Source organism: Populus trichocarpa, chromosome 7 (genome assembly GCF_000002775.5).
Source record: "Populus trichocarpa isolate Nisqually-1 chromosome 7, P.trichocarpa_v4.1, whole genome shotgun sequence".
Classification (NCBI taxonomy): domain Eukaryota; kingdom Viridiplantae; phylum Streptophyta; class Magnoliopsida; order Malpighiales; family Salicaceae; genus Populus; species Populus trichocarpa.
In genome coordinates, this window is record NC_037291.2 from 12,917,366 (window position 1) to 13,041,265 (window position 123,900).

Consider the following 123,900-nt stretch of genomic DNA (forward strand, 5'->3'; position numbering starts at 1 on the left):
AAGGTGTCGTACCCCCTTGCGAGAGCACGACATCACGTCAACCTTTCCCGAGCGAGTTGAGAGGTCTTTGTTTGGATAAGGAGTCACCGTCTAGTGTTATGGTTACTAGAAAACCTAACTAGTCTTTAGAGATTCTAGGCAAGAGACTGGTTGCGTAAATGAAAGATATTAGCACCCCTAGTACGTGTTACTTGAGGTAAGTTGCATCATTTTTTGTTTGTGAGTTTTATGATTTGATGGTGTTTCTAAATTATATCAGCCTACCATGACGGGTTTGCTATGATGAACAAATTCTAGTTTGATAGATCAAGAAATTGGTCTAAAAGATCTTGACTTAAAAAGATATAAGAAGAAAGCAAGCTCATTCACAACTCATGTGCCACAAAGGAGCTGAAGTTAGAAATCCAGAGAGATTTGATCCTAAATATCACAACATTATAGCAATTTGTCCACAAAATTATTTAAGGTTATGAATCGAACTTTCAAGGTGTTTGGTGTGTTTAGAATCCACTAAAATCAAGTTCGAAAGTTTGCTGGAACAATGGCAACACATGTATCTACACGCCGCCGCCGCCGCTATCGTTGCTGCTTGAAGGAAGTGGGTTGGTGGATCTGGTGCTCCTCTATGTCCTATTCGCTCATAAACTAGTGGTGACACTCAATGCTACTCGAGGCAGGAGATTTAGACACCTCAAGTTTTGACTTTCTCTCTCCTCCTCTTTCTTACTTTTATCTCCCTTTCTTTACTGGTTTTTACCATAGTGGAGGATGTGTTTCCTTGTCTATTTTCTATGTGAGGAGGAGCTAAAGCAACGTTGGTTAAGATGTGGAGGAGTTGTTGTATGTGAAGTTGATGTAGAGAAAAGTTGACTAATGGTAGAGAGAGAGGCTATGAGTGCTGATGGAGGAGCTACTTAAGCTTGCTGAGGATATGGTGGCTCATAGTGTGGAGCTACTGGGCATGACGTTGCTGGAGAGAGATGGTTGCCATGAGAGTAGATCTACGGTGGAGAAGTAATGTTGAGGCATCAGTTAAAGGGGCTGATTTTGGTAAAAAAATTAAGAGAGGAGGTATTAACAACAATAAAGAAGAAAAGGTATCAGTTGTCAATGATGATGACTGATTAGTGGCTAGCGAGTTGAACTGAGAGGGAGAGGGAAACAATTGGTGGTGTTTGAAAGTCTCATCAACAATGGTTGAGGGGTAACACTGTTATGTATGGTATTTATTGTGGTTGTTAAGGGGCGATTGGTGTTGTAAAAATGGAGACTGAGGTATTTTATATGTCTTTGTGGTGAGAGAAAATGGTTCTTTTTTCTAGTATTTGTTTTTACAGATTCCCCTCTTTTGTGTGAGATTCCTTCACCATTTTCTATTTGATGTGCAACTGTTTGGATTGTTTCTGCTTTATCGTTACTAGTGGAATACTGAACTGAAAGAACCAAGTAACTAATGGAAGAAAAACATAACATTGTTTTAAAAATATGTATAAAGATTTTGTTGATTTCCTTTCTTTGTGTAATTAAGCTAGTCCGATCAAGTTTTAAATTATTAATGGATAATTTCAAAAACCCTTCTATAGTTTAATCTAAATTGTACTTTCTCTCTATACTTTAAAAAATTACATTTTTTATCTTATAGTTTATATGTTCAATAACAGTATACATCCTCAATAATTTATTTTATTTGAATATTTTGTTTGATTCAGGATGGAAAGTGTAATTTATAAAAGTACGGAGGTAGAGTAAAATTCAGATCAAACTATAAAATAGTTTTTGTAATTATCCCACACATTAATTATTCTCTTTTGTGTTTTTTTCCTTGCCAATTGATATAAACAGAATAGAAATTTTATGCCTCTATGGTCAGTGTATCACTTTGAGCTACATACATTATACATATTAATCATATATAGTATATGTACACCAACTTTGTAAGTCTGCTTCCTGGGAAAAGACACAGTCAGCCGCAGGCATTCTTGTGTCCCATTGTTATTAGCTCCTGGAGCTGAGTGGAGGCTTCAGAAGTGGGCAGAGAAATGTATTATATATATATATAATCACTGTCTATGTAGAATGACCAAGTTTAATTTTATAATATGAGCCTTTTTTTTTTAATTAAAGGAAAAAAAAAGGATAAAAAACCCATGAAAGAATTATAACATAAAAGATATATAGGTGATGATTAAAATAACAAAAGGATGATTAAACACTACAACCAGTGATCTTTCAACCCAGGTTAGTAAAAAGTAATCCCTTTTGCCTTTATTTCATTTCATATAAACCCAAAGCAACCAGCCATCCTCGTAGGCATAGCCTTTTCACAAAGTGAATCCCACCTAGTTTATTCAAATTCAGGACCGAAGAGAATTTTCTTCGAGATTTCATCTTCTCATGGTTATAAAGTTCACAATCCAAGAGATTTTATTAGGTCTAATGCTGAACTCTTAATCAAATATAGTATATCACTACTGTTATTAATTAGATGTGTAGAGTCGAGTTTGAAAATGCTTTTCAAAATATATTTATAGATTAAAATATATATTTTTAGATAGTTTTAATATATATATATATATATATATATATATATATATCATAAAAAAAAAGTTTAAAAACATCAATTGAATACAATTTTTTAATTTCAATATACTTTAGAAAAGAAAATTAGAAAGTCAAGTTTGGTGGGTGAGTGCTCAAGGCTTTGCCACTACAAGAAGCTCTCTTTATCTAACTTGCCATTAGAAGGTCCAAATTTTTAAAACTTGAGTGAAGTCTCAGACCATGTTTGGACAAAAGTGCATGAGTAGTGGACCCAGTTGGTTTCATTTTATGCTCAACAAATTGGAGACTCGTAGGCTGATAGTGGAGCACTTAAATACCTAATGTGGATTGATTTATGCAGGAAGATACCACCAAAACCAACCATTGATGCAGCTGAGTTAATGACCTGACCTCTTGACCTAAAAATCATGTCAGCAATTTCCCCAGTTTGTCCACGCGTACTGGTGCAGGCAGGACATGCATGGTTCGAAGAAAGCTTGCTCTACCACAGCTACAACCATTCTTCTACAGCATACGCATAATAATTGCAGTCTCTATTGACTATTGCTTTTAGATCCCACTGTCATGCAATATCTCAGGTCAAGGTCCGTGTGTGAAGTGAAGGTGATGAGAACAAAGACTCGAAACAGCGACTAGGCAGCACAAACAACTTGTGAGAGACAGAAAGAAACCATGCGAAGCTAGCCTTGAGTCACATTGTGTTTTAAGCTACGAGTGATGGACATTAGAGGAACTAAGCATGAATCATGAGCTGGATTTATATTAAACCATAGACTTTTATTTCAAGTGTTGAGAGGTGGAGTGGGTGGCTTTTGTATTTTTGTACAAATTTCACTGACAATTCCAGAAGATGTTCCATCAAATTGTACTCAGACTTCAACTTTTGGGCCTATAGATCTCAGCAACTAATTTCTCTCTATATAATTTTTATGAAAAATATGTTTAGATAATATGTATGCAAATGTAACTTGGTTGTTATGTGTCGGGTATGTAAATGGAGCTGGATGAAAAAATAGATTTGTGAATACAGATTATTGTTTTGGGAGATATTGGATTGTAAAGAATAATATAAATTATATCTTAGGGTTTCATATAATAATTTAAATTTTTAAATTGAGATGATTTTTTAACATATTATTTCATATCATTGATAATCAAACAGTCATGAGTTTGGATCTCATCACCTTTATTCCAATAAATAAAATTAAACACAAGATAATGTGGACTTGTGCAAGTTACAAATATAAAATTTAAATTTTTATTTGAGAAAATATATTAGAAAATAATATAAATCATATCTTGAAATCTCATTTAATATTTTAAAATTTTAAATTGAAATAATTTCTTGATATTAAACGTAAAATCAAGCATGGGAAGGACAAACCGATGCTTGTTTTAACTCAATTTGTACACCAAACACTAATACAAAATGAAGTAGTCATGTATATATAATTTCATATACCAACAAACATTGTCTCTCGATCATAGCCATCTCTAAGTACCCACAATTAATTCAAAAGTAGAACCAAGAACTTCCAATCCCTGTTAGTGCTGTAGATTATCAAACAGCTGTCCAGGTTTTTATGCTTTCTTCTCTCATATACATAATCAAAAATCGGTTAAAGTAGTGTGTGCATGCAACAGGCCAATTTAATACACATTCTTTTTGGTGAATGGCTTATCTCATAGAAAGGTACACTTCTTTTATTGCTGTATCACAAGGCATTAATTAAATTAAAGATGAAACTAACCAGCATTGACATCACCTGAGTGGAAGTTTAGTTTAAAAGAACAGGATTGTTTATAATAGGTATATTAACTCTATATCGTGGCGGCTGAGCTCATTCTTTTGGCAGAGTTCTACTGCACAAAATCATCCAAGATTTGAATCCAAGTAATTATCGAGGTTTATAATCAAGGGGATATATAAATCTCTTATAAAATCACATATTTACGCTTAATTTATATAGTATGCTTTTAATTAGGTATACTAATAATTAACAACTATTGGCTCCTAGCAAAATTGAAGTTTCAGCTCAAGATTTGGTGATCCTCCATTGCTTTCAAGCTTTATATATCAAGATTAACATGTATCACATGTGAATGGTTGCATCACTAAATGGTATATATGATTTTCTCTTACAATTACGTTGTAGAATGGTATTCAACATTTCATAGTGTGCTCACCCAACCCTAGGTGCTAGGTATCGATTCATGCCATTGCCATCTTCATTAGAAAAAAGAATTTTTTTTTCAAAAAAAAAAAACTTTGTTGGGTAGAAATCTCTAGACATGATTCAGTGATCCTACTTTAATTTACATGCTGCGTTCAAAGTTTGATGTAACCTTGGCACATCATTATATCTGTTTATTTTTGTATTTTAAAAAAAGTTTAGAAAAAAATTAATTTTTTTATTTAAAGTAATATTTTTTAGTTTTTTCAGATCATTTTGATTTATTGATGTTAAAAATAATTTTTTTAAAATAAAAAAATATTATTTTGATGCATTTCCGAGCAAAAAACATTTTAAAAAATAACCACTATCACACTTCTAAACACTTTCTATATACCACTAATGTTACGAGGAGTATGGTAGAAAGGCTCAAGGAATGCTCAAAGGGTATCACAAACTCATCTTTAATTTATTAAGAAGATTAATCAATGAACTATATATGTCACGAACTTAATTTTTATGTGGAAATCTTAAGCATGTGTCTCCACTTTGCTTCTTGTCACTTGAAAGAGCTTTCATGGACAGTGAAAGGCGTGATTAAACAGAAGAGAAGAATAAATAGTGGAGGGCATGCCAATGAGATTAAGATACGGATGATATTCAATTGCGTTAAAGAATATAAACACGACAAGAACCCAACATGATTGCATAGAAAATTAACAAAACGCCTCGGGTGGGTTTGTCACAAACACAAACACAATAAAAAATCGGAGTTGGGGAGCAGAGAAGGATATGCAACTTCACAATAATTGAGCCATTATTACCACCTAAAAGTTGCTATGATTTTTAATTCCATCACTAAAGGCTTATTAATTAGTTTCTGTCTCTTTCTAAGCACACCATAATATGAACACCGGAGGATGGTTTTGGTTAGGGTTAGTAACACATTCAAATGCATGGACATTAAGGAAGGAAAGCATTGAGTCATGAAGCATGGATAAACCTCCTCTATATGAAAATTGATAGTATATGTGATTAGTTTTGTTGCATAATTTAGCCCAATGATATATAATTATCAAGTAAATCACGAAGATGAAGAAAATGTTTGATTCGTGAGAAAGTTTGGCTTACCTTTGTCAACCAAAAAGAAGGTTTATTTCATATTCTTCTGATCTATGATGGTGAATTCTAAGATTTGATAGAAGCAAAAGCAAATTATAAGACAAGTTTCTTGCTTAAATTCCTTTTTTCTTTTTCCTTTTCTTTTTCTTTTTCTTTTTCCTTCAAGAAGAAGAACACCCACTATATGGTATAAACAAAAGTGATCCTTCCTAAAAATGGCATTATTTTTTCTCTCTCATTATATTAAGGATATAAGATGACAGGTTTCAGTGGAGATGAATACCTTTCATTTTCGAAGCCCAAAGGGATTAATTATGAACCAAGAAAAAGGTGGGGAAAAGAAGAAGAAAACCCTTCACCTTTTGCTCTATCATGGTTTCTAGAACACGATATAAAGTACTGCATAATAATAATGTAATAGCTTAGTGTGCATATTTCAAGTGTCCTCGCAGAAAAATACCTGCATTATTACTACTAAAGGTAGCTCAAATACTTGTGATAACTCGTTAATAGCAAAGAATATATATGTTTTTGCAATATATTTTTTTTTTTGAGAAGTATAATATTGCATTAGAATACGCCAAGATCTGGCGGAGGAGACATATAAAACATAGAAAAACTGCTTACAGCTCACGATTAGCAGGTCTAAGAAATGAAATGATGACCAACCCAAGAAACCAAAAATACAAATAGCAGCTAAGAGAAGCAAATTTGATTCCAAAATAACAAAATAGCAACTAAAAGATGCAGATTTGGTGCCACACACCAAGATGAATTGCCAAGTAAACTTCCAACTTGAACCAGATTTGAGTTAAACAAAATATTGCCATCTTTCCTCAACTTAACCGAACAACAAAACCAGATTTGAGTTTTTGCAATAGATCGAAAAAGAATTTCCAGATCAATCACAAGAAATACCAAGTTATTGATATAAGAGTCATGGTGAACACAGAGAAATCGAGCAAATAAATTATAGTTCAATTGCCATTAATATCTTCCTTTCTATTAAAAGATTTTGAAGTCGAACTTCTTCTTTGTAATTGAAAAACAGAGAGAGAGAGAGAAGAACCGAGATAGCTGACATATATGCTTCTACAATCCTTTAAACCTAACATGCATGGTTAGCTAGCTGATAAATTAAAACCCCAATAATGACTTATTTTTCTTAATAGTGAGCTAGACCAAAATATTGACAAAACGAAGCTATTATTGTCTTGTTGAATAATTGATTAGAGGGAACATGATAAGTTTAGAGATAAACCATATCATGATCTATAAAGTTCATAATCTTCAAAAAAGAGTATTACTTTTTCTTCCTTGATGAAGGTTTTCTAGAAGATAAAATTTTTAGGTGCACAATAATTGGAACTCCATTGAAGATATCCAAATTTAAAATCTGGTTTGGACCCATCAGAATATGTATATGTGACTTTCGATCTGTCATGTGAATGCTTCATTGTTAGTGCAGCCGAGAAGGTGAGCTACTATTTATAAGTTTCTGCGTGAAAAAGAGTTTTTTTCTTCTTCTTCTTCTTCTTCTTCTCATAGTAGCATAGTACAAAAGGGGAGAAATAACACAGTTCAAAACTTATTTAGAAAAATAGGCAAATCACATGCAATTTCAGCGACTTGAGATTAATATATAACTTAAGTCCAAAAAATTTGAGTTGGGTTGTTCACCTAGCATTTCAACTCGTTGCCTATCAAAGAATATTCAATTTAATTTAATAGCTTAAATGGTGAGGTTTTAAGATATAATTTATATTATTTTTTAACATTGTATCATTATATAAAATGTCAAATTCATGTTTTGAAAGTTCTTGGCACATCCTATTTAACATATTTTTCAAAATAATATTTTCGAACCTAGTGTTGAAATTACTGACAAAGTGTTACTAATAATAACAAAAAAATATAGGTCAATCTGACAATGACTTTACAAAACCAATAGGTTTCGACAGGTGTGTGGCCCTTTTAATTTTGATATTTTAAATAAATAAAATCTTTATCGATACCCCCATATAAATACTACTGGTTCATAAATACATTGTCATTGCATATAAGTTTTGGTTGAACACTGCACCTTATACTCTAATGAATTATTGATATACCACTAATTAATTGTAGTAATATATTTATACTTGACTTTGAGTTTTTACTTGACCTCAAATTCATCACTAGATAAGACTAAATCTCTATGACTCAAAGCATAATCATTGCATATTATTTGAGTATATCCACTCACATCCTTAAATTCAAGAACAAGAGATCCAATAAATTGACTTAATAACTTAACTAACTCATCTTCCTTAACTATATCAACATGATGATCATCTTCATCATTATTTGGTTTGAATTCTTCATATCAATATAAAGCATGTGTCATACACAATCGAGCTTCCATATCAATAATTTATAATGCTGATATTAGGTTTCTTGCAACACTACCTAAACTAGAGGGATCAAGTGATTGTGATGCTTGTGTGCTCATTTGAATGTAACTTAGCAGTCGAGTGAACTCCATACTAAAGGAGTTTTCTTATTTAAATCTGTTATTCAAATAAAACTCTAAAATCTATAACCCAAATAAAGCCCTAAAATCTACAACCCAATTTTAGTGGTCAACCTCAACATTACCTCAATTCATATATCGTCACTAACAATGGGTACCCTGATAACGAGTTGAATGTGTCTTAGTTTGAATCCTCCAAATAATATCAACTTTAATTTCAAACACATTTCACTCAATTCAATCACATATAAATCTATATAGTTAGTTTGTTAAGAGACATATAATCTAGTCATTAGAAACTTATTATTTCAATATCACTGTGAGTATTGATAATAGTACCATTATAACAGCACAATATTCTAATACTACAAGATTCTATATCAAACAACATAACAAAACTCAAATCTAATTTATTAATATAACAAATTAATTCAAGGTACATAATTTCAACAAAAGTTTATTCAACAAAACTCTAAACCATATCATAATCAATAACAATCTAAATTCATTAATTTTTTGCATAAATAACGTAATTCACCAACTCAATTGATATATTTCATACTTAATTAACATAATTTATAACTAATTCAATGTAAATCCTTTCTTTGTGCATTTTTTTGTTTGCATTATTTTTTATTTAAATTTTGATTAGGGCCCTCCATGGTATTTTTTGGATTGTTGATCGTTGGATTAAACAAGAAATCAAAATACAGGAAATTGGGCAGCAGACAAATTCTTCAATTTTTTTTCATCAACTTACATGGACCTTATTTAAAAAAACAAAAACCTGGAACATATGCTACAAGCAGATAAAAGAATCTCTAACAAAAAAGCAAATACCCGGGCCAAAGGATGCCCGGAAAACTACAGATGGAGGCTTCTGAAATACAACAAAAAAGATGTGCTGCAATGTTTTCTTCATCAAGGGAACTACTCGACCAATTCCCCAGTCTATGATGTGTGCAAGAGGTCAGATGTGATTCACTCGATTGCATGTCTCAATCATGTCTACAAACAGTTACTACAAGGCGGGAGAGTCAGCTCTGAGATCTCTCGCGCATTTTGGCTCTAGCAAAAAATACTCCTGCCAGAAGACCTGCAAAAGTAATTATCTTTGTTAGCTCATGTTGTTCAAGAATGCCTGCACATATACACCTTCGGTAGGTGTGTCGTGTGTGCATGCTCGAATGCTTGTGCATTTCTGCTAAACGAAGAAATGTTACCAAATAAAATGCTTGCTGAGTTTTGCAAACTGGTGGGCACGTGGAACAAGAAGATGCCAGCAACAGACAGGGGAATCTTGTTCAGCGATCCCACAAGACTGCAAATTGAAAATCATGGATGAGAAGTGCCTAGAATACATCTTTCAATAATTGACTATCTTTTATTTTAATCCTGACCTGTATGTGGTAGCCCCTGTTTGATGAAGAAACCACATAGAAGTGAAGCTGATTGCCAGACCCAAAAATCCACTAAGAGTCACAACAAACCAAAAGGTAGGCAACCTCAAAAGTGGTCTGCGAAGAGGATTTAGGACATTTAAGCAGACATACTTTCTATAATCCATTGAAAGAATATACAGATTCAATTGAACAAAAATTTTAATGTTTAACTAAGTTTGAGAGGAAAAAATTGCTGTAAAGTCGATACGTGGTATCTTCAAGTTGACAAAAAGTTGAATGCAAGTTCTCGAAAAGCAATCTTATATAGCAATTATGACAAGACGACCAGAAAAGGGAAACAATAAACAAACCAATAAACTTATCAAATAAGCATTGGAAGCAGGGAAGAAAGTGATCTCAGGGTGATTCAAAGTTGAAATAGCTAAGTAAGCCCTATGAACATCCTGATCATGTAGAGACTAAACATTCATATTCATTGTCAGTGTATACAGTAGACAGGGTACCATTCACAAACATAAAACCAGCAGTAAAGGGGAAATGGAAATGGAGAAGAGAATCTCACGTTCTGGACAGATAGTCAACTTCATTGAAAACAAAAATAAGAATAAGCCCCAGAGGCAAAGAAAGAGTATTGTTTAGCATAACCATTGAAAACTCATTCAAGTTTCCAGATTTCGTGACATGCTTAGCTGTATCCATGACCCTGCGTAGAGTCAACTGCAGCAACAAAATAAAAGAAATAGAAAATCTATCAGCTGCAGTTTAGAATTAAAATGAAACACAGCATGTTAACTGAGACAACTGTTAAAACATAAACATATTAAATGCATAAACCAACTTTTTTCTAAGAATCAAATTTCTCAAATGAAAAATACAAGAACTAGGCGTATCTAGTCATCTTTTCAAGCTTGCAACTAACAAGTCAATTTCTATCAGCCAAAGTCTTGATGGTTATAGGTAGGAAGTTTTAACTACCAGACTGCAACCTTACGTATTTAGTCATAAAATATGCATGGTGGGTAATATAGCAAGTAATGAGGTCAATACGTTAACCTTTTACTTTATGTATATTACTATCAAGAGAAGAGAGAATTGAATTTGGTTACTCTCTTATTGATTATTTCTTTATCAAATACACTGTTTCATTCGCATCTCTAGAAATACTAGCATTTCCAAAACAAGTCACTCTTATTCAAGCTCAAAGAAAATATAGAGCATCCATACCCATCATTTATATTCATTACATTGCAACTTTCCAACGAAACCTACCTGCCTTTTGCAATTAGGAGTAATATAACATGGGAGTAAACTGAGCACTACAAATGGAATGCATATCCAAGGTCAAAAAGACTTGGAGATTAAACTTTCTGCCACTTCCATCAACAAGAAGGTTTGAACTCACATGCAAAAAGGGAGAAAAAAAGACAACCCTTGGATGTGGGGGGGGGGGGGGGGGGGTGGGGCGAGCAAGGAAATAAGAGGCAAAAATCTTGTCCATCCCAAATCGTCCTCAGCTTTCCATTAAAAGCTGGTAGACACTTGAAATATTTGGCCTCTAAGATTCATAAATCCAGAACAGCAATTTATGTGAACCCTTGCCAAAACTAATTATTTAAACCCATTTTCTCTAGAATAAAAGGTGAATCTTGAAACAATTTAATGCACTGAATTCCTTTCCTACTCCTAACTACCCTAAATCCTTAAGACAAGATTTTAAAACCTTAAATTTACTCTTAGACATGATTAACTGGCCTCCAAAGATACCTTTTTTGAAGCTTGGTTGTTCATAATAGCACTTGGGATTTGTTTCTCAAGCACAAGCACCTCAAGTGGTCAACCATGACAATTTGATTATTTAGAATGATCATACCAATTGTTGTGAATGTCTAAGTTTCAAGATTGCACAAATTGGCAAAGCTACATATGATTTCTTGCAAGAGAATGGGCAGTTGAGTGTGCAAAATGAAATTTGAGTATTTAAAACCAGATAATATATAATAAAACAATTTTAACAAATTAACACACAAAAATAATGAAAACAAATGTACAAAAAGCAAAACCTATAATTCATGTAGTCTACCGAATAAGATGCTGTTAGGAAACAGTTTATGATCTGCCATGCATAGCCAACAGCATGGAAAGAAAGATCAGTAATCCCACCAGAAATGGCCGAAATAATCTGCACAAGGCAAAAAGAAAACCTTTTTTTAAACTTGTCAGCACAGTAACATGAGACCAATGGTTCTTTTAAAGTCAGCATTCCACTACCAATCCAAATGTGATAGCTTGTTCCCATTTTGGTGGTATACAATAATAGGAGTAGTTTAATACAGGAAGATGCTATTGATGAAACCACCAAGTCAATACCAAAGCTACATTACCTAGCTAACTGTATTATTCTAGGTGCGATGTAATACTTCTTAAACTAAATTCCAACACCATTACTGTAACAAATGAACATACCATTAAAAACAGAGCAGCCCATACTCTACTGTCATGGTCCTTCTGGAATAAATACATTTCACCAACCGCAGTTATGACATTAGTAACATTCTTCAGGATTGTGACCATGGCAACATTGATGTATTTCAAACTGCAGAAAGCACGAAACAGCAAGAATTGATGTAATCAGTAATGTAAACATAGCTGCTAATTATAATTTAAAAATTCAAACACCTAAACACAAGTAATCCAAAAATTTAGATCTCATGATTGGCAGCACTCTCACAAGAGTAGAAAGCAGTGGGGTGGGGGAGCATGTAGTGTCTTAATAACTATGGAAACCTAAAATTTCTTGGTTTCTAGAAGGTTACATCACATGCACGCAACTGTGAGTTTAAATCCAGGTTATTGTATATGTACCACTGAATCTAGATGCCAGATTCATAAAATATTGTGACAAGTGTCCAAATTGTTCCCTCCAGACACTAGAAAAGTACACTCTTGAATTTCCCCTCGAGATAAATTATTTTCTACTGTTTTCTGGTGTCTGCATTAAAAAAATAGATTTTTATAGTTTAGATTATAGGGGGCCTGAAACCAAAACACTCAAAGTACAAGTGCCATTCAAGAAATCAGATACTTTACTGACAATGAAATGCAAGTATAAAGAGAAAGAAGTATCCTGTTTTGACTCTTTTCAGTTGTCAGATGCAAATTTACTGATGATTAGGCATCCTCTCACCTATATATCACATTCTGTAACAAGCATGCAACCAAAGGAAACGCCACAATTAACTACTTTCAAATACAGAACCAGCATGCAATTATAGAATCCCAGATCAGTCACACACATCTCCTAATTACTATGATAACTCATCTTAGCTAATGTCCTTTGTCATATTTACTTTAGAATTGTACTTTTAGTTAGCCAATTAAACCAACCTCTCTGATTGCTTCTTATTGTTACCTAATAAATTAAATTTACCAACCAAACATGTATTTATAAGCATACACGGTGCTGTCCATTAAACAAACTTGTATAACATCTTGTTGTCATGTCTTGTTCATTCACATATATTCAACATCTTTGTACATAGTTGATCTATTTAACAACTACACATTAAAAGTGTCAATACAAGATATGTTACATATGCATTTACATGTGTAATGACCCACACACAAAAACTAACCTATGAAAGATACAATAGCACTACTTAAGTACACTTCAATCAAGGATTCCAAAGATACTTCAATTGGTGGCCTATCACCCAAGCCCTCTTTCAATTTCACTTCGATTCTCTAAAAATAGTTTATCAACTACTAATGAGATAACCCAGTGAATGATTAAAGAAATAAGCATGGAAACTCCTCAAGTTTTCAACATATAGGCCCAACATCATATTAACATAATATTTGCACAAGTTAACATGTATGACAATTGAATGTCCATATCTTATATCCATATGCTACCTCAATGGTAGCATATGTAGCATATAGGTGGCCACAATTTCATGTAAAGCAAGCTTTCCTCTTTTCACATATCATGTGCAATTATATCAACACAATATTTGGGCTCAAACATATCTTTCACTTTAAAAGAACACATCATAGTTCAATCTTTCACAATCACTCTTATTTAGCAACTATCATATGAAGTTTTCAATCAAACTTAGGTTATTTATGTATATTCTGAAAATTCAGCGAGCATTTAAAGAAACTCTCCATACATAAAAACATCTAATTCAATAGGATTTATGCATACTTATTAATTTAATCACTCACCTTAAGCTTTAACCCTTTTTCCTTTACTTTATCTCTTTTTTTCTTTTCTTGTCTTTTCTTTCTTTTCTAACTTCACAATCTATCTTTGGTTTTCTTTCTAACAATTCTATTCATTTAAGCTCTAATACTTCACATTTGTTCTTAGAATAAAAGGTTTGGTAGTGTTAGTTTGTAGGATGGAGTTTTGCTCTCTCTTAGGTTCAAGAAATGGAAGAAAAAGATGTAGTTACTACTGAGAATTTTGAAGGAGAGCACATCTATACCTTCCTTTTGACACCTCACAAGCATGACATGCCAAAACTTGTCCTACTTCACCAATATGACTATGTAAAATTGTCATACTTCACCAACTTGGTCGTTGTCCTACTTCACCAACTTGGTCGTTGTAAATCTATCCTACTTCTAGTTAAGTTGGTAAATGGATTTTGAACCTTCTTTTCTTTAGTTCTTTAACTTTTGTCCCCTAATTTTCTCTAATCTTACATTATACTAAAGTAATCATCAATTATAGTAAATGCAAATTTTGGGGTGTTACAAGATCTCTTTGATTATATATGTAGTGCATTCTAGGATCAAGAAGTAATCATGGGAAAAGATCAGCTTCTAAACTAACAGGACTTTGGCCAAAGATTCAAAGCAATCTCCAACATCAATGGGAATTGCTATTTGTTATAAGAGAGAGAGAAAAAGAAGACGACAATCTGCAGTTTTGGTATTCCATGAGCACACCCTAGTAAAAATCTCAGCCTAAAATTTTGAAAGATACCCGTGGAGTTTAAGCATATGATATCGATGGAGATAAGCATATAGTTCTTTCTTTATTCCAATATACCTTTCAGGGAATTTACAATCTGCAGAGAGATGAAAGCCATAACCCTGAACCTACACTACGCTAACCCTTTTACCACCATCAGAGGTTAAGCAAAAGTTACAGTTAATGAAAGGTGTGAACATATGCAAGAGCCTCTTTACTGTTTATGTTCTTCTTAGTAACATGTTTTACTTCAGCACTTCGTTTCCCAGAAATTTCCATATCAAAAATGTTACATTCATCCACTGAAAAATGGATGGTAACCTAGTCATGCTGTATGTTATATCATGCAAAACTTAGAAAGAACTACCTGTAAGCTTTATACACTGCAGGTATATGAAATATAAGACAGCAAACCAAAAGGTCAATATATGAAAATGAAGATTTCTCTCTACTTTATGCAAAAGAATCAGCTTGTATCACGAGCTTGATACTGAGTCTAGTTCTAAGTGAATCTTACTTCAAGTCTTGCTAGATATATTTGCATTTCAAATGAGATAGGACGCAGAAAACAAATATATCATAAGATGGTGAGTTAGCAAAGACCACCTAGAATCTAAATGTTCAAAATTTCTTTTTTATTAAAATGATATGCACAGAAAGACCATAAAGCAGAAAAGATGCCATACCTAAACATGCTTGTAACAAGCATCCCGACAAATATAAAATTCACAGGTAACCAGACCTTAATCAATCTCCAAGTGAGTGGTTCTGTTGATATTACACCCAGCAAACTCAACGTTGACACAATAATCACCGAGATGAAATTCTGCATCCACAGAACAAAGTTTCATGAGCTTTTAGAACTTATAAATATCAGCCTCATTTCAAACTAATCGCAGCAGGTAAAAATCCAACAAATATTCAAACACAAAAAAATGACAGGTTGAATAATACACAGCTACGAAAAATTACCTGGTAAAGCATCAAAGATATCCCAGCATTAAAATCATAGCTGGAAAGCACATATTTGTTGACCAGTATCATGCTGCAGGAGGAAATGCAATATGCAAAGCCAGATAATAAGGCTTCATTCTGTATTCTAACTACACCTTTACTACGTATTGGTCTATCTTTATCCTTTTCCAACTTGCCATCTTCCAAATCAATTTCATCATTCTCAAGAGACTTCATTGAGAAAGAATAAGATAACCTGCATGAAGATAAGTCTTGTTGGCTACACTCAACTAAACAAGAGAAAAGGGGAAAGGAGAAAAGACAAGAGCAAATTTATGGCATTTGAGCATTTCACAATAGTGTCAATGAATTATGTTTTCATGCAAACATCATATTCTTTCTCCCCTTGAAAATATTAAGAGGATCTCAGTGCAAGATATACAGTCTTGTTTATGAGCCTCAGTCATTTAATACAGCAAGAATCATTACACTTTATCAATATTGGCCACTTCAACCATTTATTGAGAATATTTAAGAATAAATGTCCAGTAGGCCTGCTCCATTTCCATTGCAGTTCTTAGAGCAAAATAGAACCTCCACTACAACCTCTGCACCTTTCACTGCATGATTTGCTTATCTAATTACGTTGGCATCATCTTGATTTATAGAACTCCAGTGACACATCCAATACCCAGAGTTTCTATGACAGTATAGAGAAAGTTTTCAGTTCCTTAACACACAACGCTGTTCCACTTTCCCTTTCCAAAGAAAAATGGAGAGAGAGAGAGAATAAATGGAAAAACAAATCCCACCCCATTCAAAGTTAGCAATAAAAGAATGCAAATAAACCATGTGTCAAGCATTCAAAGCACCTTTTTCATAATTAATTGGAAAATTTCCAAGCTTCAGTGTGCACTCTCAACAAAGGTAACACTCTAGTATTGAACCATGGATTCAGTCTGCATTTAAACAAACAACAATACAAGACCATCTGCTCTTGATTATCTAGCACATTTAATTAAATCCTGCCCATTCAATGATGCCTGGATAACAAAACACACACACACACAGGAATTATACAGGCAGAAAACTAGCATGAACTCTCATTATCCAAAGTACATTATCTCAACTGATCACTAAACATGCAGTGTCAAGGAATAAATTTGAACAGAAAAAACTAAAATAATCACAGAAGCATACCTGTTAACTACTTCTCTTTTTAAAGGACTTGAGGACCGGTCTACCACTCCGTTCAACTCGTGAAGTTTCAGGACTCTTTCCTCACTTTGGTTAACCTTATCTGTATCATCTATCAGACTCCTTTCATAAAGAGAATCAGGAGAATCCAAAGAAATTAACCTTCAACATAGACACAGCATTAATTCCATTTCCCTGAAGTTGGAAACCATAGGTTCATCCAAGGAAAAAAAAAGTTGGAAACCACAAATTAAAAAATGATTGGTACATGATAGGCATTGTAAGAAAGGAACAGAACATAGCAACTCAAAATCATTAAGGAACGATGTTGGTATTGTCTATTGAGATTCCAGAGTTCTAGCGTGGAAAGTTCAGTTCTTTATACAATCAGGCTCAACAACTCAAGGGAGGTTAGAAGGAATACAAAAATTAAACAAAGAATGAATAGCCCTCCACAGGTTGTCAACATATTTCTAGCCTCCCATTGAACCTTTTGCTAAATCTAATTTCTTCTCTTCAGAAAAGGGGAGAGCAAAAAGAAATGAATTGTCTCAGTTGTGCAAAATGCACTAGTCCATAGAAAGTTAACAGTTAAGATCAAGTAAGCTACATCACAACAAAAGCCTTGAAACAATTGAGTTTCTGCTGTATTCACATATCACCGTCAACATTAACAACATAACTCTAGAAAGCACTGCCTGATCAGCTAATGCACAACAGGATCCAGTATACATGAAAAATAGCCAAGTTTAGCACATGTGATTTCAATTGTCAGATTCAAGTTAGAATACTCAACCTCTAATTTTGCCATACTTCAAGCTACCTACTTGAATTTAATCCTCTAGTTACGTACAAGGAGGGCAAGAAAAAGAACGAAAACTTTCAAGATTGTTAAGAGCCAGTATAGGTGTGCCAATCAATATATTCTAACATCATGCATTTCCCATCAGTTTCTGGGCAAACAAACTGAACTTAAAACAAAACTATAGCCTCAAATGCAAAAAAAAATGTATGAGAAAATGATCAGAGTAACTCTTCATTATCCACCATTACTCTTTTTATCCAAATTAAAAGAACTATCAAAACAAAATGCAATAATAAACCCAAAAAGAAGGAAAGTAAAGGGATCACCTTGTACCCATTAAAGCTAGAACTTTAGCAGCTCCATAAAACCCACAAAGAAACAAACTTTTGAATCAGAAAACACCAGTTAAAGCCTAAAAGCATCTAGAGGACCCTTTTGAGATTAGAACTAGAAAAGGCAAGGAAACGGGTTCTTGAAACTGAAAAGAGAATTTGGAAAGCTGAAGATACACACACGAGTTTTCCAAAGATGGATGATAAGAGCAGACTCAAAAACAAAGGTGCTTCTTATATGCTAGATTTCAGGACCGAGACTTTTTCATGTTTTTCCTTTTTTTCTCATTTTTTTATTCCCTCTATGTTGTCTGTTAAGTACCATGTTGCGTTTCAGTTTTTTGATTTGAAAAGGTTGGTGTGCTAGCTGCTAACATGGGCTGTCCTTTCTGGCGCATTATAGCAATTGTTAGGGCATTATCCAAAAACAAAATGAGAGATGGTGGTGGTCCTGAACTCCTGGTAGAGTCTCAAACTGCCGTCTAGATGTTGCCATGCCCGGATAACTTATACCTTGGTTAAATGTCGCGAAAACTTTGACTTTTGATAATTTAAAAAACAAAAATATGCAGTCGCAATATATAATATTTGTTATGCAATTATTGCCATGTCTAATTTCAGACATTGATATGGTTCCTATGTGAATTTACTCTTTAGTCTACTTGGATCGATGACATTTTTGCTAATTTTATTCACTTCAACCTTCACCTCCTTCATCGCTTATTTAAGAATGATGAAAAATATTTTTTAATTATTTTTTAATAATATAATTAAACCACAATATTAAAAAACCACCTTAAAAATTTTTTGTATAAATAAAAGACAAATTTCCACAAAGATAGGTAAAATTAGCATCTCTGCTCTCGTAATAGTGGCTGAAAAAAAACATCAACAAATCCTAGTATTTTATGTTGATTTTCAACGAACATTTCATACAAGGACCCCAGTTAGATATATTTCCATCTTCATTGTGGAGTGGATTAGCAATGGCCAAACTTTTCCAAAAGGACCATTTTAATAGTGGTGCATGAATGGGTGGATGGGTCATATGTTTGTAAATTGGAATGTACTTTTCTCGAGAATCCAAGATTGGGGGATTCTTCATTCATGGTGGGCATCACCACTATGTTGTTAGGATCAACTCTACTCTGTTTTGCTGACTCATCCAAGTTCCACCATGCTCAATGGGGAAGCATTTTAGCATGAATAGGTTAAAGAAACAAGAAAGTCTCAACACGAGTTTGGCTCTTAGCTTATTCATATAATCTAGACTGTAGGGAATAATCTTCATCTCTAGTGGAGGCATAGCTATTTTTTGAAAGAATCCACCTCCCCTCGTACACTATCCAGGCACCATTGGTGTCGCACTGTAACTCACATTTTGCAGGCAGGACTGCACTACAGTTCAGAGCATTTTGACACTATAAGCCGAAGGGCAACTAGTTCCCATTGCAGTCCTGCAAGACATACGGCAATGCAGTGCAGTAATATTGAATCGTGTCTAGACTCACAAGAGAACGAATATAGACATGTGGGCTTGATGATTGGAACTTGTTTTAGGATTGCTTATTACCATGCTTGGTGCTTCATGAGAAACGGGATTAGAGAACTGGGGAAATTGGTATAATCTAGATATGTAGGGTTTGAGATCATAAACAAGATAACTATGAGGAACCAAAGGAATTCAAAGAAATATCCTTAAGAATTAATTTGGTTGATGGAAGATGATTTTCTTGCTTTGACTGCTTGACAACCTTCCCATTTTCCATGCATAAAGCACCATCTGCAAATTCAAGTTCTTCCAATCGATGGGTCTCCTCAGATGCATTTAAGGAGTTCTTAACGCCTTTGACCAAGCCAACCTGATATGCTACTGAACATTGATAGAATATTTCCCTTGATCTTCTGCAGAATGTTTGCACAACATATCTTGCCTTATTGGTGATAGATTTTGCTTCCTTTAACATTCCCCCTCAGGTTGGCATATAAATGTCAAGGATTCCTAACTTCCCTATATGATGATGGAAGTCAGCTTGCCCCAAAGGTTTTGTAAATATATCTGCAACTTGTTTCTCTGTTTGTACATATGTTGTTTCAGTTTCCCCATTTTGAATGTGTTCATGAACTGTGTAATAGTCTAACTCAATATGCTTAGTTCGCTCGTGATAGACTGAGTTTGTTGCAATGTGCAAGGCTGCTTGGTTGTCATAAAACAACTGTGTTGGCCTGTGATGATCAACACCCAAATCTTTCAGCAAGTATCTCAGCCAAGTGAGCTCACAAGTAACGGCTGCCATTGACATACACTAAGCTTCTGTTGAAGATCTTGATATCGTTGATTGCTTCTTGCTTTTCCAGGACACAAGTGTTTGGCCAAGAAATATGTAGTATCCAGTGACTGATCGTCTCTTTATTGGGCATCCAGCCCAATCTGCATCACAATACCCGACTAAGTTCAATTGTCTATGTGAAGGAAAGAATCGTCCTTGACGTGGAGCTCCTTTTAGGTATCGTAGAAGACGGTGTGCAACATCAAGGTGCGGTCTTCTAAGTGTGGAGACAGAGTACATGATGTCTGGTCTGGTGATGATGAGGTAAATTAGTTTGCCCACTAACCTGCGACATTGAGCTGGATCCTTGAGAAGTTCACCATCCGAGGGAGTTAGTTTCACATTTTGCTCCATTGGAAATTTGACAGGCTTAGCTCCAAGTAGACCAATTTCTTCCGGTATATCTAAAGCATACTTTTGCTGATTAATAGCAATACCAGCCTCGGATCGAGCAACCTCTACACCAAGAAAACACTTAAATGGTCCAAGATCTTTGATCTTAAAACAAGTGCTCAGAAACCTCTTAAGATCCTTGATAGCTTCTTCATTATTTCCTATGATAACCATGTAATCAACAGAGTAATATGGCAGTAAAAGAATTATCTTGAACCTTAGTGAAGAGTGAGGAATCTGCCCTGGATTGCTTGAAGCCAATCAACATAGAGTAATATGGCAGTAAAAGAGTGGAGGAACGACTGAAATTGTTTGCTAGGTGGGGGTTCTGCCTCGTCTGAAGAAAATATATCCTTTTATATTGCTTGACCAGGCCAATCATCCTCCTCGTAACCATGTTACTTATCACCCTTGTAATAAAACCACTACCATTATCAAATTCCATCATAGATGAATTTAGAACAAACCTACAAAATAATTCATACCAATTAGAGAGTTACTTTCTAAACTCATTCAATGCCCGCTACGAAATGATTCATAAAAAAATCGCATTTCAGTCCTTATAATTTTTATAAAAATTATTTTGGTCCTAAAAATTAATATTTTTCAATTTAACCCTTTATTTATAAGTATTTGATCCTCAAAGCTCTTAGAAAAAAATGACTTCATATATTATATAGTTTGTGCAATTAGATCCATACATGTTATTTTTTAAAGAATAATATTAGCCGTGTATAAAATGGATATCCATAATAAAAAACTATATATATATATATATATATATATATATATATATATATATATATATATATATATATAATGAATTTTTATTGGGCGGGTAAAACGAGGACCCGCTTGCTATCTGCACATTCCCATCCTTATTCCTACGTGATCTTTAATATTTGGCCGTTAAAAATAAAAAAAAGGGGACAGCATCTCTTATCCAATCTCTCTTAACATTTGCCTTCTTTTAAAACTGAAACAAAACTCTGTTTTTGTCTCTGTCCCTTTCTTTCTGCTATGGCTACTTTCTCTGCAACTCTACTAAAAAGCTCCTTTCCTTGCTTCTCTCTATTGCCACAGACTTTAAGAAGAAACCATCTTCATATTCCATCCATTAGAGCTGTAAAATCCACTGAGCCAGAAAAAGAAAAGGCTACCAAAACTGAAGAACCCTCCACTAATGCACAACCTTCAACTTCAACCGCTGCTCCCAAGTCCAAGAAACCTATTTATTCAAGTGGGTTCTTAAGCTTCACTCTGAAAAAGATCAGACAGTTTTAAGAATAGAGAAAAGGTTCTTATCCACTTTTTTTTTTTTTTTTTGTGGCAGTGAAGAAAGGACAGATTGTGAGAGTGGATAAAGAGAAGTACCTCAATAGCGTAAATGTAAGTTTTGGTTTCATATTTTTCTTCTTTTCTTGTCTTGGATCGTTTTGTTTCCTTAAGGTTTTTAAATTACTATGTTCTTGGAGATTAGATACAGAAATCACTACTACTCTGAAAAGATTTTCTTCTCCTTTTGTGGCTTTCTTTGGGCTGAACAGAGTTATCTTTTCAAGGTTTTCAGAAATGTGATGCGGACAAAGTTTTGTCTCCATTTACCATGACTTCTCCGTTTTATTCTTATACCATTTTGGACATCTTAATTGTGGGTAATTATCAACGAAATATTGGTTTAGCTGTTGATTAGGTGATTCACATTCTATGGATAACCAAGATCATAATTCTCTCAAAAATCATTAAGTACTTCAAAGAAGCACAAGTTATAGGCAGCTGTTAACGTCTATAACCATGCTTTTGGGACTAAAAGAAATGCGAGTTTAGTAATTTTAGGGAAACTAGGAATGGTTTTACACTCAGATGTAGGCGTGAAACCTGCATAAAGATTCATATGGGCTTGTATTCATCTTGAACACCAAATGAAAAGTTATTGGTACTTGTACTTCTATTTGCATCCTTTTCTTTCCCTCTTGTCTATAACCCTTTCACTTCTTTCACTTGGCATTAGTGTTCTGAAAAATGCTTAAAAAATATCTTTTTTTTTCTCTGTTGCAGTATCTATCTGTTGGGCATCCACCTTACTACAAGGGCTTGGACTACATTTATGAAGACCGTGGTGAGGTGATTTTTCTGTCCTTCCTATCAACGAAAAGATATCATGCAAGATTGAAATTCGGATCCTAACAGTGGATGATCGTGCTCCAACTCTACATTTCTGACTCACTGTACGTTTCTCTTTTAGGTCTTGGATTTACGGATATTTGAGACTGGAGAGTATGCTCTTGTAAGTACTTTTCTTTATTTAATGCCTATTCTTCTTCAAGTCATTAGATGATCTTGATTCACATATAAAAATGTCATTAGTCTTTCTCCGATGAAGATACAAGAAAGGTCACAATGTAGGCCAAGTTCCGGCCATAATTGGCATGCATTGTTTCTTTTAGTTTTTGCTTTCTAAAATGAAAAATATGAAAAATCATTTGAATGTGCCCTTTATAAGCAACAGTTCCATTATTCTTATTTGAGGTTCAGTTGTTTAGATTTATTGTTCCAGTTGTTTCAATCCTATATATCTATGTTTTTTTTTCCTGTTCGATATAAGAAATAAAACATATACCTGCAGATGTATGGCTGAAACAATATTCTGCAGTTTTTACAAACTGGAAAAGTTCTGAACCAAGATGCTAGAATGATGCATGTGAATTTGGATTGAGCCTCCAATAGAAATTTTAACAACAAAACTCAATTCTTCTTACAGGTTTCATGGGTTGGAGTCCCCACTGCTCCGGCTTGGCTTCCAACAGACATGCTTATCAAGGTATTCTTAAACTTGGCTAGTCTGAAATTAGTTGGTGGTGGTTCTTGACCTTGTTAATTGGTCTTGGATTGGCATATACCTCAATCCAAGCTCAAAAATCTAACTGCATCATTGTGATTAATTTGGTTGAGCTGACTTTTATTTAGAAGCCTTTCTGAGCAACCTCGTCAGCATAGTCTGATATTAGTTTCACGTCAGAATCTGGCATCCACATCACCAACCGTCCCATGAAAAAGCTTAAGCCCTGCTTAGATCATTTTCATTGTTTAGCTTCGTGACCCCATTCCCCTTTCTAAGGAGTTCCACTCTTAAGTTTTGTGCTGCTGCTAAAAGTATACAGTGCTCATCCTGCAAATGTTGAGACATAATCTCAGTTCAATCCTTTTGACTACGAACCCTTTTAACAGCAGAAGCTGTTTACCACGAGCGCCTTCCCCAGTTTGATTCCCTATCCGTCCTCTAGAAGATTGTGACATGAATTCTGAAGCTGCATATCCCGGAGTTATTTAGATTATCATAATTAACTAATCAACTCTCTTTTTTGCTTGCAGTCCGAGAAGCTGAATTACGAGAGATTGTGAGATCTAGGCTACTGAAGCAGAATCCCATCTTCTTTTATGATGCATGGAAATGGATTCCTGCGGATCACTATACCTTGCTCATCACCATCAAAAACTTCTATTGTATGCTTCCAAATCAAGGCCATTAGTTTAACTAGCTTACATCATTCATTTGATAATAAATATTGCAATGATTTATTTATTCTAAGCAAGCTGTGGACACATTATCTTAGTTCTTTGACATTATCTTAGTTCAAAGTAATATAGAAACGAAGACTGCATATCCTTCGATAAGCTCTTTTTTTCTTAACAACAAATACAAAAGAATGTAATGAAAAACAAAAAAGCTGGGGAGAGTGCCTGTGGATAAGAGACGAGTATTAGGTCTCATGCACATCTGATGCGGATTGCAAACATGTTTATAGATAAGATAGATAAGACCAAGTGAAAAGAAATTCATGAAAAAACTCGAATATATTAGATGATCAGATTATTAGATCGGGCTTAAATTTAGTCAGAAGATTCAACCGCGTTTTTATAAAACTCACTTTGTTGGTCATCAGACCATTGGATCTCTCAAAATTAGGTATAAGAAAATATTATTTTTTCTATTTTAGTTATCTTTCTTAGTTAATTTTGGATTTTAATTATTCTTTTCTACTTTACTTTGTATTCTTAATTAGTTCGGTCGATTTTTAAAATTTCTAAATAAATAGTTGAAGTAATTATTTTATTATTATGTAGATTTTTTATAAAATATCAGAGATTTTTTTATTCCTCCATGGTGTTAGAGCTGTAAATTCAAGAATTAAGAACCCTAACTTTTATCATCAATGTATGCCGCAGCTCATGTCAACAATCTAATTAAAGCCTCTCTCTTTCCTCCGTGGAATTTTTAGAATTTCTACACCTATATATTTGACAAAAGAGAGAACAAATACCACTAAAATTAAAGTTTTATTTAAAACTAAATTGTTACTCTTAAGCACGTAAAATTTTCCATCTAAAATCTAAAACATGATGAATAATTCAATCCCACCGCATCCTATAAAAGCATCTAAAAGTAAAATTGAAAAAGAAAAGCTACTTACTACTCAAGATCAGAATTCACAAGACCCTCAATCATAATACTAAGAACAGCTATAGTACCCATCAGAATTCACAAGGTATATGATGGACCGCAAGTGTCTAGTCTGCAACCACCGAACAATGCAATATCTTCTGGGTGCAGTTTATCGCTGACCCTGAACCACCGGAAAAAACTCTTTCCAATTCATCAACATACGACTTGGTGGCCAGGGATCGGTGTACCTTCAGTTGTCCATTGACTTCCCCTCAGCTTTTGCAACATCCTTTTCTTCATTATTAACAGCACTCTGATCAGGTCGGAATATAACTTTCACTATCCTAACAGACATGAAGGCACCACAATATGTATCCATGCCATTAGCTTTTGATGCAATTTTGTCCAGTATCTTTGATTGTTCGATTTCAGGGATGTCCATCTCTGTCAATATGTCTTTGAAATCTTGAATGTGATCAAACAGTGAATCGCTAACTGGAATCCGAGCAAGTTTTCTGATTATTATCGGCTCTCTTGCTCTTCTGAATACCCTCTGACCTTCAGTAATGTGTGTGAAGTACTGGAGCTCACCGAGCAAGAAGAGTAGAGGGAACTTCGTGAGTTCCTGCTGAAAGGGTTTCAACTCAACATGAAACTCGTAATGTTCTCTAGGACCTGACATGATTGAGTTCAGAAGAAAAAAAAACCAGATGGCAGGGTTTGTGAAAAAGAAAAACTAGCTAGAAACAGAGGATGAGATTGTTACTGTAGAAGACTTACTATGCATACGTATATATACTAAACAGTCGGTTTATGCTGTCCTGTGTAAAAAAGGACTACAGATTTCCTAAATCAAAAGGGATTAATAAGGATGTCGGCAATCAGAAATTGTTCGGTGCTTTTGTGAACAGGAAAGTAAGCTAAGACACAGCAATGAGAAACGAAAAGGTGAGCTGAATTGTATAAACTAGAACTGATTACCAACCAATTGAAGAGAGAGAAAAAAATAAAAACTCTGCGCTTCATGTTGAACTCATGATATTTTATCCGAAGTGATGAGAAATATTCATTCAGATCATCATAAATGCACCCCTCTTAGGGTGAGGATTTTCCATGTATTCTTTTGACTAGCTTCCTCTGATAATTGAAGGACAACTTGCTGATTAAAGAGAAGAAATTAAGACTAGAAGTTTGATTGAGTATAGTTTCAGCAGATGCAATGATCTCTCCTTGGTGGTTAGATGCGCCTGTCAAGATTATCCAATGGTTAGATGATATCTAATTCTTGTTTTTCCCTCTTTCGTGTTGTTGATTTGTCTAAAGGAGCTGCGCAATTTGTATTTTAGGGTAAGCTTTTTGTTTTAGCATAGATAGGTGTTTTCAGCTATACAGCGAGTCAAGTCATATTTCTCCTAATGTAATAATAATAATAATAATAATAATAATGCTTTTAAAGAAGCAATTTACTTAAATTAAATTATTAAATTGACTAAATTTAATAAATTCTGTTAATTTAACAATGTAATTTAAAAAAAAAGTATAAATAAAGCAAATAAAAAAATATTTGACAATAATTAAATATATACTCGGAAAGATAAAAAAAAAAAAGTCCATTGAAGATTTACCGTTGTTTCTATGTAGACACCACCCTATCATCAAAAATAGTTTATCGAAACTGTTTTAACGCTACTGTAAAAAGCAGCATAATAATACTTAAAAAAAAAATAGGTTATCAAAGCAAAATCAAATAAAATGTCAAAACAATATTATAATTTTGGTCTAATTTCAAGGCTTTCTAGGCCTCAGTTAGTTTCAGCAAGAGTAGAACATCCTAACTAAATTTGAGTTCAATCCAACAACAACAACTTAGATACGAAGTTAATTTTACTTTTATCAAACTCTGCAGTCTACATTAGACACGTTCAAATTGCTTTACAGACTTTGCATTGTCTATCAACGCATCCTCAACGTGCTCCACGTCATATGTTTTTTTATATTCCAATCTGGCCTCCATGGTTCACCTTCCTGTATTTTTTGCAAGCTTGGTGCTTTTTATCAATGTATTCTGAGTTATGAAAAGGGAAAAAAAACCGAGAAAAGAAAAGAAAGAGATGGGAATGGAAGTTTGATGATGACCTGCATCTTTGGAATACGGCATAAAGACCTTTTGAACTACTAGGGAAAGTGGTGTTAAAGCTTTCTCAGGTTTGCCTCGATCGCCATCTCCGTCGTAGGAAAGGCTGACATTTCTAGCCAACAGGATATGGAGTTCGTACGTATGCACATGAACCTATGAGAAGAAGTCCGGCTGCCAGCACACCTTCATCTGTGTTTCTGTCATAACACTTTGCACCATGTCTTATTATTCTTAGAAAGCTTGTTCATAACTGCATCAACAGCTACATTAGAGAAAACTGCTCAAATAAAAGAAAGTCTGAATTGAAAGGTTTAAATGTCAATAATTTGGAAAATCAGGGTTTTTCAATCACTAATATTAGGAACCGAAAAGTTTGAATATCGATAACACACGAATAAACATAATTTTGAACTGGCTAATAGAGCACTTTTACAGCAAAACAGTTGGTCTAGAGAATCGAATTTCGCCACTGAATCCATTAGTGACAAAGATCTCCGTCGCCACTGAAACCGCGCCACCAATGCTTTTGTGGCAAAATGTACCTTTTGCCACTGAGTTATTAATTTTCAGTGGAGAGCTTCATTCCCCAGTAAAAACTCCACCATAAAAGGAGGTTCATTTGCAACTTCTATATAAATAATTCCATTTCAGATAACTTCTAACTTCATCACGAAAGGTGTTTAAAAAAAATTGCCATGCACAGAAGGCTTGAGTTTTTGTTTTTGGAACTTCTATGCATTTAGGTGGCCGCCGCCGCCGTCATCTCACATGTGACAAGAACAGAATGATCAAAAACATTTCATTAGAATATGAAATATATAAGAGCATAGCACAAATAATTGAATTTGTTAAGTTCACAAATTTCGGCCGTTGAAACCTTGACCACAACTTGAAAATCTAATATAGCTACAAAGCTACGAGACAGAAAATATTTCTCTTGAAGGTCCAAGAAGCCTCTTCTTCCTTTCCAAAAAAATCCCTTGGCTTCAAGTAACATCCTTTTGCAGCCTGCATTTGATTTACAGCACTCAATCATTTAAATTATTCAGCATCATTTAAGAAAGCTTAAACAAATGCATCACAGTGTACTAAAAAAAGGAGAGTAAAAATTAAAGATTGAAATTCAAAGAAGTGAGAGACAAAAACAGAGCACATGGAATATCAGTAAATAGTTCAATCAAAACCCAACTAATAATCCTGGATTTGTTGAACTGAAAGCTCTCATGCTCGTTGCCTAAGTCATCTAGTCTCCCGTTGGTTTCGTTACATGAATGGATTATAAAGGATATTGAGATATTTTACACCTCTCCCTCATTACTTGCAAGTTGAGTAATACACAGAGCTGAATGAGGCTATATAATTACACTGGAAAATCAAGTATCTATTTTATCATTGTTGTTCCCTTGTGATTCATTCTATGTTGGAGATTTCCACAAATCTTCAACACCGAATCCTTTACTCTGCGCTTTGGTCATGATGAGCATGGTGGTGGTGATGGACTAATTTGCCTCATATTCCATGATTTTTGTGGCCTGTGCCGAATTTCCCACAATAGAGTCGTCCCGCTTTCATACATTTTAGTGGGGAAGTTGTTTTTTCCATTATTTTTTTACACCACACTCAATCCTCTGTCTTTTGGTTGCTCAATGTATTTTTAACAACAGAATAACAAAAATATAATTAGAAAACCTTTGGTTCGTAACTTTTTTATTTATTTTCAACACTAAAAGATATCACAGAGGGGATACACAGTGATGCAAGGGTCAGTCAGTATCCCAGGCAATGCATCATATTGGCAACAATTCAGAAGCCCATTGATACTGTGAATACATTTTTTACCTTTAAGGCATAATAAATAATTGAACTAATAGGTTTGGTACCACCAGCAACAACTTTACAGATATTGAGTATTATGGTTTCATCTCCACTGTTCTTGCATATACGATGCATTGCTGGTCTGAAGGCAAAGGACCTAAAAAAATAATGTTGAAAGAAGAGCGAATTGTATTGGTGTTTTCTGAACAATAATGAACATTAAGACTCAAATCTCCTCTTGGTTCCTTTCTTGGAGTTCATAAGTTCAGACAGGGAGGGAAGAGGTCGAGGCACAGGCACATTCATTGACCGGTATAACTTTCTCAAGGTCTCACTAAAATTCTGTGAGGATCCAATGGGGGAACGAACAGAAAACTTTAAAACTTCTTTCTTGACTGACTCACCGCATTGTTTTGTGGTGTCCAATTTATTCTCACATTTCAATTCAGTATCCAGCTTACTCTCCAATATATTCTCACATTTCACTTCGACTTCATTTTCAAATGAGACATCTTGATCCATTTTATGAGCAACTACTTGTGAAGAATCTTTGATAGATTCAATTTTCTCCTCAGCAGGGAAACCAGAATCTGGGATGCCAAGTCTCGCTCTACCAAACAAAGTCACTTCCGGCCTTTTGCTTGGAGGAGACAAACTCAAAAGTCGTCTAGAAGTTACTTTAACTGGTGATGATTGAGATTGTGCAGAAATTTGAATGGGCTGTTCAACCACAGAAGGATAATCCAGGACTCTGGCTGTTACTTCTGTTTCTGATGATGCTTCAACATTAATGTCCAAAAGCTTCCACAAACGGTCATCTAAAGTTAGTTTAGTGCCAGAGCAATGCTTCTTAACATAATCGAGCTCCATAGCCAAGCAACTGGGGGTTGTTGACACGACCCATTTAGGAACAAGAAGTTGCAAAGCCCACTCCAATTCTCCCCTGGAGGAATGCATAGAATAACAGACATGCCAAACACCATTTGGGTCCCTAACTGCTTCGTTGAATCTCAGTTTTCTTTGACTTTCTGTTTCAGAATATCCTTCCTCACATGCATACCATTGTGCTGAAGGACGGATAATGAGGGGCTCAGGTTGAAGATTAGCCTGGGCCTCAGCAATCTTTTTAGCTGCTCGTTCGTATAACTTGGGAAATCCATCAAACATATGGAAACGGGAAGATGGATCTTGAGTGAGAATTTCAGGAACTGTAAGTGTCAAAGCTCGGAAACTTTCTGTGTTGGCAACCTCATCAACAAATATCTTGGAACCAAATGTTTCAGACACAGCAGCCAAAACATCCTCTTGACCAAGAAGATCACAGGTCAGATACACAACAGTTGCAGCAGGGTGCTTCCATATGCAATTAAGAACCTGGCTCATGAACATGCAAGATCAATCATTATACAACTTGCTAACATATTCCAGCATAAAAGAAGGGCTTAACATATCACAAAAATTAAAGCAACAAGTAACCAGTGAAAAGAGGGAGAGAGAGAAAGAGCATCAAAGTGGTTGCATTGTGAAGAGGAACACATTTATCCAAGTTATAAGAAAGAGGCAAGAAAATCAAACATAGAGTAATTAATTTGAAAATGAAAACATAAGCAAAGCTATATTCTTTGGACAAAAATGCTACTATGCTAACACAGAACAGGGGACAAACACAGACAAGAAGAAGACATGCCATCACTATGGGAACACAGAGGAAAGTCATTAAGGAGTATTCAGTCGGACACAACAAGAGCCATCAAGATTCAAAAGAAACTTGAGATGAAAGGGGGCAAATCAGAGTACCTGTTGGATTGCTGAATGCTTACTAGGAAGTTTCTGAGTGAATTTTCCAAATGTGCAATCTAAGAAAACATAATCAAGTTGGCACCTAGGTTCTTTCCCTTTCTTGCTGATATACTTCTCTGGTAAACATCTTACACCCTCTGGGGTAAGCCTGCAATCTCCTGTGTGCAGGATGTTACCAAAATTGCCTTCAAACAAGAACATTACAGCTCCTGAAGTTCACAAATCCATGCCAGATATATATCATCATTCAATAGAGCTCTCTAAGAATCATTTTAGGTCATGCACACATATAAAAGATACATCAAGCAATACCAATTCTCCTAGGACACACAAAACAATAATAAAGTAGCAAAAAAAAAAAGGAAGTGGAGTTGAAAGAAAAAGCCAATAAAGATCTGAAATTTCATAATCAGACATGCATAATACAATTCTAGAAACAGCCAATAGGTAAACAGACATGCGTAATACAACTTCTGAAAACTCCAAGGCTAGGGAGATTTTGTCAGTAAGTTCCCTCACCTATGTGCTACTAAGCTTATCCTTCCTAGTTGCTTATTGGAACTTGCTTCAAGTAGGAAGTATTTCAAAACTAAGGAATCTCAACACATACTATTTATTTCAAATATAATGCATCATTTTCCAAAAAGCTGCACTGCTTTTTTGTGTTCAATTCTGCCCGCAAAAAACCACAGCTGGCATAAATTAAACCCAAACCTAAACCAAACCCAAACCAAACCCGTTCTTAAATCAAATGATTAAAAAAAATACTAGCAGCAATCCTGGAACAGTACAATCAAATAATGAACCATCACAAATACCAATCAAATAATATATCCTAACAGAAACAAACATTCACCAAACCCACATAGCCAAAACCAATGAGCAGTTAAAAATCAATAATAAAACAAACCAAATAATCATCATCATAATATTAAAAAAAAAAAATACCAGGACAGTGATTGGCATCAAAAGCCGTGACTTTGAATTCTCCATCTGGGTCATTAAAAACCACTGACTCTCCCACTTCAATGCCGACAAATAATGAACCCTCAAGCTACGAATACACATTAAAAAAAAATCAAAATCAAAACAAGAAACTCAAAATTGGACCAAAAAACTCAAATGGGTAGTTCTAAGAACCTACAAAAAACACATACCTGAGGGTAATTTTGAAGAACAAGTAATTTCGTGAGATGGGTTGCGTAAATTGGGTAACAAGAGTGTGTTAAAATCCCAGAGGTGTGGTCTTTATGGGCATGTGTTAAGAAATGGTGTCTCTTTCTCTTAGAATTTGGACTCCATGTGTCTACAGAGAACGGTAGTCCTCTTGGCAGTTCTATTGGCATGTTTTTTGTTGTTTGGGTGGAGAGAAAGTGAAGGGAAATGGAGGGAAATTTAAAGGGGATAGTTTGGACTTTTTCCCTCTAAAAGCTTCCTCTGAAAGGAAGAGCAAATGGTGAGGTCGGATGTCTGTCCACCCGCCTTAATTTGCAATAATTTATTTTAATTTTAAGTAACTAACATATATTTTTTTATCGTTATCATTATACCTGCAACGATTTTTTGATGTTCAAATGGCATAATTATAAAGTTTTCTAATTTCTTACTGTTGCGGAAACTATAGCATAACAAATTTGTAAATTTTTTTGTGTTTCGTGTTTAGAAAAAAAATTATTTAGAATCTTTTTTATACTTGATATATTTATTATTTTACATTTAATTTATTTGTTATTATTTTTTTATATAATTTTATTTTATTTTTTTATTTCTATTTATTTTTTGGGAAAAAAAATTTTTTATATTTTTTACACTTGAAACATTTATCACTTTACACTAGGCTTATTTGTATAATTATTTTTGTTCTTATCTTTATTCTTTTGTAATTTATTTTTATAGTTTTTCTTTTTTCTCTCTATAACTTTTTTAAAAAAAAATTATTATATAAAAACTAAAAGAAAATAATATTTCACTTAGCAATTGCAATATTATTCTATTTTTCTAGTACAATAAAAATTAACTTGAAATATTACATATTTTTATTAACGTATATAATCTTCACTTTAGTTTATTATATCTAAGTATCGGTTTTTTTATTCATAATTATATTTTTTTACTTGATATCAAAAAATACGTTAATAATACCTACATATTTATTCTTTTGTGTTAAAAAAAAATTATTCTACACAACGAGGCTAGATGAATAGACGTGTTAACATTTTTTATTTATTGTATTTATTAACATAGATGGTTCTTTATTTATTTAATTAAATACATAAATAGACTTTTCAATTTATTATTATGATTTAAAAAAAACACATTGAAAAATTATGCATATTCATTTTTTGGTCAAAATGATTATCCAACTCATAGCGAAGCATAATCAAATAGCTAGTTTTTTTCTATAATAAAATTAATTCTTTTTTATCAAAAAACTATTTATAATAATCTATATCAAAGAAATTATTAGTAATTATTTTATCAATCAAGTAATTTACGCATATACAAATTAATTCCAATAAACTATTTTGGTGTTATCTCATTTATACAAGGAAGCATTATACTAGGAACTTCTCATGATTTTTTCCGAAGAATTTTTTCTCACGAATATTCCATTTATTTACAATTTATACATTTCTTATCTTTAAAAAGTGTGAGAAAAATGAAATTCCTCTAAAAAAGAAGTCAAATAAATGAATAAGATAAATAATATAAGCCATTGTCAAGAAGAAGAAGAATAAGAGGACGCGGGCCTCGGCTAAGGCCTGGGTTCTTCTTTCAAGCCCACCGACCCAAGTTTCTCGCCTAGTAGGTGTCCTTTTTCTCTCTTTATAAAGCAAGCATTGCTCGGCCCAACTCATGAATATCCTCCCACGTCCCATTACCTGTATTTCTCAACTTCTATTTTTCCCAAGTTACACCATAACTGCGGCTTGGACCTAAAAGTTTTTGGAATATAAATACAATAACATTTAGAATGTAATTTTTTTTTATTATTATTATCATTATACTTGATATTATAATTTAAATTTGAAAAATATCAACCTGACTATTTATTTAATCTATATAAACTTGAAAAGAAACTAAAAAAATAAAAAACAAAATCCGATGGCTAATAAAAAAAGTCAACTAAGCACTTGAGCATAAAAAAGCGATCGAGGTCTATGACTCGACTCAAGATTTGGGTTATAAGCTAACTCGAGTTGATCTGCAGAAAGAAGAACAGAAAACAAAGGATAGAGAACATGAGTTTGAGTTTTTGTTTTTTTATAGCATGGTAAAAACAAAATTGGTAATATAACACTGTTTAAAGAATAATTAAAATAATAACATAATTTAGAAAATCATGAATAAAAAAATAAAAAATAAATAAGAAACTTCTCGTTAGAGAAATATTTCAACCAAATAAATCCAATTATATTAAAAAAACAACTAACAATAATTACTGTAGAACACATAAATAATTCAAAAACAAATAAATTTCAGCATTTTTAAAAAACATGGATGATCCATTTCACTTATCGTTAATTATCTTTCTTGGTATTATTAAAAATATTTATCAAGATATTTTTAATAATACTAGTAAAATTATCATTAAAATTTCAGTGTGTTTTCATAATTATTATTATTATTATTATTGTAAATTATTTTCTCTATTTTCTTAGTTTACCGAATTTTATTTTTTACCGTGCTAGAGTCCGAAAACACCCAATGAGTTTCACTGCCATCAATCACTGTAGTTAAATGAAAGAAGTCCGAGAAATGCCGTCATAACTATTGAAAGATAAATAGTTGAGTAAACTTGAATTAATTATTTTTATTAAACAAAATTAACACTTATCTAATTCAATTACGACTATTATATTTTACTAAATTAATATTTTATTACTTTTAATTTAAGTTAGTGTTTGAAAAGATTTTAAAAAAATTAATTTTTTTTTTAAAATTATTTTTTATATTTTTAAATACTTTGATGTATTAATGTTAAAAATATTTTTTAAAAATAAAAAAATATTATTTTAATATATTTGTTTACGAAAAACATTTTAAAAAATAATTAAATTCTATATGATGGATTTCAAAGAAAATGATATTTTTTCACTGGTAACTATTATTTTATAATTAAAACCAAAACCAAAATAGAATTGGAAGCATTAATTAAATCCCTATCGCTATCGCTTTGTATTAAACTAGCAAATAGCCTTGTCGATCGAGAAACGAGCAACATCTTTCACATTCATGGAAGGTCGGCAAAACAGACAAATGGATTTTTGGATCTGGTATCATAATAGGAGATGGAGACTCGTCTGGATTTTTGGATAATATCACCTTAAAGAGGCCCTTGTCCGATGCCTCCAACTTTAGCTCTCCCTTTTAGTACTGAAAACCCAACTTTTGTCTGGACAATGGTGGAGACGGCGGGTGGGTTTAGCTCAGAATCTGAAAGACGACTAGGCTGGATGCAAATGAGCTCTCCCCCAAGAAGATTTGATCTCGGAATATTAATGGTGGTCTGGGTACGTTCTTATCATTTGTGAAATAATAGGGTTGGAAGAAAGGCACCCAGTCGATGTTTCATGGCTTAAATAGACTGCTGTGCACCGTTTACTCGGAGGTATCTCTACGGGTATATAATTCAGATAAATCAGAGATACAATTGAGAAGGGAACGGCAAGATATGAGATCACTCTCCCAGCATTGCACGTTTGGCATCGTTAGTCAAAAACCTCCCCCAGTGGCCAACTTCACCTGGTCACATCAAATTTATCATTGGAGTTACTAGAACACTCTCAATCATCAATAACTTTTAACGAGTTTTCATGACATCATCGAAAAAGAATTTCTCGAAGCATTGATAGAGTAGCACTTCAATCTATCTTGCAAACTCCGAGTGCTACAGGCAACCTCTACCGTCACTGTCTATCCTTCTAGACCATTTATAGCCCACATACACAGGTTGAGACAGTTGCTAGACATGGTTGCCCCTAACGATCCCGCCACAGGCCAATAGATGGTGCATCAACATCATTCAAATAAAACCTCATGTTCACCCTAGATTTGGTAAGAAGAGAAAATGGGAGCTAGGAGAAACAGTGAATAACAATGGAGGCGGCCTGATTGGGGGGGAGCTTGAACCACATGCTTTTCATTATCTAGCTAAAAGAGTTGGTATAAGCAGTGATCTTATAGAACAGACTAAATTACAACAAGAATGTTACAAACAAACTGACATCTGCCATTTACAATAATGAAAGAAGAGTTGTCTAGGTATCAAGAAATTCTGCGTCTCTCCCCCTACGCATCAAAATTCAGTTTCTTCTCCGCTGATCACGCCCAGCACCCTCTTTAGAAGTTTATAGAGGAGTTCACTAACTTCACTCTGACGAAAGGGAAAATTTATGGCCGGATTCTTCAAAAGATCAAGGAACCAGAGATGTTACACCCGTGTTGTTCTGGTCGATACCTCATTCTGGGGAGATCGACTATTTGTGTTGATATTTACACTCTTTCAGATGGGTCTTGTTCTCGGTGATGTACCCGGTGTTTGAAATTTCAACGGAGGGGTATCGAAGAAAAGGTCGTGGGTGTATGGACCTTGTCTTATTGGATATAATGAGAAGTCACTTAAATTGTAACTGCTTTGTCCCATCATGGCAAAGGCAGGGTGAGGAGGAGAAAGATAACTACTCCTGTGTGCAGGCCCATGTTGTCGCAGTGGGCTAGAACAAGGAGATACAGGCATAGATGTGATCATTCTGCCATCATCCCTGCATACAACAAATTTAAAGTTAGTTGAAAACTTAAAATAATTATAAAGTATGAGTGCAGATATATATATGAATGGCAGTATGTCGTTTACCTTGGATTCTTCAGTGCTCTTATATTATTAACCACCGGCTTCATTGCAAAATCTCCATCACAAGAATTGGCATTTGTTCGGTTGGAGTGAAGCTCTAAGGCTGGCTGCTCAGCCAATAAAATAATTAAGCAATTAGCTGATGTACAAGTTGAAGATGAAAAATAAAAGAGATTACGAGCACAAAACACTAAAATTCTAGAGGATATAGCAGCAACCAAACTTTATAATTATAAGCTCCTTTCACACACACATACAGACGAATAGTTTAGTGGAAGATAAAGGCATGTATGTGCATGCAAAACAAAGCTTGAGAATAATACTAGTAGTAAATGTGATAAATTCAATCTTAAATTGTGTTTGTCCAACAAAAATTTTGCTGGACTGCATTTCTCATACAGCACATAAGCTTTAAGTAAAGGAAATTAAATAGCCTGGTACGGACACGTTTTACTAGATAAACACTGCTTTACCATGTATTCCACAAGCATGAAACAAATTCCTTCTAATAATCATGTTATGCAAATATCCATTTTTAATATATTCAACAAAAATTTAACTCTTATCTTGCCATTTGGGAGGGGCAATCCCTATCTAAAATATTAGTTTACTAAGTATGCAAGGGGCATACCGGTGTGCGGCTTCCATCAAAAGTTCTGGGAAAGGCATCCCTAGTAATGTTGATGTTCGCAACTCTTGTTGTCGATTGGTCCCGAATGAAAGGGTGGTCCAACAACTGTGAGGCCGTAGGGCGTGCTAATGGATCTCGTTGCAGGCATAGCTTTATGAAACTTTTTGCATCATTGGAAATATAATCAGGAATATCTGGCATATCTTTGCTGTTCCCAATTTTAAAGATTGCAGCAACCTGTTAAATTCAACATAATACAACAGTCTTGATAATGAGCACTTCAAAGCTGGGTATGACAGAACAACAACCATGACACAATATTTCTGCTAATTAAGTTCTAAATTTTAAGAAGCGCACCCCTTCGTACTGGCTCCATGGTGGTTTTGATGTTGCCATTTCAAGAATTGTACATCCCAGACTCCATACATCTACTGCAAGACTGTAGCCATTTGTATTCATCACCACCTGAGATGAGAGTATCCATAGAAAACAACAGACACTAATTAGAAGAAAGAAAAAGAAGAAAGAAAAGCTGAAAAGGGGCCGAAAGAAAAATTGAGTAAAGGAAAGGTATTTTTTCTAGAGAGAGAGAGAGGCTACCTCAGGTGCCATCCAGTAAGGACTTCCCTTGAATGAAAGCATTGAAGAGCATGTCATAATCTAATACAGAATCACAAAACACTTCTGATTATCATCCAAAAATGGGATGGAAAAGAATAAAAAACTTGTGATCTTTTATCTCTGATGAAGAACAAGGCAAGTTTAAAAATTGATATTCATTATTCTCCTATTTCATCAGCCAAAAGCTTTTTTCTGGATTTGCCAACTTGTTAAATGTGCAATAACATACTTCACACATACAATCATATTGATGAAAAGGAAAAGAAACTTGATTCCTAAAAAACTATTTGTTCTTTGAAGGTGCACACAAGACAAAGTCCTTGCGAAAGAGAGAAACATCTGCAAAATCATATACACGCTTATGGTCTTATTTAATTACTCCCACGACTAAATAGTTCGAATGACTTTGAAATTAAGTGAAGTCTGATATTAGCTTGAAAAACAATTAATATTAAACTTTATCAATTGCAGATGATACATACATGTTTAGCCATGCCAAAGTCAACCAACTTGATTTCACCATTAGGATCCACTAATATGTTTGCTCCTTTGATATCCCTGCCAAAAACAAAAAATTTCATAAAACCAATGAAAGGCTGAAAAAAAATGTGATTTCAGATGTGACCTAGTAACCATAATTACCGTTAACACATACCTGTGAACTGTATTTCTTCCATGCAAATATGCAAGCCCAGAGAGAATCTGCCTGGTATAATTTTGAATAACCGGCTCTGTAAAGGCACCATACTCTTGAAGTAACTTGTGAATTGAGCCACCAGATACATACTCTAAATAAACTGAAAGTGTTTCTTCACTCTAGGAAAATGAAAAACCAAAGAGATCACAAAATTAAGGTCCAATATGTACACAACCAATCAGTGAGACTGAACAGAATAGAAATTACATGTCAAGAAATGGATTCCAATAATCTCTCAATTATGTGTGAAAGCATTAGATTTTCATGTTAAAAAATAACTCATACCAGTTCACTTCCATAGTAACGAACAATGTTTGCATGTGATAGCTGACTAAGCAAATCTATCTCCTGTTGACAAGGAGCAGTAGTTAGAAACATGCCATCAATTGCCAAAACATCTAAAGGACAGTAGAAATACATTTGTAGAAACTTTAGTATTCAAGGAATAAATTTTAATTTTACTGTTAGCTGAATTTGATGCCATAAACAAATTTACCTGTTTTAGTTGCTTGAGACATTCTTTTGATGTTGAATCATCTGAAATAACCTTGACTTCTTTTATTGCGCACATCTGTCCACTCCGGCTGTTTAAGTAGCAAAACAATATTTAGAAGAGAAAGCCATGAAATGCATGAGGAACAACATATAAACAGTCTTCAAGCGCTGATGGTAAATTGTGCTTAAATCATCTTCAAGTAGTATGTCATCAAGACTTAAAATTTGCAGTTAGGCTAAATACTCTACAAGAAACAATGATATTACCTGTTAAATCCGAGGTAAACATGTCCAAAGGTTCCCCTTCCTAGAAGCTTTCCTTTCTTCCATTTTGACAAGGTAGAGTTGTCTGTTGCTCCAGTGGTTCTTGTGCCCGGTAACGAAGGCGGGCTTGTGGGAGAACCTGGTGGAAGAGGCAGTGGATGCCATTGGCTCTTCGCATCTTCCAGCCTCCCAGTCAAGGAGTCTAAGCTCATACCACCCAGCAGCGGATGGAGAGGTGAAGTAGGCCTGCTTGTTGTTCTCGACCCTGGAACAGGACTTCTCGACCCAGGAACAGGACTTCTTGAACCCCCACCATGTCCTCTATGATCAACAGATAACCTGGATTACAGTTGGCAGATGCACTTGAGAACCATACTGAATCCATTCTTGTAATCTTAACCATCTAGATTTCAAAATCAGCTAGCTGATTATAACAAACAAGAAACCCTCATCTCTAGATATTGCAAATGGAGCAGAAACTCCATTGCTTAAAACTAGCAATTAAACCAAAAAAAACAACAAAGCTTCTATTTTTACAATATAGAAGACATCCTTAATTAGTATAAGCTTCATTTTATATTTAAAATCTTATTAAAAACATTCACCCCTAATTTGAAGTCCAAATGAAAACCAAAACGGTTAAGAACTAAGTCCCATAAACCTTGGACTGTCCAATAAGGTAAAAAAGATCCAAATCAGGAACATTTGATTGGAAAGAGAAAGTAACTCCCATCCAAAGCAATCAAACTCTGACAGGAAAAATTAGGAAAGAGAGAGAGCACAGGGGATTTAAGGACAAGGTATTTGGAAACAGCAAGTTTCAGAAATTAAAAAAAAAAGCTGAGAAAACAGAAGACACAGCAGCCTCAGACAACAAACCCCAACTCTGACACAAATTTTCAGAGAAGATTTAAAAAAATGCCTTTTTCTCTCTTTTTTCTTTTCACTACTCAAAAAAAAAACCCACCTAAGAATAGTTCAAGCCTCTTCTTCACATCTAAAAATAATCAATCAAATTCACCAATCAAACAACTCCATTTCATAAATCAGAATTCAACCCAGAATTCTAAATCCCACCAAAACATGAAAACCAAGACCAAGAACCCAGAATTTCTATAGAAACACTAACCTGTAACCACCAAACAGACTACTACTACCCTGATTATTATCATGATCTTCAACACCAGATGACCCAGAAGAGCTAACACTTGAAACAGAACCCGACCCGGGTCCAAACCCGACTCCACCAGCAGCACCTCCAATCCCACCACCAGCACCAAGATCACTCACACATGGTTCAGGCAAAGGAAGCCCTCTTTTTTCAGCTGCATCCGACTCAAAACCCGAAAACCCGGATGATCCACCACTGCCAGCAAATTCCTTGCTGCCACGTGGTGAATTCTTTCTCAAAGCCGCCTCATCAAGACTACTTTTCCTCTTGTTTTCTGTGATGCTACAGATCTTTTTATCATTTTTTCCATGTGAGTTCTCTTGATTGCTCCCTTCTTTGCTCTTGCTGCTCCTTTTACTCCACCAAGCAGGCATTTTTTCGCCTTGTAAGATTGTAAAGATGCAAACTTTATCGACTTGTGAGCCAGAATAGAGATCAAGATATGATTTGTTTGTGTGAAAAGGGTAGACTTCGAAGAAAGAAAAGAATGGAATGGGTGTGTTGAGTGGAGATTTATATTAAGGGAAAGAAGGAGGAAACGCTAAGAGTAGAAAAAAAGGAGACTTTTTTTTTTTGTGTCTTTTTTAGAGAAAGAAAATTATATTTTTTTCAACTTTTCAGCGGAAGAAAGTATACTTTGTATTTTATGAGCTTTTTATGGTTATGATTGTAGTTTTAAAATGTGAATTTAAAAAGTTATAAACAATAATTTTTAATGAAAAAATTATTTAAAAAAATTAAATTATTGATATAGTTTTTTAAAATAGTGTAGATATAATTTTTTTTATGTACACTCAGAATGAAAAAAAATTATTTTAAAAATCTATTTATATTTTAATATATTTAATATTAATATTTTTAGTTTTTTTAGAAAAAAAAACATTAAGAGAAGTTGTGGAGATGAAAAAACAAATCCTTAAGTAATTTATTTTAATATTTTTGTTTTTTTGATAGATATGATGGAATTGTTTTTTTTTAAATCATTTTAACTTTTTATTTAACTATTTATTTGGAAGAAAAAACTAAAAAATTAATTTTCCACTTTTAGTTCTTCATTTTGCTCTCCCATTAAAGATGCCTTAAAATTAAAAAAATAATAATTTAATGAGACAAAAATAAAATTATAGTATGTACCATTAACCAAACAAACATAGCTAATTAAATTTTTTCTTGGGATGTATGGTTTAAAACAAGTTTTAATCTAAATTTCTGTGATAGAGTAAGCTTGAATTAATTAAATTAATTAAATGAGTAGTTTCTTAACCACATTAAATTAAGGTTAAAAAGTTAAAATTCTCATTCACTTTTTATGCCAAAGAGCAAAACCTAAAAATGGAATCAATAGAAAAAAGAAATTAAATAAATTTAGCTAACTTAAAAATATTTTTATCCCATTTCTTACATATAAAAAAAAAATCGAATGTGGCCGTAAAACGGTCCAAATTTTGTTGTTCATAAGTTAAAAAATAAATAAATGGGTTTTAGAGAGAGAAAGAGACGAGGGGGGGTGTGGGGTCCAGAGACTACAGTGAGGAACAACCAAGGAGAACGAAGAGACGGCAGGCGGTGGTTGAGATAAAGAAAAGGAGTGATGACGTGGCAACTTTAAAATTAATTTTTAATTTTCTTTAGCTTTCAGACAGGAGTGAGAGAGGGACAGGGAGTGGGGCTTTTACGTGTGGCTTTTGCATTATTATTTTCTTCAAAAATTAAAAAAAAAGGTGCATTGTATTTATTTGGGTGTGTTGCTGAGACAAGAGAATCTACGTTGATGATTTTGATGATTGTACTAAGTTTTTTTAAAAAAAATATTATTTTAGATATTAATTAATTTTTTTAATTAAAATATCCAAATTAAATTACTAACATGTTGAAAAATGATTTGGTTTATAAAAATATTATAGGTTGTGATTTCTAACAAAATCTCATTAAAGATTCCATTCGAAAATAGAGTGCGAATCATGTTCTTTAAAAATTTAAATTTTTTTTACTAAAACTTAATTTTTTATGTGTTTTGGATCGTTTTGATGTGCTGATCTTAAAAATAATTTTTAAAAAATAAAAAATATCATTTTAATACATTTCAACACAAAAAACACTTTACAAAACAACCGCAACTATACTCTCAAATAGGCTAGACAATAATATCTTTTATTAGATATGTCATCATGTGAAATTAACTATGTTATTAGACCTTATTGATTAAATAGCCATAACCTATTTATATTATATAAGAATCGGCGAACCTCATACTTGAATAAAAAAAAATATTGTAATTTTTTTTAATTTTTTTTCACAATCTAAGTGTTATTGTTATTTAAAAAGAAAAGACAAGGACAGTTTGCATATTGTACCTCAATTAATCATCATTAGATATCATCGATAACCTTAGCTTAACAAAATGATACCAAAAGAAAAGGGGATAAAGTTATAGGGTTATTCTCTGAAAATTATTGTAATTTTGATTGATATTTTTTAAATTTACAAAATGAAATTAACCATATATATCCCTTTTATTTCTTTATATATATAAATAAATAATGTTTTTACTTGAGTATTAAGGCTATATATTTTAATACTTTAAGACTAAGGTAAGAAATTTATTTTTTTCATCATTAACATTATCAGTCACTTTTCAATGATTGGATTTGAAAGAGAATTAGCAAATTGGATTTCACTCTGTAAAAATAATACAAATTGTCTATGCATAAAGAAAATGCACTAAACCTATGCCTATTTGGAAATTTATAATAATTTCCCGTGCAATTTATACATAAAAATTACATATTAATTGCATGATTCATCCATGTAATCTTTATAGTCTCTTTCTTTATCGAGTCCCTCTACTATCGATAATGTGGCTCCTCCGATGGGATTTCATCTAGTTTTCCGACAACAAGTGACAGGAGAATTGCGAAAGTGATCCATGGAAAAAATAAAAATAAAAATCAGAAAAAATTATCTCTTCTTATACTTCAAATTTTCAAAATTAAATTGGCTAAAAAAAAACCCCTCAAACTTGACTTTCTCTCCCTTCTCCTCATCTAACAACAAAATTAAATGTTTGTTTGGGATTGTTATAAAAAGTGTTTTTTAAAATAATAATTTACATGGAAATATATTAAAATAAACTTTTTTAGATTTTTTTTTATTTTTAACATGAGTACATTAAAATCATGAGAAATTTAGCACTAAAAAATTATCAATTTGATATTTTTTAAACAAAAAATATTTAAAAATTAAAGCAGAAATACTTTTAAACATACCATGAGTTTCTAGTAATGCCTTCAATAAATCATTTGAGATGTAACTCATATGTTGATCCTCTACACGTAAGAACACCAAACTCTCTAAACCCTAGCTTTCTCATTAAAACTTCTTTGTCTTCCACCATTATTATGTAGACAAGTTGAACTTAAAAATGATCCTTAATAAGGTTTGAAGAAAACTCTAAAATATCAAGTTATTCCAAGTCTAATGGATGGACTAGGAAATGGAGGCTGCTAGGCTTGAATTTCACAAACACCTGCAAAACAAATCATATGTTGAGCTTAGAAAACCCTCTAGTACTTTAGTTATTAGCACAAATATAAAAGGAGAAAAACTTTTAAGACTGTGTTGTATTTTCAGCGAAGATACAAGAGTTGATTAAAAGTTGGAGAAGAGAGTCTGAGCTCTTCTCTTGGACTCGTTTACTTGATGGCTCATGCACATTTATATAGCTATAAGTCATACTAATTTCTATGGGGGTAAAGTTAGTAATTTTATATAGAGCGGTAAAGATGAAATCACAAGGACCATGGCCTTGATATGGGTATGTGTAAAGTCATTCTATATATGAGCTCCATTATGGTAGGAGACCATATGAACATTTAATATATATATTAGTTTAACGTGGGTGTCCGGGCCAGCTTGTGTGCACATCGACTAATCCCACGGGTCCTGAAGTTAACGACCATGTAAGCCTCCAGTGGCCATCATATGAGCAACCACAGAGCTCGAACTTGAGACCACAGAGAGAGCAAATCTTAATATATATGTATATTTTATCTTTGTAGTTGGTGAGAAGTAAATCATGGTCTTTCAAGAAGAGGGCATGCAATCAGTTTAGAGAGCGAATGACCAGTCCTCTAAAAAGGAGGGATAAACTATCAGTAGAGACACATGGCTCGCCTAGTGAATTTAGTGATTTATCTCTTTAAACATATTAGAAAGATATTAGAATTAGAGATAAAGAATTGCACCACCGAACTTATTACCTTCCTAAGACTAAATCCACTAGAAATTATCAAAACAAAAACAAAAAACAAATTATATGGAAACGGGTGGTGGGATTACGATTATTATCAACATAAGCATGATGAATGATCAATGTAATTACGATTCGCAAACCCCTCTTTTCACTTTACCATTACATGGCTCCAATCTCAATTCTTGCCCTCTTGGCGACCGATCAGCAGGGGCAAACCCATTTCCAAGTTCAAATCTTGAAGATTATGTACGTACAATCACATTGGTCAAACATAGAAGGATCTGATAAATAAACATAACAACAAAGAAAAATAAATAAATAAATAGACGTACGGATCATGCTATTAATCCTAAAAAACATTACTCCATAAAAACTATCCGAACGCCAAGTTCTTGCATGTTTGTGATCTTACCATCTTCCATTCCTTTGATAGCGGTGAGATAGAACAAAGTTGCAACAAGGAATTCACTTAAAAAGTTGATGAGTTCAATTTTTAGAGCATAAATTCAAACAAGTGAAATCAGAAGTTTGTTGACTACTACAAATTAATTTCTTTGATGTGTTTGCTTACTAGTCGGTATTGGGCAACAAGTTACATCACCGCGTGCTACACCATGAAGAAGAAGGGTTATATAATATTCATGGTTAATGAGGCATTTTATTATCTATTTATTTTTAGTTAATGATGCCTAGAGTTTTGTAAATAAATATATGAAATTTAATTACTTTTCACCGTAGAAAAAAGGTTTTTTTTTTCTTTTGTTTTACTAGTTGGCAATGGGCTAGATCACAGCTAGACCAAAAAGAATGAATGGTATATAACGTACATGGTTAATTAGCTTATGTTTGTTGTTAATTGAGATTCAGAGTAATTGTTGTTTGAAAATACATAAATTAATTTTATGTATTTTCAAGCAACAATTCAGAGTAATTATAACAATGTATACTAACAAAGTATTGGTCTAGCGATTAAGACAATACTATATCCCTCTAAGGATGAGAATACAAGTTCGATCTCTAAGAAACGTACTTATTAAAAGGGACAGCCGCAAATCTTGAACAGAACTTGGCTCACCGGGTAAAAAAAAAAAACAGTGTACACTCTTATACTCCACATTTTGTATTGAAAATATGTACTTGATACACATTTATCATTTCCTTTCTATAAGTTAGGCAGTGGGGCACTCGAGGGTTCACCGCCATCAAATATATGATGTGAGCAATGGCTGCTGATGGATTTATTTTAGCAATGGCTGCTGATGGATTTTAATTTTGGCACTCTGCGGAATTTATTGACTTTGTTTGATCTCTATGAACTGATTACGGGCAGAAAATGGAGCAATTAATCATTGGATTCATTGGATTTAAACTAACTCTATCAAGCATGTGATTCTTGCGTGAATTGAAGTCCTCGTCTTTTTTAATGTGTTTGGTATTGTGGTAACTGTTATGGTTATAATTTTAAAAAAATTATTTTATAAAAAGTACTTTTAGTTGAGGTTGGTTTGAAAAAATAGATGTTTGATTAAAACTCTGTTTGAAATTAAGGTTGAAGAAAAAGTAGTTTAATGTGTTTAGTTAAGAATGCTTTTAAAATTGAGGTTATAAAATAATTTAAAAATATATATTAATATTAATGGTTTTAAATTTAAATATTGTAAAATTAATTACTCCTATTACATCATGAAATAAAAAATACTTTTTATTATTCCATTAAACTATTTATAATTTCATTACATACAAAATTCATCCGATAAAAACTACAGTTTTCATAATTTTTTGAGCGTAGATAAAATATTATCAGGTATAAAATTGATATTACAGTGCGAGTGAATTTAATTTACTTTATACTAGTGTTTTTTAAAAAAAAATGTTAAAAAAATTAACACACTGAAAAAAAAAATTCACGTTAACAGTGCAATTCTTGCGCTGTTCACATACTCCACTGTTCAGTGAACAGTGGAGGTGGCATGATACACTGTTCAGTGAACAGTGTATCATGGTTGAATTTCCCGAAAGCAGCATTTTTATGCTTTTCATCTTCCTGCGTTCTTCACGCGATTTGACTATGGGACCTTGCACAGTAAACAGTTTTTTTTTGTTAACCAAACGTTTGTTTCCTGCATTTTTAAAAAAACACAACTTCTAACGCGTAGCCAAACGGGCTCTTCGTCTTGGAGTCAAGTTTCAATCCTAAAGCATATTTCTTGAATATATCTTCGTTTGTTTAGATCCTAGCTATACACTTGGCTATATTAATTTAAATATTTAATTTAGGATCTTAAAGAATTATTAATAATATTGTATATTTGTTCAAGATATTAGACATCACCAATTAATTACTCAAGAATTAATGTTGGATAAATTAAATTATATATTTGTATAAAATAGAACAATGATTCGAGTGCAGAGAATAATATAAATCATATCCTGAGATATTATCTAGCAGCTTAAACTTTTGTATTAAATTGGTTTTTTGATATGATATCAGAGCTTTGATGACCAAGTGGTCTCAAGTTTGAATCTCATCATCTCCATTTATTTGATAAAAATTAAGCATAAAGTAATGTTGGCCCGAGTTTTCATTTGAGGAGGTGTGTTAGAGAATAATATAAATTATATCTTATAACTTTACCTAATAGCTTTTAAGTTGAATTGGTTCTTTTATATCATTATAAAAACTTGTCTTTTTTATAAACTAATTAATTAAAAAGCCTGCTCTTCCACCCGTCTTATTTATCTTATCGTATGTTTTTATATTTTGGCCCTCACATTCTTAAATCAAAATAATCCCCTTAATTAGTTTCAAGAATGTTATATTGTTTCATAATTAAGGATAAAAGAATTAGGGATAATTATTAAGAAAATCATAATTATATAAAAGTTCAAAATTAAAACTCTTTTAATAGCTTGCTTTTGTAGAGCAAATTAATTTAAACTTTAATAATTTAAGTTTTTTTTAATTATTATAACGTTAGAAGAGTACTGTCACCTCCATTACAAAATCCAAAATTCTTTGAGATTGTTTCTTCAGACAAAATTGTACTAAAACAGTACCAGAATAAATGACTTATGATACCAACATGGTATTAATTAGGTCATAATTCTTCATCTTTATTGCTTGTAATTTAATTCCTTTTTGGGTCTAGAGTCTAGACCCCTTCATTAATTACCCCAAAAAATGCGTTGTTAAAATATTTTATTTATTTAACCAGGTAAGAAAAAAAGCCATAATTAATACCTTCTTGTGTCTCTACCATAAATGACAATTTTTAATTTTTCCCCACCACTTATTGGGAAACTATTCAAGGCCGGTTTATTTTTTCGATTATAAAGCTTTTTTTCTGTAAAAATTTGGATTTGTTTTTGCTTTAAATTATTTTTTTAATATTTTTAAATCGTTTTAATATACTAATATCAAAAATAAATTTTAAAAAATAAAAAAATATCATCTCAATGTATTTTCATACATTAATTATTTCAAAAAATAACTACTATTATATTATTAAACAGATACTATTAGTGAATTGTAAACTAGTACAACATGTGGTCAAATTAATAGGGATTTTATTTTAACCATCTAGGTGGTGGTCCAGTGGTAAGAGCTTGGGACCAAGAGGTTTGTTTTCTCTGTGGTCTCAGGTTCGAGCCCTGTGGTTGCTCATATGATGGCCACTGGAGGCTTATATGGTCGTTAACTTCAGGGCCCGTGGGATTAGTCGAGATGCGAGCAAGCTAGTCCGGACACCCACGTTAAACTAAATAAAAAAATAAAAAAAATCGTTATTTTATTTTATATTCATTCGCATCTCCACTTAGAGAGGATCATAGAAAAATGCAAGTGTCTAGAGTGAGAGACTCATTCAATTATCACTACTTAGCAGATAATTAAAAAAAAAAAGGGGGGGGGGGAACAAAATAACGATGGGGTTGACCCGTTAAAGAAACAGGCAGTGCGTTTTGACCTCTACCCACACCTTTTCTTGTGCGTTTTGACTTGGTTTCCCATACTGAAGCACCACAATGAATTTTGCTAGGCATTGAATTAGTCACCCTCACCTCACCCACTCCTCTTTTACATTTTTATAATCAATTTATAAATTCATTTACTGTTTCAGCCCCTACCATCCCAAGAATTTTGTGGCAGAAACCTATTTCCAGCCATTAATTTTCTATCCTTTCTACCAAAAATTTAAGTTTTTTATAGGAATATATAATGAATATATAAATAAATAAATAAATAAACAAACAATATATATTCTCATAGTAGGTACAAGAATCATAACTGATGATGCCCCCACTCCAAATGAGAAAGAAAATGAAACCACCATAATTCTCGAGGATATTATCAGAAATATATTTCTAACGTGTTTAGAAGTGTGATTATTGTTATTTTTTAAAGTATTTTTTATTTGAAAATATATTAAAATAATATGTTTTTATTTTTTAAAAATTATTTTTGATACCAGTACATCAAAATGATTTGAAAACACAAAAAATATTAATTTAAAATAAATAAATAAATAAAAATTAATTTTTTTCAAAAGTATTTTTAAAATGTAAAAATAAACAGGTGTGAACACATTTTAATTTTATGACTTTTATTTATCTTTTAAATTAATATATACGTGGATCAAATAAATATGTTCATGGATATACAAGTGGCTAGACAACCACGTCACGATAGACCTGAATCCTGATACATCTCTAATTATTACTCTCAATGAAGGCGGCTTAAGATCAACGTGATGGTATGAGATTTTTTAAAATTCTCAAGAAATATTTTATTATTAATTTATATATATATATCTGGCAAGTGGGATTTCAAAAAATTTTAATTTCATACTTGGAATAATTTTAATTTTATTAAACCGGCTCTTACCGTCGAACCGGCCATGCTTGTTTGCTCTTATATTAAAATAATATTTTACCAATGGCAATAAACGCCATCAATAGTTATAGTGACGATTTACAGCCATCATCACTCGCTAAAACCTCTCCGCAAAATAAAATCTTTAATGTGAGTATATCCGACGGCTAAACTAGCTTCTTTCAGCTCTCGGATCCTCGAAGGGTGGTGCATGAACATATTCAATGTGGGGCACTCTAGAAGGAAAATTTACAGATCTACAAAAAAAATATCTTGATATTTTTATGCTTCATCGTTAATGGACCGTGGATCCATGTGGGATGTTGCTGAATGTATTAATTAACACATCTCTCCATATAGTTGCTTGCCTCCATGATGTTTTGACCGTCCGATTCCGAATAAATAAGAAGTTTTTATCTAATAGTGATGAAGAGAAATATATATATATATATATTGAAAGAATTAAAATTCTCAATTAATTGTTTATAGAGTTCTTTGTTGATTAAAATTGAAAACAAAAAGGGGAAAGAATATAATAGAATTAGAAAATAAAAAATCAATTTTATTAGATAATTGAAGCATATATTAATAATAAGAAAAATAAAGCATATTGAAAGACAATAAGGGTGTACGTATATCATATATTATCAAGATATTCACTATAATAAATTTTGAACGATTTAAGAGACTTTGAAGTTTATTTTTCAATATTCGATATCTTTTTTTTTAATACAATACATTTTTTAAATTAAAAATTATAATATGAGCTTTTATTTGAATATAATAAAATCTATAGAAAGAAATTGACACACAAGATTTTCGGATAGAAAAAGCTCTCTTAAATAATATTTTTCAATTCTCACTTCATCTTTGAAAATGATTTTATGATTATTAGACTCTACAAATGTCAAATATACTAATTCCACGTAGCTTAATTCACATATACCTATTTTGTTGGTTTATGCTTTAATTTGGGGCCAAATGACTAAATTACATTTGCTATCTTTTTGTGACGGGACGAGGCTCCTAAATAATTTCTTGGAAAGAACAACGCAGATTGCTGCCTTTGTTTTTTGGCTGGCCGCCTTAAACATCACGACTAGTTGAACGTTTTCTTGAAAAACGTGTCAACTAGGGTTAGATTATTATCTTGAAATAATAAACATAAAAATAAAAAAAATAAGATGGAAAAAAATTAAGATAAAATTATATTTGATGGTGATATACAAGATAAAATAATTATTTTTATATTTTATTTGGTTATGGTGGACAAGACAAAATAAAATTTAAAAAATCTATTTTACCTATAATATATATTGTTTTCAAACTTATATGTTTAAAAAATAAGTTTTATTTTATTTTTACTTTAATTTATGTTTAGTGTTGAAATTAATAATATTATAATAACTCTAGTTATAAAATGATGACTGACTTGACAGGTTGACTTGGATTAGTTCGAGTTTAAAAAAAAATAGAGGAATGATTGCTTGACCTGACCCACTCAAAAATAAAGTTAACCCGAGATAAATAAGGATAAAAAACCCGTTGATTTTTTTTAAAAAAAAATTGGTCAAAACAATGTTGCTTTGATTATTTTTTCTAAAAAAATTTGGGTCAGTCGGGTTGACCTTTCCAACACATGACTCAAACCTTATATCGGGTCAACTCTTGAGTCGGGTTTTAAAACTATAATAATAATCATTTTTATCCATACATTGACTTGAGTCAACCCGTGTTGACCCTCCCAACATGTAACCTAGGCCTTGTCCTAGTCGACCCCCGAGTAGGGTTTTAAAATTATGATAATAACAACTTTTATCTTTATATTGATCTAGGTCAACCCGAGTTGATCCTTCTGATAAGTGACATAGGCCTTGTTCCGGGTTAACTCCCAAATCAAGTTTTAAAACTATGATAATAATCATTTTTATTCTTATATTGACTCGGATCAACCCAACCCGTGACCCGAGCCTTGTCTAGTGACTTGGGTTTGCCTCGGATCAACTCCCGAATTGAGTTTTAAAATTATGATAATAATAATAATTATTTTTTTTATTAACGTGGGTGTTCGAGCCAGTTTGCACGCACCTCGACTAATCCTACGACCCCTAAAGTTAACGACCATTTAAGCCTCCAATGGCCCTGAGGTTTGTGAGACTCGAACTGGTGACATCTAGGAAGCAAACCTAGAGCCTGATAAGTTGAGCTACACCCCTCAGAGTTATAATAATAATTATTTTCATACTTACATGTCTTAGTTGAACAAATTTGAAATTGAAAGTTTTTTATAAAGATATTTTAAAAATAAAAATAATAAATATTATCTCTAGAGATATTGCCCTTTCTTTATCTCTTGTTTTAAATATATAAAAATTAACTAAAATTATTTAAAAAATAGTCTCTATAACTAAATACATTTCATCTTAGTATTCTCTATTCTTTTTGTCCAGGGAAAATAACCAGAAGCTTTCTGAAAAAGGAGTAGCTGACACGTACCCTGAATGGACGCATCAATAAAAGAATTCAAAACCCTTTAGATTAGGGCACCCATAAGGCCACATATATAAAAAATGCGTGCGTGTGTGTGCGTGTGTTTTGATCATCAGCAATTGATTAATCAATCGCCCTCCTTCTGTAGTGGGACTTGTTTCATGGGAATTCGGAGAAGATAGCAAACAGAGCACTCTACAAGTTCAGTCATGAGAATTGCTGAGCTTAGTGTCTCCATGCAATGAACACGTTCATATATAATCATATAGGACGTCTCAATCGATATGCACTAGACAGTCGAGTAGAACCCTCTTTAATTAATGGTTGGCGTCTCCTTGACAAACACTACTATTTTTATTTTGATTCATCTCATATTTCTTTATGTTTTTATTTCATGACAGACTAATATTTATATATACTACACAGGCAACTCTCCTTAATTATATAATTATAAACGAAAGTGTGCAATATTCTTTTTTTTTAAGGTCGCGGCCTAGTGATCATAACAGAGACTTGTTTCCTTTCTCAGCATTCAGGTTCGACTCTCTATATGCACTTCTGTCATCCCTGCGATGATTTACATGCCTGCTAGGCTTGCAGGGTGTTCAGTGGGTTCAGGGATTAGTCGTGGTGCGTGTAAGCTAGCCCGGACACCCCGGGTTATATATAAAAAAAGTGTGCAATATTCTTGGTTGAGTGAAAGATACATAATTGTTATAACAATGTGTTTCAAAATATAAATGTAACAACAAAAGTGTGTTTTAACAAAAAAAAAATATAATAATATAAACACTCGTTACGTTTTTGTATTACGATTTTAATATCAGTATATTAAAATTCTAGAAAAATATATTAAAAATAACATATTTGATTTTTAAATATAATGTAAATACATTAACCCTATATATATATATATATTAACTTGCTATGCTTTTAAATATAATGTAAATATAATGTTAATTTATTGGTATAAACTTGTTGTATATAATTATATTTGATGATGATAGGGATGGATACACACATGGCTAACCTTCTTTGTTCTACAAGCTGAGAACGACCTGATTGGAGACTGAGGTCCAAAGAGAGAATGCTGAGAATTTGAAGCACATGTTAGGACCGTGTGTCGAGACTCGGGACCTACTTGACCTGGTCTCGGCGTATAGGACAGAGGTGGCTAGCGTGGAAGAAAAAGTCAAAATAGAATTTCATCAGAAAGAAGAAGAAGAAGAGGGAGTCAAAACAGTGATGTCTAGCTATTGGAGGAACTGCTGTTGAATTGGTATTTATCTAACGTTAATTACTATAGAAAATTGTACAATGCCTTTCACAGATCACCCGTGGACTCGTACTATGTTATTTTCTTAGTCATCAATCCTTTTTTTAGGCAATTTCATCTCTCTCTAATCAAATTGAACGTCAATAGCTTTTCATTTGTTAATCAAGAAAAATAAAAAATTGAAAGATAGGAACCGAAGTAAAAAACAAGTAGAGAGAACATGACCGTTTCAAAATTGATAAAAAAAAATTTATTTTATTTAAAGTCCCTTCAACTTCTTGAGAATTTTATTTTTTATTTTTTATTTTTTTAAGCAAGTGACCTGTTATCTATTCAATTTTTTTTATTATAAAAATTAAGGTAAACAAAGAAAAGAAAAAAAATTCAAAGCCTAGACTTGCGCCTAAGCTAACAGACTCGCATGCTTGTGCTTTCCTTATTAAGGTCAAGCGTGTTGGGCCATCTAGTGCTGCGTGTTTGAGATTTTTTTTGGGTATTTTAGTTTTTTATTCAATTTTATCATTTGACTTTTTGTTTTTAATTTTTTTTTGTTAACTTTGTTTTCTCAATTTTATCATTCAATGCTTGATTTATTTTAGATTGGTCTTCATGATTAGTTTTGTCGTGTTTCTTATGGAGTTATCTCAGTTTCAGATAAACATTTTATCATTTTGTTGGTGTTTGATTTTACAAATGTTTATTTTTATTGTCATCTTTTCCAGTCTTTCAAGTTACATTTGAACACATCAAATCAATTAAGTTATATTAGGTTAACTTTTATATGGTTTAAATATTTTTTTATATATTAAAGAATATGTTTAGCAATGCCTAACATTTTTTTTGTGCTAAAAAAAAAGTTATTGCCTTTTGGGTAAAACATAAAATGATACTGTAATGCCGTCTAAGGTTGTATTTAATTAATATTTTAAAATAAAAAAATAGATATATAAAAGACCAGAACGTGTTTTCTTAAAGTGACATAAATAAATAGGGTTATAAAATAAATATATTTTTTTGGGGTAATTTTGTAATGAATTTTTTATTTCAAAATAGAATATATAAAAACACATGTTACTTCTATCTTCATTATCTTAATATTATAACCAAATACTTTTCATAGGTAAACGGTCAATTGGAAGAACTCTTTCCTAAGTTTCCTTCATAATTTCTCTTTTCTTATTAGATCCTTCAAGAATTTTTTTTTTTTTAACTATTGTGGCTGCTGCCATTATATTAGGCTTTAGATTTTTAATTTTTTTTAAAGTGTCATTGGATATATTTGAGTAAGTTTTTTTTTTTTTTTGAATTCGAGAAAACCTTACTTCCCGGAAAGCGCACTTTGTGGGTCCAAGTGAGAGAGTAAAACCTCAATTATCCTAGGCTCTTACAAGATTAAACATACCTCCTCTAGATTTGATCTCTAACATGCAGCCACGTATAAAGAAACACCCTTTAATATATTATTAAACTATATAATAATTTCTTCAAATTAGATTCATGTCAAAACAAAATCCACCACGTAAGCTTTAGCAAGCATAATTTAATATAGAGCTTAATTTATTTTAGTTTTAAGAGTAAAACAGTGCCGTGGCTAGCATAATTTTGAGAGAAGTTTTTTTAGTTTGGTGGTATATATCTTCGCACTAATTTGTTTATATTAATATTAAATCCAGCTTTCTAAGTTATTCATAAACAACTATTCATATATATCAAATGAGCTAGCACATTTCCTTTTCTGCCACTTTGCCCCCACCTCCTTTTCTTTTGGAGCTTGAATCCAGTTTTTTCCATCCACATCCGAAGAACACATGTTAGGGCTTCTGAGTATAGATAAAGTTGCTGAGAATCTGCAGTGATTGGATTCGAATTCCTTGATAAGATGGCATAGTTACATCCAAAGTAAATGCTACTCCTATGGAGATGAAAATTTGCTAATGAACATGTGATTTTGACCTTGAGAAATAAAAAATAATAAGCAAGATGCTAAGTTGTAGTGGTGGAAAGGATAAAGGTGGTTTGAGGATATGATCACTGTTAGTAAAAACATAAAGCCATGCTATTATTCAAATGGCTTTGGAGGCTTAGCTCTGAAATTAAGTAAGGCTAGGTGGAAGGATTTTATTTGTAAGAAGTAGCAACCATCTTTCGAAAACGGCCTTCCAACCTTCTTCAAACCTCTATATATCCGAAATTTGGCAATGAATCATGTCTGTGATCAATCCTGGAGATGATATTTCTGAGGCCTTAAGAAGATGCTCAAGCTATGTCATAGGGAATAAGAAAAATCTAACATTTTGGACAGACACTTGGTTGAGAGACACCCCTTTAAAGGTATAATTTCCTAGACTATATAAGCTATTCATTAAACCAACTGCAAGGATATCTGATATATGGGTGAATGGACTCATGGAACCTGGATTTGGAACTTAATTTGATGAAGAAATATGAGAGCTTGTGAGTGGGAGCAGATTAATTATTTACAATCGCGGTTGAATGGTGTCCAACTAGTACAGGAGAAAGAAGATGTTAGAATCTGGAATATTGATAGGAATGAAAAATTTACAGTAAAATCTTGCAGTACCCAGATTGACATATGCCTTTCACTTCAAACATTTAGAATGGAGTAGCACCGTCGAAAATACAGGGTTTGTTTAATGGTTGTCAGTACAAAATCGTCTATGCACAAGAGATTTTCTTCTCAACTGGCACCTTCTTTCATTGGAGCAAGCTTCATGTCCGTTCTGTGCATCAAAGATAGAGTTAGTAGATTATCTTCTCCTTCAGGGCTATTTGCTTGGAAACTATGGACAAAGTTCCTAACATGGTGGGGGGTCTCATGGCGCGTTCTGAAGACTATGGATCAGCTTCCGGTTCAATGGCCAACATTGATAGATGATGGATTCTAGAGGAAAGCATGGAACCTCCTTTCATATGTCATTGTTTGGAGCTTTTGGTTAAGCAGGAATCACCTAATCTTTAACCAAATATAGCCGAACTGGGAATCATGTTTTTCTTTAATTCTCTGTGAAGAAAATCTTGGTTACAGAAATAATGATCTGCTAATTAAGAAGTGTAGATGAAATTAATTCGCAAATGATCCAATTCTCAAAAACTACTAATTTACTTCGAACTCTAGTTTTTTCTTTATCTTAGCCACATTAATGGCTAGCTTTCTTCAATAATATTGCTTGATTATCATAAAAAAAGAAGAAGCAAGATGCTGGCACATGCATGCTCCTAATATTTTAATAAACAAGATGCTGCAAATATTTGATCTTCAAGACTTAAAATAGCTCATACATCTGGATATGTTGTCTTATATGCCCATGTTAGAATTATAAAGAGTTAGAGACTAATCAATGATTATTATTTTTTTTCTTTTTTATGAATTAAACAACCTTCCCATAAAGATATGATTGAAGTTGAGAATATTCCACAAAACTTGATAAACTTTATAAGATATTTGTTTGAATTATTATAGGATATAGTAGTTTATAACCCTACTTTATAAAGAAACATCATTAACTAACTAACTTTTCCCTAAATTACATAATTATAGGTTAATTACCTCCTAAAATCATCCCCAAACTTCTAGAAAAATGATAATTATGTGTGTCAAGGAAAACACTAAAAAATATATAGTAAGGGTTATTTTTTATTAAATAAATTATTTTTAACATAAATATATTAAAAAAATTTAAAAATATAAAAAAAATTAAATTTAAATATATTTTTTTAATTTTAACCCGGCTGCAATCATGAACAAACACTAAATAATGAATCCAAACCCTTAAATATAATAATCTCTCTCGTGATTAGCACAACAAAATTGGAAAGCTCTCGATATATACATTGCAACAACGTCCTTGTCATTTTTTCTTTTCTTTAAATTAGATGATCTTCTTTTAACTACCTTCTGATAATTGAGATATCGAAGGACCCGCACTAATTAATAAAGAGATGGGTGTTCTTTTAAAGTTGATGTGTTCATCTGGCTACATGCATGCTCGATCAATGGCAGTCTCAATATTAAGTTAAGAGTGTTTTTTTTTTTAAAAAAAACCCAGTATTGAGGTAGGTATCATCTTACCACGATGAGAATTATTAAGAAAACAACAAGCACAGGATTTCATGTCACAGCACAGTAGGGTTGCTTGCTTCCCTTTTATCCCTTTGTTTTTACTTGTTATTTTCCCTTTGTTTTCCTCCTTCCTTCAATGCATAATGCCCCACTAGACCAACATTTTGCTTCTTTTCTAATTAAGAGAACTTTGTATTATAAAATAGTCTCCTCCTACTTCTTTTTTTATTTAAACTTGCTCAATGTGAGTGAATGATTGCCACTTTTTAGGTTAGGCCAGCCCAAGCTTTAGGGTTTGACAAAGGTACAAAACGGTTGCATTCAAGGGTTTGGCCCAAAGTTTGTGCACAGACTTGGTTTAAAAAAAAACTTTGTGAGTTGCTCTGGAAGGAGCTTGTGTCATGGCTAAAGCTAAATCAGTCTCAGGCCTTTACCCTAGGCAGGGTCCGAGTATAGCTTAGGGAACAAGGATATTTTAGTTAAGTATTATTAATTTTGACGACTAGATGCCACTGAGCTTATGGCTCTAATGGCATTCCAGTCTCCTTCCTCTTAAAAGGTTTTGGGTTCGAACTTTTGCTACAGAAGTTCGGCAGCATCGAGTGTTAACGACGAGATTCTTGAGAGGGTGAGCACTGTTTGTTTCATTTTAAAACTTGTCTTTCTCGTTTTGGGATATTGAATTTCACTGTAGTTTTCTCATCATCCAACCTGATGACAGTCACAGCATTTGAGACATGTGTGCATAAAGATGCTTGCTGTGTGGAGAGTGTGTTCATGCATATTTGGTGGTGCTTATGTATAAATCTTTTCAACAACTTGTCAAACTTGCCAATCAATTTTCATTTCTTCATTGTGTTTTCCCTTTCCCTGAACACATATAAGCGTACCTTAATTCCTGCTAATTCCAGCTGGTTTTTTTGCAGCTCGTTGAAGGAGCTGTTGATGCAGATATGAACAAGCTCCTCCGAGAATTATAAAGCATGGGGCAAACTCTTGGGACGAGAACATTGTTTACACGGAGTCAGTGGACTTCTCTTTTGTTGAGAACATTATCTAATTAAAGCTTCTTAAGTATGAGATAGAGATTGTTTTGTAAAAATCTGAGTGCGCTGTACCTATAGTTCACAAAATGGCCATCAGAAACTTCTGCAGAAGGATACTGTACATAGGTCTGTATCTGCTTATCTGGGGTGTAGGAGCTAATGTTTGCTTGATGCCGGAATGTCTGCGCTATATTTTCACAATGTTTCTATTAGTTCACTCTCTAATTCACCGATTTTCATTATCCATTGCATGTTCAGTTAACTTAAGAGTCTCATTCGAATACCCTCATTTAGTCATTTATGTCAGATGCCCAGTGAACTCCATGGTCTGCTGTCAGGAACTGCCACATTGCTTTTGCCGAAAACTTGAAACCTTACGGTGAGGGTGATGGGGAGTTCTAAAGGAACATCATTTTTCCATGAAAGTGAGAAGGTGCAGTAGAGCAATTATGCTTTAATTCAGTCATCAAAACTTAGTTGTTTCTGCTCTAAAAATACGAAAAAGGTTATAAAATCATAGCTAGATTAGTTTTTTTGATTTCTTGATTCTGATTAATACCGAGCTCTTCACATTTCAAATATGCTGATAGGTGAGGACTGTGAACATCTTCCAAGCTTAACATCAAACATTCACATTACATAAGGTATCTATTGCAACATGGAATACCATTAAATGGTATGCTTTAAATTCAGGGGATTGAGATGATTGGAGCAAATGCCTGAGTTTATAAGATTCTGGTGAAGAACACGTAGACAACTGATGAAACTGTCGTATAGCTATCGGAGCTATAATTTGGTTGAGAATCCTGCTAAACTTATCCACGTTACTTCTATTTCACCAATTGTGAGGATATGACTTATGGGGACTTCCCTGCAAGACTCTTTCTACATGTGAGGCTGAATATGTGGCAGCAGCTTCCTGTGTTTGTCATGCTGTGTGGTTAAGGAGAATTTTGAGATAAGTGCATTGTCTTCTCAGCTGGGGTGAAGCAGAGAATGATACTTTACTTTGGTATGCATCTTCTCATCTGGGGTAAAGCAGCTAATGTTCAGTTCATGCCAGAATGCATACGCTATATTTTTCACCATGTAAGCAATCGGGATTGTGTTACTTGACTCTCTTATTCACTGGTTCTTCTGAGTGTGCATTACTTTTGTTATCTCCAAAGTCTTTAAAGATTCTTTTCGTACATGTTCAGATGGCACGCGTGCTCCAAGACCTGTTGTCTTTCACTGCCAGCATTGCCTCTGTCCAAAATGTGATGCCTTAATATCGTGGAGGTGATGGGGCATTTCTGAGGAATGTTAGAGCACCACTTTACCATGCAGTTGAAAAGGTGTGTTGTAGAACAAATGTGCATGCTGTTATGAAACCTTAAGTTCTCTCTGCTATATATCAACAACGATTGTGCTTTATTATTCCAGGGAGCCTGTGAAATTGAACCTGGAAATGCTTCAAAATCGTTATTATGATGATCTTAACGAGCATTTCAAGTTAGCCTGAATTTAAATATTAGAAATCAAATCAAGAAACATTACTTTACTAGTTCTTGGATTGCTTCATCTGATCAATTCTTGTTTTTGCTATATCCTATGCTGGTTCTGTGATTGTATCTATCTCGGTTGGTCAATTCGGGATGACAGAATTCTTATCAAATCAACACATGATGTGGAACAGGCAGTTTCTTTTTCTGAGCAGGTTTCACCTCCGAATGCTTAAATTGATTTATTTGGTCTGTGCATAATTTGATTACCGGTCCTAGGAAGAAAGGCTTCCGCAAGAAATCTAGCAAAATCATATTTTGCTGAAATCTGAACATTTTGGGACAACATTCATAATTAATTTTGGCAAATCGCCAAGGACTTTTTCCTGATTTATTTTCTGTCTCTGATGAAAACCAGAAAGCAGAGTAAGTAGTCAGAACTGATCCCAATTTCCTTACAGAGATCCACTCAGAAAAGCTTATTAAAAAGCAGATCTCTGAAGTTCTTTGAACAATTGAAAAGATGGAGAAGGACTTCTCATAAGGTTAATTAGTCCCTTTTCTTGTCTGTCCCATTGTAGTTTGTTGTGCAAGATTCACAAAAGTTATTGAGCAATTACGTTGCACTTCAAATTAATTGACACAGTTTCATTTCCTTTTCTCTTTTCCTTTTCACTATGCTTTAAATCAGATTGGTACAAAATGTAGTTGTCTTTTGATATCAGACATGCGAAAAAACAAGTATAGATAACTAAAAGCTTTCTGGAATCAGATTTGTCTTATTGCTGTTATCATCTCCTGCATGTTGAGAAAATGACAATATGCATGCAAAGAGTATGGTGGTGGGTGAAGGACTTAAGAACAGTTTCCAAGCTGAACAGCATGCTTCACATTTCTATATCATTTCATAATTTCTGTGCGCATCGAGGGTCTTGCTTAGACTTAGTTATGTTGAAACAAGATATATCGAACACGGGATCTTGAAAATTGACAGATACAATATAATTCAAAATTGATGCAGTTCGATCCGGCCTTCATATCTAATGTCTGGTTTACTTTTTTCCAGAAAAATGAAATGGATAGCATTTTATTCTTATTCATGTGAATGCAGATTCTCATACATTCATGAGAATCTTTCTTATCTCAACATCCTCTTGGAATCACAAGAAAAAAAAAAGGCTAAGTGATAATCGAAAGCGAAGCAAACAATCAGCCCTTGGGGGTAAAGGCAGTGCTTCTTTTGAACTAAATGGAGTAACCAATAACTCGGCAACTTAGACCGACCCGGCAACGCAGAGCCACTGTCCTACAAAGAGAGCAGTGCAGTTGAGATTGGGGTTGATAGCATCAAAGGATGCAGCTGTCAAATTAAAGGACTGTGCAATGGTAAAACAAGTGTCTCCACTTGCTGCTCCAACCACTTCATCACATTCTGGGGTACTTTTGGCGAAGAAACCAGCAGCTGCTCATCAGACATTGTTTAACATTTGAAAGAAAATGAAGTCAATATATTTCATGAAAACATAAGTTAATATTTAATGCTATCTAAAGTACTTACTGCCAAGAATGCGACTTTCAGCCATGGAGATAATGAGGAGAAAGGAGAGCACCAAGATTGAGCTCAAAACAAAGGCTGATATGCGGTTTCCCTGGGCCATTTTAAGGAATATGTGTTTTCCTTCCTCTCTAGTGGATATTCAGTTTATACTTTTCTGTTTTGTGGGTTGCGGACTCTCATGTCCAGCACTTCTATTTATACTACAATGTTCCATTGTTAATGATGAAACCAAGAAGTAAATCCTAAATTAACTGTTGTTGTAGTTCTCACAAGGGGGCCGGCGCCGGCTTCTGTAAAATTTGTGATACTTTTCTTGTGATTCTCTTAGTTTGACATGGTTTTTTTTACTAAGCATCCAATGTTTTAATATTCAAACAGCCCATGCAGTGGACCTTAGAAGATCATATCTCTCATACATGTCTCAAGTGATGCTTTTGCGTCTGTTAACGCGGTGCACCGTGCTAATTAATGGGTTTAATCATGGTATTTCAAATCGCTAATTTAAATATAATTGTTAATTACTGTGATAATTAAAGGTAATTATAAAATATTCTTTATTATCAGTTTAAAAACCCAAGTGGTTAATGTCCCGAGCATTAAAGATTGCATTGAGACAACTAGCTTGTCACCAGGAACTAACCTCATCAATTCAGCTAGCCGACCTTTGAGAAATCCTTAAGGAATCAGGAATCCTTTTCTAACCAAGAAAACATTTGTCAACCGATATTCTATGCCTATAAATCCACAAACAAAGAGTCATATATTTCCACAAACCCTAGCTGCTAGACTCACCGTCTTAATTACCTTCTTCGTTTGTCACAAACCCTACTGCCCTTCTTTCTCTCCCAACTCAACCATGGAGACTCCCATCCTTTACGACTATATTGTCAGATTAAAACCCAAAACAAATAGAAACTCACAACACGTCAATAGTGACCAACCACTTCAAAAGGTACCAGCAACGTTCCCTGTGAACTTCTTGCTTTACAAGCGAGAGATCTACTCTCTTCATGGAGAGTCATTCTTTGCAATAGATAGAAGACCCGAGGCCATAAGCCGAAAAACTATTCACTTTCCGGTTGGAGATTCACCGATTCATCACATTAATGATTTCAAAGAGATCTTGACCGACATGGGCATCCCTGGAATCAAGATATCACAGATACTATTCGAAATTGCAACCAAGGCGCATGGCATTGATACTTGTAACGGCGTATTCATGATTGTCTCAATAAGGATGACAGTCTATCAAGAAGCTAGACTTCGTAATGAAGAAGATGATATTGCCAGAGCTGAGAGGGAGTCAATGGAGGTTAGGGCAAAGCCAATCCCGGCCACCAAGTCCTCTATTGATGCATTGGAAAGGGTGGTTTTGGACGCCTCGGCGTCAGCGAGAGACTGCACTGTTTGTATGGAAGAGATTGACGCAGGGAGTGAAGCAATTCGGATGCCGTGCTCGCATGTCTATCACTCGGATTGCATTGTTAGGTGGTTGCAGACCAGTCACATGTGTCCTCTTTGCCGCTATCATATGCCCTGTGAATACTTGTGAACATGATCATCAGCACCAACTATCATTCAGATTTCATCATTTTTTTCTTTTGTTAATTATAGCTATAATTAAAATTTTCAAATGTTGATATTTTTGGCAAGTTTGTTTATATATATTTGAGAGCTAGACAACTATATGCATGAACACCTTTTGGTGTTCTGCAAATTTCTAGGTATTCAATTTGTGACTGAAGATCATAGTTTACAAGGAGATAAAGCTAACTTCTTTTCTCATCGTCCGCAAGAAAAAAAGAACCTTCTTTTTCATTGCCATAATTAATAATGATTACAATAGATTATTTTGTTTTTTTTTTAATATTATTTGTGTTAATTCAATCTGATTTAACTAGGTTAATTAAATTTTATCAAATCAAAATCTTTTATAATTCAAATTAAAATCTAACCCATATCAAATTCTAGATCACATATTCTTAAGATCAACCAGACAAATTAGAATCGAATTGAATAGCTATATTTCCCTTCACCATAAAAATGTTTATATTCCTCACCATAATAATGATGATTAATTACATCAATAGAACATTAGTTTTCGATTATAAGTATGTCAAGTTCTACTTCTTAACAAAGTATATGTAATAGCGATTAAAAATTTCTTTAACCTGAGTTTAAATACATAGACAATTAATGTTAAAGAATTAATATAAATTTATTTTTAATTTCTCATTTAGTAGTCTAAGTTTTTACTTTTTAGCTTAAATTGATTTTGTTTTGAGTATAATTAGAAAAATTGAAGATGGATTGAGAAGAGAAAAATTAACATGTACTAAAAAAAAGCCTAGAAATGAAAAATGAAATAGTAAGTCTTATTTTACTATGGTTCTCAAAAAAACAATTTGAGGGTTTCTTTATTTTTTTAAATTTTATCCTCCAACATTTAATATACTAGGTATTGAATTTTATAATTTATTTTAATTTATTTTCTATAGATTTATCTTAGTTTCATGACTCAAGTCTTGAGTTTTGCAAGTTAGCCACGTTGACCTGAGTTATTATTTTAACTATTTTTCTCAACCTTATTCTTTAAAATTGAGTTAATTAGAAATTTAACTTCGTAATTATTTCTTAATTTGTTTTTTATGGGGTTATTATAATCTCATAACTTATATCGCAAGTTTCGCTAGTTAGCCAGGTTGACTTGAGATTTTTTTTTAATAAGACATTTTTTTTTTAAATTGGATTTATTAGGAATTTAACTTTATAATTTTTTTCAATTTACTTTCTATGAAATTATCAGGGTCTCCTGACCTAGGTTTTGCAGGTTAACTTTAGTTTACTTGAGTCATTTTTTATCATTTTTTATTTGAATTGTTTTTTAATTTAATCATTTTACATTGGGTTGATTGGTAATTGAGTTTCATAATTATTTTTTATTTTTTTCTATTAAATTATCACGCTTTTATTACCCGGGTAACAAGTTAAGCTAGTTTACTCAAGTTTTTTTTAATTGATTTTTTTTTCAATTTAATCTTTCAATGATATTTGATTGATTAGAAATTAAATTTTATAATTTGTTTCAGTTTGCATTTTGTAAAGTTATCTTAGTCTCATGACTTGGGTCACGGTTTGGTCAATTGACTCTGGTGATTTTTTTTATTTCATCCTTTAACATAAAGTTGTTTGGGAGTTGAGATTCATAATTTTTTTTCGGTTTGCTTTCTAAAGAGTTATCTAAGTGTTATGATCCATGTTTGATAGGTTAACCCGGATTAACTTATTTTTTTTAGTGTAATTTTGTTTTTAATTTCATTCCTTAATATTGGGTTGATTGAGAATATGGTTTAATAAAAAAAAATTTGCTTTCTATAGGGTTATTAGGGTCTCATGACCTAAAAAGCAGGTTAAGCCGAATTGATCCAAATTAATTTAATATGTTGTTATTTCAATATTTTTAAAAAAATATCTTGAATTTTTTGATTTAAACTATATTTTTATCTATTATCCCCTTGGTTTATTTTTAAACTTGCTAAGTCGACCATGTCATTTCAAATTTATTTTTATATAATTTAATTTTTTTATGCTATTAAAAAAACTTGAATATTTTATTATTTAAAAAAATTAATTTAACCTGCACCTTAGCACAAAAATAAACAAAAATAATGGTGATTGATAAAACGAATTCGGCTTATATTTGCATTATTCGTATAACAAAATTGAATTTTACTTTAAAAAAAAGACAGAAATTCTGGCCCAGCCCAACTTCATTGAAACTTGAAAAAATCAATTTTGGACAAGTTGAAGCCCAAACTGAAAGCCCATCCATACTTAAACAGTGAAACTTTGCCTTCTTCACTGCAGCTTGCATTACCAGTGCAGTCTTAGGACCTCCGGTTAGGGTTTATCTTTCCTCTCTCTAAAACTGAGATTTTACCACTTTCTCTCACTAGAAAATGACTAAATTCAGAAAGCTAAATCGACCCACTGGTCACCGTATGTCCATGCTCAGGTTCTTCATTTCTTCCCTTTTTTAAAATTTGGTTCTAGTTTTTTTTTAATTAATAAAAAACTTTAATTTAGTTCGATTTTCTTATGATTATTGTTTTCTATTTTCAGAACTATGGTGTCCCAGTTGATTAAACACGAAAGGATTGAAACCACTGTTGCAAAGGTAGGATTTTTTTACTCTACATTTACAGGGTTTTTGTAGGGTTTATATACCCATATGGTATATTGGCAAGAAATATTTAATTTTGATTGTTATTTTGTTGATTTGAGGTGGAAAAGTTTTGGGTTTTGTTTTTCATTTTTATTTGATTTATAAGGTATTTGATTGAAACATTGAGTAATGATATTCAAATTTCTGGGTTTAGCTGATTTTGTTGAATTGTGTGAAAATTTTGTTTCTTTCAATGGATTTTTGGTAGTGAATGATACGAATTGAGGGCGATGAAAGAATTTGTCCGGTAATGATGGTGATATGATTTTATTTTATTCTTTTTTTTATGATTCTGCAGGCGAAAGAGATTCGACGTCTTGCTGATAATATGGTACAGCTTGGGAAAGAGGTGTGTAACAATTTAGTTATATAAATCAGAATGTTTTATGGTTAGTGTTGATTGAGCATGCAAAAGGGCTAGAATGATCAACATTATTGCTGACATTGCTAATTGTTTGCATTATAACAGGCAATTTGCACTCAGTGTCTTGTTGTCATTGCTTGTCCTCAAGTTACATGAATATGTAGATTGTACTGAAGATGTTGTGATTGGAACAGGCAAATTGATTTGTAGATTAGTATAAAGAACTTTTTGAAAGGAATCATTTCTTGCAGAAGGGAATGAGCTATATCTATTTTAAAACTTATCTCTTTGATCACATGCCCCCTTTCATCATTACCTTATTCTGTTTCATCAAAATTACAGGGTTCCCTTTGTGCCTCAAGGCGTGCCGCTGCATTTGTTAGAGGGGATGATGTCATTCACAAGCTATTTTCTGAATTGGCTTACCGTTACAAGTAAATTTTACGTGCTATTATTTCTTCTATAAGTATACTTTAATAGAAGGGCTTATGGAATGTTTTGATGTTTCAGGGACAGAGCAGGTGGTTACACAAGGATGCTTCGAACTCGCATAAGAGTTGGTGATGCTGCACCAATGGCCTACATTGAGTAAGACTTTTTGTTGTCTATTCTAAATTGTTTGTTATTATCACTTACAGACTTGTCACTTCTCTTGCCACTCATTATTGCACAGCCGATGCACTTTCAAATTGGATGAACTATGACGAAAGTGATTGTATTGATCTTTCTTTTATGAATATTAGTCGATCTTTTTTGGTAATGATGCCAACACAAGTGATGGTAGTCTGAAACACAACACTCACATGTGAAATTACAACACCTTGTTTCTGTTTCCACTGAGCTTTATTTATTGTGAAGAATCTCAACATTGAATAAATGATCTGATTTTTGAAAGTAGCATCTTCCATATGAAACCAAGACGTTACTGAGATAAAAGAAAGTTGCTTTCTAAATGCATATAATCACATGAAGGAAACATAATATAATTGCCTATTTGTGGTTTGTGAACTTTATTCCCCATGAAAGATAGATTACATTATAAATGCTGTCAATCTCATCTTACTCAATAGTCTGACAACTATTGCCTTCATCTCTGCAGCACATGCAGAATTGATTTGCTATAAGAATTCTATTACTTGAATTAAACTCAAAATACAAAAGCTAATGATAATGATAATATCAAAAGGAAACGTATTGATGCTAGTTCTGGAAGCAAGATCAATGTTAATAGCATTAAAATTTTGAACAACAGCAAGGACTGGATTGTCTTGTTGACATCCTTACGGAGTATTGCTAGTTGGCCTGCCTGCTGTTTCTCTATCCAAAAATCAAAGGGAATTGGAGGGCTTTTTATCTCTAATTGCCTTGGTTTTATATTTTCCCTTGCAGAGGATGCCTTTTCTCTCCATTCTGTAATTCAGTTTATTTGCACCATCAGTAAATTTTTGCATTATCTAAATAAATAATTAAAATTACAGCATCAGAACCAAATATTAGATTGTCTGTTCCCAAAGCTGAAGTTTTGTTGTGTCACCTTATAAATGTGTGAAAGGACTCTGGGAGGTGTTTAGATCACCAGTAAATTTTAAGTCTTTGTGGACTCGTGAGTTGATGTTCATGCTATGCTATTATAGGAAAAATGAAATTTGAATTTTTCAACTCATTTGATCATTAAATTATCCTTGCTAGAAGGTTTTATGTCTCTTTGTCGAAGGATATTTTTTCCATAAAAAGGGGTCAGAGATAGCACCCACCAACTGGTATAAATAATTAATAAGCATTTCTCGGATACAATGAATGGCCAAATGCATGCTTGAGATTACATCTTGCATGAGAATAACTTAATTTTGAAGTATATTGAGGGTGATGCCTTTCCTTTTCAAATCTTTCAAAGGGGGTTCACAAAAGCTGTTGTTGTAATCTTTGACGTAGTGAAGTAAGCAATGTTTCCCAAGCCAACATCTGGTGTTTTTTTGAACAGTTTCATTAATTGATGTTTTTTTTCTGAAGTTTGTTGAGGGTAGCCTGGTAGTTTATTCTTATATATTTTTTATATGGACAGGTTTATCGATAGAGAAAATGAGCTTAGACAGTCCAAACCGCCAACCCCTCAACCACCACAGAGAGCTCCTATGGATCCCTGGACAAGATCACGGCTTACCAGGCAGTTTGCACCCCCTAAAGAAGAAAAGAGCTCTGATCCTGAGATATGATACAGAAATCATTATTCTCTGGTTGCAGCATTGTGCTTCCGCTAATCTGTTTGCATGCAGTACTTCCTCATGCTGTGCATTTAAAAGCTTGATACCTGCATAATATGAATGCAGCACCATTATGCCCCACCAGTTGTTGCCCCTATTTTTGTGAGAGCATAGATTAAAAAAAAAAAAAGGTCCCAATATGGATCAGAATGATTGTTCTTTTCTTGCTATTGCAGAAGGGTGGTTTTTGCTGTACAAATTGAAGGGTTAATTGTAGAAGGTCCCAATATGAATCAGAATAATATCATCGTTCAAGAATTTAGAGTTGGATACTTTGATTCAATTGAACTATGCTCTGACCTTGTAGATCTAGCTCAAGTATTTTCATTTTTACTGGCTCTGAGTTTTGACCAGCAACAGCTTATAGGCATGCTTAGCATGTAAACTTTCCCAAGAATAGCCAAATCTGCAACCGTCCTACGCACCCACATGAAGAAAATTGAATTAAAAGCGAGAGAAGGTTTTGCAATTCAAGAAAACAGTAAATGAGGATGAGGAAAAAGCTGTGCGCGAAGTACAAAACTGACCAATCATTTTTAAGTGTTTTCTATTAAAGTTATCTAACCCTTAGCAATCAAAAGTTAATTTAAGCACCACATTCCAAAAGTTTTGCCATTGTACTTTAGTGAAGGACCGAAGGTCATTGTAAAGGTTGCCACTCCACAAGAAGCCGTTTTCAGTCTTTAATCATGATTCACAAGCATTTTGTATTGGTGGGAAGCCCCTAATATAAAGGTAACAACGACCTTACAAAAAGATTGGCTCGTTCTTTTTGACTTCGCGCATAATTTTTGTTCTCAACTCTGTTTGGAGATGAATCGAAGTTGAGAGAGCTTGCAGTATACGGTCACTGAAATAGGTTACAACTCACAAAATGTCAGTAGACTACGAGGACGTTGGCAATTTCCCAAGATAACTAGTGCCCCAAAACCAAAGGGATTAATTAGGTCTCATTTTCTTTTCCATAGATTGTCAAATTGGTGCAAAGACCATACGATGAAATAGAGTAGAGCATTGGTCAAGGGCACGCCCATTTCCATGGAAGGTATAAAGAAAAAATCCGAGTCTACCAATTGTTCGGTTGCTTGGCTTCAAATACAATTATACGAACACAGACAGAGACATCAATCCATTCCAATTTCGGTACATACAAGTATTTATCTGCCAAAACTATATAGGTAATGCATGGAAGGGATGGAGTAACAGAGAGATACGTAGCGATAGGTGCAAGGATTCTATCCTACAAAGAAGTCCCACCTTCTTGTTCAACAGACAAGTGTGTTGTCAAGGTAGTACAAAGGTGTCAGTTCCTGATTGGGCAAGTCCCAGTTGAAACTTTGAAGTGAATATTGCTTGCTATAATAGCATGATTATTCTATAATCATGCCTTATTAGCCCTTTTTTGCAACATTCCATTGTCACTTAAAAAATGGGTTTATTTAGTGCTGAATTTCTTTGCTTAAATATAAAGGATAGAAAAGGGTTGGAAATGGGAGTTAAAAGGCTTTTTTTGTGACGTTAATCATTTGTGCATATCATTGCAAAATGTTTAATCAAATTGATTAACATTTAGGAAATTAGTTCATGATTTTACAAAGGATGAGAGGAGAACAGAGGGATGTGGAAAATTGGGTTAACAATCAATTTTTCTTCTGTTAGTGAGGGTGCTACTTTTATGATAATCACTGAAGAAGCACCAGTAATGTTCCCCCATTTTAGCAAGTGAGATGGGACATTTATATAATTATTTATTTTTTAAATTAAGTAAGATAGGACTTTTATTTTTCTTGTGATGAAAAATGAGATGGGACATTTGATCACCTTCAATCCCTTCCATATCTATCATTAACCAAACCAATTTGTTTTCATTAACCTAATCTAGCAACTACTTCCAAGATGATAGAAATATCTTCTTTGATCTTTTGTAATATTATTGTTTTTTCCCCAGGCAAAACACTAATCAGAACTCTAGTTTCTTAGTGTTTTGTAAGAAAAGAAAAAATAGAGAAAAGAATGAGAGATTATATAAAAATAAATAAATTTGGTGACAACAAAAACTTGAAAATGAAATTTTATTAAGTGGACAAAGGAAGATTCAAATGGACGTTAACTCTGTCTATATTGACTACTTATGCTACCTCGCATATGCTCTCAAGTCTCAACCTGCCTTTCCTTGTGCCACTCTCACCATCTTTCTATTTCTAAAAAGGCTAAAAACTATAATCATCATAGCCTAAGGTTTGCTTCACCAATCCCCGTCCCTCGCTAATAGGGAACTTCGTGAACATGTTCTTCTTTTCTTTCTTTTAAGACTTCTTGTTCTGTGCCTGGTAATTGCTTCTTGAAGCTTAATGATCCCTTCATGATTCTTGCAGGATTTCTTATTCATTAAAAATCACATGGTGCAACCCTTGTTGCTAAGAACTTGGAGTCATTAAGTTGAGCAATGGGTGGCTCACCGGGTTCTGTTGAAGCTAGGCATAGATTATCTGCATCTTTGTAAGTTCCAGCTAATTTCTTTGGTTTCATGCTACTTAAATTTACTTTTTTTTCTTCCTTTTCTTTTCATTTTCACAGCCTAGTTACATCAATTTAGCATGCATCATTTGTCACATATTTTTTTTTCAAATATCTTTATCTTGTTCTGGTTTGCGTTGGTGGAAAATGCGTTGTTCTTGATTTGCTCCATTACTGCAATATATTGTACGTGCATTTGCACTCTGATTTGGTTACATAATCAATCATACCAGAATAGAAATATTTATGGATTCAATGGGTTTTTACTGCTGTAATTGGTCAATGCAATGGACTTCGTAATGTGATTAGTTTAATTACTTCACATGAACTAGCTTTTGAATCAACCAGTAAGTACTCCAGCCCTAGTTTTTTATTTTCTCGAATTTCCAGGCATCTCAAGCTCAATTCCAAAACACTATCAATGCTGGGAGATACTTCTTTTTCACTGATGTGACAAACTGATAGTTGATTTGAACTTCTTATCTGCTGAATCAAAGTAGTGGTTAAAGACATTGCTTCTGTCCTAATCCAACTATGTATGAAACTTGATTATATTCTTTCAATGCAAGTCACTTGGAATAGAGAATTCCCAGAAGGAAAATGTGTTGTATAACTATAGCATGCTTTAGTAAATGGTGAGATTAGGCCTTGCAGTGGTGTCTCTATATTTATGTGACTGTATAGTAAAAGGGAATCAATCAACAAGAAAAATTGCCATGAAAATTCTGTGTGATTCTTACAGAATGTTTCTTATAGGCTGACAAATGCAAGGGAAACTTTGCCGTAGTAAATGAGATTGTTCCGTAGCTAATAAAGAAAATACGGATGACCTACCGATAAGGAAAAGTTAATTATTCATTCTACAGATAGATATGTAGTTTCCAGCTGCATTTAGAGCATTTCCATGGACAATCAGATCATTTTTTCCTGTTCATTGGTACTCTCATGCCGGTTTTCTGTTACTTATTCTGTTTTCTTTATCTTTTTTCCTGATCGTGTTTTTTGTTTGCAAATTTCTACTCAAACAGTGAAGATTTATACAAAAGAAGGTTAACAAGAAGTAAGGTTAAAGGTGTTGAAAAACCCTTCAACATCCCCATCCAAGATAGAAGTTCTTGTTGCAAGTTTCCACTAATCAAATTTATCCTTGTGGTCATTATCGGTGGCACTATTGTATCACTCTTATATTCTCCAGATGTGGATCAACTATCTCACTCAGGTTCAAGGTACATTTCATGCCTTTTCACCTGCTTTTGGACTCTCAGATTTTCATTCAGCTGTTGTGATTGTGGTCCAAATAATTACCTTATGCAGGGCAGTTGGTGCTGGGTCTTACTACATTTCTGGTAAAATAGTTACAATGGTAAAAAAAAAAAAAAAAATCTTTCTGATTTTTATGCCTGAACTAGATATCCTTTGTAGAGGCGTGCTCTAGTCTGATCCCATGCACCAATGTTTTGAAGGGATTGAGGGAAAATCTGTTTCTTAAATTCTCCAACATGGTTGATCTTGGAAAAACTTTTCTGATATCTGTTATTTCAACATAGCTGGCCAAATATGCAGATGCCCCAGTGGCAACAAGAAAAGTCATTTGGAAATGAAAATAACCTGAATCAGATCTATAAGAATCTGAAGTTTTGTTATTTGACGCAGACAAAATTTTGTGAACAGATGGATTTGGGGAGGATCAGATCCTAGATATGTTTCAGATTTAGATGTGAACTGGGACGATGTGATGAAAGTCATTGAGAAGCTGGGTGAACAGAATGACTATCAGGGAATTGGTCTTCTAAACTTCAATGACAGTGAAGTCTATCATTGGAATCAACTTACGCCTGATGCTACACTTGTCAATATTCAACTAGACTATGCTGACAAGAACATGACCTGGGATTCGCTATATCCAGAATGGATTGATGAGGAGCAAGAAAAGGAAGTTCCTGTTTGCCCATCGCTACCGAAACCTGACACTCCTAGAAAACGACTTGACCTCATTGCTGTGAAGCTTCCTTGCAGAAATGAGTGGAATTGGTCTAGAGATGTCGCTCGGTTGCACTTGCAGCTAGCAGCAGCAAGTCTTGCAGCCTCTGCCAAGGGGTTTTATCCTGTCCATATGCTTTTTATCACTAGGCGTTTTCCAATACCGAACTTCTTCACTTGCAAGGAACTTGTTGTACGAGAAGGGAATGTTTGGCTATACAAGCCAGATGTGAATGTTTTGAGACAAAAACTCCATCTCCCAGTTGGCTCTTGTGAACTTGCACTTCCTCTCAGAGATAAAGGTCAGTTATATCCAAATTCAACAAGATTTTTTTCCATTTAAATGTAATAGACTTGTGATAGACAGAATCCCAAAACTTTTTTAAAGCAGCACGGGCCTATTCAGGGAATCCACAGCGAGAAGCATATGCAACAATTCTCCATTCTGCTCATGTTTATGTCTGTGGAGCCATTGCTGCAGCACAAAGCATCCGCTTGTCAGGCTCAAATAGAGACCTCGTAATACTTGTTGACGAAACTATCAGTGTTTACCACAGAAGTGGACTTGAGGCAGCTGGATGGAAAATCAGGACAATCCAAAGAATAAGGAACCCAAAAGCTGAGAAAGATGCATACAATGAATGGAATTATAGCAAGTTCCGGTTATGGCAGCTGACAGATTATGACAAGATCATTTTCATCGACGCTGATTTGCTTATACTTAGGAACATTGATTTCTTATTTGGCATGCCAGAAATTTCTGCAACAGGGAACAACGCTAGTCTTTTTAACTCAGGTGTAATGGTCATTGAGCCTTCAAATTGCACATTCAATCTTTTGATGGAACATATTAATGAGATCGAGTCCTATAATGGTGGAGATCAAGGCTACTTGAATGAGGTCTTTACATGGTGGCATCGTATTCCAAAACACATGAACTTCTTGAAACATTTCTGGATTGGTGATGAGGAAGAGGTTAAACAAAAGAAAACTCGCCTTTTTGGAGCTGAGCCTCCTATACTCTATGTTCTTCACTATCTTGGCGTAAAGCCATGGCTGTGCTTCCGAGACTACGATTGCAACTGGAATGTTGACATATTTCAAGAGTTTGCAAGTGATATTGCTCATGAGAAGTGGTGGAGAGTCCATGATGCAATGCCTGAGCAGTTGCATCAGTTTTGTTCCTTGAAATCAAAGCAAAAGGCACAACTAGAATTTGATCGTAGAGAAGCTGAGAAGGCAAACTACACGGATGGTCATTGGAAAATCAAAGTTCAGGACCGCCGCTTAAAGAAATGTGTTGACAATGTATGCAATTGGAAGAGTATGTTAAAACACTGGGGCGAGTCGAATTGGACTAATGATGAATTCTTTAACCCATCGCCACCAGCTACCAGCACAGCATCTCTTCCTGGCTTGTGAGTTATTGATTCCCATTAGGCTCGCCATATTGATATGCCTCTTTAGTCAAATGAAACAGAATACGGATGATGTGATTCTTTGTTTTTTCCCCTTTTCGAAGCATAAATTTTCTAGACCGCTCTCTGTTTCGAGATAGAATACCCCTTTGATGTTTCTTCAGCCGAGTTATATACAGATTTGAGAGAGTTATTTGGTTTTTGAGCTTTACACTAGTATAATTTTGTCCATGTTTCCATGACCCATCATGTTTTATTTACAGAAACCAGACTTGCAATGACTACTCCTTGCTTCTAAGTGATTCTATGGCTTAGTAAGTGTTCGTGCAGAGATTAGCCCAAATACATGGCAATCATAAACAGGGAACATTGTAAATATATCTGTTTGTATTCCGCAGTGAAGCGCAGGCGTGAATCCTAGTAAACATCTACGTTGCAACTATTGATCCCTCCATTAGAGGCCATTGCAAAGACTGCTGGAGTAAAGCCTCTCACTATTTTTATTTTTTCTCTCCACGTCTTCTAGACTATTAGATTCACATGTCTGCAGCCTATGGTGTAAAAGTAATTGAGACAAAGGAGGCCGCATGCCATATGTGACCTAAAAGTATATGTGAAATCTATTAAAAAGTCCATCAAAGTAGTGGGGCGGCAATTTAGGCTGACAATAGCATGGGACAATTTGATGCTCCCCACAGGATCCATAGACACAGCTAAGACCCATTACAGCACAGATTGACTAGAGGGTGTTGATTTTCACATGTGGTGTTGATTCGTGTAAGTATAGAATGCGAATGGGAACCAGACCTACAAATGGGTGAGTGAAGAAAAAGAAATATACTAGTTAAAGGAAAGAGGTGTGGAAGTGGGAAGATAAAAGCATGACCAAACAAGTGGATGCCAGAGTTGACTGTAACAATGGGTTTCAGTTATGGAGAGTAGAGTAGACACCGATTAGACCATTTCCTCTAAGGGGAAGATAAGGCACAAAGTGGAAAGCATGCGCAGACCAACTTCAAGCATGACGTAGTTATCGCACTTACCAAATCCTAAAGCTTAGGCAAGTAATTCTACTCGCATATGCTACATAGCAGAAATATTGACATAAAATATAAAGAGCAGTGGGACATATGCGGACAATTTGTTCTTACATCACAATTAAGAAACCGATGACCGACCTTTCGGCATCATGAGATAGCAACTGAAACACGGGTTTAACCACCTCCACTTAGAACCACGCGTACGCTGTTTGCTCATGTGATCTGAAAATGGCATGCAGAAAAAAACTGTTCCTTGATTAGGACAACAATAGCAAAAGACAAAAGTGGTCTTGACTCCTGCTCAACTAGCCTCACATGAAAGCATCTTGTAGAAAAAACTGGCCAGGTTAGTTTACCCCTCATCTCTGTAATTTTTCTTTCCATGAAACGGGATTGGTCCGTACCTAATCACCGAGGCCACCTCAGTTTGTGTTCTATCAGTTTTTTCCAACTGATCATGGCTGGTCTCTAAAGAGTACACGGCAGGGATAGTATCGCGAAAAGGAGAAGAAACTTTAATTTTTCCAAACCAAATACCTGTTCTTAATGCATCTACAATTTGCAAAGCTGAGGTCAAAGTAGGTAATTATTTTCGGTTTGGTCTGATTTTTATTTATAAAAACAACTAAATTAAAATTTTGTAAAATAAAAAAATAAAACCAAAACCGGTTCCAACCAACTAGATTCAGTTCGGTTCGGTTATTTTATATTAAAAACTAAAAACTATATTTTTTTTGGCTTTCTTAGACTTTTTGATGGGTTTTAGTTTGGTTTGGTTTTTCGGTTCGGTTTATTTTTAACTAAACTGGTTCGATTCGGTTGAGGTTTTTCGGTTTCAAACTTATGAAATCGAGCCGAATATGTTTTAAAATATTCTAATCGATTTAATTAGTTTTTTTTCATGATTCAGTTTTTTTTATTTTTTATTTTTTATTTTCTTGATTTAATCAATTTATTACATTTGTTTCTTTCTTTTTTCTCGCCCTTGTGTCAAAGTGACCCCAACATAATCAAATCAAGCAACTCCATTCAGTTTCCTTAACTGCACAGCAACCTTTACCCTGCAAGCAAATAGAAAAGTAGAGTGGTACCATTACAATCATCAGATAAGGTTTCTGATGACACTCTCGCTTTCACTCTTTTTCATGACTGATCATTGATGGATCTTGGCCATCCAGTGAACTATTACAACGGAGATTCTAGAGCCCATTTCTACATTAAGCATCAAAGTTGATGATTAATCAGAAACATTGACAGAATAGGTTGATATACATCTGATTCTACAAATCAATCAAGAACACTGAGTACGTTAGATGACAAAAATTCATAATTATCTTTGCATCCATTTTCCAGGGGTCATATTTATCTGAAAAGAAAAGAAAAACATATATGTCGCTTACAAACAAAAGAGGAATTAACCTGAGGACAATCAATTTCTGCATACAACTGCTGTTTAGATAAGTTACTGATAAAGTAACCACCTTATATTTGGGGAATTTTGTCACTCATTTCACAAGTTTTGTAATTACAAAGGGATTCATCCCCCCACCAACTTGTATCTAATTCGACAAGTTCTGCTAACATACTAGGCAGACGGCATTATTATTGCGACTAAACAATCAAGAAGATGTTGGAATCCACTCATCTCCTTGAATGAAATGCTGTACTGAATATGTAGCTACATGCTCTGCAGGAATTTGACTACTCCATGTTACTCTCTGAGACGAGTCAGATCCTGGTCCAGAATTCTCAAATTCTCCATAATAAAGTGTTTTAAGTGCAAAATCTCCACTCCATGGCATCCACCCTTGTGGTGTTAGAAGAGCTTCCAGGTTACAGTGTATAAAAACAGTCCTCGAGAATTCCTTCCATGGCCTTCCCAAGAAATTCTTGTGCACGCTAGGCTTGCTTCTATAAAGTGCCATGTATTCCTCAGTTCCATTGATCAAACAATTTTGAAAGACGAAACCTGTTGACTGGGCAGGGTCTGTCCTGCCATGTGCGGTGACGGCATTGTTTTCGCCTTTTTCTGGCTTTTCTTGCCTTGGACGGATTAATATCTGGCAATCTTGAAAAATTGCAGCTGAGTTTCCGAAAATGAAGTCCACATTCCCCTCGATGTGGCATGATTTGTAAAATTGGCGGAGTGAATGAGCATATAAAGTGTCTTGATTGCCCAGAAATTCACAGTTCTCTATAATGGACAAATCACTATCCGACCTGAAAGCTACTGCTTGGTGGGTGGGGGCTCCTGCTGTGTTCTGGATTGTTAGACCACTGGCCATAAATCCATCACCAAGAACTCCTACAACAAGTAATAGAACATATCAAAACAATGACAAAATAGGGTGAGAAATTCATCCCAAAAGCTATCATTTTCCATTTTAGAAAAATTATTTCAAAATTATATCACAAACACATCAGCAAAGTTCTTTGCTCATGGTTGAAGATGCCAAGAACTTCAAATTTCACTCATTATACTTCTCCAGAAATTGGACAAGTAGCAGTTGCTACCAAGATATGATTTATCATAGCCAGCAAAAACCTAATTACAAGATGGCAAAACCATAATCTAATGAACTAGCACCGTTGGAATTTTTATTTTCATTTGGGATCAGAATGATTGCTATCAGAACCTAAACTCCCCGACACATGGTTTTCCAGGACAGTAGCCTCAAGAATGGTAGGCAACCCATGTGCTTTGCTATTCAAGCTTCACATTACTTTCCTAGTTTCCCACAGGAATTAAAGCAACGTCACCTTATGGGATGCCGGCCATGTGATAGGATATTACAAAAGGTCATCTTGGCTCAAATATCAACTTATTCTTGATAATTAACTACTAAGTTAACCTCTATTACCAAATATTACCAATCAAACACTAGATAATATACTGCTCTTAATTCAAATACTGTCCAATGCAATTAAAGCAATGATTTCCCCCAAGACTACAGCCACAAATTAGAGAGTTGCGAGAAGCTTCTACTACAAAACACTGTCGGCGCTCTTAGGATCCACTCATCCATTTTTATCCCTTTCACCACCCCCACCATTTCACAAACTATAAACACAGTTAAAACAAGATAAACTTACCTACTGTAGCTGACTCATAAGTAGTTACTCCAATCTGACCGACACTCAACGACCCGGTAATGACACTCTTGCCCATCCCATCACCCAAAAAGACCACATTTTTCTTCTCAAACGGAACCCTAACAATCTCCTCGTAAACCCCTTCCTTGATATGTATCACAAACCTCCGGTCCATGGCGTTATCTGGTGCCGCATTAACAGCCTCCTGCACCGTTTTGTAGCATCCGTTATCTTTACTCTCATCCTTACACACCGTGGCATCTGCTTTTAACTTTGATGGAAATCCACCTCTGAAAAACCCCCGTACACTATCAAGCACGGAATCCTCCCAGAACCCGTCCCTTTCGGTTTGGGGAGGTCTCCACGATTCCGTTTCATTTCCAAACAAATCATAAGACACCGTCATGCTTAACGCATTGCTAGTTAAACCAACCAAAGACTCCAAGAACAACAATGTTTCATTGACCGGCTTTGAGGTACTATTACCAGCGTTGTAAATCAGACCTCCATAGCAATCATTTTGATAAGAAAGACCCGCACTCATCCAAGCGCGAGCATTCTTGATCTCTCCACGTGTCAAGCTCTGGTTGGCTGATGAAATCCGGTACTGCGAATATCCCAGTACCTCTAAACAAATTTTCGCAGCAGTGGTGATGTTTGGGTTGGTAGTTGATGCTAGGAGAGAGTTTAGGATTGACTTTGCAGTTGTGAGGTTTTGAGAGGAGACAAAGATCGCAGATTGGATGACTTGAAGTGGGGTTGGGTTAGGAGGGACAACATTGGCTTCTCCTAAAGAGGATTCGCATGTTTGAGGATGTTGCGTCGCATTGCAGGCTAAATGGATATCAGTCTGAGTTTGTCTTGTTGTTATAGGAGCTGGTATAGATGGAAAGAGTTGTGTTTGCGGTGAATATCGGTGTTCTTTGTTGGTCTTTGAAGAAAGGGTAAAGAAGAGAATGAGAGAAACAAGGGATAACAGAAGGACAATAGCAATGATGATAACAAAGCATTTGGATTTTGAGCTTGAAAATGGTGGTCTATGGCCAAAGTTGTTGAGTGGTTTTGTTGAGCCTGTTGGTGAGGATGGTTCTACCATGATGGTGGTATGGTGATTCAAAGCTTTTGCTCTTGAAGGGTGCTGCTATATAAAGAAGATTGGAGCAAATGTGAAAGCACCGCACCCTGTGTGATAATTTGACTCACGAGAAAGAAGGATAGGTTTTGGTTATGGAAGGTTAGCACTCCTGTCTCCTGCCATATTATAAATTCAGATCCTCAACACTTCTGCTAAAATCGCGACAGCTCATAAGAAAAAACTCTTCATTCTTGCTTACCTTTATGAGAGTGAATGATCAAATTGGTCCACAATTTAGAAATAAATACAAGGCTGCCTACTTTCTCCACCTTGAATCTCAAATATCAACCGATCAGCCGAGCCAAATAATGATCACAATAATGGTCTTTGGCTACTTTTAGTCCTGTGCCACACCTCTCCTGCTATATCAACCCATTGATTGCTTTTTAAGTTTTTTTTTTTTTTTTTACAAATACATTAAAATATTTTTTTTTTATTTTTGTCATTATCATATAAAAATAAAAAATATATATAAAATAAAATCAATTCGACGTATTTTCTACGTAAACATGCTCTTAAAACATACCACGAACATAGTTACGGTCGTAATTCTTTCTCATGTCAGGCCAATATACATGAAGGCAACAAAAAGATTGTTACTGCAAGTGAATGCTGATTCAGCATGCCAAGTGTCATCACACTTGGCATGATGAGTCAGCATCCAACAAATGCAAAGAATTACTTGAAAACAACAGGAGTTAAAAAATGAACTTACCAACTGTTGCTGTGTTGTAGGTGGAAATCCCAGGCTGGCCCACAGCTAATGACCCGGTAATTACTGTTTTACCCATCCCGTCACCTAAAAACACCACATTTTTTTTCTCTAACGGCACTCTAACTATCTCATTGTAAACTCCCTCCTTTATGTGGATCACGTATCTATGTCCCCACTCATTATCCGGTGCCGTATTCACCGCCTCCTGCACCGTTTTATAACACCCGCCATTACTCGTGTCCTTGCACACCGTCACATCCGCTGTTAATTCAGACGGAAACCCACCCCTGAACCCCGAACCAAAATCCCCACCCGACCCGAGCTCCCAGACCCCGTCACGTTCGGTTTTTGGTGGGCCCCATGACTTGGTATCGTTACCAAAGGCATCGTATGAGACAATCATGCTCAATGCATTACTAGAGAAAGCCATCAGGGTGTCCAAAAACGACATCGTCTGCCTAGTGAGAGACGTGTCATTAGCATACTTCAATGCGTTGGAACAATCGTATTGGTACAGCAAGGCAGCCCCCATCCAAGCCCTAGCGTCCTTGACTCTTCCACGTGGCAAAGCATCATCCGTTGATCTTGTTATGCGGTATTGTGAATTGATTAACGCTTCCACGCAGTTTTTCGCGGCTGTTGTGCGGTTAATATTCCCTGTGGACGAGTCTAGGATAGACTTGACCATTGATTGGGCAGTTTTAAGGTTTGTGTTGGAAACAGAGATTGCTGATTGGATGATTTGAAGGGGGGTTGGATTTCGAGGAACATTAGGGTTAGACAATGAAGAGACACAAGTGTCTTGAAATCTAGTGGCTTTACAAGCTTGGAGAATCTCAGGTGGGGTGGTTGAGGCAGATGAGGGTGGTACATTTGGTCTGGGTTTTTGTTTTTGTTTCGTGGGGTGGTGGCTGTTTGTCTTTAAAGTGGTGGTGGAGGAGGAGGAGAGGGAGAGGAAAAGAAAGAGAGAAAAGAGAGAGAAAGAGAGCAGTGAAGCCATGGAAATGTAAAGAAAGTTTCTTGGTTTTCTTGAATGTGTTGTTGATGATGTTGTCATGGTAAGTATTTATAGTGATGGGGATTTTGGAATTTAATGTGTGGAGTGGAGTGGAGTGGAGTGATCAAAGATTGAACTTTTGTGATTCTATCCAATTAACAGGTTTTGGTTTCTTTTAGGGTTCACGGGATCAAAGAGTTCACGGGTTGATTTGTCCACTGCCTATGAACTTTTTGTGAGAGAGAGAGAGAGAGAGAGGTTACAGTAAGTCTGTCACGGGGTGGCGTGGTGATGGAAGACGAAAGTGGATCAATATGGAAGCTATTGGGTGGGGTTTGCTTTATTAATAATGGAAGCAATTGGTGCAAGAACGAGGATCTCATTGTTGCGGTGGCAAATCCTCCACTCAAAGGTGGTTTTCAGAGGTGGTTTGGTCTGGAATATTCAGAATCACACTCTCTTCTGTTTTTTTTTTTCCTCCATAAAAACATAAGATTTATGAACATTTTTAAAACAGATTTTATGTTTTTATGAGATGAAGTAATATAACTAATTATGATTTTATTTAATATTTTTTCTTTCTTGAATAAAAAAGAAATCATTCTGTCGCCAGAGCCATTAAAAACAATTTTATTTTCTTATGAAATGGATTTTGACATTTGTAAAAGGAGAATTTTGAGTTTTTTCTTTTTTATTGGTTGCCTAAGATATCGGGCAAAATACATAGCGTAGTTGTAACGTCAAAATTCTATTGGATGCTTCTTGTGTGCGTGTGTATTTTTATTTTTATTTTTATTTTGTTTTTTTTTAATCTTTTGCCAATTTGCCCGGGTTACGGTATTGGGCCCTTGTTTTAATAAGAGAAAATAAAAGGTTATCCTATTGGGTGGGCTCAATGGACTTGGGCCAGAAATCTTATCTGGACCATGTTGACAACCAGGAAGCAAAACTAAACGCGTATATTTCAAGTTTTTTTAAAATTAATTTTTTTTAATGTTTTTGAATTAATATGTTGATATATAATTTCTAAAAATTAAAAAAAAATATTTTAATACATTTTTAAAATAAAATATTTTAAAAAATAACTATTATTATATTCTCAGACATCCAGGCACCTTCCTCGTTACTTCTTCTTCCTTTCCATTTCAAAACCCAACACAGGGTTCAAGCTTATTGAAGGAATTGATTATATATATATATATATGAAATAGATAATATGTTTATATAAATAACAGAGAACAAATTTGAATGTATTTAATAATAGTTATACTTTTAAAATTAATTAAAAGCTCTCTCAATTTTCAAAACATTAAACTAATAATCAAATGTATAAATTGCAAGCATGAAACACAGCTGAAAAGGATGAAATCATAATCTGTCTTCATTCCAAATCCTTGACTGAAGATAAGCTTGGATTATAAACAATTGGATTAAATGTCGATCCATCCGAGGGAATTTTCATCTTTGTTAAGCTTTTTGTTTCATGATCATGCAATAATATATTTTAAAACTATAAGTTATCTCTGAAAATAATATAAATTAGGTTTTGAAATCTTATTTAATAATTTAAATTCTTGAATCAAGATTAAAACAAGATAATGTTTAAATTCTCCTGGTATCATCATATATAGTCTGAAAAACTGAATTTTTATAAGTTCAAATCTCGTACAAGATAATATAAATTTGTATAACCTAACCTTTTAAGTTTCAGAATTGAAATGATCCAGGAGAAAAATATCAAAACAAAAATGAGCCATACGTGAACAGCCACAAATGTTTCTACAATCTTTCTACATGTAAAAACGTAAGAACATTAAATTTCTTAGTCTTTGTATAAAACCCTAGTCCACATGAAACAGCATGCAAACTGGTTCCTTGAGGTTCAACCCAGTAAAGTTTTTTCTGCTGCATATAGAAATAAAAAGGTTTCTGGGTTTTCTTGTCGAGAGGGTGATGCCTGAAATAATCAGGATCCATGGGAGTTTTTTTCCATGATTTGCAAACGCACCTGCATTGTGTAAGAGATGATTTGGTAATTCAGTACATGATCATGATCATGATCATGATCATGAAGTCTTGAAATGCAGCATGCCATGGTTGTTTATGCTGTAGGCTGTTGCTGCTCGATCCTTGTAACAAAATTGATTATGAGAATGGCCTTTTGGCCTCTTTCTTTGATAATTAATACAATATCTCCATAGTTATCAGGGTTTGATGTTTTCATTTTCTTTTTTATTAGAGATATATATTCCTTCAATGTGCAAAAGATTAATCTCCCCCTTCGGTAGACAGTTTCAAACAACTCTGTATTGATGGCTACTTAAGAAAACTTCACCCTTCAACTACTTAAGAAAACTTCACCCTTTTGTTATACATATCTTCGTCTTCTACTTTCAACTTTTCAAGTTGATATTTTTTTTTGATGTTCTGCAGAATGTATCTAAGCTATACGAATAGAGTTAGATTTCTAAGGGATTCAAGAAAAACAGGAAATCATCCCTCTTTATAGCTGAAAATGCATGCAGCTGGCTCTAAACCCTGGGTTCAACCCTCCCTTCCTTTGGATTGAAGTTGAAGCATCATAGTCTGCCAACAAAAACACCAGGCGCTGCGGTTGCGCAGGGGGCCACGGTCCAGTAGGCGGTTGCGCAGGGCAGGGATGATGGTTAAGCCACTCATATATTGTGTGTGCTTCGAGGGTTGAAAATGCATGGAGTTGTTTTTACTTCTTACCAAGCTGAAGATTTGGACATTACTTGACCATGATGGCTATTGTATGAATCGTTCTATCTTATTTGGAACACTTTTTTCCTGCTTGTTTAGAAGAAAAGCCATGTCCAATCAGATCAATTTTTGCATTTGATATTATCCGATCATCACACGGATTCGATTCGAGTTCTCTCATTATAACTAAAAACTTATATAATCATTAATTTTAGAACTCATGAGATTAGTCGAAATGCACACAAACTAACCCGGACACCCACATTAATTAAAAAAAATTCACCTTTGTTCATGAACATATAATAGATAATGGTTTATAATACAATTAGTGTTTGTTTAGTCTATAGATTAGCTTTGATATACTGATGTTAAAAATAAATTTTAAAAAATAAAAATATATTATTTTAATGTAATTTTATGTAAGAGGCTAAATATCAGTAATTAAATATATACTGATATTTAATTACTTAAATAAAAATAATTATTATTATATTTTTAATATATATATATATATATATATATATATATATAGATGATGGTGACGGTGACAGAAGCTAAGAGGCCCCAAATGAAGCCTTAGCCTTGTCATAAATCCACTGTGTCAATGGATTTATAGCCCAATAAATTAAGTATTTTAGATACCCAATATGGATTGGACTTGACCATCGTAGCTCACATGTATGCATGCAAGTAAGATGGATGGAGTCATGAAGGGATCACGTGCTACCACAAGGAAGCGTATGAGGATTGATATGCCCAAAGCTTCCGTAAAAGGACTAAAAAGATCTAAATATACAACTTGAGGGGCCTTAGAATGTAACCTACCCGTATTTGGCAGAGTCTTGAAGGAACCTCTGTGCTTGTATTGTTAGGCAAATTGACACCCATTTTTACAATTTGGGCTCCGTAGCTAAAATTAGCTTAGCTATAGTCCCTATAGCCGATCACACACACATCCTATCCCTTTCAACTCCTACTTCCTCCATTGAACACTACCACCACACCTGTCACCGCATCTCCGACCAACCATTCCCGCCGATCCGTTGAACCTCTCCGGTCACAAATCCTCCATTGATCACATATTATTTTCATCGGATTGAATTGCAATATCGAAGTGAATATGGCAAGCGGGCAAGTGTCAAAACGAGTCAAGTTTAAGAGTTCAGTGAAAGACCCTGGCACTCCTGGTCGATTATACCTGGTACTTTTCACTACTTTTCCTTTCTGGGTTTTCGATTTTATCATCAAATTTTGGAACTTGATTGCATTGATTATTTTTTTTGGTTTTGGTGCAGACTTTGGAGAGGTTGATGTTCAAACCTAATAGTCCTAATTCAGCTACAAAGCTTAATATGGAGTTTAGATTCGTTAAAAGTAAAGAACCTGTTATCTTTTTGTTCCCTTTTTTGTTTGTTTTAATGGGATTTTTTGTATCAAGTTTGTTTTGGGTGTAACGGGTTATGTTTCTTTTATGTACATTGAATGTGTAGATCATAAGTACACTAAGGAGGGATCAAATAAAGCACCAATGCTTAATCTCACTTCGAGTCAGGTACCCGTGTTGGATATTATAGAATTGTTTCTGATTGTTAGTTTTTTCTTCTTTTTTTTCTTTTTCTTCTTGTTGATTTTGTACTAAATGGTTTTTTTTTTTTTTTTGGTGTTGTAGGGTGTGAGTTACATATTTGAGTTTGAAAGTTATGATGATCTCCACGTTTGCAAAGAGTGTGTAGGTAAGTCTCGATTCTCAAGTGTAGAGATGATGCTGATTTCTAGTTTCTCTTTGATGCATTTACTATTGATCAGAGATTATGATTTATTATGGATTTGTTAGCGTCTTGTAATGATACAAGTGCTTGGTATATTATAACCAGAACTATAATGTAATAGCAAGTGACTGCAGTTCTATTTTGATTGTTTGGTTACCTTTTAATCTGCAATGATAATGCAATTAATGGATTGAAAAAGTTAATGGTATTTGCAGTAGTAAACACTATGGTGATTACATAGTTCGGGCAAAGTAATGTTGTTGACTTTATTGGCTACAATGGATGAATGCTCAATCTTGCCATGAGTCCCTCTGAAGTTTGGGGGATTAGTTATCAAATTGCCATTGTTTTCAACGAAGCCTTTTTCATAAGTGATTTTGAAGATACATAATTGAGGTAAATAGTGATTGAAGAATGGTTTGTGGTGTTTAAAGATGGTTTGTAAACTGTCAAATATGGAACTAGATCAACGTGGTGGGTTTCTATGGTCATCAAGGAGATATTGTTTTGTGGAGCAGAGGAAGAGTTCTCCTACATGGATTTTGCATGTGGAAAAGGGGGATCATGTTTTCCTGTGATATTTGGTGTGGCAATTCCCTTCATAAGGACCATTTCCCCCCTTACTGAGCTCATGCTTGGATGTTTCTGAAGCAATATTTTTTAATGTTGCTTGTGAGGGAGCTTGATATTTGAAACTTTCTGTGATATTTTTTCAAGTGGATTATAGCATTAAAACTATAGCAGCAGAGGAGGGTGTGTGAAGATGGAGAGTGGTGACCATCTTAAGTGTCAAGTTTACCGTGAAGTCATTTACAAGGTCTTGACTAAGAGTTAATCTCAATAGAGATTGCCAGGTTTTCCTTTTACAGCTATTTGAAAAGTTAAATCCCTCCCAGAGGCTGTTTTTTCCCTTTTGAGGCTGCTTCAGATAAGTTCATATTGATAACCTTCACAGTAGAGGTAAAATTCTTGGTGAAATGGTGTTCTTTGTAAAGAAGCTGTCAAATTGTCAATTGTCTTCTGCTACACCCTTGAAGCTATATGCTTATGGAGTTTGGTGTAAGAGTTGTTTGATTCTATTGGTTGTAGCAGGTTTGGTTGTTATGGAATTGAATGCATGGAGAGGGGGTTTTTAGATGCAAGTTAAAAACACGCATACAAAGTTGTATCATGTTAAGTATTTTAGATTTCTGTTAGGTAGAGTAAAAAGAAGGGTTTAGGGGAGAAGAATCATCCCTTGTCTTTCATGGAATCTTGTATTAGATTATAGAAATTGCTGGAAACAACGCAATCAATTGCTAATGTGGAGGATCTCTTATTTTTTACTAATCACACCGAAATATAATCATTTCTCTCCCATGACAGAATTCCAAATCTGTCCTAAGAGGTTTATATTTCAGCTTGTCACCTCCTTATTGACACGGAGTACATTCTTAATGTTGTTTATTTGTTGTGTATTTTTTTCTGTAAGCTTATAATATTGTCCAGTTTCTATGCATAGTGTTGCAATAACTTGAATCTTTTTTTATATGCCTGCACTGTCGAGTTCATGTGAGAAAGAGAAGACTTGTATCTCTCTGTTCATCCTAATGATTGATTGATGAGGAACCCCAATGTCACTTTCTTGATGAATTTAAAGGATAGCCTTCTATTAGTGCTAACTCTGGGACATCATAATAAGTTTATCTAAGCCCTTGCCTTCTTTTTGCTCTCTGTTCAATGGAACTTGTCAGAGTTTTCAGCTTTCTTACAATTTTTGTAAACTTTTTGTTGCTTGGTGTTTAGACTACCGATAATCATAATAATATGTCAATCCTGTGTGGGCTTCTTCTGAAGCTATGGTTTTGGTGCCTTGTAAATAGGCAAAGCCCTTTCGAAGACTGGAGAGACACCAAAGCCTATAGACACTTCAGAAGTTCCTTCTGAACAACCTAGCACAGAAGAATTGCTTTTGCGGATGAATATGCTGCAAGAAAATAGGTAAATTTATTTATTCAAACTCGTGATATAGAGCAATTATAGCACGAATCCTTTTGGTGACTACTTGGTAATCAAGCCAGCTTCTTTTATAATAACGTGAATCTCTTTAATTTTCTCCTTGAAATATGTATAATGGTAAAAGAGTGTACATATGGTGGTACATGCTCATACACAGCTATGTGGCCTTTACAAAGGGAGATTGTACTTGTCTATATTGCAAGATCTGCATTCTTTTAATTAATCAGTAATTAAGGAGGGAAAACATATCTTTTGAAAAGAATTGTTTGAAAGAAAACTTAGCCTCAAGTTCATAGATATTCACTCACACTAGCTATTCTATGCCTTCAAAGCAATCAGAGAAAGACAAAATTAGCTGTATAAAAAAATAAGTTGCTAACAAAGATTTGATGACTTACCAAGGATCAAGGAACTTGTCTAACTACTTGTATTTAAAGAATAAGACTTATGCCTTTCATGGTACTTGCAGTGCTTGCCATCAAATTTTAGCTAACTACACTGTTGGTCCTTTCTACTTGGCGAAGTAGTGTAATCTGTACTAAGAACATAAAATGAGGAGTTTGGAGTTTAAGAGCGTCTGAGGCAAATTTGAACAGAGCATGGATGTAGTGTAAGAACATAAAATTTTAGCTATCAAATTTTATACCTTTCATGGTATTTGCAGTGCTTGCCATCAAATTTTAGCTAACTACTGTTGATCCTTTTTATTTGGCAAAGTAGTGTAATCTGTACTAAGAACATAAAATGAGTAGTTTAGAGTTTAAGAGCGTCTGACAGAAATTTGAACAGAGCATGGAAAGATGATGGGAAATGTGTTCAGAAACCAATGCTTTTATATTTTCTGAAGACTTGTGAAAAGGTGGAGGACATAACCGAATTTTTCCCTTAATGAGATAGCACACTAAGATTTTTTTTTTTTTTAATCCATATCTATTTCATCCATTCCATGGTGATTGTCCTATTTGAATTGTTAACACACTATATTAGCTACTGTACTTTGATTTATTATCATCATAACTAGATTTTTTTATGCTAAATGCATCAGTTTTTTTTTTTTTTTTTGTGAGCTGATTTTCTTATCTCCTTGATTCATTTGACCACCAAAATTTATCATTCAGTGAGTTGCAGAACCTTCATAAGCGGTTTGTGAGTGATGGTATCTTGACAGAAGCTGAATTTTGGGCAACTAGGAAGGTTAGTGTTGTTTGAACATGTATGTGTGATTATCTTGCTTTCATGATGTTGTTTTTCATTAGTATTTGAACTTGCTGTTTTTATCAGTTTAAATCTTAATGTTTTCTCTGATGGAAACCATCAGCCTTGAAGCTGTCATTCTGGTTGTAAAAGGCATTATTAAGGAATATTTAATTGCGTTCCTCCTTAAATCGAATTGCAGAAGTTGCTTGGTGGGAACTTCAGCAAAAAGTCAAAACAACGGACAGGCCTTAAAAGTTTCGTGCTTTCAGACACCAAGCCATCAACAGACGGTCGAGTACTATACAGCTCCCTTCTTCCCTCCCCACCCCTCTCTGTGTTTGTGTGTGTGTGTGTGTGTGTGTGTGTGAGAGAGAGAGAGAGAGAGAGAGAGAGAGCGAGCATGTGCTGGTGCATGAATTCTTACCTGTTTGTCTTTGCTGTGGAGATTTTATCTGTTTTCATATACTTTTTTTGTGGCCTTTTGGACGTGGAAAGCTTACATTTGTTTATTTCTTGGAATTCCAGACAAACAAAGTTACATTTACTTTGACTCCTGAGATTGTTCGTGAGGTAAGATATCTCATGATTATTCAATACTTACAATTCTAGGAAATGTAAAACAAGGATAGTACAAAGTTGTTAGCTAATTAAACTTTCACTAGCGGTCCAAAAGGTATTCTTCATGCTAAATCACATTCTACAGCCTACCTAGTAGAGTATACCCACTCCCATGTTCTTCCACCTATTTCATAACTTTGTTGTTCATCCATTTATTTAATGATTAAATTGTGTCTCAGGTTTTTGCAGAGAAACCAGCAGTACACCGAGCATACTTGGATTTAGTTCCCAAAAAGGTAATGAGAGCATTGGAACTACTTTTAAAATTTTCAAGGGTGTTTTTCATGACAAGGCCGTAATACTTTATCATTAAATAATTATCCAAAGTCAATGTACTGTTCAGATTTTTGCTTTTCTGAACTTTTCTGGTGTGTTTTTTTTTTTCCTTCCCTGTGTTCCAGATGTCAGAAAGGGATTTCTGGAGCAAATATTGTAGAGCAGAATACCTCCAGCATGCAAAAAATGCTAATGCTGCAGCTGCTGCTGCAGCAGAAGCTGCTGAAGATGAGGAGCTTGCTCTTTTCCTGAAACCTGATGATATTTTGGCTAGCGAAACTCGGCGGAAGGTATTCATTCTTGGTTGATTATTTAATATATTTGTTTCTAAATACTGACATTTTTTTTTGCATCTTTATGTCTTTATATTCTGAATTGAGAAATATTGAGTTGCTCGATACTTTTTGTTCCAGATCAGATGTGTTGATCCAACTCTAAACATGGAAGCTGATGAAGGGGATGATTATACACATCTTCCAGTAAGTTGGATAACACCTACCTTCATTTTAAGACAATATATTCTGGAAAGTTCTTATTCCCTCATGAATTATTCAATTCAAATGGTAAGCTTATATTTTAAACTCCAACTAAGAAACAAGACTAGAGTTTGTATTTTCTGATTATCTTATACTAATTTTCTATAATAAAAAAAAGTGACAGATAGGTCGATAGATTATTATGAAAATGGAATGTCTCAATAAATAAATAAAAAAGCATAATGGGATTTCTTTTTCTTCCCTTCTTAACATCCTTATGGATTTGAATTAAATCTAGTAGTTATGCTACTTTCTGGTATGCTTTTTTGGTGGAAAATCCCAGTTTCTTCTCTTGGTTGATTGTCTGAATCAGTCAGTAAGCTTTTATATCTATCTTCTCTAACCTTGGTTGCACTTTACAAAATACAGGATCATGGGATTGTCCGTGATGGTAGCAAGGAAATAACTGAATCACAGCATGAACTATATATAAGAACTCTGTCACAGGAGCTAAACAGGCATGCCGCTGTTGTTCTTCAAGGAACACCTATAGGTAAGAGTTTTCCATCGATCTGATTTTGCTTCCAAGTGCTTTAAGCATGCAATGAATATCATTTTGTGTCTGTTTCTTGTTCAGTTTGCTGTTTGTGTCCCTTGAAATTTACAACTAGATACTCTTGTGAAATTAAGATTTGTTATCTTGTAGATGAGGAACAATTAAAAGACACTCAGACTGTAGCAGAGGCACTTAAACAGTCAAAACAGGGTTAGTATGGTTTGTGTTGGCTTCCCTTTATTCCCCTTCTAGTTGGTCATGTACGAAAACATCCTTGTTTTTTCTGTTGCCAGGACAGAATGCTTCAAATGAAGAAACTTATATGAATGCAAACCAGGACAGATTAAGTAGGATTTCAAAAATGATGGAAATTGATGATCTTCAGGCATCAAGTGATCTTCCTTTGGCACCACTTTCTATCAAGGTTTGATTGTCTTCTCGTCATCATGTGTCTGCAGTAGAATTTTGTGATTCAGATTATGTGATTTTATGTTTTTGAATCCAGGATCCAAGGGACTACTTTGATTCTCAACAAGCTACTGCTCTTAAAAATTCAAGAGATACCAGTATTGGAACTGATCCAGTAAAACGCATCCTGAGTGCAGAAGAATCATATGCTTCTTTGAGGGACTCCATTTCCCTCATAAAAACCACTGGATTGGTCGATCCCATAATTAAACCAGAAGTTGCAGTAAAGGTAATATATTTTATATTTTAAATTATCTGCTGTTTATTTGCTAAATCTTACCAGAAAACATGCATATTGTCGTTAATGATGTTGTGTATGTCATGTGACTATGATGCAGGTTCTTTCAGTCTTGACCCACAATATCTCAAGCACCAAATATGATACTGGGAAGAATCATGGGCTAAGTGTTTTGGACACATTGCCAAATACAATTAAAGAGGAGCTGCTATATGTGAGTGTTTGTAATTTATATTGTTCTGCCTTCACAAAAAAAATGAATTCTTTGCACTGGATCATCCATGGTACGATATTGCTGTTAATGCTAGTTTATTAGTTTTTATTTTGTTAACCTTATTGGTTTTATTGCAAGATTTTGGTTTCGTTTCTTATGTTCATGTGGAAACTTGCCTTCAGCACTGGACGTCTCTTCAGGAGTTATTGAAGCATTATTGGTCATCATATCCAATCACTACTACTTATCTTTATACTAAGGTAAATGTTGTGATTCTTTTGTCTGAGTGAGGTTGTTCCTTTTGATTTCTGGATTCAGAATTTCAATGAGAATGTTGCATGATATTTGAACCTACAAAATGCAACATACGATCAGTGTCAGGATTGAGCAGGGTATTGAAACAGACTCTTCTAGGCTTTTGGCAAGGACAACTTTAACGACTATATAACTATAGCTGAATAATGAATCCATGAACCAAGATTTCCTCTTGCCATGAGGTTGATTGGGAATAGTGTTCCCAGGAGCCCAAAGGCCAAAGTAAATATTGCTTTGAAGAGGAATTTCTTTTATTGCACCACCATCTGATCGTTCCACTCTCTCTCTCTCTCTCTATCTATCTATCTATCTATCTATCTTTCTATCTATCTGTGTTCATTGAATATTTGCAGGTAAGCAGATTGAAGGATGCAATGTCAAAAATTGATTCACAGCTACAGGTGAATTTGGCAATAAGCTTATTGTGTAATATTTTATTCCCCCATTCAGCTTTCTTCTTTTATGTGACAACACAATTTTATCACCCACACTGCATGAGTCGCAAGCATACCCTTAAGCTATCTTAAATTCATGCACACCGTAACTTATTACTCCCCCATCCAAACTTCTCGTAAGTCTCAAAGTGCATCTTTCTGGCACCTTGCACACGGTGTCACTGTGATTTGACCATCAGTGCAATGTATGAAGGATAACTGCTAACTATCAGTGTATGCTGCTAGTAGTAGACCAACTTCATCCTTCAATGGAGCTATTTGTATCTCGTGTTTATCTTGTTTGTTCTTCGTGACAGAAATTCATGGGCATCTTTGTGTAGATGTCTCATGTCTAGCATGGTATAATTTCTTTGTTAAACATTTTGCATCTGATTAAGGTTCACATGAACGAAGTACATAGTATGGGTGTTGGGTGTCCATTACCTTTTGCTAAAGTTTTTACCAAGCATATATTTGTCCATGGTTTTGCATGGAGCTCTTGGCTCAGATATAGGTGCTCTGCATCCCATTATTTTTATTTTTAAAACATGTCCTTGGCTCTCGCGGGATACATGCGACCTGTAATTTTCATTTCTCCAGCATACTATTCTACGGGTTGTGCACGAATCTTTTAAAGTGCTTCTTTCTTATGTCTTTTCTTCTTCAATCTCAGGAGCTGAAGGAATCTGTGCAGTCAGATCTTCGACATCAGGTCACTCTACTTCTTCGACCAATGCAACAGGTCAACACTTCTTTCCATGTCTCGATTTAAGTCAAGGATTTGGTGCTTTGATGCATTGAAATTTTAGCTGTTAATTATCTGTTTTGGCCTTTGGTATGCTTCTTTTGGCGGAAATGTTAACGCGATATTGGAATTTCAACTTCTGTTTGCAAAACTTAACGAATGCCCTAATTTTCTTCTGTTTCGCCAACTCCCAAAATCGCAAGTCACCAGCAAAACATTCTCAATTGGTTTTTTGCATTTGCATCCTTTGTTTTGGCTGGAATTCACAGACCAGGCCATTTGTGCAGGCTCTCGAGGCAGCCATGCAACATTATGATGCCGAATTGCAGAAGAGATCAGCGCGCAGTGGAGATAGATCAAATGGATATACCTAGGGAAACTTTTATCCTTGGTCACTTCGCTGTGCTTTTTTTGCCATCTCCATTTAGTAACATTTAAACCCAACTGTACATCAAAAATCAATTTTGTTGCTAAATTCATGCTAGATGTGAGGTTTCTCATTCTCCACCTCAGCATTATACAGTTGCGGATAATGACCTTATATATACAAATGATTAGAAGAGAGCATTATTAGAGGAAGAAACATAGAGGTGACCTACGTGGTCTATCAGTGAAATTATGCATTGCTGACCATGGATGATGCTATTGATGAAAGCCAAATTTTCTCATATGCTAAAAAGTCGGAGCCTTGGTCTTTTTGTACTTAGTAAATTTTTTTGGCTAATTATATATTAATAATTCTATCGAAGTAGCAAATAACATATAACACTCAAACACCTTAAAATATACAGAAAGATAACAAGGTAACCAGTTGGCTGGCTGGTAATTCATATAAAACCAAGAAAATCATTTATCTTATACTTTTTAAAAACTTGTAAATTTGATCTGATTTTATTGATTTTGCATGAATTAAATTTAATTTTATTGGTTTTCGAGCTTTTAGTTTGATTTATATATAGAACCCTGTAAAATCACAAGATTTTATGGTTTTACAAATCAACTCATTATTATTTTTACAGTAATGAGTGGGAAGTCACCAATCTTCAATACTAACATTGTAAATTCAGCTGGGCAGTAATTTTTTTCAATTGCAAAATCAGAAGGGTTAAATTCAATGAAACAGATCTGAGAACCATAAGGCATCGTTCCATTCAACAATGACTAGAATTAAGAATTAAATAGCAAGAAACAAACATTATTATGATATGAATCACTTGGAAAACTAATGCAAGTGCCTATGAAAAAATCGAAACCCTAAAAGAATTGCTGCAAGGAAAAGAACACAAGACTCCTACAAGGGAGCGGGAGGAGCTGCAACACCCAAGAACGGCCTTCCAGTTCCACAAAGTGAACCATTAGAATCACATTCATGAATTGCATCCTTCAACTTATGAAACCCATTTTTGTAAATCCCAAAACCAAACAATAACCCTATCAAGATCACCGCCAATATCACACAAGTGCACATCATGCACACCTTTGTCCCGCAACACATCTTTGCTAGCTTCTTCTTCCTCCTCCTCCCACGCGGGGTGTGTTCTGAATAATCTGGAGATGTCTGCTACACAAGGCAGGCTTTTCAAGAACCTAAGCTGAAGAAATGGATGGAGTGTGCGTTTTGAATCTTGGAGCTGTGTTAGGGGAAACAGTAAAGTTGAACGTTATGGAGAAGTCGAAGTGTAAAGCAAGTAAAAGAGAGATTCTGATCGTTATGGTTTTTGAATTTGTTCTGATGTGGATGGCTGTTATTGGTTGATTTGTTCAGCTTTGCAAATCACTATCTTTCGGGCCATGGGATGGATTTATTAGATTGTATAGATTGGGCTCGACATCACTGGGAACTTGGCGAATTTCTTGAATGGTCCTCAAAGTTTCTGGTACTTGTCGTTTCAGTCCTTTAAATAATATTTTGGGCACCTGCCATCTTTTATACTTCCTATTCCTGGTTGTTTCCACATTACATCAGGGTTATAAAGCGTGTTTGGTATTATAGTAGCGATTATTTAAAAAAAAATTCATATGAAAAAACATCTAAATAAATGACGTTGCTATATTGAAAATATTTCTATTATTTTTCTGATGATACTAACACAAAAATAATAAGTGTTAAACTCGTAAAGATATTTTCTTATTTATTATTAAAAAATCATCTTGATTTATATTATTTTTTAAAATAATATCCTCTCAAATAAAAAAATAATAATATTAAAACTTGTATAAACCCGCTTTTATTTTGTGTTTAGTTATCTAATTTTTATTGGAATGAAAAATTAAAATTTCATGAAAGTAAATCTTGTAATTATTTGGTTATTAAAAACTTATATCATATCAAATAATTATATGAAAAGCTTAAACTGCAAATTAAAATTCTAATATATAATTTATATTATTTTTGCAGAATAATTCATTCTTATTTTAGTTTTCACTCCATGTTATGATTGTGAGTACCAGGTATATCCTTTAACTTACCTTCGTTATCGTTTTAGGCTGTCGCAATGTTCTATGGTGCTGAGTCTTGACATGCCCTAACTTAGCTGCTCGAAGAGCTTAGTTACTTAATTACAGGCGCAGACTCTGTTAATCAGTGCAATCGATTGGTAATTTTGAACTAAATTAAGAATCCTGACACCTCTAACCATGATTTGGTTTAGCTGTGGAGACCATGCTAGTGTCTTAGTTTCGATGAACGATGTTCGTATTCTAGGTTTTATTCTACCCAGGAGTCTCCAACACCCATATTCAAGGCCTGTGAAAGTTTCAGGTACAGATAATGAACAGTCATGGCTCCATGGATGAGTTCAAAGGATTAGTTATGATAAAAACTTTTTGTGAAGTATCTCCTTACATATAAGGTGATACAACTCTGCTGTCCCAGAAAACTCCATGTGATTAAATGTTTTCTCCTCAATCATATAAGCTTCGCACTGTGCTTGGTCTTAATGTCTTACACATCTCTTGAACTGATTCTACTGGCTAAGACCTCTAGGCAATTGATGTCTGGAGATCGTCCTTTTTTCTATGAAAATGGTGTTGGATGTTAGATTCCCATCTTCACCACCTGATCCTGCATTCAAATACGCTGCCTTCTCCTCCTCTCTTTGAATGAACATGTTCGTCTTTTTCTTTGTTTTGCATTCGCAGCAGATGCAGCTTAACCTTACTGGAATGACTGAACCTCCTTTCTTCTTGTACGTAGAGACTGATACTTGGCAACTGCATAATTCCAGCAAGAATATAATCTCAGTTCTGATCTGTTTAGCTTTCCTTTTTTTTCCTTTGAGGGTTTGTGTTTTGTGAAGTTTATGCTAAGCTTCAGGACAAATTGTGCACTGGATGAATTTATGATTTGATTGATGGTTTGGATCATTAGATTATCATCTTAATTCATACATTATCGGATTAATTTGCATCAATTATTTTATTTAAAATAATATTATTTTAATTTTTTTAAAATCATTAAAATTAACCTGATTCTTATTAGATTTGATCATACCAAAGAAAAAATAAATCAATTCATCAAATCACTTAAAATTGAATAAATTGATGTTTAAAATGATTGAAACTAAAACTATGCTAATTAAAAAGGATATTGAGTGTGTGTTTAGACATATGATATATGATGTTTTTAAAAAAAATTAAAAATATATTTTTAAGTTATTTTTTATTTTTAATATTAGTATAGATCAGTGAAAAGCATATAAAAAATATTGATTTATTTTTTCTACGCAAAAAACATTTTAAAAAATAAAAGCTACTATAATATTAAATATATATTGAGTTATCTAGGGTTTAAAGTTTATTTAGAGCTCGTTTGATATTGTGTTTTGTTAAGTTTATGCTAAGCTTCAGGACAAATTGTGCACTGGATGAATTTATGATTTGATTGATGGTTTGGATCATTAGATTATCATCTTAATTCATACATTATCGGATTAATTTGCATCAATTATTTTATTTAAAATAATATTATTTTAATTTTTTTAAAATCATTAAAATTAACCTGATTCTTATTAGATTTGATCATACCAAAGAAAAAATAAATCAATTCATCAAATCACTTAAAATTGAATAAATTGATGTTTAAAATGATTGAAACTAAAACTATGCTAATTAAAAAGGATATTGAGTGTGTGTTTAGACATATGATATATGATGTTTTTAAAAAAAATTAAAAATATATTTTTAAGTTATTTTTTATTTTTAATATTAGTATAGATCAGTGAAAAGCATATAAAAAATATTGATTTATTTTTTCTACGCAAAAAACATTTTAAAAAATAAAAGCTACTATAATATTAAATATATATTGAGTTATCTAGGGTTTAAAGTTTATTTAGAGCTCGTTTGATATTGTGGTGATAATTATTTTTTAAAATATTTTTTATTTAAAAATATTTAAAATAATTTTTTATTTTTTAAATTTTATTTTTAATATCAGTTTACGATCTGAAAACATCAAAAAAAATTTTAAAAAAAATAAATAAATTTATTTAAAAATTATTTTTTAAACACAAAAACAAATTATTGTGATAATCTCATAACATGACATGACATGGTCATTTATGTCCTTTCACGTGGCAGGGTTTCTAGAAGCCAGAGATCTATAGTTGAGACTCACTTGTGATCTTGAGCCGTTGGATTTTGTTTGCCAACAAAATCCAACGGTAGAGGAAATGATTAGAAATGGACCATCCATTGTAAAGTTTGGAAGCGTGATAATTATTATTTTTCAGAGTATTTTTTAATATTATTATATTAAAATATGATGTGATAATATAAAAAAAAATTAAAAAAATAATTTTTTAAAAAATACTTTTAAAACAAATAAAAATAAATAGGCTATTAATTACCACGGAGCTTGTCGAGAAGGAAAGTGATAGATAATTCTTGTGACGTCAGTAATGAGCTTAGCGATTAGCTTCTAGAAGCATTTGGAGGCCTCACTTGTGAGGCTGTGAATTCTTTCGAGTTGTGAGTCACTGTTGATTGAGGTCCCATTAACAAAAGGAGAAAGATATTTGGGGCTTTTTTTTTGTCTGGCTGTCTCCCTTGGGGATGTGGATAGAGAGGATCAGGGTTTACGAGGTTAGAATGCATCTAGAATGCTGTCCTCGGGAGAGGGACACGTCACTTGATTACTATCTTGGTTTTTATAATTTAAAAAAAAAATCTAAATCTAACCACATATCATTATAGATTAAAATAATAAAATTATTTTTTTTTATTTTAGCTTTTAATATTTTAATTGTTAGGGATTGATTATAGTTTTTTTTTCAATTTGGTTTTTATAAAATTAGTTTGATCTCATAATTCAGGACGTAAATTTAGCATACTAGCTTAAGTTGATTTAACATGTTTTATTTTATTTATTTATTTTTAACATTGAGTTATCTTGAAATTCAGAATTATGATTTTTTTTTCTTTTAACAAGCATTTTTTTTCCTTAATAGTTATTGTTGTCACATTTTCTTTTAAGATTATGTTTATTTAATGTCATTGTTTTTTCAATCATATAATTGAGTGAATGTAGATTTGTTTTTCTTCTTCTTTAAAACACATTAGCAGCACCCGAGCATCGTTTTTTTACATTACTGGCCCGCGGAAAAGCGCAAGTCACATATCTAGTAATATATTAAACTAAATTATATTTTCGCTATGTTATGAGTCAGATCAATTTTAATTAAAACAAAAAAAAATATGCAAACATTGCTAATATGTTTTCTAATAAAAATAATAATTATGAACTCAAAATTTAATATACACTAGACAACATTTTTTTTACATATTAAAATAATGATATATTTGATAATATTTTTTAATATTAAAACTCTAATATATTGGATCTGCGTTAACCTATCACATTCATGATTTAGATTACGAGTCTAGTGATAATTTTATAAAAAATATATTAAAATAAATTATAAAATTTAATTCTCAATCAATACAAAATATTAAAAAAATTCAATTAAAAAAAAATCATCTCAAATAAACCTCTCAAACACAACTCATTTCAGCTCAATCCCGAGCACTTTCTAATATAATCATACAAATCCTTGAATTAGTTGAAAGAGTAAAATTATAATTTTACATAATTGATTTATTAAAAAAGATCAAATATTAAATATGTATGAAATCCAACAAAATCTATTTATTTGATACATAAAATGAGCGATGAATAATGTTGTCCAATGCAAATAATATCTTCTTCTTCTTTTTTTACCGAATAGACGCAAATGCATCTAATAAAAAAATTTAAAATTGAATAAAATTACACAACTATTATTGTATCTCTCGTTTGTGGGTTGTTCATAATTATTATTATTATTATTTCCCGATAAATGTAATAGCACTCATGGAAGCTTAACATTACTTTAATCGGATGATTTAGGATTAATCAAGAAGACATCGATTTTTAAAAAATAAATAAACTAGAAGGCATCTAGAAATCTGCCTTGATTTCATGAATAAAATTCTGCATCAATCAAAGCTTTGATTTTGTTTTGATATTGCATATGCTAGATTCAAAATTAAAAATATTTATCTCTGCAAATTGCAACATCACGTGGCATGCTTCTGTAAAGAAGCTCAAAATACTACAAAAAAAAAAAACTTTCCTAAAACGTCGCCATTTTACCAGCACTGATCAGTTTCCCACCGCCGGTTCAGAGAATACCCACCGGAAAACCTAACCGGTCTCTTCCTGCTACTACTGTAACCCAACGACAAATCATACATAGCACGAGCAGCGGGATCCGACAGCGTTTCATAGGCATTACATATCTCAACAAAATCCAGACCGTCCAATTGCTCTCCACCATCACTACCGCTCACATCAGGATGATAAACCTTGGCTAGACTCCTAAACGCACCCTTAATCTCCGTTAACGACGCCGTTCTCTTAACTTGAAGAATCTCGTACAGACTCAGCGACTTCCTCCCTGGGTCAACTCGGAAAGACTCGGCCGCTAATGTTGACACGGCGGCTTTAATTGAGACTCCCCGGCGGTTCGCCAGCGATGAAAGGAGTGGGGAGACGGTGAATAGTGTTGTTGCATTCATTGAGATAGGCTTTAGGGGCAGAACGGGATATTGAAATTTTCAGAGAAATTGAATTAGTGTGTGAAACGGAGAGGAGAAAAAAGGTTATATATAAGAATTCAGGGAAGCGGAGAGAGAGAGTGGTATTTATTACTTGGCAGCTGGCATTATTGGTCAAGCTTGAGCCATGGCTTGTCTAGCTGTCTTTGACCCTATTGATTATATTATAGTTGTCTGATCCATGAACTTACTAAAAAAATTAGATTAGTTACTTCTATAGCTAACTCGTGGATATATAGTTTTAAAGCCTGATGCGGCCGGTTGACTTGAAATCTAGCTGATATTGGATTAGAATCGAACCGAGTTGATAAAAAAATTGGTCAGAAAAGTCAACCCGGCGGGTCGACTCGGGTAAACACGACTGAGACCCGATTGTTTGTATATAAGTTAAACTACATCGTTTTTAGCTTTAGCTTTTTACTATTAATTTATCGGAAGACAGAATTACAATTCACAGAAAACCTAATCTCTGTCTCTCTTCAAAGTTCATAACCATATCAGTTGCAAAGAAATTTAAGCCACATGCAAACCATATCGAGTAAGTCCCCATCTCTCTCTCCTTCTGAAACTTAAAAAATAACACAGAACATAAAAGTAAAAGAAAACAAAAACTATTCTTCTGTTTCTGTCTCCAAAAACCCTAGCTTCTTCTATTATGCCTTCATAACAGTAATAGTAATATGCAAATCCAGCAATAAACCAAAATAAAAATAAAGCCCTAACTCTTGAAGACTTAGAATAGCTGAGTTAGGGCAACAAACTATGAAATTCTCGACTCTCGTAAGTCGAGCTGTCGAGGATTCGTTTCTTTCTTTGAAAGATTTGGTGGATAAATCCAAAGCTACCCAGCAATATGATTCTGACAAGAAGATTAGTCTTTTGAAGCACTTGGTTTACACTCAGTTGCGTATGCTTAGAATCAATGTCCTTGGTAAATGGTGCCAACAGGTCAAGAAGATTTTTTTTTTATTGGTTGGGATTTTGTGTTAAAGAGTTAATTTGATTCACACTCAACAGCGTATGCTTAGAATTTTTTTTTATTGACCCGGGTCAGCCCATCTGACCTGTGACTCGATCATTATACCGGTCGACCTCCGGGTCGGGTTTAAAAACTATGTGTGGATTATTACATGAATTCAAGTTAATTATTTTTATAAAAATAATAATATTTTTTTAAAAAAATATTTGATATTAATTTGATTAAATATAATTAGATTAATTAAATCACGAAAAAATTAGTTAGGTCAACCGAGTTTTATCATTTTAATATATATTTTTATTTAACTTGAAACTTAATCTAATTTTGATTCTAGGTTGTGAAATTTATAGGTTGCCCACCAAATCAAGTTTAATATTATGGTTGATGATTTGGTTATAACTAACATTGATAAGGTTTTAATATATAAACTCAATTATCAGTAATGATGTGCTGCTACAAGAATAATTTAAATTGTTTAATTATATTTTTTTCTAAATAATTACGCACATAAACACATGTATAATATACTATTTACATTTAAAATCAATTTGTCAACATGATATTTTTTTCTATATAATTATGCACTTGACACAAATATATAATACATTAATTACATTTAAAAATAAGAGTTGGAAGTGTTATGATAACTGTATTATTATCAATAAAAGTAAGGACATCCTAGTCCGTATAAAAAAAATAAAAATTAAGGATATTAAAGAGAAAAAAAACACAAATATTTCTAGCATATATAGATTGTCTGGTTATACTCACACCAAATATCTCCTAAATTCAATTCAAATCTTAGCACAAATCAAATTTCTCTTACTTTGAAAAAAATACAAACCTGAAAGCTTTTCAAAGTTTTTTTTTTTCCCTACTTTTGTCGACAATCTTGCCTTGCTTGGTGTGTGGAGCCATTGACCGGCTGGTATAATCAACCAAAGCGGCTCAAAAAAGTTTTACTTGGAGCCGACACAAAAAATGGCAACTTTTATAATTTTATTCGGACTTCATGGGTTTCTATTACGTCACCACAATCTTGCGTCACTCCATAGCTAATGAAATCTAGTTTGCACTTGCCAGAGTTTCTAGAAGCCGAAGACCTATAGTTAGGAGATTCCGGTGATCTTGAGCCGCTTGATTTTAATCCAACGGTGGTGGTGTACGTGATTGGAATCAGAGTTTTTAAACTCGGCCCGGTGGTCGACCTGGTCTAAGACCCGGGTCACAAGTTTTGATCGGGTCACTGAGTTTTGATCGGGTCAACCCTAAATTTTTTTATAAATCAAAACGACGTCGCTTTAGTTTAAAAAAATAGTCAATGAATTGTAACCGAGTTTTTAACCGAATTTTGCCGGGTCAACCTACATTCACATTGTATTTTTACTTTCTTTATTTATTTTTAATATCGGCTTGGTTACAGGATCACTTAAGTCTCTGGTCAACCCGGATTTTAAAAATATGATTGGAATTAATGGACCATCTAACGTGCATGAATCTTTTGTCCCGAAGGAAAATCACGTGTGGAAGTAGAGCTTCTAGAAGCGTTTGGTGGCCTCTCTATATGGCTCACGGTCCTTGTTTTCTTGGCTTTGTCTATGGATAGGAGATTAGGGTTCTGGATTTTTGAAAGCATCTAGAAAGGTAGTTAGGATTGTAGTTGTGGGAACTGATCTAGATACCAAGAGATACCAATCCAAATTCATTTCATTTTATTTATTTGTAATTTTATTAGAGTTTATTATCTCGATTCTCAATTAGATTTGATTAAATTAGTATTTAATACGATTTAGCTAAAAACTTCACTTGGATTAAGTTAATTAATAAGAATATTATTAATTGTTAATCATCTTTAAGGCATTTTGGTAGTATGCCTTAATCAAGCTTTAATAAATTGGTTCGCTTGGATGATAGATCCAAAATCAAATTTATGTATGGACCATATTTATGAGGTTTTTTTTATTAACATGAGTGTCCGGACCAGCTTATGCGCACCTCGATTAATTTTACGAATCCTGAAATTAACGACCATGTAAGCCTCTAGTAACCTTGAAGTTTGTGAGACTCGAACTAGTAACTTCTAGATAACAAATTTAGAACCTCACCAGTGAACTACATTTCTCAGAATTAGATTTATGAGTTTTCAATGAAAGGTATGGGAGAAAGCGAGTGAGTCTATTTTTCGCTTTCTCATAGTGAAAATAAGGTAGTTATCATGGAATTAGAGAGATTCCATTATCTTTTGTTAATTATATTTTGTTTAGATTAATGAAACAAGTTATGCAGTGACATTAGTAATAATTTTTTTGCTGTATATTTTTAAATTAGTTATTAATAGAAATGATTGTTCTAATTAATTTAACATTCAATGTTTTTTCCTACTGTGAGAGCTAAATCGATATTGTGGGATGGGAGTGTGTAGGAGTACAAGAACAATGCTTATGGAAAGCTCAAAATATCTATATATAACATTTGATAATCTTATAAAAACAACTTATTGTTTACAATTGAGTTAGTTTTAAGCACAAATATATTAATTATTGATGTAAAAAAACTTATTATTACTCATAAGAAACTGTTATAAAATTGTGCACATATATTTTCTCAGTAAATCAAAGTTGCATAAAAAATACCATGAAAAAAATATTACATAAAGATTTGAATTTGTTTTATAAAGTTAATGCTTAATATTTGAAAATAGGTGGACAATATCTCTTACATATCATGCCACGGAGCTTAGGAAGCTGCTTGGAATTGTGTTAAAAATTGTGTTGCATTGAATTTTGATTTTTTTATTTAAAATTAATTTCTTTATATTTTTTTATCATTTTGATGTGCCGATGTAAAAAATAATTTTTTAAAAATAAAAAAAATATTTTGATACATTTCCGAGTGAAAATCACTTTAAAAAACAATTGTCACCACACTTATAAACAACTATCTAAATTTGACTCGAACTCCATTCAAATCAAAGAACAAATCAAATTTCTTTTCTTTTGGACAAAAAAGAAGGAATCAAATTTCTTTGAGTACTTTGGTTTTTTTTCAATTTCATCATTCGATTTTATTCTTCAACATTTAATTTATTTTTAATTAGTCTTCATAATTTGTTTGTTTTGCTTCCTATCAAGTTATCGCGGTCTCAAATAAATATCATGTTATTTTGTTGATGCTTGATTTTGCGAGTTTTTTTTTTATTATCATTCAAGTTATCTTTAAATTTATCAAGTTAATCTAGTCACAATTTAAGTTTTTCTCTACGGCAACACCTATTTTGTTTTCATGTTAAAAAAAATGATATGGCTAAAAGCGTAGTATGGGAACAACGATCCAGTGATAAGCAAAACATCATAGGTTGATCTAACTTGCAAAAAATAAAAATTTAAATCTAAATCGTCCAAAAAATTCTTTTCTTTAGAGGTTCACAGATCTAACTTGCAAGTTCAATATTATCCCATCATAAATTGGACCAAGAACATTGTTTCACTTTCAAATTCACGACCTCCCCCTTGATTGGAGTGGAGGCACCAACAATACAACAAAATTAAATTTTACTGAGAAATAATTAAAAGTTTTGCCAGCATTTTTAAAGGAATGCTATTTTAGGTATATACTATAATAATATTTCAAGCATTTGTCTTTGTTGAGAGGTATACTGGATAGGTGGCCAATACTATTACGGGAGCCGTGCCCAACTTTTTTCAATATTAAAAAAAGTATATTCAAGCAATGATAATTTAGGATAATCTAGGTTAAATTAACTCAAACACGGTTTGGGATATGAAACTGAAAGAACTTGTAAAAAAAAAAATGTGTAAAGTTCAAGGCCTAATATCTTAATGTTAAAAATAAAAACAAAAAAAAACTTTAAAAAATACAACAGTGAAAAAAAAAACTCTGAATCAACTTGAGGTAACTTGATGAACCAACAACCAACTATAAGATATCGGGATTAAAAAAAAGAATTTTAAAATGATGACCTAGTAAAAAAACCAAAGTTCAATAAAAAACTTCAAAAAAACGCCGAGCTAATCCGAGTTAACTTTATCAACCTGCTCTCGAAATAACTAAATAGTAAGAAGAGTGAAAAAAAAAAAAAACAAAGTTCAAAGGCAAATAATTTAAGGCAAAATGATGAAAATAAAAAAAAAAGTTATAAGAAAATCAAGGGAAAAAATCTAAGTCAACCAGGGTTCACTCGACTAACCCACCACACGTGATATGAGATCGAGATAGAAAAAAATAGACTTTAAAAAAAGAGCCAAACAAAAATGGCCCAAGTTAAATAAAAAAAACATTGTGAATGAAAATGCAAGCCGAACCAGATTAGCTTGACCAACCCACTCTCGAAATAACAAAATAGAAAGAGAAGCAAAAAAATGACAAAACTTAAGGGAAAATATTTTAATGCAAGACAATGAAATTGAAAAAAAAAGTCATAAGAAATTGAGGAAAAAAAACCGAGTCAATCAAGGTTAATTCAACTGACCCACCACTCGTGACATGAGATTAAGATAAAAAAAAAAGTAGACTTCCAAAAAAAGAACCTAGCAAAAAAGACCAAAGTTAAATAAAAAAACATTGAGTAAGAAAATAAAAACTAACCCGGGTTAGCTTGATTAACTCGCATTCGGGATAACCCATTATAAAGAAAAGTGAAAACATCACAAACTTTAAGAGCTGATAATTTAATGCAAATGTATGAAATTGTTAAAAAAAATCAATTTCATAAAAAGAATTGAGGGGAAAACATCGAGACAACTATGATTAACTTAATTAACCTATTACCTAGGATATAAGATCGTGATAACTCAATAAAAAAAAAATCGCAAAAAAGAATGAAGCTAAAGGTATAATAACGAATTTGAAAAAAATAATCAATTTTCAATAAACAAAAAAACTTCCATGTTGGAAGGTAACCACGAACAAATAACAAAGTAAAATATCTAAACGTAAAACAATTTAAAACCCAATCATGATATAAAAAAATGAAAGAAAATAATTAGTAACCAAATTGGAAAACATAAAAAACTAAGAAAATGATAAAAAAAAATGGTTATTGAAATTTGAAAGAATAAGGACCAAAACTGTATAAAAATCCAAGTGAAGTTAAATGTTGAGGGACAGAATAAATAAAAAAAGATAAATCAGGAAAAGGATAAGAATATATAAATCAAAAGAATGTGGACAAAAAATGAATTAAAAAACAAATGCTATAAAATTTAAAGGGATGAAATTGCAAAAAATAATAATCAAGAAAAATATAAAGCATGGAAATAGAGCAATTAAAAGTAGAGGGACCAAATCGAATAAAAAATCAAATAGAATAAAATGCCTAGGGATGAAATTAAAAAAAATCTAAACTTCGGTATCAAAAGCTAAATAAACAGTAATTAAAATAAGAAGGACCAAAACGATAAGATTACAAACCAGAGGACACAATTGTTTCTTTTTTAAATTCAGGTGTGTTTTTCTAGAAAATGAGAGGGAGAAGATAGAAGAAAAAAAAACCTTCACCGCAGCCCAACCGAATATCTTCCGAAAGAAGCACCACAACTCTGGAAAGAGGACAATGCGCTGCTCCCAACGCCATGATGGAAGCAGGACTTTGGCCACCCCACGATCCCTCATGCGGCACTTGAATGGCGCGAAGGCCATGGCGTGCTACGTCAACAACTTTGTTTTTTAATAATATCTAAAAACTTAACATTACCAAGCCGCCCCTAACAAAACCTTAAAATAACAACAAAACTAGTAAAAAAAGATCAAAATACCCTCGCAAATAGCTTTTTTTTTTAAAAATTGCAAGGTTAATTTCGCTATTGTACTGTTTAAAAAAGAAAAAGACGAAAAAGCCCCTCTATGCATGTATATTTATTTCTCATTCAAGGTATGGCTGTAACTCAGCTGTTCATTTTTTAATAAAAAGGTAAAAGAGCCCCTCATCCAAAGATTTTTTTTTTTGCTTTTTATGGCAAAATAATCATTTCTCTGTAACAAGAAAAACATGTCCGGATCCTTTTTTACCATTCAATTTTGCAATGACGAATGTATATCATAAAAAGAGACATTTCCTCACCCAATTCCATGCTTAATCAATTTTTTTTTGGAAATGATAAAATCATATTTATATTGTTTCAATTTATAGTTTTTTGTGTTTCGAGCTATGGCTAAAAAAAAAAAAAAACTAAGCTCATTTAGTTTTTTTTATTTAAAAAAATAGTGAATAAGGGGGGTGGCTGAACGCATGCTCTTTACAATTTAGCTACAGAGTCACAACGGTGGAGAAGTTCATGATCAATGGGTCGGGTTCACTCTGTAATCTTGAACTAGCCTTTTGCAAACAGGTGTAGTCTATTGGGCTTCTGTTTTGCTCCAAGCTGTAACAAGCCTAGGCCCCATGCCACTCAATTGGGCCTGTGGCCTCCATCAATGAAATTTCTTGTTTGCTTTGGAGAATAAGATAGTTTTTAAATTAATATTTTTTTATTTTAAAAAAATTATTTTTTATATTAGCAATTAAAACAATAATATTTTTTTAAATTCAAAATTTGCCTAACCCCATTTGAAAAACAGAATTTAGAATTTTTCTTTTTCCAACCTTCTTCATGAGTGAATATTTTAAATCTAATACTTGACTTCAAACAAATATCAATGGAGTTTGGAATTCTAGTATTTTTGGTGTATACCATTTTTTCATGTTCATATGCAGTCCACTAGTTAAAATTAATTTTTCATATTGATTATTGTTTTCATTTTTTCATATATTTAGAGGGAGTGTGAGAAAATCCTTTCATAAATATATTAATCAACGAGCTAGATACTTGACTAAAAAAAAAAAAACAAGAATACCAATTATAATCTAAATTATACTTTTAGGAAAGGTTTAATTAAAATTCTAAACTTACAACTCTAAATTGAAATTAGGGGTGATAAAAAACTGAAAAACCAAAAAAATTGAGAAAATCAGAAAAAAATAACCGAAAAAACCGAATCATAAAAAAAAATTAATTAAACTAATTAAAATTTTAAAAAAACCGACCGGTGAGGTTCGCTTTTGGTTTTATAAACCTAAAACCGAACCAAACAAAAAAAAAACCGGAAAAATTAGTTAAAATGAAAAATTTTTATTCTAACAAATATATTCATGTGTAACATTTTTTTTTATATTGAGTGATTTATAGGCATTCAGATGATATTTAATATTGCAATCCACCTATATTTTTGAAAAATTTTGATTTTTTTTAATTTTTTTAATTTTAATATGCTAATATCAAAAATAAATTTTAAAAAATAATAAAAAATATTATTTTAATACATTTAAAAATAAAAAAATATTTTAATAAATAATCTCTATTAAACTCCAGAACAACATTCAGTCATTAACCGTTGGTAAGCCAAAATTAATTTTTAAGATATAATTTTATAGACAAACCTTGAACGTACTCCCAAATTATTTGAGTAATATGAATTGAAAATCCAAAGTATTTTTTATATCAATTTCACCTGATAATTTCATAGTTAAGAATTTCTAAATGAAAAGCGTTAAGTTTTTCACAAAACGAAAATTTTTAAATACAATTTAGATGAAAAAATTTAAAAAATAACGACATCCTTAATTAAGAATTTCTAAGAATTTGAGGGTAAAATTAATATAAAAAATAGTTTGGGTGCAAAGTTTCAACTATCTATATAGTTGAAGGGCATTTTTGAGTTTTGCCCTAATTTATATTTAATAAAAAAATAAAAAAGAAAACTAGGAAACTTAAAAAATTAAATATCATGAAACATAGTAGGGCTTAGCAAGCAAGTGGGTCCTACTAAGAACCAAAAAAGAAAAAGAAAAAGAAAAGAAAAATCTAGCAAAAGATACTCTCTCTCTTGGTATTTAGAAGTAGAACTCGCAAGTCTTCGCTTGTTTGCCTCTCCCTTTCTGCTAATTTAATGGCAAAGTAAAATCACACTCTTTACTCCTTCGCTCACTCCATTCAGTTGTCGAATCATTCCAGTTTTCGCACTCTCTCTTAGCCTCTCCTGCATGGTTTTCTCTCTTTAATTTCCATGTAAGTACTCTCTTCTTCTATCTTTTATGAAGTTTCTCTCTTTATATGCTTCTGTTTTCTAGTTTTTTAGGGTTTTGTGTTAATTCTTCTTAGTGGTTTTTTCTTAAGTTTTGATTTTGAGCTGATATTGTAGAGAAGTTTATGAACCTAATGATTAGGGTTCGTTTAGGGTTTATTGCCATTCTGATGCTTTAATTTGGGTTTTCTCTGTTTATTTCATTGATTACATTTTTGGGGTTGTTTCTAGCTCATGGGTTTTGATATTTTTTAGTCTTTCTATGCAAAAGCTTGATTTTTTTGAGTCTCTCTTTGGAAAAGCTTAAAACTTTTCATTTACTGTAAACTTTAATTGGTTTTTGGATTCTGATTTTATAGATTTGAAAAGCAAATGTTTTACTTGTTTACGGACTAAGCATGCTTCTGAGGGGTTTTCTTTGCCTGGGGCTCAAAATTTTTAGTAAGGAAAATTTTGGGTTTTAAGTGTAGATTGGGACTTGATAGGATTTTCAATTTCAAGTAAATAGGTTTGTATCGATGATAGAGAACAGTGGTTTTTGTTTTATGGAGTATTGATGTGGAAGTTAGTGTATAAGGTTGTTTAGGATTCATTTGTACAGATGTATGTAAGAAATAAATTTTCAACACTTGAGTAAACAACTGCTAGAATCTATTTCTTTAGAAATTTTTTTCTTCCAAGTTCTTAAATTAGTTTAGATAATTGTATAGTCAAACTTTAGGGATGCTGCATGGCGATTAAACTTTAATAATGACTTAGCAATGCTTTTTCTCTCTGCAATGAATTGGGAAGAGTGCTTCATTCGTGAATTTATTCTGTGATTTTCATGTTTTATTAGTCACAGCCAATAATTTAATGTAATTCATATATCTATTGTTCAACTTTGCTTTCTATTCTAATTTTTGCACAATGAATCATCTGATATGATTGTTGAATGATTTACAGGATTTGATTGTTGTGTTAAATATGCATCTAATTAACATCTGGTGCGTGCTTAGTGTACCTATTATGACATCAGTGCTATATTCAGTATAGTTAGGTACTAAAATCAGATGATACATCCTTTTCCTTCAGTCTTTAGGTTCTATCCTTTTTTCTAGGCTAACTGCGTACACACTAGCAGACCGCTACTAGGGTATCATACCCATATGTGCTCTAGTTCTATGTATCTCCATAGAAAACATTTACCTGATTGCTAATATCAGATATAATGTTTATGCAGTAACTCACGAGGTCAATGCGTGGAGGGATTTCCAAATTGTTCAAAAGTAACTGATGCAATTAGTTTTGTAATGGATTTCAATCCTTCCACAAGTGCAACATTGAATTTTAGCAAAAATTAATGGATCTTGGTCGATTTGTTTGATTGGAGACCATTCAAAAGGGTTTGAGATAGCATTGTAAATTTTCATCATAGTTCAAGAGTTCGTCAAAGAATCCATCTACAAAAGTAATAATCTTTGATGTCTTGAGGTCCGATGTCCATTGATGTTGTGTCGTGCAGAAGGATTAAGGGAATTAAAGTTGTAACCTTGTTATCCATATGCAAGCTACTGTGCTAAATTGATGGTTAGTGATCCATCACTGATCATCAGCAAGGCCACATTTGATTGTGGCAAATGTTGAGTGCAACATCAATGTCATATTTTTATTAGCTGTAAAGGTGTAAAGAGCTTGCAATTTACACGACATGATATTTCTATATATAAAGCTGTTTGTTTGTAGGTGATTTGCCACATGGCAAACAGGAGGTTTTTTCTTTCTTTTCTCTCTCTCTATACATTATGTGATGATATGAGATGTTTCGATCATCAATTATTTGTTGTTTCAGAAAAATGGCTCATGCTTTTATGTTCCTGAACTTCCTATTTTATATATAAACTGACATGTTCAGTCCATGCAATGTTATCTTGTTACAGCTTTATAAGATCTTTTTTTTTAATAGAGGAAATCTATGAATCATATTTCTGATGACTCTAGAGCGCTATTGTAAAGCTGATTAAAATTGCGCGATCATAGTTGTCTATATCACTTATGAGATTTAGCCAATCTTTGAACAAATGACAAATCGAAAGGATGATGTTTTGACAGTAAGAAATATCTATCCTATCAAAATCCTGTGGGATGTAATTTGGGATGCATATCCTCTCCTTCATGGGATATGGCCTGGTTGCATTCAAGTGGAGTCCATCTTATGTTTGCAAATGCAGGGGTGAGCACCCATTTCAAACCTGCATGCTAAGGCCCAAACAAACTCAACTCCCCTCCAAAAAAATAAAATAGTGCACATGTTGCTTGATCCCATTCTTATTTGAGCAAGGTAGTGACTGTTTTTTAGCAAATTCTTAAATGATTTTCAATGCTGTTGGTTAGATTGTTCTAACTCTGTGGATGTATATGAATTAGTGGAAGCTGTATAGAATGTTGAGTGGCATTAATTAAAGGAACTTCTTTCGTTGTTTATTTATGTGTGTAATGGGTGGGTTTGCTATTTTATTAATGCCACCCACTCTTCTTTTTTTGCTCTGTTTATAATATTCTTGTAATTTGTTTGTGTTTGGGTTCAAAAGGAAATATATTTGATTGAGACTACTTTCTTGACGTGTTGGGAGTATTGATTTTTGAACCTGCATGTGAAATGGAAAATCTTGTTAGGATTCACTCGCTTTATATTCCTTTTCTTTTATCTGTGGGGTGTTTAGTTTATGTTATTTTTCTTTTATTTTTGAGGAGCGTTTAGTTTGTCCAGTTAGTCCAAAAACAAAAAAAATCCAATAGATTTTTCACTTGAACTTAATAAAACCAGGTTTCAATCAAACTAGCAAACTATTCAATAGAAATGTTGATCTCAATTGAATTAGGGAACTAGGGTATGTTATGATCGAATGTTTTGGGAGTTATTGGAATATGTTTGGGATCCACTAAGTAATTAGGAAATTTGAATTTTGAAGCTAATAATATGATTTTAGAGATCAGATAAGATATGGGAGGTTGGTTTGTTTGTTTTTTTTTTATCATCATCATCATCATCATCATCATCGTTGTTTTCTCTTTTAAGTTCTTGTAGTTTGCTGAATCAATAAGATATGGATTAAGGAGTTGTCATATTCCTCTCCTTTTTATTTACTGATGAGCTTCCTATCTGCTTTTGGTTAAGTTATGTGAGATTTGTTTAATTTTACTTGCTGGAAGTGAGGTCAATTATTGCATTCTCCTCTGATTTTGTGTATTTAAAAAGAAGGGCAGGGGATGAGGGTTAAGCTATGTGCTTTTTACGACTATAGCTATTCTATTTGCTTTTTACGACTATATCTATTCTATTAATGTTTCGATAGCATGGAATTATTCAATATGTTAGCCACATCTCAATTATATAAAACATGAATCCTGTTTAAATTAATATGCTCCTTCTCTGTTCATTGGTCAGGTTGTTAACTTTTATAGCATGATATTATTAGTTTTTGTTAGCTACATCTACAATTTGAAATATGGATCCTGCTAGTGATTGGATATTTTCATGCAACTTGAGAAAAAAAAAGAAGAGAAAGTAAATAGACAAGGATATATTCAATATCATCAAGATTTATGGACCTGTGGTTTTCCCTGCTCCCAGATACTCCAGTTGAATGAAAGAAGGTGGTGCTACTTCTGTCAGAATGAGTGGGAGTGGCCGAAAACGCAGTTCAAAATGGGATTTGAAAGAAGGGCCTCGAATGTCATTTGAAGATGTGGAAGACAATACTTGGCCTGGGAAAGCAGGAATATCTTTTCGTGACAAAGAATCACGACGTGATTGGCTCCCACCTGAAGCTGCTGGTGGCACTCGCTCCAAGTGGTCAGCAATGGAACCGTTGCCTGGAAGAAGAAGCTCTCGCAGGGATGATAATATTGATGAAGACCGTAGCAGAACTTTGAAAGCCACTTATGAAGATGAGAGTTATGGAACTAGAATGTCTCCTGGTCTCGATGAATGGAGACAGAAAAGTTTTCGAAACTCTCCCAAGAATGAATATAAAAGAACAAGAAGGTTTGATTATCTGCTCAGCACCCTTTCTGATACAGCTATTTGCATTCTTGTCATTGTCCTGTTTTTCAGTCAACTCTTGCTATATCTATCTGGTGCCTAGCCGCAATGGAACCTGCATATTATGCAATAGTAATGATAGTCTTCAAATAACTTCTATATCACGAAAGAGTCAAGAATCACATACTTTAAGTTCTGTAGACTCTTTTACTGGACATGCAATGCTATACTGGCTGCTTGAAAATTTGGATTTCTTCTAGTTACTGCAAATTTTCTTGTTAGTTTATGTGTTTTGGTGTTTCTGTTTCATGCTTTTCATGTACCAGGTGCTCTTCACAATATGTAACGAGTTCGTTACCTGTTAGAAACTGCTTTACCTCAATCAACTCTGCACACAACATTTCTATTGGTCTCCTTGGTTTTTTACTGTCAAAGTTGATTAAGCTGGTTGGCATTGTTTGTCTTGTCCTGTCCCTGATTTGTTTGCAAAAGCAGGAGCCAGAGCCGGAGCCGGAGCCGGAGCCGGAGCCCAGTCCATGGCTTTGGGCATGAAAGAACTAGAAGCATATCAAGTGTATCAGCTCAATTATGTAAGGATTTTGTTGCTGGGAGATGCAGGAGAGGCAGTCATTGCCCGTTTCTTCACCAAGATACTCAGACGTGTGAGGATGACTGGGAAAGAAGACCCAGGAAAGCTTCAGCTTCAAAATATCCTATCTCCCATGATTCTAAGCAGTACCCAATGGGGAGTGGAAGATCTGCTGATTGCTGTAATGAGTTTCTAAAAGGAAGCTGTAGAAGGGGTGAATCCTGCAGGTATGCTCATCATGGTGCTTCTGATCCATCTAGTAGGGGGTCCGCAAATGATGGTATTAGAGAAAGAGATAATGACCGAAGGCATAGATATGCATCTCCAGAGAGACGTGCTGAGCGTGAAACCCGCAGAGCAGCTGATATTCCCTGCAAATTTTTTGCTGCAGGTAATTGCCGGAATGGAAAATATTGCAGGTTTTCTCATAATGATCAGACACCAAGTCCTGACAAAAGATCACGAGATGGTAGGTGGCCACCAAGCCAAAACTCAGATGATGTGGAAAAATCATGGAATGATCCAAAATGGAGTGAGAGTCATACTTCAGATGCAGCAAAATTGAGTGAAAATAAAAATGAAAAATTGGATGCACCTGAATTGAGGCTCTCTGTACGGTGTATGGAGGATGGATGGGGCCATAATTTGGTCGAGAACAAGACACACAATAATCCTCCAACAAATGAAGTGGTTGAGATCGACAAAAAGGAAGCCCTCCCATTGAAGACAGAAAATGCTGGTGATAACTCTAACGTATCTGAACAGAGAGCTCCTGAGAATTGGCTTGGTGATATGGAAATGTCTCCTGATTGGAACTACAGACTGCAACCTTCCAACCATATCAACAAAGGAGAGCATGCTTCTTTATCCAGCTGTGAACTTCAGGATGGTTCAGGCCGGGCACGTGATACCGCTGCAATCATGCCACCAATTTCAAATGAAACATCTTCCATTCAACAGGGATACAATTTAAAGGAGATTGGTGGTAGTGCTTTGCCACATGATGATGGTGTGACTGGAAAAACTGCCGGTTCTTACATTGACATTTCTACGAATGCTCTCGCAACACAAAGCTTCAATAAAAATGGCCTGAGTTCAATTGCTTCACCTATTCCAAACTTGAATGCTGTTGGACATATTCAAGAAGCAATCTTGACCAACCCTCCAAGAGGAGGGACAATGACGGCTCCTCAAAATCAGACACTGGTTCAGGACAGAAAAATGATCAACATTCCCGATATTGGGAATGTAAATGCACCACTTGTGAATTTGGGAATTCCAATGGCTCAAAACATGGCTAGTAATGAACATTTGACTCAGCTTACCAGCCTTTCTGTCTCTCTGGCCCAGTTCCTTGCGAATGGACAGCAGCTTCCGCAACTTTATGCTGCTCGTAATTCGCATAATGACACCTTTGCCAACTCAGAGGGCACTGTCAAACCAGATTCTATGGTGACCATTCAGCCCCGGAAGCAATATGATCCTATATGTGACAGCGTGGAGCCTGGGAAGCATCATGTCAATACTAATCCTCCAGATCAGAAACTAGAATTACTATCCAAAAACTTGTCCCCGTCATCCCTTTCTGCTGGACTGATTGGTGGTGATTTTAACAAGTTTCACTCTGAGCAAGAGTTCATTGATAAGAGCTCCCAGTTAAATCAGCCGGGTCCAGGTGTGAGTTCTGAAGTTAACAAGGAAAACAATGGAGTGGGGTCTGAGGAAAGCAATAAAGTACAAGAGCAGGATAAGGGTGCACAAGAGAATGGTCCCTTGGAGAACAGTGATGGTGATGGCAAAGCTGATGAGAGCAAGAAAAATAAGGATGCAAAGGGAAGTCGTGCATTTAAGTTTGCGCTGGTGGAGTTCGTTAAGGATCTACTGAAACCTGCATGGAAGGAAGGTCAAATGAGCAAAGACGCTTACAAGAACATAGTTAAGAAAGTGGTTGACAAAGTTACTGGAACTATGCAGAGTGCAAGTATTCCTACAACGCAAGAAAAAATTGAACAATACCTGTTGGTTTCAAAACCAAAGCTGACCAAACTTGTACAGGTGAGTGCTGGTGTGCTTATTCGCGTTGTATTTGATTTTGAAAGGGATGTGAATTTGATTACAAAATCAGAGCTCTTTTCTTACCTGAATTCTCCTAGTGCTTCTCAGACCTCGTGGTGCAAATTTATGATGCTGGTGGGGCAAAAAGCTGTTTCATTTTACTATATTTTTTGCAGACTGTCTTCGTGATTTTGTTATTGTATTTATTTATTCACTGATCTTGTTGCAGGCATATGTGGAGAAATTTCAGAAGGACAAATGAAAGAACAGCTGATGTTTTCTATTCATTTTTTGCTGTCATATAGCAAGCTGTTTATTTTGTGCGTATGATTCTACTATGGTAAGGCAGCTTCTAGAATGAAATATTCTTCTTAACCTGTTTTTTACTACTAGTTGAAATCAAGGTTAGCTAAACCTTTAACTCTTACATGCAGAATATCTTTCTGTTTGGAATTTTAAAATGCCTCATACATGGAAGTTTACCATGTGGATTTAACTGCAGATTCTAAGATGCCACCTGATCCAGGGCATTTTATGCCGTTATCTGAGTACGGTGCACTGTTGTTACCTGACAGGAATTGCATGAGCTTTTTTATTCATAGCAAATTGTCCTAAAATCTTGGCTTTTAGCATGCTCATCATCTGCACTGTGTTTTGACACTTCACCTTGTCAAGTTTGGCTTCACAGCAATGACATCAAGTTCTTGTTGCTATTTATTTGTGTGCCTAACCTCTTCCTTCCATCCATATTACTACTGCACATTCAGAATTCGCTCCGCATCGTTTTTCCTGAAAAAAGGTTTGCAGTTTTGATCGGGATTCCATATTTCGATTAAGGTTCATTTCGTAATCTGCATAACACACGGCGGGAAAGAGCAAATCTTAAAAACCTCTACTAGGAATTCTGAAAACTGACCGGTTTTGGTTTTTTTTTTCGTTCCTGCAAAATCTTTATTCTTTGTTTTTGGCTAGAGATTCATGTAATAAAAAAAAAATTAATAATTTGAAAGCATGCCCCACAAATCTAATTTAAGACAGATTTCTATTGAAAAGTTAGCAGTCAATGGCCCCGTATCAAGGTAGCGAAGCCTAGAACAGACGAGGAAACAAAAAATTAAATTCAAGAGGGTATTTTAAACAATGCATTTATAAATGGAGCCTTAGAGTGTTATTTTCTATAAAAATATTTATAACAGTGTATTAAACCAAAGAGAAACCCTAAGAATGAAGTGGATTGGACCAGTATGGTGTTTTTGCTTTTGTTCTTTTTCAAGAACGAAAATGTATTTGTGAAGTTACGCAAATCAGTATCCCGTACTTCTTGATATAAATAGTTTTCCTTCATCTGAAAATTTTACCATATTTCTTGACATGAAGTGTGTATATAATTTTACCTTTTTTTTTTCTTTAATTACCGTGGATTAATGAAGGAGGGACCCAAATTTTGCGATCTCACTTCCCTGCACAAGTTCATTGATCACTTGAATTTTGCTAATCCCCTGCCGTAAGTATAAATTAGTGAGATATAAAAATCGAAATGCTAATTACACTGGTTTAATGCAGTATAAATTAGTAAGGTAAAGTTAGAGGAAAAAAAAGGAAATTCTTCTGTAGAATATTTTTCCATTTTGCTCGATTAAGAGTATGAATCATGGGAATTGTTAATAATTAAATATTTCCTCTTCTTGTATCACAAGGATATTTTTTTTTTTTGAAAAACAAAATTCTACAAGCAAATCAATGAAGAGTTTGAAAAAGACCACGCACCGAGGAGACAATGGAGTAGTTGATTATAACCAAAGGAAAATGAGCTCAAAACTAGGAAAAACAACTCCCATTAATAAGCCAGGCAGGGAACCTTGAGAAGCACCATTAATTACAACAAGGATGGACCTTTTTCAACACCAAAAATCAGAAAATAATTTTCTTTTTATTGTTATCTACGTAGAAAACTACTGAAAACTAACTCAATTTCTTGGAAATTTCTTTTCTTGTCAGAATATTTTTCAGACAAGTTATTTCTGCAAAATAAATTCAAGCTATTTAACAGAAGCACTTCAAACAGGTATTGTATATAACAATTGTTTGCAAAATCATTGCTCGTATTGCCTCATTTCCTTCAAAATGAAAATATCATCCGAGAAAATTTAAAGGAGAGAATTCACTTGCAGGGTATGAACCATTAAATTTGAACAAAATTGAGTTACAAGAACCGGAATATTCATTCACTTTCTCAAATAATCATTACGGAAATGGATCAAATCCTTTTTCTACCCTACAAAAGCTTCAACCGCTGAATTGCAACTCCGTTTCGAGCGGCAGAATTGTGTCCCCATCTTCCTAGGCGAGGTTCCTGAAGCAAAAGTAACTTGAAACGTTACAAGATTGTATAATCAAACATCATAAACATGGTAAAAAAAAAATTCTAAAAAAAAGAACGATCTTTAGTCTATTTTCCTTCTCCGAATGCAAACAAATTACCTGTCCAACCCCAGCGACAAGGAATTTTCCAGATTTTGCAAAAGCCAGGGAATTTACAAATCCAATCTGCATTACACAATAGGTTGGTAAGCAATGAATTGCACAGTACATTTGTAACTGGAGAGGAGAGGAGAGCAGAGAACAGAAAAAGGGGAAAGCAATGCTGGCGGGTAGAAGGTGAACAAATACAAATCCAATAATTCCATTTGATAAACATTAAAAAACGAGGCATAAATCTTTTAGTATCTTTATCAATCTCTTCCAATCACAAGCTAAACAGCAGTTCCAATCATGAGAGATGATTACTAACATTTATCTCAGTTAATTCAGCGTATTTCCATGTCATTACTAACATAACCAAAGAGTAATCAAAGATGTTATTCAGTTGCATAGTGCAGGGCACACTCACCAATGGAAGATCATACAAGGGCCGAATGCCTTTGCCAGCACCTTCAATAGCCCATAAGTGGACAGAGCCATTCCCAGCTCCAGAGGCAGCAAGGTCACTGCCTCTACATACACCAACTGAACTTACCCAGGAAGATGCTGCATAACAACAATAGTTTCCAGGTCAGTAGAGGACAAATCAATCTGAAAATTCTAAGCAGATAGACAAACAGCAAGATTTAATTAGCACAGGTTAGGTGTTCATCCACCAAACACAATGCAACCTAAGAAATCAGGTAGTGACACCAAATAATATTTCAAATCGACATTCATATTCTATTTTCCCCAAAGAAACAGCAAAAGGACAGCTAGGAGTTTCATTTATTTACCAATATGACCATTGTAATTTCTTCCTCTATCCTTCAGTTCACCATTATTGACATCAGTCGACAAAGCATGAGCATTCTTAACAATGTACACAGGCTTCTTCTTTTGTACGCCCCAAAGTGCAATATTTCCATCATCTGATCCAGATAGAAATTCGCTGTTGTCAATAAAACAGCAACACTCCAAAGATGATGTCGAAGAACGAAATATCAGCCTTGACTCATCATGGACCTATTCACAGAAAATGAAAAAGGTAAGTACAATTGAAAAAATACATGAAACAAGAGCATATACAAAAATTCATGCCATCTCATAAATTTAGTAAAATGAAATTGGAGAATTTGAATAGGTGTGCCATAACTTCAAAAGAGAGAGTCCTTGCAAATTAATTTTCAGACATAAACTTAGCTTTGTGCAACTAGTAAAGCCTTCTTTAATACGGGTCAAGTGAATGTCAAAACATTATTTTATATACCTTAAACAATTGCATGCTCCGATCACGCCCAACAGCCAGCACTCGTTCTTGCCACAAACAATCGATTGCTAACACTTCACTTTGGTGACCAAACAATGTGTTCATGTAAGCTCTATCTTCTACATTCCATATCTTGATTGATCGATCAAATGAACCAGAAAAAAGTTCTGAACTCCCTTGCCTAAAAGTCAAACATGAGACAGGACCTTTATGACCTGGGAAGGCCTGTAAAATACATAATAACGGAAAATAGCAAGTGAGAGACAGCAGAAAGCTCAGCAATTTATAATGCATTCAGAAGATAAGCACACAGGTGAAAAGAGATGCTTTTATGAAATCAAAATCCACTCTATGGTGCATATCTAATCAAAGTCAATCATGCATGCATGCATATGTATATGGCTTTGAAGATTTATCTGAACGAAACATTTTCTTGATGTTCCTCAAGATGGATGATTTTTGGGGTGTTTGCGTGTGAACTTTTTCTCAGATTGAGAAGAATTGGGATTTAACTTTTTTTTGTTTCCAAAGTGACAATGCTCCTACACTACCAAAGGTAAAAATATTGATTAAATTCTATCTCATATCAAGTATTAAATTATTCATTCTTCTACCAAAATTAAATGATGAACTGCTTAACAGGTATATGAAAAATTCATTCAAGTACTGCCATTTGATTTATGGTCCGCATATTTCATGTTCTTTAGCTTACTACAGTAAAAATCATACAGAAGGCTGAAAGAAAAAAAAACCAACGGGCCATGATCATTCACTTGATAATATTTAAGAGCTCTGGATGTCTGGTTGAAAATATTTTAATCTATAATGTTTTTCATAGAACTAGAGAATACGCAAATGAAGTATGGTTAAATAAACACCGACACAAGCAGTATCAACAATAATTAGTTTATAGTGTTCATTTAATGCTTTACTTTGCTGGTGATATTCTGATGCCTAACAATAGATTTAGAATTGTGTGATTCCATGGAATGGAACAATGATGTGTTGGGTACATTTTCCTTGAAGAAGTATGGATAACTGACCAATTGTTTCGTGCTAAACAATCAGTTTATAGAATTCAACATGAAAACAAAATGATTAGTACATTGCCAGGAGGTGGTCACGTAGATAACAAAACAATACTGTTGTGGTAGTTGAATTAGTAAAAAGAGGTAAACATTCAAGGCACGATGGAAAATGGTTTATAAGTTGCCATTACGGTCCCTAGACTTCAAAAGAGTGGTGGCGTGATGAGTTTGGAGATATACAAGACTGCTTTGGCAAACACAAAATTTGATCGGAAATGACTCAATATGCTAGTGATATAAATTTCTTAAATCTTGCTAATATAGCACACAGCCGAAATGCCCTTTCATTTTTCTGTAAGAATGGCATCTAATAAGAAAGAGAAAAAAAAATTTATATCTACCTGAATATGTTCTCGTGTACGGGTGTCCCACAAATGAACATGTCGATCCAAGCCTCCACTTGCCAAATACCGACCATCAGTGCTAACAGACAACGCCAAAACATTCCTGCTATGCTTAGTTGCTCGTCCTTCTGGATTCTTGGACCCATGGGATCTTAGTATTTCCTCATTAGGCCATTGGTATCTTTCAGCTTTTCCACTGTCTACATCCCAATGCAAAATCGTGCCATCTTTGGAAGCAGAAAAGCCCTTTGAGTCATCATCAGAAAGGCATATAGCAGTAACAGATTGCCGATGCTTCACTAGGATCTCAAATCCATCGACACTCTCTGGCTTTTGAACCCTAGGTACTCATGAATGTAAGCATTCTAAACAAAAAACACATGCATGCCATCACAATATATAATACATATAAAGATGTCTTTTAAAGTCCCCTGCTTTAAGACATTAACAGAAAAAAAGTGTACATTGGCTTTCAAAAAAACTCTCAACGCAACCATTAAATTTGATTAGCCCACATCATCTAAGTGGCACTCTAGAAAAATCCCAATTAAGCTTTAGCAAGTTAAGTAAAACAATCAATCAATAATAGAAAAAGTATACAGTTGGAGAGGTTTGTGCAAAGTTAAAAAAATTGCAAATTAAGAAACAGATCATCGAAATGCTACAAGATAACTCTTTTCAAATACCAAAAAAATGTGTGGCTGCTTGAAAACTGGCTCGAGGATTCCATTTGGCCGCAAAATCAAAACAAACGATACAAATAATAACATAGAAATAGTATAGTAAATAAAAAACCCAGAATTGTTTAATTCTTAAAATTCATAAATTGCAAATGAAAAACTGCATATACAAAAGAAAAAAATTGTACCTAGAAGCAATGGCTCTCCTCAAACGACCACTATCCTCAAGCTGTTGCTGCATCAATTTTTTAGCCACAAAAGAATCCCTCTCACCTTCCTTCTCAAACACTCTCTCCCCCTCTTCATCCTCCTCATCCTCAAGCTCCTTCTCTCTCTTTCTAAGATTCTCCACCAACTCTTTCGCAATCCGCTGCCTCTTCTCTTCCGCCGTCTCCTCCGGTTCTAATTCCTCCTCCTCCTCCTCCTCCTCCTCCCCTGATTCTCCTCCACCATTAAGCATTCCTCCGTCCAACTCCTCCTCCTCGGATTCGATAACCTCATCTTCATCCTTCTTGCGTCTTTTGCTGCTGCTGAAAAAGGGATCTCTATTCATAGAGAATTTGCTGCTGCCCCTCTTGTTTTTTCCTGGGGGGCCTCCCATCTTCCTTGGATTCTTGTTTTTCATGGTTATTGCTGATATTAATTAATTTTCAGTGCAAAATAACAGAAACCCAGAAAAGATTGATTTTTTTTAGCAGAGAAAGAAAGAATGCACGGGGGCGGGCTGGCTGGCTGGCTGAAGAGAGGTTTGAAGGGAGAATGAGCTCTTAGTAGGGTTTAACGTTGGGGGTTTTCGGTGAGAGCTGAAGAAGAACTGCCACTTGGGTCCTGTCTGGACATAAAACAGACAATTATTGTTGGACCTTTTAATATGGTCTTGTCTGGTGAATCACTGGGCTTGGGCTGCTGCAGATATATATATATATATATATATATATATATATATATATATATATATATATATATATATATATATATATATATAAAGCTAAAGCTGTAGGCCAAAAAAATTGGCGAGGATATTTTAGTTTTTTTTAGATGAAGCATTAATTATTTAAGATTTCCATGGGGGTATAATTATCTTTGAGTGCACTAAAATAATCCAATTACTCTTTATATCGTAAAATTTAAAGTTAGCTAAAAGTGCTATTATGATTATTTTATTTTAAAATATAATAAAATAATAACTTTAACCTTAAAATAAAAAAATTAAAACATAGAGAGATATTTTGGTCTTTTCATATAGGTTTCTTTGTGAATTCCAAGATCGACACTTTTCTCTTTTAAGTTTGCTAAATTATTTTTTTAATATAAAAAGTTGTTGACACTTGTGGTATACTTGCCGGCATATAAAAAACATCTGTGTATTTTGGTTGGCACGTGTGATGCCTCCCAATAACCAAGATTGCTCCTTTTCCATGTTGTTGGATGAGCCATCATTTCTCTTTATAATGGTGCAACACATGATGACCAAGATGGGGTGATTTATTGTTGGTGGATATTTTTTTTTTCTTAGCATGCAACGTTAAACCTTACCAAAAGCTCATTCTCCTCCTCCTTGAATTATCTCTTAACAAAGTTTTTTTTTTCTAGTGGTGCAATGCTTGTCAATAAAGGTTTTATTGTTTAGAGATTAAACTTCATAGTTTTTCATGTATAATATTTGTGGTACGTATGATGACGCGAGTTACGAGTTTGAAAAATTAATAATGA

General features: G+C 33.8%; 13 protein-coding genes and 1 long non-coding RNA gene across 40 annotated transcripts; 7 read left to right on the forward strand and 7 right to left on the reverse strand.

The window, feature by feature from the left end:
• Nucleotides 1-9,174: 9,174 nt before the first annotated feature.
• On the reverse strand, nucleotides 9,175-18,435 carry LOC7486100 (GDP-mannose transporter GONST1). Of its 7 annotated transcripts, XM_024605766.2 has the most exons (11): nucleotides 18,034-18,432; nucleotides 16,906-17,097; nucleotides 16,578-16,664; nucleotides 15,724-15,961; nucleotides 15,438-15,577; nucleotides 12,237-12,366; nucleotides 11,854-11,952; nucleotides 10,336-10,490; nucleotides 9,771-9,887; nucleotides 9,594-9,691; nucleotides 9,175-9,466 (listed from the first exon to the last, which is right to left on the reverse strand). In XM_024605766.2, the coding sequence occupies exons 4-11, from the start codon at nucleotides 15,940-15,942 to the stop codon at nucleotides 9,408-9,410; spliced, it is 1,017 nt and encodes a 338-aa protein (XP_024461534.1). In that variant the 5' UTR covers nucleotides 15,943-15,961; nucleotides 16,578-16,664; nucleotides 16,906-17,097; nucleotides 18,034-18,432; the 3' UTR covers nucleotides 9,175-9,407. The 7 variants fall into 7 exon arrangements, with proteins under 7 accessions (XP_024461534.1, XP_002309911.2, XP_024461533.1 ...); XM_002309875.4 differs by lacking the exon at nucleotides 16,578-16,664 and having other exon boundaries at nucleotides 16,906-17,064; nucleotides 18,034-18,430; XM_024605765.2 differs by lacking the exon at nucleotides 16,578-16,664 and having other exon boundaries at nucleotides 18,034-18,430.
• A 3,240-nt stretch (nucleotides 18,436-21,675) lies between these two features.
• Nucleotides 21,676-24,375, forward strand: LOC7466735 (NAD(P)H-quinone oxidoreductase subunit O, chloroplastic). Its single transcript, XM_002310480.4, has 6 exons — nucleotides 21,676-22,002; nucleotides 22,096-22,151; nucleotides 22,821-22,886; nucleotides 23,008-23,049; nucleotides 23,524-23,583; nucleotides 24,135-24,375. The coding sequence occupies exons 1-6, from the start codon at nucleotides 21,783-21,785 to the stop codon at nucleotides 24,162-24,164; spliced, it is 474 nt and encodes a 157-aa protein (XP_002310516.1). The 5' UTR covers nucleotides 21,676-21,782; the 3' UTR covers nucleotides 24,165-24,375.
• Nucleotides 24,376-29,009: 4,634 nt separating this feature from the next.
• On the reverse strand, nucleotides 29,010-32,427 carry LOC7466733 (uncharacterized). Of its 2 annotated transcripts, XM_024605052.2 has the most exons (4): nucleotides 32,116-32,427; nucleotides 31,907-32,012; nucleotides 30,956-31,167; nucleotides 29,010-30,532 (listed from the first exon to the last, which is right to left on the reverse strand). In XM_024605052.2, the coding sequence occupies exons 1-4, from the start codon at nucleotides 32,302-32,304 to the stop codon at nucleotides 29,378-29,380; spliced, it is 1,662 nt and encodes a 553-aa protein (XP_024460820.2). In that variant the 5' UTR covers nucleotides 32,305-32,427; the 3' UTR covers nucleotides 29,010-29,377. The 2 variants fall into 2 exon arrangements, with proteins under 2 accessions (XP_024460820.2, XP_024460821.2); XM_024605053.2 differs by lacking the exons at nucleotides 31,907-32,012; nucleotides 32,116-32,427 and adding an exon at nucleotides 31,478-31,639.
• Nucleotides 32,428-36,073: 3,646 nt separating this feature from the next.
• LOC7466732 (mitogen-activated protein kinase kinase kinase 3) lies at nucleotides 36,074-41,238 on the reverse strand. The gene is made up of 11 exons (XM_024605628.2): nucleotides 40,650-41,238; nucleotides 39,524-39,859; nucleotides 39,258-39,345; nucleotides 39,047-39,109; nucleotides 38,720-38,880; nucleotides 38,547-38,622; nucleotides 38,044-38,103; nucleotides 37,801-37,908; nucleotides 37,444-37,680; nucleotides 36,816-36,919; nucleotides 36,074-36,723 (listed from the first exon to the last, which is right to left on the reverse strand). The coding sequence occupies exons 1-11, from the start codon at nucleotides 41,063-41,065 to the stop codon at nucleotides 36,465-36,467; spliced, it is 1,908 nt and encodes a 635-aa protein (XP_024461396.2). The 5' UTR covers nucleotides 41,066-41,238; the 3' UTR covers nucleotides 36,074-36,464.
• Nucleotides 41,239-58,018: 16,780 nt separating this feature from the next.
• On the forward strand, nucleotides 58,019-61,975 carry LOC112328212 (uncharacterized). 2 transcript variants are annotated; one of them, XR_008059735.1, is made up of 4 exons: nucleotides 58,019-58,288; nucleotides 58,587-59,139; nucleotides 59,297-59,795; nucleotides 59,906-61,975. It is a non-coding gene; the product is annotated as an uncharacterized LOC112328212 (long non-coding RNA). The 2 variants fall into 2 exon arrangements; XR_002982923.2 differs by having other exon boundaries at nucleotides 58,587-59,795.
• A 558-nt stretch (nucleotides 61,976-62,533) lies between these two features.
• Nucleotides 62,534-63,475, forward strand: LOC7486098 (uncharacterized). Its single transcript, XM_002310479.3, has one exon. It carries the CDS (start codon nucleotides 62,605-62,607, stop codon nucleotides 63,298-63,300), a length of 696 nt encoding a protein of 231 aa, XP_002310515.1. The 5' UTR covers nucleotides 62,534-62,604; the 3' UTR covers nucleotides 63,301-63,475.
• A 2,120-nt stretch (nucleotides 63,476-65,595) lies between these two features.
• LOC7486097 (uncharacterized) lies at nucleotides 65,596-68,881 on the forward strand. Its single transcript, XM_002310478.4, has 6 exons — nucleotides 65,596-65,763; nucleotides 65,871-65,925; nucleotides 66,272-66,322; nucleotides 66,680-66,771; nucleotides 66,848-66,925; nucleotides 68,400-68,881. The coding sequence occupies exons 1-6, from the start codon at nucleotides 65,708-65,710 to the stop codon at nucleotides 68,548-68,550; spliced, it is 483 nt and encodes a 160-aa protein (XP_002310514.4). The 5' UTR covers nucleotides 65,596-65,707; the 3' UTR covers nucleotides 68,551-68,881.
• A 1,594-nt stretch (nucleotides 68,882-70,475) lies between these two features.
• Nucleotides 70,476-74,724, forward strand: LOC7466731 (UDP-glucuronate:xylan alpha-glucuronosyltransferase 1). 9 transcript variants are annotated; one of them, XM_024605924.2, is made up of 5 exons: nucleotides 70,476-70,836; nucleotides 70,974-71,097; nucleotides 72,144-72,341; nucleotides 72,769-73,397; nucleotides 73,487-74,724. In XM_024605924.2, exons 2-5 carry the CDS (start codon nucleotides 71,045-71,047, stop codon nucleotides 74,515-74,517), a joined length of 1,911 nt encoding a protein of 636 aa, XP_024461692.2. In that variant the 5' UTR covers nucleotides 70,476-70,836; nucleotides 70,974-71,044; the 3' UTR covers nucleotides 74,518-74,724. The 9 variants fall into 9 exon arrangements, with proteins under 9 accessions (XP_024461692.2, XP_024461689.2, XP_024461693.2 ...); XM_024605921.2 differs by having other exon boundaries at nucleotides 70,684-70,836; nucleotides 73,484-74,724; XM_024605925.2 differs by having other exon boundaries at nucleotides 70,684-70,836; nucleotides 73,502-74,724.
• Nucleotides 74,725-76,883: 2,159 nt separating this feature from the next.
• On the reverse strand, nucleotides 76,884-79,742 carry LOC7486096 (probable pectinesterase/pectinesterase inhibitor 51). Its single transcript, XM_024604921.2, has 2 exons — nucleotides 78,647-79,742; nucleotides 76,884-77,858 (listed from the first exon to the last, which is right to left on the reverse strand). The coding sequence occupies exons 1-2, from the start codon at nucleotides 79,740-79,742 to the stop codon at nucleotides 77,173-77,175; spliced, it is 1,782 nt and encodes a 593-aa protein (XP_024460689.2). The 3' UTR covers nucleotides 76,884-77,172.
• A 212-nt stretch (nucleotides 79,743-79,954) lies between these two features.
• LOC112328147 (probable pectinesterase/pectinesterase inhibitor 51) lies at nucleotides 79,955-81,936 on the reverse strand. 2 transcript variants are annotated; one of them, XM_024604923.2, is made up of 2 exons: nucleotides 80,497-81,936; nucleotides 79,955-80,140 (listed from the first exon to the last, which is right to left on the reverse strand). In XM_024604923.2, the coding sequence occupies exons 1-2, from the start codon at nucleotides 81,551-81,553 to the stop codon at nucleotides 80,094-80,096; spliced, it is 1,104 nt and encodes a 367-aa protein (XP_024460691.2). In that variant the 5' UTR covers nucleotides 81,554-81,936; the 3' UTR covers nucleotides 79,955-80,093. The 2 variants fall into 2 exon arrangements, with proteins under 2 accessions (XP_024460691.2, XP_024460690.2); XM_024604922.2 differs by having other exon boundaries at nucleotides 79,955-80,143.
• Nucleotides 81,937-85,073: 3,137 nt separating this feature from the next.
• LOC7466730 (general transcription and DNA repair factor IIH subunit TFB1-1) lies at nucleotides 85,074-94,104 on the forward strand. 5 transcript variants are annotated; one of them, XR_008059736.1, is made up of 20 exons: nucleotides 85,075-85,418; nucleotides 85,513-85,591; nucleotides 85,708-85,769; nucleotides 85,887-85,950; nucleotides 87,849-87,966; nucleotides 89,103-89,178; nucleotides 89,381-89,476; nucleotides 89,707-89,751; nucleotides 89,979-90,035; nucleotides 90,201-90,365; nucleotides 90,489-90,554; nucleotides 90,981-91,104; nucleotides 91,258-91,317; nucleotides 91,401-91,531; nucleotides 91,613-91,804; nucleotides 91,914-92,027; nucleotides 92,210-92,287; nucleotides 92,696-92,768; nucleotides 93,450-93,518; nucleotides 93,809-93,825. XR_008059736.1 is itself a non-coding variant. In XM_002310476.4 (20 exons), exons 1-20 carry the CDS (start codon nucleotides 85,338-85,340, stop codon nucleotides 93,893-93,895), a joined length of 1,812 nt encoding a protein of 603 aa, XP_002310512.4. In that variant the 5' UTR covers nucleotides 85,076-85,337; the 3' UTR covers nucleotides 93,896-94,104. The 5 variants fall into 5 exon arrangements, 2 of the variants coding, with proteins under 2 accessions (XP_024461642.2, XP_002310512.4); XM_002310476.4 differs by having other exon boundaries at nucleotides 85,076-85,418; nucleotides 92,696-92,743; nucleotides 93,809-94,104; XR_002983006.2 differs by lacking the exon at nucleotides 93,809-93,825 and having other exon boundaries at nucleotides 85,074-85,418; nucleotides 92,166-92,287; nucleotides 92,696-92,743.
• Nucleotides 94,105-99,961: 5,857 nt separating this feature from the next.
• LOC7486095 (chaperone protein dnaJ 11, chloroplastic) lies at nucleotides 99,962-100,671 on the reverse strand. Its single transcript, XM_002309868.4, has one exon. It carries the CDS (start codon nucleotides 100,578-100,580, stop codon nucleotides 100,152-100,154), a length of 429 nt encoding a protein of 142 aa, XP_002309904.1. The 5' UTR covers nucleotides 100,581-100,671; the 3' UTR covers nucleotides 99,962-100,151.
• Nucleotides 100,672-109,458: 8,787 nt separating this feature from the next.
• LOC7477689 (zinc finger CCCH domain-containing protein 38) lies at nucleotides 109,459-117,062 on the forward strand. 6 transcript variants are annotated; one of them, XR_002982892.2, is made up of 5 exons: nucleotides 109,459-109,661; nucleotides 113,291-113,704; nucleotides 114,197-116,480; nucleotides 116,575-116,685; nucleotides 116,780-117,062. XR_002982892.2 is itself a non-coding variant. In XM_024605365.2 (5 exons), the coding sequence occupies exons 3-5, from the start codon at nucleotides 113,304-113,306 to the stop codon at nucleotides 116,605-116,607; spliced, it is 2,718 nt and encodes a 905-aa protein (XP_024461133.1). In that variant the 5' UTR covers nucleotides 109,459-109,661; nucleotides 110,900-111,246; nucleotides 113,291-113,303; the 3' UTR covers nucleotides 116,608-116,846. The 6 variants fall into 6 exon arrangements, 2 of the variants coding, with proteins under 2 accessions (XP_024461133.1, XP_002310510.2); XR_002982893.2 differs by having other exon boundaries at nucleotides 116,848-117,062; XM_024605365.2 differs by adding an exon at nucleotides 110,900-111,246 and having other exon boundaries at nucleotides 116,575-116,846.
• A 1,351-nt stretch (nucleotides 117,063-118,413) lies between these two features.
• LOC7486093 (U3 snoRNP-associated protein-like EMB2271) lies at nucleotides 118,414-123,034 on the reverse strand. Its single transcript, XM_006380311.3, has 7 exons — nucleotides 122,376-123,034; nucleotides 121,505-121,847; nucleotides 120,076-120,300; nucleotides 119,603-119,831; nucleotides 119,236-119,372; nucleotides 118,827-118,892; nucleotides 118,414-118,698 (listed from the first exon to the last, which is right to left on the reverse strand). The coding sequence occupies exons 1-7, from the start codon at nucleotides 122,810-122,812 to the stop codon at nucleotides 118,621-118,623; spliced, it is 1,515 nt and encodes a 504-aa protein (XP_006380373.2). The 5' UTR covers nucleotides 122,813-123,034; the 3' UTR covers nucleotides 118,414-118,620.
• Nucleotides 123,035-123,900: the final 866 nt, after the last annotated feature.

What these genes read in the sequence shown, in the direction of transcription:
- LOC7486095 (XM_002309868.4), bottom strand. Translation starts at nt 100,580, where the DNA reads ATGAATGCAACAACACTATTCACCGTCTCCCCACTCCTTTCATCGCTG.
- LOC7466735 (XM_002310480.4), top strand. Translation starts at nt 21,783, where the DNA reads ATGGCTACTTTCTCTGCAACTCTACTAAAAAGCTCCTTTCCTTGCTTC. An exon ending in CAAGAAACCTATTTATTCAA is followed by an intron (nt 22,003 to 22,095) that starts GTGGGTTCTTAA and finishes TTTTTGTGGCAG; the next exon opens with TGAAGAAAGGACAGATTGTG. An exon ending in TTTATGAAGACCGTGGTGAG is followed by an intron (nt 22,887 to 23,007) that starts GTGATTTTTCTG and finishes TTTCTCTTTTAG; the next exon opens with GTCTTGGATTTACGGATATT.
- LOC7486097 (XM_002310478.4), top strand. Translation starts at nt 65,708, where the DNA reads ATGACTAAATTCAGAAAGCTAAATCGACCCACTGGTCACCGTATGTCC. An exon ending in GAATTGGCTTACCGTTACAA is followed by an intron (nt 66,772 to 66,847) that starts GTAAATTTTACG and finishes TTGATGTTTCAG; the next exon opens with GGACAGAGCAGGTGGTTACA. An exon ending in GCACCAATGGCCTACATTGA is followed by an intron (nt 66,926 to 68,399) that starts GTAAGACTTTTT and finishes TTATATGGACAG; the next exon opens with GTTTATCGATAGAGAAAATG.
- LOC7466732 (XM_024605628.2), bottom strand. Translation starts at nt 41,065, where the DNA reads ATGCCTGCTTGGTGGAGTAAAAGGAGCAGCAAGAGCAAAGAAGGGAGC. An exon ending in GTTACTATGGAAGTGAACTG is followed by an intron (nt 38,881 to 39,046) that starts GTATGAGTTATT and finishes TCATTTTCCTAG; the next exon opens with AGTGAAGAAACACTTTCAGT. An exon ending in GGAAGAAATACAGTTCACAG is followed by an intron (nt 38,623 to 38,719) that starts GTATGTGTTAAC and finishes TGTTTTTGGCAG; the next exon opens with GGATATCAAAGGAGCAAACA.
- LOC7486096 (XM_024604921.2), bottom strand. Translation starts at nt 79,742, where the DNA reads ATGGTAGAACCATCCTCACCAACAGGCTCAACAAAACCACTCAACAAC. An exon ending in TTATGAGTCAGCTACAGTAG is followed by an intron (nt 77,859 to 78,646) that starts GTAAGTTTATCT and finishes TACTTGTTGTAG; the next exon opens with GAGTTCTTGGTGATGGATTT.
- LOC7486100 (XM_002309875.4), bottom strand. An exon ending in TCCTAACAGCATCTTATTCG is followed by an intron (nt 10,491 to 11,853) that starts GTAGACTACATG and finishes TTGTTGCTGCAG; the next exon opens with TTGACTCTACGCAGGGTCAT. An exon ending in GTTGACTATCTGTCCAGAAC is followed by an intron (nt 9,888 to 10,335) that starts GTGAGATTCTCT and finishes TCCTCTTCGCAG; the next exon opens with ACCACTTTTGAGGTTGCCTA.
- LOC7477689 (XM_024605365.2), top strand. Translation starts at nt 113,304, where the DNA reads ATGAAAGAAGGTGGTGCTACTTCTGTCAGAATGAGTGGGAGTGGCCGA. An exon ending in GAATATAAAAGAACAAGAAG is followed by an intron (nt 113,705 to 114,196) that starts GTTTGATTATCT and finishes TTGCAAAAGCAG; the next exon opens with GAGCCAGAGCCGGAGCCGGA. An exon ending in GGTGCAAATTTATGATGCTG is followed by an intron (nt 116,481 to 116,574) that starts GTGGGGCAAAAA and finishes ATCTTGTTGCAG; the next exon opens with GCATATGTGGAGAAATTTCA.
- LOC7486098 (XM_002310479.3), top strand. Translation starts at nt 62,605, where the DNA reads ATGGAGACTCCCATCCTTTACGACTATATTGTCAGATTAAAACCCAAA.
- LOC7466730 (XM_002310476.4), top strand. Translation starts at nt 85,338, where the DNA reads ATGGCAAGCGGGCAAGTGTCAAAACGAGTCAAGTTTAAGAGTTCAGTG. An exon ending in CGTTTGCAAAGAGTGTGTAG is followed by an intron (nt 85,951 to 87,848) that starts GTAAGTCTCGAT and finishes CCTTGTAAATAG; the next exon opens with GCAAAGCCCTTTCGAAGACT. An exon ending in AATATGCTGCAAGAAAATAG is followed by an intron (nt 87,967 to 89,102) that starts GTAAATTTATTT and finishes TTTATCATTCAG; the next exon opens with TGAGTTGCAGAACCTTCATA.
- LOC7466733 (XM_024605052.2), bottom strand. Translation starts at nt 32,304, where the DNA reads ATGCCAATAGAACTGCCAAGAGGACTACCGTTCTCTGTAGACACATGG. An exon ending in TGATGCCAATCACTGTCCTG is followed by an intron (nt 31,168 to 31,906) that starts GTATTTTTTTTT and finishes TGTGAACTTCAG; the next exon opens with GAGCTGTAATGTTCTTGTTT. An exon ending in AGCATTCAGCAATCCAACAG is followed by an intron (nt 30,533 to 30,955) that starts GTACTCTGATTT and finishes TTCATGAGCCAG; the next exon opens with GTTCTTAATTGCATATGGAA.
- LOC112328147 (XM_024604922.2), bottom strand. Translation starts at nt 81,553, where the DNA reads ATGACAACATCATCAACAACACATTCAAGAAAACCAAGAAACTTTCTT. An exon ending in CTACAACACAGCAACAGTTG is followed by an intron (nt 80,144 to 80,496) that starts GTAAGTTCATTT and finishes GGGTTGATATAG; the next exon opens with CAGGAGAGGTGTGGCACAGG.
- LOC7486093 (XM_006380311.3), bottom strand. Translation starts at nt 122,812, where the DNA reads ATGAAAAACAAGAATCCAAGGAAGATGGGAGGCCCCCCAGGAAAAAAC. An exon ending in GTACACGAGAACATATTCAG is followed by an intron (nt 120,301 to 121,504) that starts GTAGATATAAAT and finishes TGTATTTTACAG; the next exon opens with GCCTTCCCAGGTCATAAAGG. An exon ending in GGAGCATGCAATTGTTTAAG is followed by an intron (nt 119,832 to 120,075) that starts GTATATAAAATA and finishes TTCTGTGAATAG; the next exon opens with GTCCATGATGAGTCAAGGCT.
- LOC7466731 (XM_024605921.2), top strand. Translation starts at nt 71,045, where the DNA reads ATGGGTGGCTCACCGGGTTCTGTTGAAGCTAGGCATAGATTATCTGCA. An exon ending in CATAGATTATCTGCATCTTT is followed by an intron (nt 71,098 to 72,143) that starts GTAAGTTCCAGC and finishes CTACTCAAACAG; the next exon opens with TGAAGATTTATACAAAAGAA. An exon ending in ACTTCCTCTCAGAGATAAAG is followed by an intron (nt 73,398 to 73,483) that starts GTCAGTTATATC and finishes ACTTTTTTAAAG; the next exon opens with CAGCACGGGCCTATTCAGGG.